This window comes from Chaetodon auriga, chromosome 24 (genome assembly GCF_051107435.1).
Source record: "Chaetodon auriga isolate fChaAug3 chromosome 24, fChaAug3.hap1, whole genome shotgun sequence".
Lineage (NCBI taxonomy): Eukaryota > Metazoa > Chordata > Actinopteri > Chaetodontiformes > Chaetodontidae > Chaetodon > Chaetodon auriga.
Window position 1 is genome coordinate 7,975,701 of NC_135097.1, and position 127,435 is coordinate 8,103,135.

The 127,435-nt window shown below is 44.8% G+C and overlaps 7 protein-coding genes across 10 annotated transcripts; 2 read left to right on the top strand and 5 right to left on the bottom strand.

Annotated features, from left to right (window-relative positions):
• Positions 1-801: 801 nt before the first annotated feature.
• Positions 802-19,867, bottom strand: dvl2 (dishevelled segment polarity protein 2). Its single transcript, XM_076725658.1, has 15 exons — positions 19,386-19,867; positions 13,506-13,575; positions 10,926-11,080; positions 8,259-8,368; positions 7,898-8,027; positions 7,642-7,732; positions 7,487-7,556; positions 7,255-7,394; positions 6,354-6,430; positions 6,171-6,238; positions 5,957-6,091; positions 5,408-5,539; positions 4,345-4,521; positions 3,743-3,967; positions 802-2,534 (listed from the first exon to the last, which is right to left on the bottom strand). Exons 1-15 carry the CDS (start codon positions 19,544-19,546, stop codon positions 1,981-1,983), a joined length of 2,295 nt encoding a protein of 764 aa, XP_076581773.1. The 5' UTR covers positions 19,547-19,867; the 3' UTR covers positions 802-1,980.
• A 1,649-nt stretch (positions 19,868-21,516) lies between these two features.
• LOC143316789 (uncharacterized) lies at positions 21,517-22,167 on the bottom strand. The gene has a single exon (XM_076724473.1). The coding sequence runs from the start codon at positions 22,165-22,167 to the stop codon at positions 21,517-21,519; it is 651 nt and encodes a 216-aa protein (XP_076580588.1).
• A 4,030-nt stretch (positions 22,168-26,197) lies between these two features.
• On the top strand, positions 26,198-27,553 carry LOC143317234 (RING finger protein 227). The gene is made up of 2 exons (XM_076725284.1): positions 26,198-26,775; positions 27,141-27,553. The coding sequence occupies exons 1-2, from the start codon at positions 26,316-26,318 to the stop codon at positions 27,197-27,199; spliced, it is 519 nt and encodes a 172-aa protein (XP_076581399.1). The 5' UTR covers positions 26,198-26,315; the 3' UTR covers positions 27,200-27,553.
• Positions 27,554-38,479: 10,926 nt separating this feature from the next.
• Positions 38,480-82,534, bottom strand: LOC143316991 (insulin receptor substrate 1-B). The gene is made up of 4 exons (XM_076724890.1): positions 81,588-82,534; positions 71,160-71,461; positions 67,365-70,569; positions 38,480-41,415 (listed from the first exon to the last, which is right to left on the bottom strand). Exons 1-4 carry the CDS (start codon positions 81,937-81,939, stop codon positions 41,408-41,410), a joined length of 3,867 nt encoding a protein of 1,288 aa, XP_076581005.1. The 5' UTR covers positions 81,940-82,534; the 3' UTR covers positions 38,480-41,407.
• A 1,470-nt stretch (positions 82,535-84,004) lies between these two features.
• agfg2 (ArfGAP with FG repeats 2) lies at positions 84,005-95,875 on the bottom strand. Of its 2 annotated transcripts, XM_076724783.1 has the most exons (14): positions 95,541-95,875; positions 94,637-94,730; positions 93,277-93,392; positions 91,927-92,071; positions 91,408-91,528; positions 91,198-91,302; positions 90,175-90,207; positions 87,793-88,053; positions 86,780-86,852; positions 86,616-86,659; positions 86,329-86,415; positions 85,798-85,896; positions 85,188-85,258; positions 84,005-85,028 (listed from the first exon to the last, which is right to left on the bottom strand). In XM_076724783.1, the coding sequence occupies exons 1-14, from the start codon at positions 95,705-95,707 to the stop codon at positions 84,981-84,983; spliced, it is 1,464 nt and encodes a 487-aa protein (XP_076580898.1). In that variant the 5' UTR covers positions 95,708-95,875; the 3' UTR covers positions 84,005-84,980. The 2 variants fall into 2 exon arrangements, with proteins under 2 accessions (XP_076580898.1, XP_076580900.1); XM_076724785.1 differs by lacking the exon at positions 90,175-90,207.
• A 3,259-nt stretch (positions 95,876-99,134) lies between these two features.
• Positions 99,135-116,524, top strand: acap1 (ArfGAP with coiled-coil, ankyrin repeat and PH domains 1). Of its 2 annotated transcripts, XM_076724922.1 has the most exons (23): positions 99,165-99,754; positions 102,114-102,171; positions 103,913-104,032; positions 104,119-104,172; positions 104,350-104,408; positions 105,192-105,375; positions 105,750-105,794; positions 105,994-106,089; positions 108,131-108,205; positions 108,319-108,431; positions 108,611-108,662; positions 108,787-108,887; positions 109,114-109,225; positions 109,420-109,628; positions 109,737-109,806; positions 109,990-110,084; positions 111,380-111,573; positions 111,863-111,910; positions 112,048-112,223; positions 112,621-112,730; positions 113,895-114,005; positions 114,092-114,153; positions 115,814-116,524. In XM_076724922.1, the coding sequence occupies exons 1-23, from the start codon at positions 99,702-99,704 to the stop codon at positions 115,909-115,911; spliced, it is 2,295 nt and encodes a 764-aa protein (XP_076581037.1). In that variant the 5' UTR covers positions 99,165-99,701; the 3' UTR covers positions 115,912-116,524. The 2 variants fall into 2 exon arrangements, with proteins under 2 accessions (XP_076581036.1, XP_076581037.1); XM_076724921.1 differs by lacking the exon at positions 115,814-116,524 and having other exon boundaries at positions 99,135-99,754; positions 114,092-114,508.
• A 49-nt stretch (positions 116,525-116,573) lies between these two features.
• Positions 116,574-124,892, bottom strand: slc16a13 (solute carrier family 16 member 13). 2 transcript variants are annotated; one of them, XM_076725507.1, is made up of 6 exons: positions 124,783-124,892; positions 121,433-121,678; positions 120,514-120,657; positions 120,136-120,389; positions 119,266-119,797; positions 116,574-118,143 (listed from the first exon to the last, which is right to left on the bottom strand). In XM_076725507.1, the coding sequence occupies exons 2-6, from the start codon at positions 121,659-121,661 to the stop codon at positions 117,935-117,937; spliced, it is 1,368 nt and encodes a 455-aa protein (XP_076581622.1). In that variant the 5' UTR covers positions 121,662-121,678; positions 124,783-124,892; the 3' UTR covers positions 116,574-117,934. The 2 variants fall into 2 exon arrangements, with proteins under 2 accessions (XP_076581622.1, XP_076581621.1); XM_076725506.1 differs by lacking the exon at positions 124,783-124,892 and adding an exon at positions 124,273-124,497.
• Between the last annotated feature and the right edge of the window lie 2,543 nt (positions 124,893-127,435).

The following is a 127,435-nucleotide window of genomic DNA, read 5'->3' on the forward strand; positions in this document are numbered from 1 at the left end:
TGATGTTGTTATAAACACAACCTGAGGAGAAAAACATTCCTTTGTGACAGGCCATCTTACTTGAACTGACTCAGTGTATTCAGTTAAAGTAGCAACACCACAAAATATTTCATTACAAGCCAAAGGTTCAGCATTGAAAATGTTACCTAAGGGCACAGGCGTGTTAATGCCACATGTACTTAAGCAATCAAACATAAGGAGTGCTGTAATGTTTGTGATGTGGGGTCAGTTTTTACTGCTTCATGACGTACTGTTGTCAAGTTTAATCTACAACAATGAAACACAATCGATGAACTGATCATGTTTTGGATGTAAAATCTGGAAAATCCTGCAATATTTTCCTCAGAAATGCAGCAGGAACAGAAATATAAAGTTGCATAAAATTGAAATACTTGCATACAGAACATGAGTACTATGCTTTTCATCACTGGTGCATCTATGTGACAGCTCAGTTGATAAACTGGGAATGCCTTTTAGTGTTTTCATGAAGTTCTTATTTGAGCTTCTGGTGAATCTGTGCGTACTGTGTCCCAGCAGCAGGAAGCATTCACTGTTCATTTAACAAAACTAGAGAAAGTTCATTAAAAACATATGATTTAACTGCAGCCCTTTAGACCATAAAAAGACATTATTATGCTCACCAAACTCCAGATATCGACAGCATATTAACATCAGCATGTAGTACGTGGTCTATATCTACGACATCGTCAAACTATGTCAGGGGCCTTTGGCAGCGTCACAAAGTTCATCCTCACAAATGGACTTCTTTTACCTTTTAAAATAATTAAGTCTGAACAGCAAGTAAGTATCAAATTTATTCTCAAATACACAAACAAAGGTGGCGATATGAAATCAAACAACGTGACACTGTCAATGTCATTCTTTCTGAAATGTTGAATCTTCATTTAGCACCTTAACAGTTCGGTTATACATGATTTATATAGTCACTCATACAAAAATGAAATGGGTGAATAATGCGAGTCAGTAACATAAAAATAAGCATGGGGAGCTGGAGCGTTCGAATCACAGTTACTCAAAGATACACACTGGATGTAATCAGGAAGTACCGCTTTCAGCGTCTCGTCTTTTCACCTATTAGTACCTTTAAGCCTCTACAGTCCCATACCGAGAACTCCTCACAATAAGAGTTATTTGACGACTAGACCTAGACAGTGATTACTAAACACAAGTCCACTTGACATTTTTGGACCTATTTTCTTTTCACATTAGAGCTTGCTGTTCTGTACTGTTGCATTTACATAAGAGTAGTAGATATACATACAGAGAAGTTCATTGTCAAACAATGCTGGAACAAGATGAGTTATTTTATGTACCTGGAGTGTGAAAATGTCTCTAAACAATGCAAAGATTAAGGCACTTGATATACTCCTGTGCTGCCAACGAACCTGGCATGATGATCCCGATATGTATGCAGGATTATATCCTTTTCAAGTACACAGTGTACCTGGCACCCTCTAGTGTTAAACTGTGGTCTGTGCGCTTCCTGATGGACAGCTCTGACACAAGTAGCTGGCTTGGGAAGGTGTTTTCCCTTGCTAAAATATAATATTTCTGCTCTGAGGATTGCTAAACAGCAGAGTGCTGAGCAGCTCTGATGGGCACTCAAAATACTGCGCTGAGAGTTTGCTTTTGGGGAAAAACAAACCAGCTCACTATGGAGACAAGAAGGTAGCACTTTTCTGTCTGGATTTAGTACTGAAAAAAATGACTTAACAGCGGATTTGAGTGAGAGAAATTTTGCGCAGACATATAGTCAAACCATATCCCACATTAATTGTTTTAATTTCGTCTTATTTTCTTTTTCAATGTTTAACCCTGTTCTCACCAAATTTGCAACAAGTGCCCTAAATCCAATAGGCCCTTGTGAGCTCAAAAAGCTTCCACCAGATCCTCGTCAAAACAAGTGGGAACCGTACACTAACTTCACATGAATGGTCACTCAGCACCCAGACAGAAAAGCTACATGACATCCACAAAGAACTCGCTGGGGTTTCCCATGGCCAGGTGGAACGACTGGCGTGACGCAGTCAGCTCTGGGGGTACAGAGCCCAGGTCGCGGGTGGGCGGGGCCCCAGGAGGCCCCCCTGGAGTGGAGGAAGGGGGCGGGGGTAGAGCCGGGTGCATGGGGCCTGTGGGCATCTGCTGCGTGTGAGGAAGAGCGTGAGCGCTTGCCATGGCCGGGTGCGGGTGCTGGGGTACCATCATCACCATCATGGGGTTGTAAGGCAGGATACCCGGCGGGTAAGGAGACATGTGGGGCGGCTGGGGCATGCGGTGATGATGCGAGCGCTGGGAGGAGGCGTGGCTGTGCTCGCTGGGGGCGGCTGAGCCGTGGCCGCGCCTCAGGCTGCTGCGGGTGGAGTATTCTGATTCGCTGCCGCTGCCGGAGCGCGAGTCACCTTCTCCACCCCCGCCAGAGGGGGATTTCTCCCCTCCACCAGCGGTGCTGCCAGGACCTTTAGTGCTGCGACGTCGCTCACCCTCGCTTCTTGTAGATCCGCTGCTTCGGCTCCCTGGGGGCAGAAAGACAATGCTGTTAGATAAGGCAGTAAACAAGCAGTTAATCCAGCTTTAATATCCTCTACTCAGTCAAACAAACAACCACGCCTTTTCTCAACATCCAGATTGGCTTATTGTTTGTCTTAAGGGTTAGATTTTCTGACAACACAGCTTGTGAAGGCAAGGCTTCTGGCAGCTGACTCTCAAATCTCAGAGCTTTTCTAACGGGGCACTCTAGCAATTTAGTGCAGAGCGCCAAAGTGAAACCAGAACTTCCTGGTTCTGTTCCACCAGTAAGAAAACCTCATAAACTAGAATTACGCCTTGCGGTTGTGTGCCTTCACCGAGCAGTCGAGCTGCAGTTTACATCCATGTCTGTCCAGACTCATATAATATATGCGGTGAAGACACTGAAGGAATTTAATAAAAGGTATTAAGTGTATTTTTGGCAAAATGGAAGTTATTCCAGTTATTTCCAGTGAGAAACACGCTGTCTTCCTTTAGAGACTATCTTTATAGGAAAGTACAGAGGACTGATAGAGAGTTTCAACACATGGTGCAACAACAAGCACCTGAAGCTCAGATCAGCAAAAACAATGAGCTTGTGGTCGACTACAATGCTTCAAATATGGATGTTGCTGCAAAGAGGTGGACGCCCAAGATTAGCGTCACCAAGTCAGTGTCGGACCTAATGTGAAATGCGGTCACAATCTTTGAATAATGGCCAGAAAAGTGTTGTTGCAGAACATTATGATATCACAGTGAAGCTGACTTTTGATCTTCTGAAATATACAATGTCATCACTTCATTTTATCCTATGAGACATTTGTGTGAAATCATAATTTGTGTATCAATTCCTAACTTATGGCCAAAAACATGCTTTGTGAGCTCATGGGGACTTTTGACGACCAAAATCTAATAAGTTCATCCTTGAGTCCAAGTGAACGCTTGTGCCAAATTTGAAGAAATTCCCTCATGATGTGCTTGAGACGCCACATTAATGAGTGGGACTGACGACCCGAAAAACAATAAAAATGACTTCAGCTCTCTATTGCGCTTCCATAATTTTTAAGGACTTAAGAGACAGATTCTTAAAAAAACCTGAAGCAACAAAGGCATAGATATCCTGTTTTTTTTGTCCGTAATATGGGACAGAAAGACAGAAAGAAAGCAGTATGGCCCTTTAATGATGATCTGACACGTGATCAGAGTCTGTGCTCACCTTCGCTGTGCTGGCTGCCGGTGCTGCCGGGGGCGTAGCTGTAGCTGGTGAGCTCGTGGTACGGAGGTGGCTGGCTGGAGAAGGCATGTGTAGGGTAGGGCTGATAGGGGAAGGTGTGCATCATGGGCCACGGGGAGGCCCCAGGGAGAGGCAGGGGGGCCAAGGTGTCCTGGTCTGAGGCCCCGCTGGAGCCGTCATTGTCATTCAGGGACAGGTTGGCCATGTCTGGGCGGAGGATAAGACGGAGGAGAAGAACAATGGAAGGAGTGAATGACGAAAGTGTTTGCAGGATAAGACTGAACAAATGAAACTACATCTGCAGATACAAAATGTCCCTTAAAGACCTAAACGGACACATGCCTCTTCATCTTTGTTGCAGCTTGTGGACACTTTGTTCTGCTTGTTATCAAGCGCCTTCTGCAGATTCTAAATTTAGGCATGGCAGGACATTAAAGAAGCCCTTCCATAACTGAAACGTCACGTGTGACCCCTGCAACCACCAGCGTGTCCGCAAAAGGCATGTGTGCAAATGTGATTATGCATAACATTCAAGCAGGCCGATCCAAGTCAGGCTTTGATGCCAGTGTTTTCCAGCTACTCACAGTTCTCGCAGTCGCTTAAATCTCCGAAGACATAGTAACACTGCTCGGAGAAGGTGATCTTGTTGACGGTGTGCCGGATGAAGCCGGCCTTCAGCAGGTTGCTGGCGTACTTCCTGGCCTCACGGCGGTCCTGGAATCCCTCGATGTGGTGGAAGAGCCACTCCACTACGTCTGAGCCTGGTGGTGGATGCATGAAATGTGAGATTTCAGATTGACTCTGAAGGAAATTTCTGAGACACAGAAGCCCAGAATACACAATAAAATCCATAAATGCATGATATCTATATACAGGGATGCAAATAGGAATGAACAGCAGTAGACTGAGCAAAAAAATAATCATTTACTTTGAATAACACCATGATATGAAAACAGCAGAGATGAACAAATGCAACAAATATTCCACATTTGAAAAAAATCCAGCTTCACATAAGAAAAATCTGGAACACAACTTTGATGAAAAAGCTGCATTTCAGGTAGCTCAACCTCCATTATTCCTCTGCAGTGAGTGGCTGTTGAATGTATTGTTCCCAGAACAGGATTTCTACAAACACTTTAATTGTGTTGTGACAATAGTCTGAGTGAAGTCTGTGCAGGCCGTCTTCAGGGGTGATTTAGTGGCACTGCGATTTTAAACACACTACAAACCGCAGCCTCAAAAATGGCCGTTAATGTGAATAAACACTTCCCTCTGACACGACCACAATGGTTTTTACTGAAGGAGAAACTGTCCTTGCCTGATGACCTGACTGATGATGGATTTTTACTACACTGTGATGAAACACAGTCTGAGAGAGAGAGACTACATTTTCATCTCAAAAAGCACAAAATGGACAAACATGCAGCTTGCGTAATTACTCCTTGTGATTCAGCTGCAGGTGATTCCAATTTAACAGATGTTTTCAGTCAAAACAGGCACTCAAGTTTGTACTTTGGGTTTTTTTCCCTCCCACATGTCACACGGTTTTAATTCTGAGAACATAATGCCTGCCCTGTAAAGTCCTCTGAGGGACAGACAGTTCACGAAACTAATACAATCTTTTTTGTTTCCACTTTGTAGTCTTACCAAGGAAGGCGTTGGGGATGGTGATTTTAAGCCACATGCGGTCCCTGACCTCCAGACCGGACTCTGGTGAGGCCATGGCCTTGGCAACTGATGCCATGTCAGAGTGTAGTGATAAGTTGAAGTCATCAAAACCTGGAGAAAGACAGAAGAACATCTTAGGAATGGCTAAGCGGAAGACGTGCAGACACGCAGGGATAAATGAGAGGTGAAATCTGAACCGGGTCAAAACTAGAAGGAAAGGAGTGTAACGCTGAGGAGGAGATCAAAGGCAGGAAAGCAGCAGACATCATTCATCACATCACAGAGCGACAGCGACAAAGGCAGAAAGACTGATGTGAAAGATGATTCTTATGCCAGTGTTGTTAGGACAGAAAGATGGAGGGAGACTAACAGGAAAAAGATACAATAATGAACCTCATTCAGGCGTTGAATATCTGACGGACAAAGAAACCAGGCAAGGTTTAAAAGTGGAGGATATGCTTTTATGAGGGGATTGTGTGGATATGAAAGAGCTGAGGATAAAGAGGGGAGAAAAGGAGAGGCCCTCACGTTCAGTCTCGGTGACGGAGGAGGAAGAGGTGATGGTGCTGAGGGAGGAGCTGCCTGGGAAGGCGGGGTAGGCCCCGGTCATAGCCACAGAGTGGCTCACCCACGCCGCTGGGTCAATGGGTCGGATCGGTTCATCTGCACAGGAGGAGAGGAGATTAGGACACTGTTTCATCAACGAGGGAATAAACAGAAAAGCCAGCGGTCGTGCACTTACTGCGAGGCAGAGTGAAGTAGCCCTGAGGAGAAGGGTCCCAGCATTTAGCCACTGTGAGGATGATGGGCCTGGCAAACACCAGAGGAAGAGGAAATCATCAGAAATCATTGAGGAGCACTTGTGTGCAGACAAAACTTGATGTAAGTTTCTAAAATGATCTAAAAGGAGAAAACACCAACTCACCCTGGCTTGTGTACAATTTCCCTCAGCACCCGCACTGCATCGTCGTTACTCATGTTCTCAAAGTTGATGTCATTCACCTTAGAGGGTGTTGAAGCAAAAGACAAAGATTTTAATTCGACTGAAGGTATTCAGTAAAATAAGAGCCAGGTTATGATACAAACGACTCATCGTTGAAGTCATTTGCTTCACCCAGTGTTTCTTCTTCTGCCATTTTCTGCTTGAACAGCCGTGCCTCCATCTAACTGTCAAGCAAATCTAAAGCGAACGTTTGAAAGGTTGCATGTAAAGGCTGCGTTACGCATGTCTGTAATAAACAGAGTAGAAGTCGAGGCTGCAAACTGGAAACAAAACCCGTTGTTTGCCAACCGCCAATAAACCTCAAAGAAGAACCAAAGCCAGTCGCCTTGGCCATCTAAATGGAGAGAGGTCTGTTTTTTTTCTTTTTCCACACATTACGGGAACATCTGGGAAGACACTGACGATGGAAACAGCTTCATGTGAGTTAAGTCACAACTTATTCAAGACAAGGTGTTTCTGTCTGCCATTGTGCGTATTAACTCTTCCAAAAAGGCAAAAAAACGCCTCACGTAAGAACATTTCTTTTTTTAATTTTGTTTTTTTCCATCACCTTTTTCTAATGCAATGCTTCAAAATGCACAATTACTACGTCACTTTTTATTATTGTTTTGTTCAGACCCAAGGAAGACAAGCGAGCACTTTGCTGAAGCTAATGGAGATCCAAATAAAGAGTAAAGAGTAAAATGCACTTTAAAATGCGTTGACGGAACCGCAGCTATTGTCTAATGTTGTAACAGACAGACTGTCTTCAGGTTTCAGAGAGTTGATGGGATGACAGTGATTTTAAACAACACTCCCTTTGGTTCACATTAATCCTGCTCACCTGCAGCAGCATGTCTCCAGGTTCGATGCGCCCGTCTGCAGCCACGGCTCCTCCCTTCATGATGGACCCGATGTAGATGCCTCCGTCCCCCCTTTCGTTGCTCTGGCCCACGATGCTGATGCCCAAGAAATTGTACTTCTCTGTGTTGTTGAGAAATCAGAATAGCGTCAACACTAGAGACACACAAGCACACTGAGGTTCAAAGACAAGAAAACAGCGAGCGTCTACGGACCCATGTTGAGAGTGACGGTGATGATGTTCAAGGACATGGTGGAGTCTGTCACACTGCTGAAGGAGGACGCCTGAGAAGTCGAAAACCACAAATTTAGCATGAGACTTGCTAACAAAATTCACCGATAAAAACACTTTGTCAGAGCAAATACATACCCTCTCCAAACGTGGGGGACGCTGTTTCCTGCGTCGGCGGTGGCGTTTAAGAAGCCTAGAGGCCGTGCTCTGCTCTGTGGCGCTGCTGAACCTACGAGTACGCAGGTCAATAAAAGGTGAAAGGTCAGAAGAGAAACCTTGAATGGGGGCATTTCTGTCTAAGGATTTTTAAATTTGATGTTTTGATGTCTGAATTCCTTAGCAAACCACCCAAAGACACTCATTCTTCCTCAGCTAACCCTCCTCTCTTTCTCACCTGCTCATGGTGTCGTCGTCCTCGGAGTCGCAGAAGCTGGTGGTTTCCAGCTCGCTGCTCATCACCGTGCTGGAGCTCTCATATCCTGCCAGGTGGCGCTCCAGTCGACTCTGGCCGTTCATACGAGGACCTGGGACACCACAGAGGAAGCCCGCAAAGACAAGAGGGAAGATATTCAACGTGAATTTTCATGTTTGCTCAAGTCCGTGTTTACCTTTCTTTCAACAGATCACAAGCATTCCTCGCTTGGTCTTTGATTGTGATCTTTTCATTGTCTGGATGTTGGCAGCGTGCCAAATCTTGATGGCACATCATCATAAAAGAGCATTTTTCATCAGCAATGGGATCTGCTTTTTCTCACCGTGTTGCTCCATGCTCTCTCTGTGCCGAGGTCTCTCTCTCCTGAAGGAAACTACAGACTCTGTTTCAGTCTGGTCGTCCAAGGTCTCCACGCTGCCTGTCGCATTGGGACTGTAAAGGAAGACGCGTCATCGCAGGAAGAATTAGAGCATGAAGGAATTTCAACACTTAACTTTTCAATGAAACAATTTTGACAAGGTGATATCACTGTTTTTTACAGGTATGCTATGATTTAACAGTTCAACTCCTACAACAGTTTAACAAAAACATCAGTTCCCCCTAAAGGAACAGAAGTATTTCACAGTGTTTACTTTACTTTCTGCTTGTGTAAACTTCTAGTGTACATATTATTTATTAGAGCCAACAATTACGACCTCAGTCTGGAGTTTCATGAGTCATGCTGATAACTTGGCAGCTCAACACTTTGGGAGTAGGTTGAAAAAATGTTGTTTTACCCTTTGTGAACTGTAAACTAATGAATACATGCAGCAGGTGGTGTTTGTGGGGTTTTCATTAACTGTTTGTGCGTATGAGCACGCACATAAACACATGCCTCAATGAAAACACATAGGATAGTTGTCATAATTGTCATTTCAACGTAGGCTTTGACATATGATCAGATCTGATATTATAAGATCTCATTACACTGCATCCATAAACCGTCATCTCTCACAGCTGTACTTAAATCTTCAGAGACAAGATCAGGAGACTTGTTGGTCTGTCGTGTATAAACACGGTTTAACTGGAAACAGCACAGGAAGGAAGCACTGCGTGAGATATTCTTAGTTTTTTAGAAAATGTTTGCAGTCTTCCATCCATGTCCAGAAATCCACTGATAAATTAAGCAGAGCATAGCTTTAACATCCTTTTTAGGTAATTTAGTTTACAGACAATGATCAGTGATTACACATAGAAAAAGTACAGACCAGTGCTTGACCAGTACTGGATTTTTGAGGAAGCTTCAATATACGTCCAATACATTTATGCTCATAAAGAACAGTAACCAAGATTCAAACTAAGTGAATATTTTACAGTGTAAAAATCTATTTGTGAAACCACGTAATAGTGACAATAGTGGCAAAAATACAAGTCAACAGCAAAGTCATTTTTGTCACAGTCAAGTGTCATCAAATCCAAATGAGGAAGAGGAGGCCAGAATCCACAGGACAAACCTTTCACATCCACAGCTGCTGAATGACCAAAGTGCACGCAGCAACAAGCAAATGTCCCAGACTTCACTGCCGTGCACACACCAACAAAAGCGCTGATTACAAAGGTAGACAGAGAAAGTCTTGTGGCTAATGATGAAAGCCAGATGAAGAAAGGAGAGATTTTTCTTCATCACACAGTCACAGTGACCTTACAGTGCAAATTCCATTTAATTTTCCAGTATGAGCAAAGGTGTTGATCCAGCTCCAAATACAGCATGGAAAGAAATAACTAGCGCGGTTAATTCTTCCAACCCGCTGCAAACCGCACATGCAAGTTAAAAAAGACATTGTCTAATTTGAATTCGGGATCAAAAAACCATGAAGCCACCTTCCTGCAGTCACAGGAGACAGACAGGACGAGGTCCAAACATAACAAATGAATGAGAGCGCCGCAGCTGTAATGAGGGGTTTTACTGGAGAGTGTGAACTCCATGTGACCCCTAAACCAAACTTAAAGAACTCCAGACAACATACTTCTGGAGGAACTAGAACGATGGTAAGAAGCTATTAAAATTACAGATACTTCGTTTGCTTTGGACACCACCGGCCCTGCTGAAATTTCAGTAATGGTTTCCTCACATTTTAGTAGGACAACATGGACGCTACAGAGAGAAGTAAAAAGATGAAGAAAAGATAATTTAGAGGGTCTTTATTTCATCTGTGACTGGACGGCCTTGTGGTTTCTCACTCTTAAAAGAGGTTTTTCTATCAACAATGATCAAATGACGGAGAGCAATTTGCCTTTCCCTTCTTTCAGCACCTTGTTTTGGTTTACAGCCTGTAGCTTTCAGTGCTTTGGCTCAGTCCCAGTGCTCTCATTCACACAATTTCAACGCAAAGGCTCTGATAAACCGACTACATGCCCAGCACTGAACGGCAAACGGCACAGTTAGCGACTAGCTGGTGAACATAGAGAAGCATTTAGCAGCTAAAGAGACAGATGTCTCAACACAGAACTAAATGGAGAGTGAATATTGGACTTTGCATCAGTAGTTTGCTAACACCAGACAAACTTAATGTATATATGCAAAAGTTGTCTTTATATAGGTTTAACAACAGTTTAAACCAAAGCCTCCTAAAACAAAGTGGGGTAATGGAATACCAATAGACACAACATTGAGAAACTACTATGTTCAAACTACAGTAAGTGCAAATCAAGTTTTAAAATCAAGTCTGTATGTGTGTGTTTAACGTACTGAGAGCTTACCCCAGTACACGTAATGTTAATGAGAAGGGCGGCCCCAGCTGAGATCAGGTTCAAATGAGCTGTAGTATTCTCACTATTCTTGTTGTCACTTGATACTGGGAGTGTACGAGATATTCGGGAAAAATACAGTATCTACATTACAGCCACGCCGTGCATGTTGAGCTTTGAGCTTCTGGTGAAATGTGCAGTTTTTGAGAAGGTTTTCTGGTCTTGTGATGCCAAATCAAATGAGTGTGTGTGCTTAGCTTACTGGAAGGAGGGCGGCCTGGAATCCCCGATGCCCCCGGTCCTCTCTGCAGGTGGGGGTGGAAGGGGCGGAGGAGGAGGCGAAGGCTGGGTCGTCGTTTCCACAGGGGGGACCACTGCGACTGGAGGCTCTGCCGCTGGAGTGTCTGAAGATACCAACTGGAGAAGGGAGAAAAAGAAAGACAGATTAGGAGGAAAAAAAACAGAAAGGTAAAGGTAGAGAGGCAGGAGGAAAACGAGTGGAAAAAGGGTAACAAAATATGTGCAGTGGAGAGAAATTGGCACAAAGCAAGTGGTACAAATTGAGAGAGGGGCCGGGAGAAGTGAGGGTGAGAAAATGAGAGGAGTGAAAGGAGGAGCAGGAAGGAGGTGGAGGGAGAACGGGTAAGATGTCAATTACTTTGACACACAAACACTGTACTCTTTTCAGATGGACGTCTCAAGGGCATACTGAAATGCTATCCTACACTTAACCCGTCTCTCTTCATTATACGACAAAAGTGCCCACACACACACAGAGGCAACACACATCAACAATTAGGATGAATGCCATACCGCATCCAGTTACCTGCACCATAAAGACATGCACAGGAAGGGAAGGAGATGTAGTTAAGACCAGCTGACTGAAAAATCTAAATAAAAGCCAAAATATGAGAAAACATATACTCTCTTAAAGCCGGTAATATTCAAAATCGACGCATTTCAACACCAGAGCACTTTACTGCGTAGCTTTGGGATGTTTGGCACATTCAGTGAGCTCAGATAAACAAGCTTTGCCTTCCCCATCAAAACAATTCAACCAAATGGAGCCTATCAGGCTGTTCGACTGACGTTTGCCCTCTTTACTCAGTCACTCCCCGCTCTTCCCTCCCCACTAATGGGCTATGAAACACTCGTCTTCTGGGATCCCTGCATCCGTTTTGGCCTGCAGATCACATATCAGTCCCTCTGGTCTCTGAGCTTTGTTCCCCCTCTTTTAATGCCTCCCCTCGTTCTTATGCACTTAACAGATGCTTTGGCCTCAAACCTGCTTATCTGGGCCCGGGCTTGATGTTTTGTCTCGATTCAAATGTAACCTGCAGGGTGGGGTGCAACAACTGGGCCTCCTGCTCCACAAATGGAAAGTATGAAAACTGCATCTGGCAACTAACCGTACTGTAAGCAGTAACAAGCTGCGCTGCTTGTAGCTCGCGAAGCCTGAGTGTCGATTAACACAATGAGAGAAACATTTGCTTTCCTTATGATTTGTTCAGACAACTGAAAGCACTTTCGGCTCCACATGTTGCATCTTCAAATAATCATTGTAATGTGCAGATCGGTTAGATTGCGTCATGTAACTGGAGACTTCTGACACTCAGTGGCTTTCAAGTTTGCTTACACAGCAACACTAAATAATACATATATAAATAATATTTCAGGGGTTTTTTTGTGATGATATGACAAAATACACAGTACAACTTGCCAAAGATTCAGTGATGCTGTGCTGAGCCAGTGTAGTTTGCTTGGTTTAGAGCTTATAATAGCTGATGAGCTCTTCTCTCAGGATTTTCGGCTCTCCCGGTTCTCAACCGGGTGCTTCTGCTTGAGGTGGTGAATAAGTGTGTTTTACTGCCCCTTTTGTTGTTACGGCCATCTTGCACCTCTTATATATAATGTGGTTTGTTGTTCATCAGATCTTTGGTAACCAACCCTTTTTGGAACCAACTTCTCCACCGTGAAGCCAGAGACAAGCTTTCGTGTTCAGCCATGTTTGTTGTTGCCATGTCTGACAGTATGACAGCCACAAGTCAGAATACTTCCATTATCACAGTGTAAATGTTTTGGCATATTGAAAAATACACTGGTCTTAGTGGGAATAATATAAGGCACAGTCCTGACTGTAGTCTTTAAAGACTTGCTTGACTTGTAAAGAATAAAAAGTGAGAAAAACATATAATTCTAGTGGAATCAGCTAAACTTTAAAAAAAAAAAAAAAAGACCAGACAATAGATTTAATAGATGAACAGTTCTTAGTCCGGCTAAACCACCAGTACATGTGACGGCTATAGTGACTCAGACCGTGTCTAAAGCTCAAAGAAGACTTTTTTCTCATAGATCTTGTGGGTCTGTTTCCTCCTGTTTAACCTGGCTGAACACTTGGTCTGGTTTAGGTTTCCATCTCTTTGCAGCAGATTTTTCCAAGATGTTTTTTTTTTTTTTTTTTCAAACAACCACTCACCAAAGCACCGAAAGCCCATACTAGAAAAGAGCCCACGATGTTGCAATATGCTATACGTTTATGCAAAGTCGATTAAATTAAGCACTTCATTTTACTCCTGCTCATTAGACAAGGTTATTCTCCCTCAGATTAGTCTGAGGGAGGTCCGGGGGAATGCACAGGAAGAGGGAAAGTGGTTTCTGAAAGCAGCCCCTGGCTGATGATGCTGGCTGACTTTTGAGATAAAAGCCACGTCAACATTTCACAGAAGCCTCAATGGGAAGTTATTGAAATGAGGTCATTTATGGATTTAGAGCAATGGTCACCAGTGAAATCTGGAAAGCTCCCACTCCCACTTTTATTACCAATAGGTTTAATATTTCTTACCCATGACACCACTCTGCCGTTGAAACATGGCAACTTGGCACCGTCGTCGGAAATCTCTTCCTTCACCACCCTGAAAGACAAAGCGACAAAGTGAGGCTCAGGAGGTGTAAATTGTTCTGCCTTCATAATATTATGGGCACGGTATGCAGTATCTGGTACAGCAGGGTGGAGGAATGAGGCCTGAACGCAACACCAAGTTTTTAGTCCAGTCATAAAAAAAAAGTTTAACTGCCGGGGGAATTAAATCGTTTATATTACTGGCACATTACATTAAACACATTAGGCTATGACAACAACATGGCTGAACTAAATCTAACGCCAGGCTCAATTCTAAAATACTACTAAAATGTGTTTTCACAAGCTGCCCTTCGTTCGTTCGCCGTATTCCTTTAACATGTGTTACCATGTGTTTCATGGATCAGTCTGCTGCTAACGCAACCGACTGAAGTGGCTTAGCTTTAATCACTCCACACAACAGCTATAAACTCCCTTCAGATTTAAAAGTGATTCACCAGAAAGTCGTGTTACAGTGACATTAAAGGCGAGTTATATATAACCTGTCTGATGTAAGGCTTTTGTATGTCGGCCTGATCAGAGTTTTTGGTCCTAATCCCCATCAGTCCTTTAATAAAGTCCTGCTGTTCTGTGTGTGTATCCAACAGATTTAAATAGCAGCTGACCCACCTTATTCTTCACACACTACTTCATCCAAATACAGGAAGTCTTGCTTCCAAACTATTTAATCTATCATCTTAAATTCTTGATATGATATGAATGAAAGTTTAACTGGGAGGTTGTGAGTCCTGAAACTGACCCGACACCATCTGCTAGAAAGAAGACGTCGCACGGGAACACCACTCGCAATTGTACAGGGGCATTACAGAGCACAGAAGTTTCATTTTAATCAAATTACTCACGGAATAACAGATAATTAATGACCTGCCAGCGACAATGTTTTGAACTGTAAGGCCTGGCTAAAAATGAGAAGCTGCTACCTGAGTGTTTATGTTAATGAGAAAAAGACGGAGGAGAGATCTGTCAGCATCCACGCTTGGCAAATCAACATCAGTGTCTGAACTCGGAGTCAGTCGCACCATTAACACACCAATTTTCACTGGCATGTGAGGAAAAGGCTGCTCTCACACTCTTACACTGCTCCACTCGAGTCAGGCAGTAATTTAATAAGTCTGTCAGCTCGGAAAGTCTCATGATATAACCTGATGTCAACCACACCTACTGTCCACTGTTCAACATTACTACACAGTTTCCCATTTTATTTTCTACATGTTTGTATAGATTTTATCCTGCAGGATCTTCCTCTGTGAGATTTATTCAGTTCATCTCAATGTGATTTTGTAATGTGTTATTTACTGACCGACTGATTTGAAGCAACCATTCACTCATTCAGCTTCAACTCGCATCCTCAAAACAAAATCCACTTGTAATGAAAGTGCAACTACATCACTGAGATTATACTCTGATCTAATCTTGTTACCAAAATACCACCAAAGCCATGAAGCTATGAAGTACATGGCAGATATCAAAGACAAGAACAACTAACCTCAGTATGCTTCCTCCTGCGAGCGACAGACGCCATGGAATTCCTTCTGTCACAGCAATAAGCTAAAACACACACTCTCAATGTTTTTGTGCCTCCTTGCTAATTACACAACCCTCTCATCTAAATATACATGCAAATCCAATACACATAATAGCAATAACCTCTGAGTAACAGCCACAGCGAGAGCCCAGCGTCCACATGGCCAAAGCTCCTGAAAGGCAACACATCCGTCTGGCTATTCTTCCCTCCTCCGTGCTCGTCCTCCATGTTTGTCAGAGAGGCAAACATTCTGCCTCGGCTGTGCAATTTCCCCCCCAGCAGCCTCCCACTATGTTATTACAGTAGTTCACTTGGACAGAGGCTGGGCACAAGTGCTACAGAGAGGACACTTGACTGCTTCAACCCCTTCAAAAGTTTTCCTTTTCCAGCTTCATCTGCCAATGTGCCTCCTCTTAGTATGAGTGTGAGACTTGGTCAGGCTCCACTGGGCTTTCGTAAGCAGCTGCTGAGAGCCGGTTTTGTGGCCGAGTGTAAGCATACGGCCAGATTGTTGTGGGCACTGGTGGGGAACTGTTGTAGGAAGACTTAGCTCGTGAGAGCCGTGTGTGGCTACTGAATGTTAGTTAACAAACGAACTTTTCCTCCATCTGATTTATTTAACGTTTCCCCCCACGCGCTGCGGGAAACTGCATCGAGACAGCAGACGAACAGATGCAGCATTCTTCTCCAGAGAGTGTAATTGTCTTCATTCCTCGGCCCTCCAAACAAACAAGTGACCACAGTCAAGAGTCATTTCACACACGCTCTGAAATTCCTCGAATAATGCACAAACAAGGCAGAAATATGCTGAGTCCTGTTGGATTTAATACAACCTGAAGTCCACCCCCCCACCACCTCACTTCCCTTTTTTCCAGTCCCTTGCTACCATTGAATTCCTCAAACCCAACACGGCATCTCCTTTCTAATAATTAATCTTCCTTATACCGCTCCTTGATCCCCCTTACCAGCAGGCGTACACAGAAGAATATCTAATAACTCTTAGCAAACACCACCCCACTCTTTTTTCCCCTTTCTTCTCCTCGTGGACCCCCTAGACACCCAGCAAATGGCCTCCGTCCAGCCCCAGGTTTCCAGCACCGGCCCTCGCCCGCCCTACTCCATAGATCTCCCCCACTGCCACACACACAGCTCTGGCCGACAGCTGGCCTCGTACCAGGGAAAATGAAAACACACACTATTACACACTCCTCTCCTGGGTCAGAGAGGGGGGAAGAACGTCCCTATTTTGATTGGACAGCTGACTAAGAGCTGTGTTTGAAATTTTTCATCTGAACTCATTTGGAGATATTCAAAAGAGAGAGTGGGACGCCAAGCTGCGCAGTTTAAGTTAAGAAGTGGGTATTTTTCAGCCATGCGCTCTTTGCAAGGCCTTCTTTTCTCTGCTGAGGGAAGCTTGGCCTCTGAGACGAGGACATTTTGCCTGTGGAAACTAACATTGTACGCTCACTTCGAAGCACATAGTGTCTAAAAGTAATCGTGCTCTGTCTGGTTACACGGGGATCTCTTTACGTGACAGCTAACCTGGAAACTACGCTGGCAATTATGGTGAGACTAGTCAAATTAAAATAACTAATCAAGACCATTAAGAGTGTAATAAGAAGGGCTCCACAGATATTACTGTGCCCATAAAAAAAATGCAGGTAATAGCTTTTCACAGTCAGTAAGCGCACACGCAGCTGCTACATTATTAGGCAATCTAACTAAAACTAACAGTTTACTACAACAGCCAAGCCATAAAAGCATCCTCCATGAAGGCATAATGCTTAGTTTTTGTTTAAACTATTTTAGAAAGGTGAATCAATTGCAGGTGTGGGTAGTAACGTATTAAAGTTACACATGAGTAAAAAAGCCATTTTGGGGGAAACAAGCACCTATCGTGTTCCTTTTAGTTAAGCTGTATTTCCTTCAGGTAGATGGTAACTGAGCGCTCTTCCCTCCTGCACTCAATTCCATGCATTTAGAGCAGACTTGCTGTAAAAAAGGTTATACCTGAAGGAAAAAGAGGCACCACCCGTCCTCTGACCATGATGCAATCATGACAGAACAAAACCCAGAACAAGACGCAACTTCCGGCAACAATCCCCGGCCACATCTGGCCACACCACAATGTACAAAAGACAACAGTTACATGATGAAGTGCATGCTGTGCCTGATATCTCCTCTTCTAAAAAACTCCTCTTCTAGCCTCCACAAGCAAGTTAAAAAGTTGCACAGTTGAACTTAAGAAGGTTTCTCAAACGCTAATTTTCACATTTACTTGAGTCATTTTTTATGAGTGTACTTGTTATTTTATTTGAACATATATCTTCAGTACTCTACCCGCCACTCTTCCACTGTATGATCATTCTGGAGGATGTAATTTGTGGTGTGGCTGAACTGCATTGCATCATACTGAGAGGTATGTCTAATATAGCCTGCCCTCATTAATAGAAATGGGGTAGGCAATGGCGATCCATTGGAACAATACTGGAGCTGAAACAACTTAATTAGTCAAACAACAGACAATTCACCTGCATTCATCTTGATAATCCATTTATATCTTATGGCATTTTATAGCAAAAACTTATTCCCTGTTTCCATCTTCTCCAATGTGAGGATTTGCAGTTTTTCCTCTGTTTTATATCATTGTGAACTTAAGATGGGGTTTGGACTGCTGATTGGACAAAATAAGGTATGTGAAGATGTCACTTTGGGCTCTGGAAACTTGAAGTTTTTCCACAATATTCTACTGTTTTATAGACCAAACGATTAATCAAGGAAATAAACCGGCTGATCAATCTGGGCTGGGCTGCCACCTTAAAGTGAAGCTTCCCGTGCAATCACGATGGACACATGCTGAATTTAATCCATTTACACAAGAACTCTGGTTAAAGGTTTACTGAATAATACTCAATATAGTGTGCAGAGATGTTACATGATAACTGTCAGAAACCAAACACAAGTTCAAAGAAAGCGACATCATGACATTGCTTACATACTCTGATGAAGCATCATTCAAAGTGATATAAAATGCTAAAAAAAAAGCAAGTAGCTCACTACAACTGAGAAGCTGCATTTTTACTTACCAAGGGAAAAATCAATCATTTGTGTGGATGAACCACCTAATAACTCAACCAATCGCTTCCACGAGCCATCAACAGATGGGTATTTCTAAGGGTTACAGATTCTCTCAGAGGAATATCTCTACAAGTCAATTATTGATGTTGCTGTTATCTATATTCAAATGATCTGCATCCGAGGGGCACCTCTAGCTTGCCAGCTCTGTCGAGGCCTAATGAAAAGCCGTCTCATCCATTTCATCTTGGTGTTTGAGTTGATATTGCGGCTCCCTTGGCACAGGCTCCGGTGGTGCCATCCAAAGAGGGAAAGAGGCAAATGGCTCATCCAAGACTACAATGCATTTAACAGAAGCCCTAAGGGTCTCACTGGGTGAATAAACCACAAACATGCATTCCTCTGCAGGAAAATGCACAGCAGCCACACAGAAAAAAAAAAAAGATTAATTGATAGAGGAGAGGAGACAGCTCTTTCTGGAGGAGTGGGCTGGGAGAAAGGGGAGAGGAAGGGAGGAAGCAAGGGAATGAAAGGATGGCTGGCAGGCCAAAGTGTTAAAGAGGGGAGACAAAACCCTGGCTTCAGTCCCGAAAGAAAGAAAAGGCAAGGATTTCACAAGATGATGGACTGAAGGAGGGAGGGAGGGATGAGGATTAGGGCAAAGAAAAGCAGCAGGGACAGGGAATGCCTCCCATTGTAATGATGATGTTTTCTGAGAAATGTCCCAGCCTACATACCCTTAGTATTTATAGAACCACTTGGTTATTCATCACCGGTCATTATTATAACTTTGCAGTTTCTGATTAGGGATGTGTTGGCTGACTGGCGACCTGCCTGGCTTCATTGAAGTTTATTATGCCTCTACAATAAGTTTTTACATGTGACGAACAGACGACAGCCGGTCACAAGATAGGATTGCAAGACTTTAGGACACGCAGTCGGGAGTGAATTTCATCAAAGACTGCTTTTCATGATTGCACATTGCTCATTTTAGGTGTTAACTTGTGCTAAGTTCATGCTCCTCCACTCAGGAAATAATGGCACATGACGGCACTGTTTTCCAGCTTTTCCAGCTTATGTTAAACACTTCATTTATCTTGTGTTTCTACTCTAACTACCTTAGCAGTTCGCAGCTTTTATCACCACTCATTTTGCATGCAAACCACAAAGCTCTTTGCTAAAGAAAAAAATCCACTGCAGCTCACCCGAAGTCCTGGTCCATAGACTTGAAGAAGAATTTGTAGTTTGGCTTGTTCAAGACCTGTTTAAAATCCAGCAAAGTGATATTTTCGGCAGCAATGGGTATCTTCACCAAATACGGCGTCTCCTCTTCGTCGATGTGATAAATTATTTTGGTTTCCGCCATGTCTACGGCTTTTTCCAAGCTGGAAGTTACCACAAGAAACACACTATGAGGCGAGGTAGCGTTAACTTTGTTGGGTAGTTAGCTAGCGGCGGAGCTAGCTAGGTGGCTAACGAGACGGCAGAGGTGAAACGATGATGGCCACTGAGATTTTCAGTCCGAGCCAGAGGACGTAAAGCGCCGTAACCCTGCTCGAAAGCTCGCTCTCCGACTTCAGAAAAGTCCAAACTCGCATTCCCCCCTGTTACCGAGGGGCGAAACACGACGGACACGCTACATTCACACGACCTAACTACAGCCAACTTCTCCCCCAACAAAAACATACATCGGAGGGGGGGTCTGAAAACTTTTCACCACTTTTTGCGAGCCAACGCGGCGTGTGACGTAAGCACGTACCCCCCATTTTTTACCTACGTACTCTCCCAACCAACCCGCGCTCCCCCCAACATTTTTATTATACTAGAGAAATATTTACTGTACATGCTTGTAGGATATTACACATGAATACTCAAAAGTACATGAAAAACTTGAATACACCAGTTAGTTTTAGTGCTGCTGTTTGAATGCTGCTATTACCCCCTTTTGTAATAATTTTAGGCCAATTTAGCAATATACTTTATGTTGCTTTTATCTACGTTTTTACCTAATGGATAATACTGATAAAAAAAAAAAATACTCCACGCCTTGCCTTTCATTGTATTTATTAGAAGTAAAATAAAGTACTGTGTTTTTCTGTCAAAGTTACATTGTTGATGTAATAAACAATGTTTTTTTGTTTGTTTTTTAGTTTATTAGTGCAGTAGGACATAGTACAACAAAGTAGACAAATTAAACAGACATAAGTGTAAGAAAATACACAAATAACATGAAATAGTACAAAGATTTATAGCGTTGTTAGAGGGAGATCTACGGATTTCTGTATGAAAGTATATGTATATGAAAAGGTGTTATGTATTCATCTGTGCAAAAGTCTGACCACAGGAGTGTGTTAAGTTGTAAACAAATAAATAAATCTAAATGAATAAAGTATTAAATAATATGAATCTATGTTGACAGTTTGTTGTTGTTTTTTTTGTTTTGTTTTCTGGTTTGCAAAAATTATCTGACAGTGGCCTCATGAGCTCACAAACCACCTTAAATAGATTAATCCATCAACAGTGACAAGAACAAAAAAGATCTATACAGTCAATAAAGAAAGGAGTAAACACACATAGACAGAAGGATGACCATTAGGAAAGACTTACAATCACTTTTGCATCATTGTACTGTTAAATGCCATCATTAAAACTGATAAATTATTATTCTAGATATTATTATCTAGCCTATTGCATCCTCTTTGGCAGTTTTATCACCGCAGCCTGCACAATTATCCACATAAAATGCCATTTTTTGTAATTAAAGACTCCTTGTCATTGAATTCTTTGTCTTTAAAAACAGGTTCTGGGATAAGGAAATTAAATTCCTTTTTTTAAATTCCAGATTTTTCTAAATGTACACAGCTGTGGCACAGTTTAAATGTGTCATGTAAGCCATCTTTATTCAGTTAATGAAACTGGCAGGACAGTAAGAGAAAACTGTATGAAACCTTTGAGAAGAAAGCCTGTTTAGTTTTTAATGCTTTTACTCACAGTTGTGGTCTCAGGTCTTCCATTTCCAAACAAACCACTAGGGGGAACTCTTCATCAGTCTATCGTTGAAGAAGGAGCAACAAATTATGCAGTACAGTGGGTAAGAATTGGTGTAAGTGGTGGCAATCTATAAATTAAAGGAGAATTTGAGTTGGTCCCATGACTTCCAGGTGAGTAGCAACCACAGTGGTGAAAATATTTTCATAGAAACATAAGTGAAAATGATTTTTTGCTTGTTTTATTCTCTAAAATTGAATGTGTGGATCTGCTTTCCTGTGAACTATATCGTGACATTACACCAATAACTATATCTGCATTAAAAAGGGAGATAAACCCTGATTCTTTTTACAGTTTCCTGTTAAAGAAATGTGGCCCAAACACCACCCCGACCACACAGGTGATCACAAACAGCACCCAGAAGATGACAGCCAGCAGCTGCACACAGAACAGCGTCTTCTTGCTCTGCTGTATGACTTCCTCTTCCCCCACCAGGCCTGGCGCTGTGCCGTACAGGCCGTCCGGGTGCATCTGCTGCACCTGCAGGCTGACGGTGGGCAGGATGATGAAGCGGGTGTCCCTGCTGTTGCCCTCCAGGGAGAGCACCACTCTCTGGGTGACTGTGGCCAGGCGGCTCGCCACGGTCACAGGCAGGCGGAAGGCCATGGGGGGCAGCCTGGCCAGGATGTGGGAGCTGCAGGGTAAGGAGAGGGCATCGCCAGCCTCCAGAGGGGTGAGGTGGCGACACAGGGGGCAGGGAATGGCTGGAGGGCTGTGGGGGTCAGGGGGCTCGCAGGGGCAGAGCTGGATCCTCTGAAGGCACTCGGTGCAAAAAACATGGAGGCACTCCAACATCCGGGGGCATTTGTTGTACTGGTTGTACTCCTGGTAGCAGATGGGACATTCTACATCCGTGGGCTCCCCAGAGGTGTTGCTGGGGCCGGATGCTGCAGCAGCTGGGTCCCCCTGTTCAGGAGCTGGTACAACATCCCCTGTCATGGTGGGAGGAACAGTGAGTGGATGGAGCTGGCTTGGGAGCTGAGTGGTAGCACGACGCAACTTGTGGATGAATATTTAACAGAAGGTGATGAAATCTGCAAAGAGAAAACAACTTCAAGTCTACTTCTGTAAGACAAAGAGAACTCCAGAGGCTTCTAAATGCCACAATCTGCTCTCCTGCTGCTTTGTTTCTTCTGAGTTTAATGAACAGATTCCACAGCCCATGAGTCATAGCATTCATCCATTTAACCACTCATCCACCGTCTACAGTAAGCGCCTCCCCCCACCACCACTACCACCAACTCACAATCACCCAGAATCCAAGGAGTGCGTGCAGGCCTGCACACTCTGAGCACGTCCAAGAAGTTAGAAGATAAATGACAAAGCAAAGCAACAAAAGAGCTGTGAGGGGAAGTCATAAGTTTCGGTAATGATACTTACTGGACATGTGTGTGTTTGTGCACATCCATTTTTCTCCACTCAGATTTCCATTTAAAGGGGCCCTCAACTGATTTTAGGGAGTATCATTTATCTGTGAAAACAGCTGTATCTTTGTGGTTTTGGAGCTCTCTGAAGTATGACAGAATAACCCAAATGATGTCATCGGGGTTATCGCAGCTTGGACTTTTTCAGAGGTTAGCTGGTGTTACAAAGTGACAGCAAGGAGCTTGAAAGACGTGAGCGTTTACCAGGCAGGCCGACTAAACACACTAAACACTAATAAAACACACATCTCATCCTGGGAAATGTCCAACCCCAATGCCAGAGAAGTTGGGACGCGCTGCAAAACATAAATAAAAACAGAATGCGATAGTTCGCAAGCAGTGTTTACCCACAACACTTTTACTGAGTGTTCCTGAGCCCATGTAATAATATCCTTCATACAATCATGTGTTCACAAAGTGGTGAACCTCTCTCCATCCTCGCTTGTGAATGACTGAGCCTTTCCAGGACGCCCCTTTCATACCTAATCATTCTATCACCTGTTAGCAATGAACCTGTTTACCTGTGGAATGATCCAAACAGGTGTTTTTGGAGCATTCCACAACTTTCCCAGTGTTTAGTTGCTCCTGTCCCAACAATCGATGAAGCTGATGAGATGAAACATCGAATATATTGTCTTTGTCATTTTTAATGTGTCTGCCAACGTCATGGGAGTGCAGTTCAAAATTGTTGTGTGTGGCCCTTTAACACAAAGGAATATTTGAAATGAGTCCAAGGCACATTGAATAAATGTAAACTGCTGAACCTGGCAGCCGGCACCTGCTTAGCTTAGCTTAGCATAAAGACTGGAAACAGGATGAAACAGTTAACTTGGCTCTCTCCAAAAGTAAAGACTGAAGTATACAATCAAAAAGCTTTAATAAGATTAATTCATTCATTGCCTTCGGAGTGAGCAAAGCTAGTCGTTTCCTCTTGTATCCAGTCTTTATATTAAGCAAAGATAACTGGCCACTGGCTCCAGCTTCCTCCTGAGTGAACAAATATGAGGGTGGTATGAACCTAACACTCTGTAAGAAATTAAATAAGCACATTTCTCAAGTGTCGACCTATTTTACTACTACTAAATTTTCACTTGGCACAGAACCCACATTTGAATCTCTGTCTGCTCCAAAAAAGCTGTGATTTATGAAACAAAGCATTAGATTCGCTTTGTTTTACAGACACTATTTATGTCCCCATTTGTTGCTCACATGGGACAATTACAAGGCAACCCATCTTCACTCACGGGGGGATTGTTGCTTAGCAGATTGGGTCTCCTTTGAATTAATGCATGGCAACACGTAGCCCGAAACCCTGTCTTTCACAAGCCAATAGAACTGGAGCCAAAAATAGAGTTAAAACATAATTCACCCCAACAATAAGCAATTTGATCTATTTCAAAATCACAACATACGTCACGAGAAACAGCACTTGATGACTGCACTGTATAAATAAATAAATGAGTCCTCTTGTGTCCATGCGGGCCACGAGATTCAGTGAGGTTACACAAAGAGAAACTGGCAGCGGGCCATCATTGCATACTAGGAAGCAGATAAGAGAGCCACTTACCCACCACACACCCCTTTGATCAGAGCACACTTTGATGCCCACCTCTGACCCAGGCACTTCCCCTCTCACAATTCATACTCATGTTGGTGCAGATCTCATCCTGGCAGTGTCTTCCTCCCCGTCTTCTCTGTGCACATTAACCACTCGAGGCCCTTTCTTAATATTGTGCGGCTACGTGTCTGAGCCTGGCTCGCTGGCAACCTCCCGTTTTCGCTCCGTCTCACCTGATTTTACTCGTCCTCGTCTCTCTGTCTCGTCCCCCATGAGGCATCTCTGTGGTTTGCTCAGCGGTAATTAAACCCTTGGTGATGTGCAGGTAACCAGGACACACAAGACAGAAAATGACAGATTGGAGTCTCTTGATCCTGACTTACTTTGCTCTACTCGTATATTATGTTATTATGCTTCCACGTAGTCAGCATGTAGGAGTTTTTAAATAGCAAACTGTGGATTAGGGTGTAATTATTAACATCCTTCAGTTTTTTTTCCTGCATTGAAACTCAGCTGTTTAAGTTGATAACATAAAAAACTTTTCTTCTACTGACTGAAAGCGATCAGGTGTATTTTTTTTTTTAATTCTAGTCGGTGTCAGGCACAAAAAACTCATAAAAGTAAATCATTTTCAGGGACAGAACAGAATGCGTGTAGGTTCAGAGCAGGGGCAACTTTCAGATAAAGTGTGAAAAGGGGAATTATTGACAGTTGAGTTGAGTCATGTAACCTGTACTACGGTATGTGTTGCACCCTGACTGAATGATTTCCTTGTAACCAGCTTGTCCTGCACTGACATGCTGGATGCCCTCTCTGCTATTTTCATGATTATCATTTGTCAGCCAGAATAAACTAAGGGCTAAAAATATAGTCGACTGTCAGTATAAGATTGAAAACTGATGAATGGGACACTTTCTTAGCTGGAGTTCCTTTACTTCAAAGTCATGTGATCATGATGGTCGCCAGCAGGACAGTGAACGAGCAGTGCCTGTCCCTCACTGTTCACTGCTGAGCTGCTTTATTATTTTTATGTCAGATATAGTAATGTAAATGCTCTAGTATGGCTGAAAGTGATCATCCAGGCCTTCGCTCGTGCTGAAAGTGACATGTTGCTGCTGTTTGGGTGGGTGTCATCCAATAAATTCAGAAATCAACTGTAGCATGAAGGCTGTCACATATGTTTGCATGAAGCTGCTTTTAATCTGAAGTTGAATATATCATAATAAGATGTTTTAGATGATGTAAGATGTATATCATTAAAGAATGTCAATACCACATCTGTTAAGAAGTCACAGACATGTGCCTGACATTGCTAAAGAGCCAAATAAACCATTACTCAGAGGTCTCTGGAAGTGGGGACACTTTCCTTAGAATATTCTCCTCATTTTTTTTTTTTTTTTTTTTTGGGGGGGGGGGGCATTTTCTTTTACGGTCATTCACACGGAAAAGTTGTGTTTTTGCAAGACCAAACACTCTTACAGTAAGTAAGGCAAGGCAGGAAGGAACACAAGAACTTAACAAAGGACTGTACAAGTCAAACACACACACACACACACAGAGAGAGAGAGAGAGACAGAGAGCCTGTGATTGCTGGCCAAGAATTCAGCGGAAATCACCATGAAAGGAGACGCAACTGATAGGAGGGAGGTTGTTTGGGAATTACCATGGAGAGGGAAGGTCTTACGTCATATCTCTCTCACACACCCACACACACACCTTAGAGTGTCACTAAGGAGGGGCAGGACTTCTGTCATACACTGAAGTTAGATTAAGCAGGGGAAATCTCAAATAAATCTTTATGAGCCTTCACATGGCCTCTCAGAGAAATCACGCAATTCCCACAGCCTGTGTGTGTGCCTGCGTGCGCGTGTGTGTGTACGTGTGTGTCATGGTGTGCTGGTTTCATTGCATCACGTGTTTATTGAGTTTGATGACTCATAGGTTATGTTTATCTGACACAAATCTACTACGTTTCTCCTCTCTGGAGTGCCTCCTCCTCCCTCGCACGTCCTCACACCCTGAGTTATAAGTCTGGGCAGCTCACCCTCAGCTTCATTCAAATCTGGAGGCGAATCAGTGAGGAAGAGCCCTCATCAAAGACCAAGATGTATTCAGAGCTTGAGTGCGGAATTTGTTACCGGACCTACAACGCAGGTGGACGGTGTCCCCGGGAGCTCCAGTGCAAACACAGCTTCTGCGAGAGCTGTCTGCTGGCCCTCTCACGACCCCAGGGGCCCGATGAGGCACGTCTGGGAGCGGACAGATCGATCGTGTGCCCGCTGTGCCGACACACCACATCCATCTCCGGAGACGGGAAGGTGAGAGCCGAGCTCAGGGTGGATGAGTGCGTCCTGGAGCGGCTGCTCGCTGCGGGGGTCCTCGACCAAGAGGAGGACGAGCCGGAGGAAGACGGCTGTGACGACGGTGAGGGGGCGATGCATCCCGAGACTCCGGCCGAGGGGAGTGACTCGCTCGCGGGCTCAAGAGGTGGGAGGCTCCGGGTGACCTGGAGGAAAGTTTGGCGGACGATAAGCGGGAAGAGCTCACGGCAGAGAGGCGGAGAAAGTAAGTTGACAGCGGGCTGTGGTTGATGGGAAACGGGTCAAAGCTGCGTATTTAAACTTTAGGGAGATCTTAAAATGAGCGTTTTGAGAATGGAGTTTGGTGGTGACCACTGTAAGAGCAGCCTGTTACGTTATTATGTAAGTTGACAGAGAAATTATACAATAGTTTAGGATTTTAGTTTTAGTTTAGCTTCAGTGTAAATTGTGCGACATTTCATTAAATCATCCAGTGTGTTTATATTTTACTGTCAAAAACAAGCTGTGTAATTTAAACCTCTTTAGTATCCAGAAGAAGTACCCAACACTTTTATTCTAAACATAGTGGATAAATCCATTGTTCTAATGTGTCCTGTTGTCTTTTCACAGACTGTATGACTGGTGATGACATAAGGAACCTCGCCATGATGTCCTGCTACATGTATTAAAGAGTCCACAGCTTCAGATACCCTGGATAATGTGATACCATATTCATCTTCAGTGGCTCTTCCACTGCACATCATGGACTTGGTGATGATGATGAAGATACCTTGCTGGCAAGACACGTGGACACAGTCAACATGATATAAATGAGCTTTGATTGCTTGTATAAATGGTGACCACTATGTATCTGATGGCGTCAAATACAAACAAATGGAAAACTCATGAATTGCCAAAGTGGCCCATTTGATGCCTGTTAATGCACTAATATATATGATTTATTTATTCTTTTCTTAGTTGTATTTATTTCATGTATTTGTTACATATTTAAGGAAAAATAAAAGACCTGTGGTTTCAATTCACTCTGAAGCTTTCTGTGGCTGCACGCTGAACTTTGGATGGGACTTTGAGTGGGTTGGTGTGTGCATTTATAAAAAACTGAAAACAATGGCCCAGCTGTGTGTGTGCAAAAAGACTTGAAATAACACATTGCATCTAATCTATGCCTAACTAAAGCAGACTTTACAAAGTAAAAGTAAAAGGAGGAGGCACAAGCATCCTTCTATTCAAAGAACATGGCAGATAAACACACAAAACTGGACGAAAGAGATCAAATATTAAAAGGCGTTTTAAAATGTTCTACATGAAATGAGCTAAAATAGAGTAGTACCTTTCGCAGGCAGCTCCAGGAAGTGACTTACTTGAAGCCAGGTGAACAGTATTGCCTCCAATCAGACTCTCAACCAGCAGCAGAGCCAAAGCTCTAAGATTCATTTGTTTGACAAGGAAAACACATGGCTTGACAGCACTACAGCTCATTTTTATGGCCTTTTTTTGACAATCATACAAACCCAGGGGGATGCTGACCATCATGTTAAAAACCTCTGCTCTCTGCTCAAGGTAAGTATCACATTTTACAGTGTTTTGACACATGTAGTCATAAACTTTGACAAGGGTGGGTGAGTGACAGCATTGCAATTTCCCATAAATTCCATCAATACTCCTGTGAGTGTGTCTTTCTTCTCTCTGCAGACTAATGTTTGTCTTTGCGTCGGTCTGTGCAGCTGTCATGTCATTTATCATGTGCTCAGATGCTGCAAGAGGTGAGCGCAAACAGGCCAGTATCTGTCAGGCCAATACTACAGTGTCTGCACTTTCAGCGAGCTAATGCTCACCTTCAGGGCTGTCTGAAAAATGTGATGAGGCATGTGTTGACTGATTGGATTAGAGTGACACTGACATATTTGTTTCTTTAAAGGTGCAGCTCATTACTGTAACGATAACAGATATTTTCTCAGGTGTGTCTTTAACTTGGCAAGCCAGGATTCTCTCAGCAGTCTGGAAATTTACTTGATCTTGTGGCATTGTAATTTCAGATTACAGCACAAAATATAAAAGTGATGTACCAAAGATAAGACCATTTATAGTAATACAAAAGATTGAATGTAAACTTTAACCTAAGGTGTTTTTCTTCAGGTGTTTTTCTTGTATCACATGGATTATTTTCCTGTATAACAGCATTAGCAAGAGTAAATCATTATGTCTTATGTCCCCATTCTCTGTAGCCACTCCCATAACAACCCAAGTGGACAACGCAGTGAAGCACAATGTCCTGAACGGACTGTATACTCAATACAGTCAACAAAATCCCCTATTTACAAGTCTGCTATCAGCCGAAACTGGACTCCAAACTGGAACCAATAGTGAAACTCAGATGGGTGGGAATTATAGAGAAGCCTCATCAATCATTTACCATCAATCAAACCCTTTGCCAATTACCGAAGGTAGCTTTAGTTACAGTCAAAACATCCCAGATAACAGACAGTTCCGAGCGGGAATAACTGGAGTGCTGAGTGAAGTGAGGCCAGCAAGCAGCATTATCACCAGCAACTCTCAGGAAAGAGGACAAAGCTTTGAGAGGCTGCAATCCAGACAAAATAAACTTCCACTCTCTCAGGAAGGAGCCCGAAGTGGAGATTCCTACCATTCATACCCAGTCATCATTAGAAAATCATCTCACAAAGAAGCTGCCAGCCCCTTTCATCACAGCTCTCGTCCTTCTCGAGCTTGGGAGCCCAAAGATGCTCAGAAATCCTTCGCTGAAGAAAAAGTTCCTCGACAGGACTCTCCACAAGTGGCTGAAGATGAAACCGTTTGGCAGCCCTCTCACTCTGCTCTTTTTTCATCCCAGACCAGTAGGTATCAGAGTACTTCACTGCCATCTTCAAGAGGACATTACAGTAGCTATAAAGAGACAAATGAGTTCACTGTGGCCGGGCCGTCAAGTACATCTAGCAGGATTCAATCAAGCAAATTTCCCAGCTTTGCAAGTCAAACTGCCCCTCATGCACCATCAATCAGCAATAATTTTGACGCCTCTGTTATTAAAAGCAATCCAAGCCCAGAAAAACTGTCATCATCCATCACAGACAACCCCCGGGGGTTTCACCCGGTGAGTAGCAGTGAGACACCAAAACACAAAAAGGTCCAGTCGTATCTGTTCAAGGACTCCCAGACCTCTTCAGGTGGACATGAGACAATTAAAACAGTCACTGCTGATGGGCCCAGCGCTTTTATCACAACACTACATCAGCAAAGGCCCTCTGACGCTCAGGTTCATGGCAGGTTTTCTTCAAGTTTTAAACAGTTGCGACAGAGAGGAGAGCCGACCAGGGAAGTACATCTCTCTGATAATGCCAATGCACTCTATCATACTGCTAATGTGGCCCAGCATGATGCTCAGACAGATAGTTTCACCAACTATCAACGCACCACAGCAGAAACTCAAATGTCTGCACACCCTGCTCCAAGGGAAAGCTCTGTCCCCATGCCTCATGCAGATTTCCAGGGTAAATATGGCACTGGCAGCGAGAAATCTGCAGTAAGTAGCCTGGTTAATGCAACCGCAAGAGGATCAATGCTTGCTCGCAAACCTGGACAAACCATAAAAAACATCTATGGCCTCAGAGGATTTCAAAATCCTATCTCAAGAGCTGCAAAGGAGCCAACTATTCTCTCGTCCAGGACCTCTGATGAGAGGATCAACTCCCGGCGACACAGCTTTGACAAAGGAAAGTTTAGAATTGCAAATCTGTACCCGTCTCTGTCTCCAAAGTATAGCTTTGGTCAGAGACAAGCACCTACTACACCATCAAAACCTGAGAGGACACCCACAGATTATTCCTCGCCCTCTCCTAGCACTAAAAGGCCGTTCACTTCAGGACTTAAGGAGGCTCAACCTCTGCTGCCTGAAAGTGATGCCAGTCCGGACAGCGACCCAGATCCAAGACGGTTCAGAATCTACAGAAGAATATATGGTCTCAAAGGATTCGAAACTCGACCACTCGAGGGAGCCAAACCGTTAGCTAGTGAACCAGAAAAGTCTGCCAGAGTCCATCAGAGTTTTGAAGGGTTTAAACTCAGAAGCTCACAGATCTGGCAACCAAAAAGCAGCCAGATTCACGAGTGGAACAATAAGACAGAGCCAGGTAGCAGCCATGAATCCACAGTGAGTCAAAATGAGCGGAGCACTGAAGGCCTGAAACCACTTTTAAAGACAGAAGGAGGCACTGAAGCAGTTACCAGATTTACACCTGGCAAATACAACAAAAAGACCCACAGAATCTATACTCCTCTGGGATTTCACCCTGTTCCAAAGACAATTGGAATCACTTCTGAGAAAACACCCTGGAGGTCCGAAGAGCAAAATCCAACTGCAGCATCAGCAAGTCACAGAATCTCCTCCTCGTCTTATCTCAGGTCAGCTGGGGACCTCGAAATTGAACCCAGCCCAAAATCTGAGCCAAGAACACCCAACAGAACCGGACCTGTTGTAATGAAGGCGAGCCTGTTCAGCAGCTCCACCAGCAGCGTGAGAGGCCAACGTGTGAAAGGAAAACACACACATGGTGAAAAGCTCAGTGAATCTCCCTCTCTGACCACTGAAGCTGGAAATGTAGCCATAGTCAGGCTGAACAAGCGGCCCGTCAGAGTCAAGGCTGTCACGTACGCCGATGTCCTCGGAAGCGCGTCGTTCAGCGGCGTCAGATCTACAGCACAGACACCGACAGACACGCCGGCTCATCAGGATTCTTTTCCAAACACTACAGCCACAATCTTCAGCTCTGAGGAGGCTGTGCACGGAGACAATACGAGCAGAGGTCCTGAAGCACACGCTGAAGATGAGGGAGAAGAGTTCAGCAGTGTTGAGGAAAACAAGTTGGATGTTAAAATCGAAGGTGTGGACGTTGACATGAAAGCATCACATTTATTCCCAGATGATGAAGGAAGTGGAAGTGGGGGTTTTAATACGTTTGATGTTTTTTCAACTCACGCCACAAAGAGTCAGGGACTTAGTGAAGATTTGTTAGAACTAGATTATCTACGAATATCCACTGGGAACATCTCCTTCAAGTCAATGAAACTGTCCCATGCTGAGAAATGAGAGAAACCTCTGAACTCTTATGTGATCTGAACCAATAAAAGTTGGAAAAGTATTTGTGATTTTGTTGTTGGGTAAACAGTGGCTGCAGCCATTTCTGTGAAAGAAAAGTGTGAGACATTTGGTTTAGTTCCAGATTTTATAATGATCCAAAAGCATTGCATTAATACATCACTGTTAGTCTTGGCTGTAATCCAAGTAAGTCCAGTATATAACCGGCCGGGAAAACAATTTTTACTCTTGATTTTGTGCAAATTAAACAAACGAGATACAATCTGTGCTGGTAGGTGGATTTTCTTACCCTTGGGGAGAGCAGGTCCGTTGCTGTTTCTCCTGTTTCCATTGTTTATACTAAATAAAGCTAAGCCAACTGGCTGCTGGTGCTCGCCTCATGTTTAACAGACAAGGAGAGCGAATGAAACTTGTCAACTTAGCAAGAAGCTAACAAGCCTATTGTCAAAACTATGGACACACAACACATACAACACAATGCAGTGTAAATTAAATTACAACCTGAAAAATGCACATCATTGAAAATGCACTGTTGATGCAGGGTGAATATATTTAACACCACTGTCCAGCGTTTATTAAAATTAGAGTTAAAGAGTGAAACTATTAGGTAAATTAAACAGCAACTCTTTCGACAGTGGGTTAATCATCACTTTTCAAGGCAAAATGCCAAACAGTTACTGCTGACTGGTGTTAGAATGCCAGAATTCTGCTTTTCTTTATCTTACATGATAGTAAAACTCAATATATTTGGATTTTGGACTGTTTGTTGGACAATCACCCCGGACTGGTAAACTGCAATGGACATTTTTTTTCTCACTGTTTTATGTTTTACAGGCAAAATTATAAATCAATAAAGAAAATCCTCACATTAATCAATAATGAAAACAATCAGTTGCAGCCTTATATAATCCATCCTAAACATTATCAGCTCAGGGCAGGTGCTTTCTGGCATTCCCATTGTTTCATGCGTTGTGGTAAAAGTCACTCGTCGAGCATGACAAACAGATTAGAAGAAACAGTGGGAGCTAAATGAAAACACTACGTCCTGTAAATCATGTCTGAGTAACACAGCAGTTCCATCACATGACATCCTCCAAATCTGACATCATGTCTTCTCCTTTCCTAAACCGAAACCTTACGATAAGTGTAAAGGTCAATGCATTTCAGTGCGTAACATTTGCCTCACTTGGCAAATGATTTGCATACTGTAATGTCAAGCATGAAGAGGAAACACGAAGGAAGGTCGCACTTGAAGCTTTTTATAAATTGATTGTATTCCCATTCCTTGTGTCCTCATTTTCCAGGCAGTGGCTATTCAGCGTGCTGACACAGATTTTCCGTCTCCTCTTTCGAGCTTTCAAGGAGGGTTTCAGCATGCTGGCCTCTGGGTTAACACGCTACGACATGGAAAAACTTGTTCTTACTCTTTGTGAGAAGGTCGTTTTCTGACTTTGCCAAGCCATTAATAAGTGCACAAAGAGAAATCGAGGAAAACAAGTCATTATGTGGTTTGTCCATATTGATTTAAGCCATAAGGGGAATACAGACTGCAATGGAATTCGTTTGCTAGCCAAATGTTTCTCGATGTATGTCATTATGTTGCTCTATTTTCTATATTGTTAGTGCAACTGAATTGGCTGTGGATGATACCTGCTGTACGCAGATGCCAGATAATCCACTAGATGGCGTCACACATCCATTTCATTATCCACCATGTGACCTCAAGACCTGGATGTTGTAGTTTTCCTGCCCTGGTGTCCTGTTGGGCAACAAGCAAAAGGAACAAGTTTAAGATGACAACATAGATAGCAGAATATTTGTCGTGGGCTTGGCTAAAAAAAATCTTTCAATCAAGAGTAAAAGTGATGCTTTTGCTTCCACCCCATATCAATCGGCCAATCAGGCGTTCCGTTTCAGGGGCATTGGGTGCACGCTAAGCCCACATCACTGCTCCTAATAGATCCATTCACATCACCTGACCCTTCACTTTTTCCCAGTCAGCCAACGCCACCTAAACACCAGTTCTATGCTTATCCTCAATCTACAAGCTCAAAGGGGCCCCACAGCGAGGAGAGGGTGGGAGGGTTCGAGGGATCTGCCAGTCAAAGTTAAACACATTGTACATTAGATTAACGCCCCCCCTCTCCTCGCCAAACGCCACTACCACCACCATACCAATACCCGTGGAAAGTGGGACTGTCCACTTTCCCATAGAGCTGAGAGGTATTTAGGTGATATGATGTTTTGAGGTTTCCGCCTGCTGGCATGTCAAGGCGTTGGCCTGCCGGCTCCTTCAAAGTTCCCCTCTTTCTGTGCTGCCTTTTGTGTAGCTGAGTGTTTGTACGTCTGGTTCACACACTCCCTTCCTTTCCAAGAGTGTGTACTCGCCTATAATATTCCCTGTGTGTGTGTGTGTGTGTGTGTGTGTGTGTGTGTGTGTGTGTGTGGGAGTGTGTGTGTTTATCACAGACAGTGTGGTGTTCTCTTGCAAAGCCGGCCCTCCCACCCCCCTCTCCTCCTGTGAGGGGAATTCTGTACCATGTGTCTGCGGTTTTCATGGAGCTTTCAAGGAAAATAAAGCACAGAGGCCTCACAGTCCCCCCACCCACCCACTCGCCTTCACTCCCCCAAAACGCCCTCCTCCTTCTTCTCCTTCTCGTTTTCCCTCACTCACTCACTCCATGTGGCACTTTTTTTTTTTTTTTACGGTTTCGACCTCCCTTTTTCTCAGACCAGCCAGCAGCGACCGAGTGACAGAGCTAATTTCACATGCAGCCCGACAAATCCACAATCATGGCAAACATTCACTTATGAGGTGAGAGAGAGGGAGAGAGAGGGTGAGCATTAGCTGATGGGGAGGTGGGGAAGGAAGGGGAGGGAGAGAAAGACAGAGAAAGGCTTTTTGTTTGGCTAAGTACACTATGTGAAAGAGGGGGCGGCGAGGAAGCGAGAGCTGGAAATACATTAGAAAATGGTTGCATCGGCTGTGGCATTTGTGGACCAGATTACCTCACATGCCATGCAGAGGATGGGCCCAGCCATCAGATCCACTTGGTTTGACCATGACCGTGTGTGTAAACTAACTTTATTGAGTCTGCAGCGTTTAACTTTGCCCTAAAACCTATGTAGACGGACTGGGGAGGGGGGAGGAAAAAGAGGGAAAGCCAGGAGGATTAGCAGTTTGCAGTGTACAGACTGTAATCCAGGGCTTTATTGGCTGGGTCAACACACACTAAGTTTACCTAAGCTAAAACACCTGTAGCATTACTGATGTAGTTTATTATGGCTACTTTCCAGGAGGACATGGTGGAAAAAAAAAAAAAAACCCAACAAAATTTGGCCTGACACGTATCTCAGTCACTCACACCCAACCCTGACAATATACTTGAATACGTGAATGACGGGAAGGAAGCAATTTAGGAGAATGGAATAGCGCCTACATTAACATTCCCACATCTGCTATGGGAGCAAGAGCTATTTCCGTGTCCTACATCCAGTGAGCTTCCTGTGGTCTGCACCGTGGAGGAAGTCATAAAGGCAGGAAGACTTCCTGTATTGTTGCCAACATGTGGAAGTATGGACTGTGCATGCTCCAAAGAGGCTGAGTTATTAAATGATATAAACTCCATAGAAACAGAACTCTGAGTCCTATCAAAGAGGCCAAGACATACATTTAGACCAGTTCTTTCCACAGGTTTGAGACATGTTTTCACTGGGCTTAGCAGTCGTGTAAAGTTCCCCCTTTAAAATAAAATAACCCCTACTGAAAACTGTATGTTCTCTAACTTTGTCACATGTATTGTCACATTGAACTAAAGAGAAACATAATGTAAGTATTCCTGCAGGCACATATAGCTATAAAGAAACTGTAGTCTGAAATAATTAAAGCCGTCACAAGTGCAACTGGAAAGGTTTAACGCTCTGCATTTTGCTACTTTGCAAGACCTGAAGCCTGCTGTGACATCTGAATATGCTGCTGAGGGAGAAAAACTCCTTGAGGGATCTGGCGAGATGTTTCAGGACATGAAAAGCAAACAAAAGGAACTGAACATGTTTGTTGTGTCATTGAATTTGGAGCCTGCTGATGTGCCTGACAAAGCAACAACCCACGACTGTGAGCAGCTCTTTTCCAAACCGACTCTTGCAAAGACTCAGTTCTGCTCAGGACTCACTGACCCAAACCTGGAAAACCAGCTGCAAGCAGCATCGTAATCATCACAACCATCTGACATCAGACGCATCGCCAAAGAGAAGCAGCTCCAGGCGTCGCAGAGGTTGGTGCAATATGTGTTCAATCATTTAGTATGGCCAGGGGCGCCGCCAACAGGGGGCCAGGGGAGCCAAGGCTATACTGATACAACTGCTTGGCCCCCAACTGAACCCCCTCCTCTCCTCCATTACATATGCATAATAAGCTTCCCAGGTGCTGCCCAATCACCAGTGACTGCCTGGTCCCTGCTGAACTTGAATTCAACACCCCTTCATTCCCAAGCCAGCGCATTTGTCCTTGCAGCTCATCCAGTTCAGCATGTTTAGCACGCTGCTCGACATTGGCTTCTATCTATTTTTCTTATCAGAATTACATGTAACTGCTACATGAGTGTTGCATTCAGGGAACATCCGGAAAGACACGTTAGTCTACTCTTTTATCACAGAAAGGGAAAAGGTCTGGTGGCAGGCCCATCACCTCAGGACATGTTAGTCTTAGTAGTAGTCCTGGAGCTTTCCACCATTATTGCATGATGTTCATCAGCAGATGGAGTTTGCCATGTTATCATAGAGCTGAGGTCTTGACTTAATTCACATGAGACTGTGCAAGTACTCGCGTAAGCACCCTGCAGTGTGTAAACAAGTGAGGTTATTGAGTCCGTTTCTGCTGCTGTGTGCCAATAGGTGCATGCAGATGTGTTTGCACCGGCCTGGAATACAAAGATACAGTATCACACACACACACACACACACACACACACACACACACACACACACACACACTCACACCAAGGAGATAATACCTGCCTGCTCAGACACAACAGGTCCACCTGTTGGCCTCTATCCAGCACACCCCTCTGCGACTGAACTCGGTGTCCTCTTGCCTTGGCTCCCATCCAGCATCCCCTCCTCCTCTTCTCTCTTTCACTCTCTTGTCTTGACCGGTGATGCTGCCACCACAGCCCAGGCAGGCATTGTCGACAACCAGATGGCAGCTGTGCCCATTCCCCCGCTTCGGCTCCTCCATTCTGTCCTTATGCAAGACCGGCACTGATGCAGCTTTCACATTTCCGTCCCGCTCTGTTTGTCCACACAGTCAACACTAGGAATGAGAGCCAGATTTGAGTTCGTCAGACTTTCTAAAGAGTGGATTTGATCAGTTCATTCATAAAACCTCGACCATCTCAGGAGGAAGTATAAGGAGGAGCAGTCTCATTATCATGGTATAAGTCAGCCACTGAATAGGCTCCGCTTGGGTGAAAATGAAAATGTCTCTGCTGAAACAAATCTGAAGTAGGGCTTGAAATCCCCTTGGGACTCACTTTGTTTAAGATGTAAGTGAACAAAAGTTTAGAGAACATGAGCTGTGAACAGTGTTAGTCTTAGTAAGGCTTCAGGTGTGGGAGCTGTTTCTGCTTTCATGCAGATGCTGCCACGTTTTTAGAAGCAAGAGGATCTGCAGGTGCAGGCCTGATCTGTGTGTGTGTGTGTGTGTGTGTGTGTGTGTGTGTGTGTGTGTGTGTGTGTGTTCTCATTTCTATTAATTCCTGCGGTGCCTCGGTCTGGTTTGGCCATCTGTGGTCGAGGATGACACAAGATCCCTTACATGCTAACAATAAGAGAAAGAAGCGAAGATTTATCAGGCCTCAAAAAAGCTTATTTAATTAAACTGAGTGTTGAGTGAGAGGGTAGAGGGCTATCAAATAAGACAGAGAGGGAGGTCTTCCCAGCAAACAACATGTTGGTCAAATTACCAGTAAGACGAGTGATTAACTCCGGTGGCATCGTGCCAACGCCGAGTTCAAATGATCTTATCAATGGGAGGGGTGAATGTGACTAACACAGTTTGAAAGGCTTTTGCGGAGAACAATCCGGCTGCTTTCTTTTCCACTCTGCGGAGTGACATCTGCGCTGTGGCCGCAGCCTTTACGAGTGTGTGAATCAAAGACGGCGAGGGTGTGAGGGGCATGAGCCCGCCCGGAGTCTGTGGCATTTCATGCACATGTTCACACTCGTCTCAGCCTGTTAATTGCAGCGTCTTCCGCTCTTCTTCTTCCTCCCCTCGTGAGATCAGTAGCGCTGTTGCTTTTGCATCTTAAGCCTGTCACTTTTCTAACAATCATCCTCATTAAATCACTCAAAAGGAAACTTCACAGCCAGTCACAGAAACAAAAGAAACCACAAGTCCTTTTCTTGTTTGACTTTTTTTTTCCTTTTAGTCAGATTTTTTTTTTTCCTCAAGCAACAGAAGTAAAACTGTCTACATCAATGGCAAACCTCACAATATTCCTATTCAGTACCATCCCAAGGGGAACAGGAGGAAGAGATAAAACAATTTTAAACAGCAGCAGCACTTTCCTGCACATTTTACCAACATCTCTGATTTTGCTACCTTTTTTTTTTGTGTTTTTGTTTTTTTGTCGAGCAACAGAAGTAAAACTGTTTACATCAATGGCAAATCTCACAATATTCCCATTCAGCACCATCCCTCGGAGGAACAGGAGGATGAGATAAAAACAATTCTGAACAGCAGCAGCACCTTCCTGCACATTTTATGAACATCTCTAAACTCGCTAACAACACAATGAATGAAGTCATACAGCCACTTAAACTCTTGAACTCTGTTGAGCTTTCCCAAAGGAACTTTTATTCATGGTATGTGGCTGTGACCATCGAGTGAAGGAAAGATTTTCCAGACTGCAGACAAAGAAAAAAACAAAAACGCTCATTCACAAGTTCACGAGATGCTCAGAGCTCAAACGTGGCTCTAAACGGCAGGATGATGGTTGAAAGCACACCCGTTCGTGTGCTTTCTTTCTTAATTACAAGTACCTTCAAAGCATTTGTGTTTTACTGCTGAGCTTCAATATGAGAACATCTCCAAAAGACATTAGAAACATTTCAAATAACATCATGTGTTTGCCTGCAGGTCTGCACGAAACCATGGATTTATGTGCTGAATCGTATTTGAGGCTCGTTTTTTAGTGTCTCCCCCACATCTGCATTAGCAACCGCTATTACAGTTACAGTTAGTCATTTGGCAGACGCTTTTATCCGAAGCGACGTACGTATGAATTCACACACCGATGGCGCAGCATCGGGGGCAGTTTAGGGGTTCAGTATCTCGCCCAAGGATACTGCGTGATTCCAACCACATATTCCCAATCTGCTCATAATAAAGCCGCATTGTTACGCTCTTGGCCCCTCAACAGTCATGAGACCAGAAGGAGAAAGTTCATGAACTTCCCAAGGCAGGCAGACAAACACATGAGCACAATTTGGAGCTACATAGACGCACATGTATGTATACATTAGGTTTTTTGTTGTCGTTCTTTTCCCCCGTGGTGGCCTTTTCCTTCCCCTCGTGCACTTCTTTTTAATCCTCTGGTCAAAGTCGTAGGCAAACTCAAGGTTAAAGCATATGCAAGTCTTCACGATGACCTTTATCTCTAAGAGTCACATAAGCAGACTGCGAGGTGAGATATGTCACAGTTCGTCAACAGAAAACAACGGGGGAGCACGAAAGGTTACATTTTTAAAACAAAATCAAAGCAAAACGTCCAGACTTGAGAGCTGAAGGTTGCTTCTTGAGGTGCTGTTGGAGCTTTAGTCTTTTTTTTTTGTTGTTGTTGTTGTTGTGTTTTGGCACTGACGGCCCTGCAACAATTAAGTCCTCCATTACCGGCGAAGAGAAACGGTCCAAAGACTCCTCTGATTCGGGCCATAGCTGTCAGTCAAGTCATCTGATAGATCATTGTCACACGGAACAAACATTAACAAATTACTTTATGAGAACTGTACAGCCAAAAGAGACAAAAATAGACGCTAAAAATAGACTTGATATATTCTGCTAGGACAGCCCTATTAGTGCTAGCTGCTAAGACAGGGCAGAGAGACAGACAGATCAAAAGGACAGACAGGCACTTAAGTGCTGATGCATAGCGGAGATTAAAGTAAGAGCCAAGCAAAAGACAGAGAGGAGGGAGGGAAGGAGATAGAATCAGAGTCTTAAAGAAGGATCTCGGGTCAAAGCACTTTCAAATCAACCAGTTAAAAAGTGTAAAATCATTCTTCTTAAAATGTTTGGTACCTAAATGTATAAAATAACTGAGAACAAATCAGCATTTGTTGTTTCCTACTGGCAGAATTGACACAACTGACCCCGTTTCCGGTTCTTAAAGCAGTGTGCTGACCGCTACAGAGCTAGCATTAGCATGGCTATTGATAGGGTCTCTATCCTCCACTGTACGTACCGTATGTCATTTAGCATCCTGAGACGAAGGGGATTAAGTGGGACATAAGTGTCTGGAGCTAATAGCACTAATGAGATTGCTTGGCTTTATATCAGGGGTCTCACCCTGAGCTGTAGTCAGCAGGATGGTGAATTTACGTCCTGGCACAATGCTAATATCTTAATCTGGCCTTGCTGGCTTTAGCTAACTAGCTAGCTACTGCATCCCCTGCTACAAGTGCATTTAGTTTCAAGACTGTGTGTTTAATACTTCAGGTGTATGGCTCAGTAGGGAGGAAGGAGAAAGAGGAAGAAGAGGAACAAAAGCAGCGTAAGTTACAACGAGCAGAATGCCAACAGCAGCTGCGCTAATATTTCTCACAGTAGACAGGAAGGCCAGCTCATTGCTAGTACCGTTATCATTATCAATGTTAGCCAAAATGCTGCGTTCATGTCATATTGGATTCACTGTGATTTCCAGTTTCTGACTTGTAAATATAAATCTTGTCCACATCCAATCGTAATTATGAATGTTAAACTTTTCATATCTGACAAAGTCTGTCACTCACGTAAATAAACCCAACTCTTATGGCTACAGTGCTTTATTGACCATGCACAGTATTTTTAACCCTCAGATGACCGACTCTGCATCCTACAAATGTTGCTTGCAATGTGTAAACACTGGAATATCTTTGATTTCTGCCTTCATCCCACATGACATGAATGCAGCAAAAGCTCACACCAGTGCTACCCAATTTATCTAAATGTTCTGCTGCGTTTTTTGTGTAACTACGTCAAATCAAGCCCAAAAAAACCCAAAAACAAACCAAAGCTTCAGTTAGTCGAGGCTAAGTTGAAGTTCTTTGTAAAATGGCTACAATCTGAACATGAGGCACTTTTTGAGCTGATATATAATTCTATTTATTTTCTTTATCATAAACTAAATACTCAGCCACCATTATACTCTTAATGATTCGAGTTTTTCTCTTGGAAAACAAAAACAAAAACACAGATCTCCATTTTTTCTTTTTTTGTAGCCGTCTCTGATTGGCTTTCACTCAAGGAATGAGAGCAGCAAATGGCTTTTCAAGAGTGTCATTTGGCACACATCCCCGTTGGTTTCCGCAACCAACAAGATGAAAGCGAAGAAGAAGAAGAAGAAGAAAAAAAAAAAAAGGTTTTCCATCAGTCTCTGTCAAAGTGCTTCAGGGGCGTGCCTGCTTCAGCTGCTCTCTCAACGTGATTGGTTGTCACAAAAGGAACAGGCGGAGCTTTGAAGCTCTGAGTGGTACCAGATTGTTTCCCCAAGGACGCCGCATGACATCAGCACTCTGAGAAGAAAAAAGAGACACACAGACAGAAAGAGGAAATTGTTTGGTTAGATGTAGAATAAACAATAACCCAGATATGAAGAAGATATAAATATTATGACATGTATATGCAGTGCCTCTTCCTTATCAGGTTAATTATAATATTTTATGGAAGATATCAGTGTCTGCTTATCGGCCCGGTCATAGTGACCCTAAAACGAACAACAGGAATAAACAATACGGCCAAATAAGCTGGAAAAAGACGCACAGATTCAGACAAGGAGAAAGTGATAAAGGGAACAGCAGGGAAGGAGAAAGTGAGGACACCTACTGCTGCAGGCATAGAGTCCAGAGAGCGTGCCAACACGAGGGAAAACAGACATCTAGGAATCATGTCAGGTTTTTCTGGCAATTTCAGCTCCTCACATCACACAGGTGTGATGTGGGCACAGAGGTATGGTCTCAGGTCGAGTCTCACCAGCACATACAAGCCTTTTCTGGCCTTGTTTGCACAGTTGATAGGATTAGCAGGATGGCAGACATAGTAATAATTCTGCCCCAGTGTAGAGAGAGCAGTAGAATCACATGGTGTCAAGCAGCCATTAGGAACTGGAGATTTCTGGTTGTCCCAGGTGAAATCTTCACGGCTGTTAATCAGAAGTGGTGGTTCTAATGGTGGGACGCATTCACCAACGGTGCCTGAACAATGTCTGAAAGGCCCTCAAACTCACACCTTACCAGTTCCATGTGCTATTTTGGGCAAAGAAAGTTCACCATCGTGAGAGAAACACTGGGGAACCTCATCAATTCACAACAGTCTAGATCAGGAGCCAACAATTGCTTGTTTCAGGCCATGCAGCTTGTTATAGTGGAGGACGACTGACAGCCTCACGACATCCTGACAAACACTATAGCATGTCAGAGTTTTTCTTGCCTTCTCTCTCCTGGTTTGACAACATATATGACATGGGCCATGAAGTTAACCCACTGCGTGCTCTCCAGTGCACAGCAAAAGGATGAGAGGAATGACACCGGCGTCAACGTCAGGCCCGATCGTTGAGACAAGCTATGATTGGACGGACGCATCTTATATTCAGCTTGCAGACAGGCTGTGTACATCCTTAGCTTTACCTTTGGCATCTGATGTAACATCCCCAAATACAAGATGTTAGATTTTTCTTTGACACTAAGACAAAGTTGTCCATGCTGGCATTTCACTGGCATGCTGTCACATTAACCCCCATCCCCTCCTACTCCTGCCGCCCCCTGGCAGTCATATTGGCGATCTCGAGTAACCACGATTGGGCAATGTGAAAATAGAAAGGATCGCCCAACCCCAGTTGTAGTTTGAAAGCAGGATCATAACTATAAAGATTAGTCAATGCCCTTTAAACTGTGTAACTTTCTGTCAGATGTGATGACTCACACCAAAGGCACTCAGGCTGCCGTCAGCCAAAATAACAAATGCACAAAGCTAGTAAAGAGAACAGGCTGAGAGAGAGTTCCCTGTCTCTTTCCCTAAAATTTCCCAGCAGCGCTTGACTCTCTAATTGCACTAGGGTACTCTATATTTATGCCTCTCTCTCTCTCTCTCTTTCTCTCTGTGTTGCTGTCTCTCTCTCTCCAGCTTGTCTTCTTCCTGGTGCAGTGAGCTATATTTAGTCCTCCTCAGCACAGACGGTGCCCGCCAGCCGGCCAAGCCATGACGGCCTAAAGCAGAGCCGAGCGGAGCGGAGCAGCTCCCTCATTCAGGCAGCCAGCTCGAAAAACAGCAACACAAACAATCAAGCCAGCCAACCAAAGGGACCGGAGGAGACAGGCTGGACACGCACTGGTGCACTGCCATGGACACACACATGCAAACCACACACACACAAAGGGGACACAGAGGAAGATACTATAATTATGCGGATGACATTCACTTAATGATGACCTTTCCCCAAACACAGACATGGGAAATTATATACTGACACACGCTAAACAACTCTCCAGTGCCTCATCCTAATGCACAGATTCACATGCACTCTCTTATATGCAGCTACACAGGAAATGTTTCCGCTCTAATCAGCTATTGCCTTCCTATTTTCCCTCAGTGGCCCCTTCCATCAGCTGACCCCCAGTCCGCCTTCGGTTGTCTGTCTATCGATCTCATTCATTTCCTTGCATCATTTCTCCATCTGTGGGCCAATCGATGTCATAATGACCGTGGTAGCGATTGTGCTAGTCTACGTGTGCTTCTCTTCCCCTTTCTCTGCCAGACTGTTTAAATCAAGAGGTTAGACAAGGCTATCTGCCTCCGCAGTCCGTGTCTAGCCAATAACTGTTCTCTAGCCGCCTGTGTGTGTGTGTGTGTGTGTGTGTGTGTGTGTGTGTAATTAGGAGAGTCTGGGTCTATGTGATGTCTCAATCGAGGGCTGCCTAAAATTGAAAGCCACCCTGTTCTCTGGTCGTAAATCGAGTGCGTCAGTCTGTCATTTTCATGCCGCCCCAGCTCCCACAAGACACGGAGCTGGTCTAAGCAACGTGATGTGAGTCACTAAGTCCAGTGGTCACTCAGTCACTTTGGGTTAAATCATATGTTAAAGGAAACGCTCGAGGTATTAGTCTACATTATATGGTTTCAATAAATGAAAAGAGAAGACAGCAGTGAACAAAAAGCATCAGTGGTGGAGGCTCTCCAGACTTCACGTGGGAAAATGAGCATGAGAATCAATGGAAATCCCCACGGTGTTTATCGCTGCTTCTCATCATTTTACAAGCTCCGAGGCAGAAAATGTGCTACTCGTTGGAATGCATCAATCTGTGCTTCGCATTCAAGCAAAGAAATACCCCAAACACATGTTTTGACAGATTTCTCTTCAAGGACTGGACTCAGGTTCAACGAGCGTCCAACCTACCCAATCCCTTTCAACTCCAAGGGTCAAGCTGCGTAGCCAAGCCTGACCTTTGACCTACACACTGAAGTGGAAGCAAAGAACTTTGTCCTGGAAATCATTAAGGAATGACATTATTACAAGGATGTGCAAATCCCAACCATTTTTCCACAATGGCAGCAACTTTCCAGGCTAGCAAATTCAGCTCTTGCAATCCTCCAGTACTGTTATTATACTTGATTCCATTAAATCATCTACCCTGCAAGCAGGCAAGAGGGTAAGAGGTACAAGAGCGCAACATGAGCCGGGATTCAGCGTCAAGACAGCTGCAGATACAAGGCATGAACACTGGCAGACTGAAGCGGCAGGATAGCTCCTGTGTCACCTCATTTAATTTCTTCCAATGACGCCAGAAAGTCTGTCAGTTATGAAGACATAATGTTTGCAGGGTGACCACAAGTCTATGTGTCTGATTTCACAGTACTTATTTGTTAGTCATGAATCTGGAACGCCTGTGGATGACAATTAGGTTAAAGTGATACTCCGCCCAAAATCTATCTGTGAGCATCAAACACGTGCATCCTGTGGGCTTCAAAGGTGGCTGCACAGAGCAAGAAAATTGCTTCTTCACGGCAGCTCTAAAGACACATTGATTCATCCGGTGATGGAGGAAATAATCTGCAGATTAATCAGGAACAAAATGAAATGAAATTAGTCGTAGCTAGAGTGAGTATCCAATGCGGAGACTTTGGGAGTACCAACTCTCTCAGTTACTTCCTCAGTACCACCTACCAAGACATGCCGCGCCCTGGGTTCACACCCAATACAACTAATTGCTTGAGGGCTCTGACTCATTTCTCAACAACAATGAGAAACTGTCCACATTCATATGTGAGGGAAGGAGAACACATGGGGACACCATGGACCCAGATGGTAGAGAGTGGCGGACAGTGCAGTCAACTTAATACCTCTTGCTCCCCTTAGAGGTACCTACTATTGCACCCCAGGGGGGATTTTAAGGGGTCTTGAGCCCATTCTGACTTGCCCAATGTTATCTTCGGTAGGCCAGGATAGAGGTTTTTGTTCAGTCTGCGACCCTGCCTGTGCATGTGCTCGCCATGACTGGGCGGGACCAGAGCTTGAGTTCATTGCCCCAGTGGCAATGGGAAAAAAAATGGCTGGTTTCCCTTGAAGCGAGAACTGTGCTCATGCTTGTCCGGTCACATGGGGCGCTATATGGTGCTGCAGGTTTCAAAGTCCACACAAACACGCTCGCATGACATTAGCGAGTATGCTAACTAGCCTATGGGGCTGAGGATAACTCCAAGAAACATAACGCAGTCAGCAAATACTTTTAGTCAAATAACATAACACCCTATTTACAAATGAGTCGAGCTACTACTGGCGTCTCTAATTCTTGCACTTAACTCACATTTATAGCTTGTCGCTACTTTAACGGAAAACACACATGCTGCACCTTATTCTCCATTTTCCATCAGCCCCATCTGTTAGTCCCACCCCAGTGTTTTGTCATGAATACAGTATAAATCTGTCAGTCAGTCCTCACCTCACAATTCATATCAATCACGAACAATGACAGGGGAACCAACGAATGAAAAAGGATCCAAGTTGAATTTTAGTATGGCCCCAGGATGAGGCTATGGTCTATGATTAATTGGACAGGTTGATTAAAAAAAAAAATCTTATTCATTTGATGCCCTAAACAGGCGCGGGAACAGACCTGTCTTTCCAGGAAAAAGTCCTCTGGGACACACAAGAAGCCTTTTATGTCCACAGAGACACCAGCCGCAGTTTGTTTGGAATAAATACAAGTGGGTGAACGTCGATCATCGGAAAGACTGAACACGCGAGCGGGGGAAGAACGCGTTGCAGGTCTGCTCGCCGTGCTCGACTGGTACATGACTTCTGGGAAGTTAAGGACATGACTTTGATAATGTTGCTCTTCCCGTAAAATTAAGGTGATAACTAGAGAACATTCCTTAATACCACCACTGAATCGTCTGACTGGAAGCTTTTTATTGTTTCAAACACCCCCATTATGAGAACAGTGAACGCAGCACGTTTTCCCTTTATTGCCTTGCTGTAATTTTCCATACATTAAACCATTGAGTTGGCAGAAGAGAGCAGGTTGCGTGGGGTTGAAAGACGAGTGCTGCGTGTGCTTACTGCACTTTCACACACATACACACACACACCGCCTTTAGCTCTGCCGCTGTCAATCAGCAGCAGCTACAACAGCTACGTAACAAGTCATTATCCAGGTGTGTGTGCATGTGCGGGGGTGTGCGGTTGCAAGGGGTGCATGGAAAAAAAAACACAGGTGGACTGAACACACACACATGCGCATGCACACAAACACCAGAGACTATGACACGGTGCTATGAAAGGCCAAAAAAGCTATTTTTACATGACATATTAAAAGCTTTAATTCATTAAATGTTGTAATTTCCGTCTGTTTTGTCAGATTATTGTTTTTTTGACTTGATTGTATAATAATTCAAGTGAGAAAAAAAAAATGACAAGAGCCTGCTGGGTGGTTTCATTATGCAGCGACACAGTGGGAGAGACTGAGTGGGTGTGTTACGGCACACAGAGGAGCTGGAATGTGTGGGGACAGGAGGAGACAGACAGAGCAGCAGTGCTGAGTGCGGGGAAAAAAGGAGGGGAAAAGCACATTTGCGGCGAACCACATTCACTGCCCACGTGCAGCCTCACATCCGAGTATTTTTAGATCATCCTTGAACACAATTTGAACGTCCAGTCTGCATTGGTTTTCCTATCAGGACACGGGGCAGGCATGCCGGCCTTTACATGCTTGACTGTCAACAGGTTGTAAACGGCAGAAGACTGCAGAAAAACAAAAGTATAAAACAAAGCTGGAGCGCTGCTGGAGAGTTAGCTAAAACCTATATTGGTGTGTGTGTGTGTGTGTGCACCTGGAAGCTTTTGAAAATGTTGCCTGTCTTGTAGTGGCTGGTTGACGGAGTGTAAATGAGTCAAACTGGTCACTTATCAGGCAAAAAACACCAAGTTTAACACAAAGGACTGCAGGTCAGCGATGCCAGCCGTGAAAGCAGCGCATGGACGTGTGGTCCATGTGCCGCGGTGGTGCTTATAATGGACATAAGCTGTTGGAAGGGACAGACAGAGTGAACACACGGGCCAGCTTTTCCAGCCGAGGTGAGCTTAATCAGCTGACCACCCTCCCATGTCAGCCTGAGGCCTGCTGACGCCTGCAAGACGGCGGGAGGGGCTCTGAGGATGGTGGTGGGACAAAAAGAGCAGACAAACTGTGATGGGCTTTCATTCATTTTCATCATTTTCTGACATTCTGGAGACTTAACAATCGTCAGTAAATGAATAGATAATAATTTAAAAAATCTTCATATTAATTGATTACGCTTGGCTGCAGCCTGCATGTGCAGTGTCTTCTTTCCTTTTCCTTTTCCAGCAGTATATAACATTTGTACACATTATACTCAAGTATTAAGTGAATAAAACATGAAAGAACGTAAATATCCACCAAAATACACTGTATATATAAAAAATTGTGTTTTGTAGGCAAACGTTTCCACTATAGGTCCATAAGTCAAATATGGCCCTCAGGAGGGAAAAGATATATTTTCCTTTTGGAGCGAGCTAATTTAAAACACATTGCAGCCCAGTTTGGGAAGAAACTTCCTTTTGTGGTTGTAAATATAGCGTTTAAAAATGTGGGCGTCCTTGTGTAACAGAAACTGGCTACTGTTCTGAAATCTGACATGGGACGTCCTGTCCCTGGACGGGACACGCAGAGCTAAAGCCAACAGGACTGAAGGGTTTTGGGGAATGTTATCTCATTCACTCTCTGTCTCTCACACACACACTTTCATTGTTTGCTGACTCAAACCACCGATTTCTCTCTGTCTCTGTGTGCTGGGTCGCTCCACCAGTTTGGCCACTTTCTGCCAATGTGAATGGCCCTCCTCAACACACACACACACACACACACACACACACACACACGTAGGCGGCGTCTCGGGTGAAGTGATATACGGAGTGATAGCATAAGCAGGTGGGGTCCTCAGTTCCGAGTAAGGCTTTTCCCAGAATGCCAGTGGCCAGCTCGCTCCGGCTGTCTGACGTGGACGGACAAAACTAAATGAAACACAAGAAGCTGTTGCACCATCTTCAAGAAAGCCAGCTGAGCGGCGGAGCTGCTGTTGAGACATTTGATTTCTGTCTTGCTTCACCCGCCGCTGTGAGGGATCAGCACGATTCAAGTGGGATAATTCCTTCGTTTTTCATACTGTCGGGAATGTTGTCCGATTTTTCTGAAGTTGAAACAGTTTTCCTAGGCTTGAAATCTATCTTGGAAAATCATCACACGCGAATCAAATGAAATGTCAGCACCTTCAAAAACCTCCCTATTGCTAATGCTAACGTTTCCTAATATGTACAGTCATAATCCTTTTACCCAATTGCAGACATTATACAATGCCTTGTTGCAGAAATAGCCACACAATGCATTTACATTCTGTAATTATGTCTCTATATAGTAGTTTTGATGTTTAGTGGCGGAGTCCGCCATTTCCCACTCGCTGACAGTGTGGAGTCTGGACTGCATTTGGAAATCTTGTCCCGTGTGTTAAGGAATTGATGCCAATCTGTGTTTCACAGTGCCTCTGTGTGTGTGTGTGTGTGTGTGTGTGTGTGTGTGTGTGTGTGAGTGTGTGTTCACGTGCCAGCTTATGGCCTCTGCTCCAGTCTGGAGATGAATTGTGTAATTCATACCGCAACAGTGCAAACACACACACGCATGCACACAGACACACACACACACACATCACAGAAGCTGCTCCATTCCTATTAAGTTACTCCATGTCTTAAAGGCAGCGCAGCTCTGAGTTTAGGCTGAATAACCAGGAGTGTGTTTGCTGTTTATGAGCTCTAACACCATAACTGAGTGTGATATGAGTGTGGTGTCTGTATGTGTGTGTACATATTAAAGTGAGCGTGTGTCTGACTGTGGGCAGAAAGCCAGACTTTGCCAACACGCAGCGCAAATATTTACGCACGAACCTTCTGGAGGCTCCGCAAGCGACGCTTCTCACCTCCAGATCTCCACGGGAGGAAAAATTAGAGAGTCGACTCGTTCTGCCCTTCATTTTCAACCTCCTGGCCCGACTCTGTCCACAATGTTCACTGCATCCAGTTTGCTAATACGGGACTTTTTGGATCAGTATTTGGACAAAGACATCTATTACTTTGGCCCTTCTCCACCTTAAAATCCACACTAATCAATATTCTTGTGTCAACGTGTAACGTGAGAAGCGGTAGCTCGCAGCGATGAAGCCAGAGAGAAACTCCAGCAAGTTAGACATCCAGATATGTTTTCGGGAAACAGCTGGAGAGCAAATACAGAGCTAAAAGTGAACAGTGGAGGTGGGAGTCACGGTCGTTTTTATGGCATTTTTGAACACTGTAGCAAGACAATGACAGGGCCACGACTCTACACACACACACACACACACACACACACACACACACACACACACACACACACACACACACACGCACACACACACACACACACACACACACACACACACCAGGCAACCAATATGGATGTAAACACCCTAAAATTAAACCTGAAGGTCCCCACATAACCCTCATAGTCTTCTCATTTCAGATCCAATGTGCAGGGGTATGGAGCCAAACAAGAAAGAAATGGTGTAGCTACAAATTATGTGTACTTATACTTGACGTTTCTGGCAACCATTTTTCAAACGCAGCGTCCAGTTTTTGAGTTTTGGACGTCACTTCAGTTCAGGCAGCCATTGGTTTCCATTCTGTTCCACACAGGATGAAATTTAATGGCACGCTCTCGTTAAACTTGCACTTTTTTTTTTTTTTTTTTGCGACTTAATGCAGTTTGACCACATAACTATTCAAACGTAATGTGACTTGGGACGAAACTTCAGAGCCTGGTAGAATAAATGGAAACCAATGGATGCCTGAAATGGATAGATGCATTAAAAATACCTAAAACACAGCAGCATGTTTAACACCATGCTAACCTGTGATGTACACCACGCTGTGATTTATAGCAGAATGGCTAAAACATAAAAAAAAAAAACACTGTGTGAGTATGTGTGGCTGGCTGTCTGACAGAGTCGGACGTGAGTGGACACGGCCTGAAACAAGAAAACAGCGACAGAAAAAAGACCAGCAGTTAAAGCGACTTAAATGGAGGCACGGGTGCAAGTGTCAGATGGCACAATAACAGGACACGCCGGTCGTGTGCGTAATGTATGAGTCAACGGACCGCAAGCCGTTGGGAAATGAGTATGTGTGTGAGTGGAGTAGAGCTGGGCAGCGAGGCGGCGGCGGTGGCTGGCCGGGGTCACGGCTGCACAAGCACATTACTACAGCTTATGACTGGACAAGAAGAACACATGCAAACACTCACACAAAGAGACGGGAAGGACAGCAGCGTGGTATTTCTTTAACGTAGTGCTCGTCCTCTCTCACACATGTGTATCACATAAGATCCCAGTGGACACGAAGTCCCCACGTCATGTAAATGCGCAGCACGATGACGCACGGTGGATCACTAACTCTGTGTGCGTGTGTGTGTGTGTCCATGTGTTGTTTTGGACGGGAGGTGATGATTCATATTCATCGTACTGCTGGACTCTATCAAGCCTTCAGCTAAACCATCATCGGCTCGCAGTGGAAGGAAACAGGCCGTCATCACCTCGCTCGGACGCGGCGAACGTACGCACGTGCTGATGGCGGCTGCGAGCTCACGCCTGCGAACATCATCAACCAGCATCTACAGAGGGGGAACACGTGTCGACATAAACTCACGACACGTTTCCTTCAGCTCCCCTTGGATGACAACTGGTCATGAATACAAACAATTTCATTAATGGCAAATGAAATCCAGCAGGTACATAAACAGCATGCGCACACCTCCCCCCGACTCTCTTCCACATGCAATTTCTACTTGTTTGTTCTTGAACACGTATGACTAATAAGTAAACAGGAGAGTTGTGCGCATTTCATTTCCTCTGCTCTGCCGATTCGAGGCTTTTAATGCTCTGGTTAGGCGGCGTGACGCCTGCAGTGGAGAAGAACATTGTGTTAACGGCTGTGGGGAGGTGTAGTGGCCGGGCCTAATTGTAGTTTCCAGAGATGTTCTCTGTCTGAGCAACAAAAAGGGAACATCAAGTTTCCATGAAGCAGAAAAAGACCAAAATATTTATGGCACACAATGCACGCATGGACACCACGTGCATATATACATATATATAGATTGATAGAGAAAGAAAAGAGAGAGAGAGAGAGGAAGGCATAGCGGACACTCAGTTAAATGCTTGTGCAGAGAAATATAAGCATATGTGCAGACGTTCACACTCTCAACCCTTCATCTGACTCGGTGCCAGTTTGCTCTGGATAGCTGTGGTTTCCACATCATTTAAATTTGGCACATGTCGCTTTGAGTGACAAGGAAATAAATCGTGGCAAAGATAATGACCGGTAAAACCTGGCACAGCTGCCGAATCCCAGTGAAAATGCATTTCCTTTGCCAGCACCTGAAAGTTGATGGAAGCTCGGCCTTAACGCTGAGGAAATGCAAACCAGCCATCGGCTGAATATGTTTTACATGTTGCTCTTGTTGGTATTTACCTGTCCTATACATTCCTGCCGCAACTCCTCCTCCGCACGCAGTGTCAGCACAGATTCAATCACACCACCTGTCAGTGTTTGATCATTAGCTGATGGAGATTCATTGTTAATCCCTGCTGCTGGCAGAGTTTCTGCAGTTTTCCCTGCCTGCAGTGACAGGAGACGCAGCGAGACCAGATGGAGAAGACACATCCGCCTCATCTGAATAGGAATTGTGGTGTAAGACCAAGGTTCACTCGACTATTAATTCCTGTTCGTTTTACGTCCATATATGTGTATTAATACGTGGGATGTTAAATCTAACTGCTATTATTCCTTACAGGCAGTAAGATGTGTGAAAACAACTTTTACATAAGCCACCAATAAGATCCCTGACTTAAGCTTTTTATGATAATTTGTTTTTAGGCAACGAACAATGTCACAAAAACGGACACATAACGATTTTTTTAAAGCAACTGTCAACTGACCGCATGCTAAACCCGCCCAATACCTAAGCTAGACGTAACCGGTGTGGCTCTCTAATAAGGGTGATGCTCGGCCTTAAAAGGGTTTTGAGGGAGTGTTGAAGTCTGACTGAAACCAAAAACACAACTGCGTTGAACGTGTTTTTGTCAGCTTCAACGCAAGCTACAAACGTTAGCATGTCTATACTATTTTGTGGGGTTAAAGGTTATGTTAAAAGGACTTGAGACATCCACACTGTGTGAGCTGAGATGCTATTGTAACGAGAGCAGCGCCGTCCTGCTCTAGCTGTCGTATTTTAGCACAATATCACATATGGGGCTATGAGGCGCATATTTAAAACCTTTCAGCCAACACGGTGGACAGAAACGCCAAGCTTGACAAGACCAGTTGTTTCAAACTCACCCCAAACGTGGACAAGACCTCCACCATTAACGAAAGGTGAAATATTCTGTCAGTGACTTTTTTAAGTAGTGATTTAGTCTATAAAACTCAACAGCCAAAACATACTGGATTAATGACAGCCTATAAAAGAGAAAAACGCCACAAACAGACATTTTTCTTGGCGAATGACTTCAATCACTTGATCATTTGATTTCTCTAAATCAACTACTGATAAAATCAGCCAACGGTTCTGCACCACAAGGTACACACTTGTCTCCTCAGGCAAGAAATGAATTTGATCCCAGGAAAACCATTTCCAGTCAGGAAACTCATGTGCTTTCACATAGCTGACTGTACAGCACACACACACACATCTTGTGCCCCACAGCAATTTGGGTAATTTAATGAAGAAAACCCTGCAAAGTGCAGGAAGCTGTTAGTTCTACCACCGAGGCCCAGTTACGGGGCTGACGCGGCGGTGACGTGGAGGCGAGGCGGCAATCTAAAGGTTAACGACCGTTCTCAGACCAATAATGGCAGCGGTGAGCAAACACTGCTGCTCCTTCATTCGATCTGCACTGATGAGTTACATAAGGCGGGTCAAGGGACTGTTTGTTCTTTCTCTCAATCACCATATAGACGATTTCACTGCTCTTGACCATGGAAAGAGTTGAGGTGGGGGGCTGTATGAGTTGTGCTCATGTGTGTGTGCATGTAGATGGCTGGTGTGTGTGAGGGGAACAGCGAGGGGCTAATCTAAAACTCTGTCTGCGTGTCGAGATTGGAAAATGTTCTGTCGTCGTTTCTCTGAAATGAAATTCTTGACTCTTTGTCAGTTTGGCTTCCTGACCACACTGAACAAAGCTGCAGTGATCGCGGACCCCGGTCGATGTGTGAGGATTAGGTAACTGAAACGCAGGCTCTGTGTGTTTAGCCTATAGTTTCCCCTCAGGCAGTCAGAGTTGAGCAATCTCTATGAAGTTAAAAGATGGCCCCACTGCTCCCATGATCCTCAGTTCTTTTTTTTTTTTGTTTCTAATTTGAAACACTGCTTTCTACTTTACAGAATGTTCTCCAGGCCTCATGTCACAGGATCAGATGGTTAAAGCTACAAATAAAAATAGTTACATCCTACTTTAAGCTTACAAAAACCTGCATGTTGACACCAGGTTACTGCGGTCATAAAGTCAAGACCTTTGACTTGTCAGACAGGTAATTCTGAACACATGCAAGCAAACTATCTAGATATCGAATCAGACTCAACCTCATGGTCATTTTGAAGGTGCTGTTCAACTGTACTGCGTTATACTGACAGACATTTCTAGTGTTTTAGCTAATGTAAAAATAAAGGTAACTGAGTGTAACTGACAGCATCACTCCAACCAACTTCAACCTGATGAGACGTGCAGTTAGCCAGAGTGATTGGGGGCCTACTGTATTTTGCAGAGTTAATCTTGATGCTAATTTTATTTCTAAATTACAAACAGGAAGCACACTTTTATTTCTTTTTGTGCAAATCTGGTGTCTTATGTTTCATGTGGGGACTCTGCAGTGTGCTGGGCTGTAGTGCACATGGGCAGCGGCCATGAATAATATACTAATAATGCCACAAAAATAGTAGTAATAATAGTGCTTAACGACATAAAGCTAAGCAGCAGCAGCACAAACTGGCAACTTCAGGTTCAACTTGAAAAATAAGGCACAGCTTTAATGTTGACTGTATTTACATGAATCTGAATAAAATAAGTGTCTGATCACCTTTTTTTTTGCTTCACTGCAAAGTGTCACCATCGACCCCAAAGGGTAGCGTCTGGTCTAAAATGGCTTAATTCGGCAGAGTTCAAACAGTGCGGTCGTACGAAGGCCTTGTGGGGGAAAAAAAAAAGAAAAAAAGGGGATTTCATGGGATCTCCTCTGAGAATAACTTGACCCCCTCTGCAGGAGCCTCAACTACATTCTCACCCTGTTGTCACCGTCAGCACTTCAGCTGACCCCCACATCAACCCTGACCTCCTCCACCTGATCCATCCGGCTTCAGCACAGCTCAAGATGCAACATACACCCACCCATGAACACACACAAACATATACCGCGACTGCATGCAGCCACGTAAACAAACAATACTAGAACCAGACAGGAGCACACACACATACATACACGGCCTCCATGTGAGAAGTGGCTCGTTAGTAGACGGTAATCAGCTTAGTGCTCTCCAACGCCCACGGGTGCTAAGCTCTTTACAGACAAACCCAGTTAGAGAAGTAGCAGCTGAGCGATGCCATGGCCCCGAACCCAGAGAAACGCACACACACACACACACACAGTCAGACACACACAGATCATGGTGGAGACATGGGGAGAAACACTGTGGTGGTGCTGACATCAAGACAATCACTTGAGGGGGAGAAATTTATATGGGAGAAGGAGACAGACGGAGAGAGAGAGGAAAAAAAAAAAGAGGTCCGGGAAACAAACACAGAGTGAGAAGAACGCAGAAAACGGCACACAAAAAAACTCAAATAAAGCAAAAAGAGAACCTCAAATGTTTTCCTGGAAGAGTGCGTGAGGGAGGAGGAGGAGAAGAAAGAAAGTGAACAAATAAGAAGGAGTGTGTGTGAAAGGAGGAAAACACTCCCTCCTCCTCCTCCTCCTGTGCCCTCAATAACCCCAGCGGGTTGGTGGGTGGCTGCTCCGATCTTTTAGGCAGCGCCCAACGCTCTCCGAGCCCGGCATACGTCCCATACCCCAGCGCACAATCGGCGCTCTGTAGCCAGGATCGTGCAGGGCGCTGGCACTCTGCCAAGCTAACACACTCACACTCGGAGGTATGTACACACACGCAGACACGCACACACAAAAGATACAGCACATACAGTGAAGGAGGCTCATGTCAACCTAACCTGAAACTCAAAGAGGAGCTGCAAATAGCAATAATTCCATGATCAGTAAATCATTTCACACTTGAATCATCCTTTAATCAATAAGAGGTTAGAAAATGGTTTAAAAAAAAAAATGCATGTAATTTTCTGTTGTTTGTTCTGCAGCTTGTTCTGTCCAGTCAACATCCCAAATCCCAAAAAATTTTCAATTTTCAACCATGTAAACATTAAAAAAATCAGAAAAAAATTGGATGTTTTCCTTCAGTGCAAATATTAGCAACTAAAACACATTAGCTCGTTTTAGCAGTCTGACATTAGCATTTAGCTCAAAGCTGCACGGGCCAAAGCTCAGCCTCACAGAGCTGCTTGCACAGTTTAATCCTGTTGATTTATAAATGCCTTAAAGGTTAATGCCTTATCAGCATTGTCTATTAGCTTTCTGTTGATGAACTAATGGTTTCACATGCGGGAGAATCTCTCGCCAAAAGTTAGAAAAGAATATGGATATCACTCACATGTAAGAACCAGGAGATGGATAGCTTAGCTTAGCATAAAGACTGGAAACAGGGGGAAACAGCTAGCCTGGCTCTGCCTGAAGGTAAAATACACATCTACCATTACTTTTAAATCTCAAGAAATAAGATGTTTTATCTCGTTCGTTTAATCTGTGCAAACACAGAAGCGTAAAAACGAGTTTCACGGGGCGTTCCGCGCAGAACTATTTTCCCATCAACGGATAGACATGAGAGTCCCTTCATCTGAGTCTCGCTGAGAAAGTCGGCGAGCGTATTTTGTCGACTGTCAAACGGTTCCTTTGAACGTGACTTCAAACCGACACATCGGCTATTAATCATGCATTCAAAGCATGTACACAGACATGCACATGCAAAGTGTTTGTTATGCAATGTGCTGCAGTCACGAGAGCGACATTTCCACATTTCCACTGACAGAATCTGCTTCAGCAGGTGCATCATCTGGACTTGGCGGTGAAGGCCTGGTCTAAAAAAACGTTGGCAGTGATTTCCTGATGCAGACATGCCCTGTAAGTAATCGTCCCTGTGTTCTGACCAAATTAAATCATGCACTGTGAATTATATCTAATGGATGGCACCAGCCCACAGCCGACCAACAATAGGTGCTTTCATTCAGTCATTCGAGCGCGGCTCACACGCCCAGCCGAAAGCTCCTTAATCTGTGGAACATGATTATGAGAAAGAAAAAGCAAAGTCTGGTGTGAAAATAAAAAAGGTGCAAACAAAAAGTCCAGCGAGGGGGAAGAGAAAGGACAGGAAGAGGAGGAGAAGAGAGAGGTTTGGAGAGGCATGGCGGGGCACAGGGGCTTTGTTCAAAACAGAATGAGCAAAACAGTATTGACAAAAGAGACAGGAGAGGTGTGTGTGTGTGTGTGTGTGTGTGTGTGTGTGTGTGTGTGTGTGCGCAGTCGATGCAGAACACAGCCAGGTCAATGAAGGTAACTTTGCTTAGCTGAGGAGCTTTGGCTGATCCCTGCTTCCTGAGGGGTGATTGGCCCGGATGATCTGTCTCAGCTTTTACTATTAAGAGCAACACAGCCTCGAGACTTGTGTGTGTGTGTATGACCTGTGTGTGTGTGTATTCATGCGTGCGCGTGAACCACACAAATCCAGACTTTTCAGTGTAACTAAAGAGCTCTGAATTGAAAAGCGAGCATGCCCAGGTGTGGTAATCAAATGCTTTTCTGTTACATCCAGTGACAAGTTCAATGGCTAAAGTCCCCAAGGCATGCATGCACACACACACACACACACACACACACACACACACACACACACACACACACACACACACACACACACACACTGCACGCACACACTGTCTGTCCAGCGGCGCCTCTTTGACTGACCAAGCTGCCAATACAATTCATTCCCTGCCACTGTGTTCTTGTTTGTGTGTGTGTGTGTGTGCGTGCCAAATGCATGTGAATAAGGCACTAGTCAGTCAAAACATGACTAGAGTACTGAGCCATTAGCCGAGGTTTTACTACCTAATTACCATTCGCTTGGCCGGGCAGCTCACCAGAAGCACACACAAAAGGAGAAGGACCACGGAGACGCCTGCCGAGGAGCCCTTGAGCAAGGTGCTTAAGCCCTACATGGGCAGAGGGGTAGTGGAAGGATGTATTGCTGAAAAGAGCAACTAATCTATGAATAAATCAACCAAAAACGCACCAAACCTCGTCAATTAAGACAAATTTTCATCTATCTTTAAAGCCAAAGTACATCTACAACTGACAGGAATTAAAAAAAACTTCTGCTAAAATCCTTAAAGACTTGAAGTATTTGAGTAAAGCTTGTCAATCTTCTTATGATGCTTCTGGTCTTATCAATCCTGTTTAGGGACTTTTCCCTAAAGCAGCTCCGTTATTGGACAAAATGTCCTCACAGGGTGTATTTTCTTCCAGAAAATGCTCCCTCACATCTTTGTACGAACATCACGTGCTAATCCTACGATACTCAAACTACTGCAGCGGCTTTAACTCTATTATTCGAGACGCTGGCGGAGAACAGGAACATTTTTTCTACTGTTACTGTGTGGTGCCGTTCAGATCGTATATTTGGGTTTAAGACTGGATTGACAAAACAAATAATCCATTTTAGACCAAACAATAATCAGCTGATTAATCTTTTAAATTCTCAAATATTGATGTTGGTATCGGCCTCAAAGATCCACGAATGACCGGCCTCAGTTAGCAGCGTGTTGTCTTTAGCACTGAGAACTCTTCTCAGTTCTCACACAGAGTCTGACTCCCTGAACGCCTCATCAAATAACACTGAACACAGCAAGTGGCACATTAACATTAACAGGGAACATAGGTGTGCGCGTGTACAGCAAGTGATCCCTGTGGAGGGGAGCAGAGGATGGATGCGTTCAAGCCTAGAGACGAGATCTGATCCTCATTGGCTGTTTGGAATTACACACACACACACACACACACACACACACACACACCTCGTCTTATCAGCTGATCTGTCCCTCATCAGGCTTGACGAGCTCAAGAATGAAGCCGCTCAGGTCGGCCGCTCTCACCCTGACCTCGTGACCCTCAGTGTCACACACACACACACACACACACACACATCATTTTCATGCCACTAGCAGCAAGATCACGCCAAGCAGAAAGACGTGTGTGTGTGCAGTGGGAGACAGGCAGCGTAGCCTTCGAGGTCTTGGGAAGACGGGGGGGTGAAAACACAGCCAGACGGGCGCATCAAACATTAAACCAGGCAAGGCCACAGAGTTCAACCTCCACTTTGTTCCTTTTCATGCTCCTTTAATGGGGATTTGTCACTGAAAGAGTCACTTCACAGGAGAATTACATCATCATCTGGATAACTACGCCCTTTGTCAGTCACCGTTCGATGCCCTGTGTACCTGGAGCAGCTGGAGAAAGCAAAGTTTTCTTTCAATGACATCATCAATGCTCCTCCACACAGAAACAGCAGAGCCTTCCTGGAGTTGAACAAAACCGCCACAGCTTTACGTCATGAACAAAGGTTTGATCTATTTCAGCGTTATCACCGAGAAATCAAGCGTTTTCCGTCAGCTTTGTAAGGCGGACGCCTCTAAATACTACAATACCCATGAGCCTCAGCCAGCGTTGCCATGGAGACGAAGCCAGTCTGAGGTCTCTTTCAGAGCACTCTGTCGCTGGGAACAAACCATGGCGCCAGACCTGCCGAATTCATCCCAAACTGGGCCTGAAAGTGATTTTCTGCGAGCTCAGCGATGCGGGGAGTTCACCGAAAAACTCATTCTTTGACTTGTTGTTATGTGAGCACAACTCGTCACACTTCACAGCTCTGTGTCTGAGATAAAGAAAGGAAAGAACAACGGGAATCTGCCTCAGGAGTGTCTTCACGTTGACCCTGCTTTTATCTCCAGTGTTTAAACCCAAATTCCACACGGAAAGGCTTTAATTCAAAGAAATTCTCCACCGTCTCCACTTTGTAAATTCACCTCACCTCCACCTTCTGCATCGCTCTTCTCTTTCTCCAGCTTTCCTTTCTACACTTTCTTTCCCTCTTTTCTTCTCCACATCCATCCCCCTCCTGCTCCAGAAAAGCATCCTCATCCATTCTCCACGCCTCCCAGCGTGTCCAACTTCAATATTTGAGTGTCAACAGCGCTTTATGAAAAGGCCTTTTGATGTCTGTCGAGATGAGGCAAACAGTAATAGTATGAATGCAAATACATCGGCCTGATGGTCAACATAAAGCGTGCACGTACGCAATCTGCAAAGCAGGAAAATTTCCATCCTGAGGCAGAAGAGAAGGTTATAAAACGATGGAGGAGCTGACCAGCCTTTATCGTTGAACACTACTTACAAATGCTGAAGGTTCAACAAGTTTTTAGAGAGACTGCAGGCACACACACACACACACGCACAAAAAGATGCACACACAGTGGAGAATTAGTCTCTATTCATTGTGCAGAATCGAATCCTCCCGTTTCCTCTTACACGGTAGTCAATGGAAGATTAGTCTGTGGTGGAGTGGACCTCAGGCAACATCTGAGACAACACACGCACACACACACACAAGCCCCAACATCACTTCCCTATGAAGGTGTTACTACTCGAGTGAACCACCGCGAGCGTCCCTGAACGCAACACTGCTCCTTCTTAAAGCATGCAGTTTAAGTCGCGAAACTGATACTCCCCGAAGTCACATCTGATTGATTTTGTGTCACGGGCTGAGGCTGCGTCATCCTTCACTGACCGCCATACTGTAAACTGATAGTTTGTGACCGATGTTGCATGAATCAGAGCAGCCTCTTCATTCACTTTAATGATGCTGGGGTGCTGAACCAGAGGACTCGGGGGGGCGGGGACAGCTGAAGCTGGCTCAACTTTTACTACAGTGTTAGGCCAAAGCATGCAGGTGCACATTTCAGGTAGATGACTTTGTAACGTGAAGGTCGTATTTCTGCTCTTTACCTGGTGAGTGCTCAAACGAAGGATAAAAGTGGAGTCGCGAAATGCTTCCTCATAATAATATAAAGCACTGTGAAGCGCTCTGGCATCTGATAAGCCTTTCAAATTACAGTATATATTACTCAAACCAGTCTCCCTTGATCGTGTTTCATGGTCTCATTTGTACCTGAGGTGACATGCCCACATCAGAGCAGCTTCTTGAACCCGCTGGCTCGTTAGATCTGTGCCAAAACTCAAAACTGTCCTGATATGCCCCAAACAATATCAAAGATGGAGGGGAGGCTAACTGTTTATGCAATAAGAAGCGAAGACAAATCTACACTAAAATCAAGCCTGACATCCTTGTTAGCTCTCTTCTCCTCATCGAAATCACTGGATGCTGTTACATTTTGACCTGGAACATCACAAACTAGACTAAACTGACCTCACAGCACCTGTTTTCCAGCTGTCCGGCCTGTTGTTTAGAGGCTGTTACATATTTAGCACATTATTTTCACACGATGGGTCTCCACGTTGGCGCCAGATGTGGCTGCAAAGAGATTTGCGGTGCCACTGCGAAGCCTGTCCTCTATTCTTACGCAACTGGGTTTCATTGGCTCCCACAGGTTTGGCGAAAGCTTAACACACGGCCGACGAATTCTGTGCAGTGAGCAGCAGCGTGTGTGACGGATTGATCGTCCATCACAAAGCTGTATATACGTGTGTGTGTGTTCGTATTCAACTCCGATTACTCCTCCAGCCTTTGGATTTGGCTAATTGGACGGAGGCGATGGGCTGTAATGAGACGACGCTGCTGCCGCGGCGCACGCACATGACCTCATCACATGGCCAGTGAAGTCAGCGGGGGGAAAAAAAACGCCTCAGCCTCTAACATACACACACATACACATACACACACACACATACACACACAACCTTCAAGGCTCCCTGAACACCCAAACAGAGGAGAGTTGTTGCTATGTGTGCTGTGAGTTCGGTGACTCCCTCAGCAGACCGCCCAAACAAAGCAAACCAGACTTCACAGAAAAAGAAAAAAGTCCTTGACTTTAACAAAAACACCCCCCCCCTAAAAAAAAAAAAGCTCCTGTGTCTCCGACCGCCTCCATTTTGTGATATTATCCAAAGAAACCTGTCTGGATGTGTGGGGAAAACATTACATAAACAGAGAAATGTGGCTTCTGTTCACTCAAACTGACGAGGAAATGGCCTCTCTGCCGTCCTCGAGTAACTGCGCAGGTTGTTCCGCCTCCTCCCACGGGGGCACATCAGTTGTGTAATGGTGTAATTAGGCTAATGAAGGAAAGTGCAGTTAGCAGTGCGTAGAAATTCGAACTAATCACCATCTTAATATGTATTGTGCAATCATAAGATGCAGGGGTGTACCTCCCACCTCGTCCCGCTTCTCATATCCATACAGCCGATTACACAACAGTCGAGTGGAAAAGAAGGGAAGCAACTTGTTAAAATCGAGTATCATAAATTCATTTTATCAGGCTCACCATGGGGGGGGTCACACTTCATAGATAATGCTAAATTCCTCCTGCTGTTCTGGCTGCACATCTTGTGTGCATTTACACTCTGCATACATGTGCAGGAGCTCGGGGCGCCTCCTGCACTGGAACAAACCAGGTTAAGACACACAAACTGAGTGCATACACACACACGCGCACACACACACACACTGCGCCCTGAGCCTCACCCTCCTTGGGGGTCATGTCCCATCCACGTGGTTGTGTTTTTTACATAACACTAGTAGTGCTGCTAGTCTACCCTTGCGTTGTCCTGGATTCCACACCCAGCAGCGTAAAGAGGCAGCAGAGGCCTGTTTGGTGCAGACGAATGAGAGCACAGTGTGTGCATTCAGTAAACGCTTAATGATTTAATGATCAAGTTTTTTATCAAAGGACAGTTCTGAGAATTATAATTTGGGTTGTAATGACTTATTTACCCTGACGTCGCTGAAAAGAAGCAACATAAATTCACTGCCCACATTATTTGTCTGCTCACAGACAGCTCACAGTTCCTTATGTTTTATCTCATTTCCAGGCACTCACTTTTAGTTTTAAGACGAAACCAAACCTCAACGATCACCATCGTGACCGAAAGCGGCAAAAGCGGAAGCGCAGAGAGAGAAACGCAGACAGCGAGGGAGGGAGTGATCGCACGTCACTTCCAGCGTCGACGCTGGACCTGACTCGGTTGCTAAAAAGCACTCGGTTGTGTGCGAGCTCCAGGTCGCTCCACTGACTGACTTTAAGTGTGTTTACCTCTCCCTGACTTCCAGGCGGTGGGAATGTGCCAACCGGCTGCCAACTGGGCCAAGAAACCAGCAGTGTTACCTATAAAACTACATGGGTAGTCAGCGTCAATATAGTTTTATTTCTATGCAGTTAAACTTCATTTTCAGTTGTCATTGTAGTACTATTGGTAGTTTTTGATTATATATTGAGAGAAGGTTTATTGAAAAATTATGAATTCTGACATTTTTCTGGATTTTTGCTTCAATATCTTACATCTTTATTTCACAAAGACTCTAATCTGTATATTAAACATCTGATTCCTGAAAGCCTCACATTGTGAGCCTATAGCGCCAGAGAATCCATGAAAATCTACTTTTATCCTTGCAAAACGTAACAAATAATACTGGCAAATAACATTTTGGACACAAGGAGAGAGAACACACATACACACAAACACGGTAGACACTGATCCAATTGGTCAGTTATGCATGAGCTTTGCCCAATTAGCCGACGGCAAACAAATGTAAACAGTCCCGCTTCTGTGAACAACGATGTTCATGTCAGAAATGACAATGAGTTCACATTTAAAGGTTTTGGATGCACTTTTCAGCTCCGAACGTAGTTTTCAAGCATCCAGGCAGACTGGAGGAATTTCAAAGGGCTACAGGTCATTCGGAGACTGGCACACACATCCCCGTCCAGATGGTAAGAAATAAAGTTAAGGGACAGCTGGAAGCGCGGATAATAAAATTCTCTCACGTGGTTTTCCTGGAGGAGATTGTGGGAGCTGTGGCTGATTTAATTTAAATTAACATTTTGTCCCAGAAATCCTCTCCGCTTCATAAACGAGCGCTTCGTTCCGTTCTGCAGACGTTGTGTGGGAAACGCCAACACACACACACACACACACACACACACACACACACACACACACACACACACACACACACACACACACACACACACAGATCCACACCGCTGAGCGAAATCTACACATTACAGCCACTGTCTCTCACACTCTGGCTGAACTAGACGCTTATAAAAGGCAGAGACATCCACACAGACGCTCATATTCTCTACATGAAGACACACAGACTTCAGATGTTTGCTGCGAGGCGAGAAAACCACACACACACATCACATTTTGTGTGGCTGATTCATTTTGATTCAACTGAATTCAAGATGTTATTTGCAGTGAAACGGCTCATCCTGCTTTTCCTCATTATCTAAATCCTGATAGGTTATTTTTACACGTTACATATTACATAACCACTGTCAAATAGGATTGTTTTTGGCAAATGTCCCACTACTGATGCTCAATTTTAGCCTTCAGGCTCTCTGTGCCAAAAGTACGCACCCCTGAGACATACGCACACTCTTTTCCTATACAAGCTGGTGCCTGCTGGGGGAAAACATCCCTGTAATTACAGCTGATCAGAGCCCTCAAAAAGCACAGAGGATCCACACAGACAAGATAATTAATCGTTTCTAAACTGCATTTTATTTATAGCAACATATAGGTTGGTTGTTATGTGCCGTCTCTTTTCATTTTTGTTTTTTGTCTCTTTCTCTGGTTGCTGTCTGCTCTGCAGCAAAAGGAAAATGTCTCGGCGCAGCACTAAAATCTATTTTTAAGTGTCTCTGCAAGCGTTTAAAGGATGGAGCGAAACACAATGTGAAAAGGGAGGAGGACCAAAAGGCGTGAAGACAAGAGAGGTTTTGGTGAAAAACTGTTGAACAACAGCATTCGTCCTGAACAAAGGAGGAGGGGAGGAATTTCAAAAATCCATCAGCCGAGATGTCGGATGAGGACAAAGATTGTGCGGGATGAATAAGCGCGAGGACAAGCAGTCAAACAGAAAAACAAAGGTGCAAAGACGACAATGAAGAAGAGGAAAAAAAGGTGAGAGAAGAATCGAGAAAGCAAGATACAGAGGCCGCAAATTATGGACTGCGAGAGAAAACTGTTTCAGGAGAGTCCACTGGTCTTGGGGCTTGGCCCTGCTGAGGCCCGCCAGCCCACCGCGGCAAAAACACTCGAACAAAAGGATCATTTATTGGAGGAGGAAAGAGGGGGAGGTGGAATGGAGGGATGAAAGGAGGGGGAACACTGTACAGAGGCATTTGAGAGCTGTGTGAGTGAAACACTGGCCCCATCTCAACATTCACAGCCAATGTGTAACATTCTCCCCCCATGCTGCCCCGCTGACATACTCAGCAGCCCGAGCCCATATGGTCCCACTGTGGTAGACTGCGAGCATTTATATTTAAAACACAGCCGCCTGCTTCCACCAGCACGGCCTCCGTTTCCTAATAAAACCAACGCGGCGACGTATGGATGCAGGCTGATGCTTCATTTCCATCTGTGGAATCTATGAAAACCGACTTTTTGAGCTCAGCCTTACTGCACTCACCGCAAGATCCCATGATGAATTTTTGCTAATGCCTTACATTTTTCATTAAATCCAACTGTGGAGCCGGGCTATGAAATGTTCACCACAAAAACCCATGAGGTTTAAGTCTATCACAACCTACGTTAGAAATCATGTGGAGGCTAGCAGCAACAAGGCCCGGCAGGACGCATGCATCACAAGAGCCCTACTGTGGAAGGTTAAGTGAGACTACTGAGTGTTTTACTCATGCATATAAATCCACATCTCCATATAAATGCTGCTCTATCTGCTTAAACGGCAGGCGTCTATTTCTTAACAGGCCAATTTAGTGCAGACAGTGGCTCAAAGAGAATGTTTTTCGATGAGGAAACGTCTCACGGTGACCTAGTTGAGGCATTGTGTTGCTGTGGTGGTCCCCCACAGCTAGAAAGCTGCCCTGCACAGTAGGGGAAAAAAATGTAAATACAATGAAAATTCATCATATGGCCTCATTGACCTCCCCCTTGCAGTTGCAGCACACTACTGTAGATTGTTGTGCATGCATTCTGGCACGTGATCAGAGAAAAAAATATGGTGACCATAAAACAGTTTTTAACCCTGTAGTAGGCCAAACTAAACAATCACCACTTTCTGCTTGCGTACAAATTATAATAAACAATTTTTATAGCCAGAATTTAACAGCCAGCCCACATACATGTAAAATTCTACTGTGAATGAAAAGAGCTTTTTTTTTCCCTTCGTTAAACAATGGCTTGACTTCGTTCTCCGTCCACTCTCTCACCACTCTGCCTCTTTGCAATCAATTGCACACAAACACATTCTATAGATCTAGAAAATTACACGTAATCTGATAAGAAATAAGGCAAATTAAGATGCATGCTGCATACATGTAGCGGTATGAGGTGTAACATAATCTTCACTTCATTTATCGAGCGTGTGTGTGTGTGTGTGTGTGTGTGTGTGTGTGTGTGTGTAGCCCCACCCTCTGTCAAACGCAGAAAGCAGAGGAAAGAAAAGAAACTAGTGCAACTGTAAATGATGCCAATTAATTTTTAGGGGTGCTAAGATTCCATTAAGGTGTGCTTGAGCTCCCCTACAAAGAGTGTAAAATTACCAATGTCTATAAACCTGGCAACCCCACTTGAATCGCTAGCATACTTTCCTTCATACCACCATTATAATTTTAAAGTTGTTGGGTTCTGGAAACTCATATAATCACATAAAATCTGAGATGCAATTCATGGAAAAATTATTATTCACTTCCATCGCTTTCTTCTACTCATGTCACACTGGAGGATGTTAGGTTGCCAGGTCAATGGAAAATGAGGGCAAAGTTCAACTTTATTGAACTTGGAGTATAATGCTTCCATGACATGCTTTCCATGCTAATAGTATCACTGCGGTGAAAGGTTGGCGACAGCTCTCCTCATTGGAAAACCATGTCTGATCTGGATCAGAAGGATTCTGCTACTTGTATATACTGCTAAAAAAAAAAATAAAAAACATCTCCTGAACCAGCACTCAAACATTGAAAGGAAAGACTGAATTGAGGTGGGGGGTGTAGCACTGGGAACGCTTACACAACATTCAAGAAGCCTCTGGAGGATCAATCATCATAATATCAATATTCCTTGATTTTCAATAGGTTGTCTGGCCTTGCGCAATCACACAAGGGAAAAGTTGTGTGTGTGTCTGTACAAGTACAGCAAGCCCCACAGAAGGAAATCTATGAATGGTCAGAGCAGCCAATCTATATCTCATATTGTGGATTATGCAGGCAGCCATACAAATCAAACCAGTGTCTATATTCTAATGTGGCGTCAGGTGACGTTTCATTACAAGCTAGATGGAGATGGAGGCTGCCCTCCATTGGATTATCTTGAAAGCGTATTCTTTTCCATCTGAATAATGTGACAGCAAAATCAGGAAGACAAAAAGGGAGACGGTAAAAACTGAACAAAAGCTGTGGTAGACAGACAGATCACAGAGAGTTTGTGTGAAAGGAAAACCAAAGAGGCATGATGCTAAACACAGTCCAACACATGTTTTAAAAGAATAAAGGCAACTCTTACCTGTTCCCTCCTTGTTTCCATTCTGATGCGTTCGCAGCTCCTCTGATTTGTAGAAGTCAATGCTGGCATAAGTGTTGAGGCTGGAGCTGCTGCTGCTGCTTCCAACTGCTGCGCTCACTCCCCCGACCCCAGAACCTCCACCCAGCGCAGAGAAGAGACGAGAAGGGGCCTGGCTACCTGAGGGTCCATCCAGGCCCAAATGGGGGCTCTCTTTGTTGGCCAAGTCTAAGTCTATATAGTTAAGGCCTTGCTCTGTGGACGAACTCTGAGTGTTTGTGGGAAGGGACTGCTGTCCAGGGAGGGCGAACTGAGAGGGGTTATCGGTCACAGCACCATTCCCCCACAGCATGCTTTCAAAGCCCAGCCGGCGGGCCACAGCTTGAGCGTGTTCTGGAAAGAGGGAGGCAGTGGAGGAAGAGGAGGTAGAGGTAGAGGTGGGGAGGGAAGGTGAGGCAAGGAAAGTTTCTGAGCAGTGCCGTCTGCGGCCTTGAGGGTCAGCCCGGATAACTTTAGCCCCATGGTCTGGGTTGGGTCCTGGTTTGGCTAGGGGGAATTCTAGACCCCGTGAAAGCACTGGAACAGAAGGATCAGTCCTGGTGGGGGAAGGGGCTTTGGGGGAGACACTGGACGATGACCTGGGGACGGTGTTGCTATTCAAACTGAAGGCCATCTCTGTGTAGTCTCCACAGGATGTTGGGGACTCAGACTCAGTCACTGATGGAACACTTTCCCTGCTTTTCCTAAGTGGGGCTTCTGCCACTTCAGCCCCCTCTTCACAAGGGCCAGTTGTACCCTCATCACAGGCTTTGGGGGCATGAGCAAGAGTTGGAGGTGTGGGAGGGGTGTGGAAAGAGGGGAAAACTAGTGGTGTAAGGGAGAGGGGTGAGGGGGATGGAGAAGGGCCCAAGTCCATGTTGACATACTCTGACGCAGCTGGGGGAGTGATGGGGGCAGAGGGGCTGCGGGAGAGAGGGATAAAGTTCCCTAAGCAAGAAGTTGGCCTGTGTTGAGGATGCTTGCTGCTTGAGCCATGAGGCAATGATGAACCATGCCTGAGACCCCTGCCACGCCCTCCTCCAGCGCCAGTCTGGCTGCACTTCTCCCCCTTAAACTCAATGCTTACATACTCCCCTGGGCTCTTCGGTTCTGGGGGCAGGGGGTTCTCACGAACTCTAGGGAGGGTGTTAGCCTTAGAAACATCAACAAACAGGCTCACTGGTCTGCTTCTCGTATGGCTACCTTGCTTGGACAATCCACCAGAACCACGTCTCTGCTGGATCTTACTCCCATCTTTGGACGGAGCTCCCCCAGCCATGGTGCTCACTGCCTGGGCAGCTCTGTCCTCGGTCTCTCCAAGGCTCTCGCTGCTGGCTGAGCTGGAGGAATATGAGGAAGAAGAGAGTGACAGGTGGCGTCCAACCATTGAATTGCCTGCTGCTGGTTGCTCCTGACGCCCTCCCATAGTCCTTCCTCCACCCATTCCCCTACTACAACTCCCATTGGGCCTTCTGCCTCGTCCAGGTCCATCATCAAAGTGTCCAGCAGAGGGGTTGTGTTTGTAAGACCGGGGAAGGGAATAGTAAGAATACACCATCTTGGGGGCTTGCTGTTGACAACTGGTCTCCAAATGACTGGTGTGCTCAGGAGGTGGGGGGCTACCGTTTACAGAACGTGCACTAATTGGAGACATATTCATATAGTCACTACCTGCCCTGCTGTCTGCACTGCCACTGTCCACCCACGCCCCTCCAGAGAGACCTCCACGCTGGTCAGGGGAGCAACTGCTATTTGGGGACATTATCATATAGCCATCAGAAGCTGGTGGAGGGCGGATCTGCTGTGGAGGGGACACACTGTTGTTAGGGGTCATGGCCATGTAATCATCAGCAGGTTTGGAGTCCGAGTCTGGGACTGAGACGGCCAGTGACTGGGACAGGGATACTGGAGGCTGAGTGACGCCAGGCAGCATGGACATGTACCCATTGTCCACACCTAAATCTACGCTCCCACTTGCTCCTCCACCAACTTCACTTCTGAACTCACCCGCCACATCCAAGTACCCTCCTCCTGTCCCTGCTGACCCAGCACCCATGACAGATTCCCTCTGTGTGGAAGAGGAGGTGGAAGCAAAGGATTCACGGCTGGTGCTCCTTGACATGATGGCATAATCGGCTGAATCTTCTTCTGCTGGCTCCTCGGCTCTGCGCTGACGTGGGGCCAGCCTCTCCAGGGCCATAGGGGGTAAAGAAGCCCGCTTGCTCAGCAGCCGACGTTCAGCTTCACATTCACGGCTGGAGGAGCGCCGCAACACCCTCCTTGTCTGGGGCTGGGAGCCACAGGCAGGTGTTCCTGGTGCTGGCAGGGAGCTGGATGTCAAGCTCCCTTGATTACTGCTGCTACCACCACTGCCACCACCACCACCACTACGTTGGCCCATTAGGATATAGTTGGCACCCTCCTCACCAAGGGACTGGCTGCCAACGCTACCAACAGAGCTTCCAGGGAGGCTCGGGGAGGGGAGGAGCGTGTGATCCCCAGGACTAGAGCCATACTCGTCTGAGGAGCCATAGTCACTGGGTGAGCCTGAGACTGATGCGCGATGGGATGGCACACGACTGTAGGCACCAGATGGACCAGCACCAGTGGAGGACGTGACGCCTCCGAACTCAGACCCATGCCCAGAACTAGAGGAGAGGCTTGGAGCTGGGGAAGGCGCTGGGGTTGAGATGGAACGCATCAACCCAAGAGGAGTTTTAGCAGCTGTGTTGGGGGCTGAACGGGCTGACTTCGACCTGAGGATTGGGGTAGTGGAGCAGGAGCCATTGGTGGATGGGCTGGAGCTTGGCCCTTGGAGCGGTGTGGTCCCTGACATCCCTTCTTCACCTTTCCCTCCATCACTGGCAGTGCGAGACCTTGGGAAGCTATGCCGTGGGGTGGGAGAGGCATTGGCACTGCTGAGCCCTGCCCCACCATTAGCTCCACCCGGAGGCTCAGTTCGGGGCCGGCGGGTGAAGCCCACCTGGCTAGGAGGAGGGTTTGGGTGGTGACGGCGTGAGGGAACACTGATGGGATTAGAAGCAGTAGCACCTCCTCCGGGGCCAGAGTTCGACTGAGACTTGCTGCGTTGGCGGAACTCCTCGCTCAGAGCCTTCATGGCCTCTAGCAAGGTTTCATGCATGTTCTGGGCCACCACAGAATCATCCACCTAAGACACGACACAAAAACCCTTTGAAACAGTAAACTCAAAGTACAGTTCTGGTAGACTCTAAATTTAGCTGTGAATTCAATCTCAGTTACAATTCAAACCACAGAGAGAATTTAAACTGAATATTCATTTTTCTTTAAACTGAATTCTGATTCCCACAGAAAAAACATGTGTATTTCAATTAAATTTGGAATTAAAGAGTGCCTTTAACTCAGGACAGCTCAAATACTGGCGGGTTGGTTTCTTTAATATATGACTGATTTATCTAATTCTCAGATTAATTTAACTACATTTGTAAAACAATTTGACTTTCAATTGAAGTTAAATTAAGTAAGACTGAGTTTTAAAATCTCAAGTGCTCATATTTAGGCACTTTCGACATACCAAAGTATAGTGTCACCACAGCCTTTTAGTTGTGGTCAACCAACAACCTTTATGAATTGGAACATAATGTTGGGTTACATGAACTTTAATCATAAAGTTGGGTAACTTTGTAGTTTCTCCAACTCTGTTGATTATAGGCTCTTAATGTATGTGGGACTGGAGGGTGAAACTATAAACATAAGGGGGACTGAAGATTACAGGCTCACCTGCATCCAGAACTCGCCTGGGCCAGTCACCGCAGAGCGCCCCACCTCAACGAAGAAGAAGTTCTCTGAATGGCCGCAGCGTCGGACGTTCATCAGCTGCAGCACCACGGCAGCAGCATCAGAGTTGAGTTTGACAAAGTTGACCGTCTTGTCGGTCAGGCAAAGGCGGTAGATGCCCACCAAGTTCTTGGCTTGACCAAGGCCTTTGGGCCACACCTTCACCTGCCACACCTCTTTGAATGCAGGCCCAGGATTGGGCACTCCATAGTCACCCGCAGCACCACTGTCAATGGGGTTCTTACCTTTAGGGACAGACAAAGAGAGAAGGATATTTAGAGGTTGTTGGGGTGAAATAATCAGGGTATGACTAGGTAACAAAAACTAGAGAGCCAGTTCAAGTGTTGTAAAGAGGAGTATTTATGGATAACACTTGCAAGTACAACTGCTGCAACAAAGCACTGACATGACCTTCATGCATCTGTGACCAAAGGGCACATCGGGTGAAACCACCACTATTTACCTTTGAGTGGAGGGCAAGGTACCTTTATTATGTAAGATCTGCTGATATTGAGCTTTTCAATGATTTTTAAGCCAGATCCGAGTTCAAACAGAGCATGTAGGGGCTTGTGAGACCTGCTGTACCTGCAGGCTCCATACCTGGGGTCTCATTCGTCAACCACACACAGGCATCCTGACACACACACACACACACACACACACACACACACACACACACACACACACACACAAAAGCACATATACCAGTGTGGAAAAATGAACCTGTTGACAACTAAAGCCCCGAACAAGAATGATGACTGTGAAAGAAAAGCAACCGTTGTGGAAAAACTTGAAAACAACTTGAACCAACTTGGAAAATGCTTCACAAGTGAATCTTCTCCAAAACCAAAGCAAACAATGCAAATAGATGGCCGGAAACCCCAGAGAAAGCACTCATAAGCTGCTCAAGAGCCATTTTTCTGGGACTGCTCTACTGACAATAAACTGCCTTTGTAGACTAATGAAACCAAGTGTCTTTTAGCAGAGGTACAGACAGTCCATCCACCCTTTGTCAGGTATTCTGCATTCAGAGAGTAGGGAATTATTAATGCAAGGAAAAACAGGAGAGAAAACTCTTGGTGCGATCTGATCCTGGGCTGCCAGACAAAAGCAAAGGACTTACTTAACCACTTAACATTATTTGACCGCCTGTTTGGTGCTTGAAGTCACTGTATTGTTCACAGATCTGAGGCAGGAAATGTACAAATTACCTTAATTCAATCATTCTGTGCAACTTATTGTCAGAAGCTATTGACACGGCTTCTGAATATATCACAGATTTACCTCTAGTCTCCTTTAATCCCAGCCACAAGGGACTTCAACATCTGTTGACGCAAAAGCCCAGGATTACAGGAATACCATGACGTGACTCATGTTTTAGGGTGGATTCTTATTCTTCTTTAAAGGAAACACCCTAAAATGTTCCTTAAACATGGCCCCTTTCCTCTCATGCACTTTTTTTTTTTAGTTTCCCCATCAAATTGACAGGTTGGATATGCCTGAACATGACAACTACCAATCTGAGAAGAATCAATCAACTTCACGGCAGGGCTGAAGAAACAAACCTCCACAAAGGGGCTCACCTGTTGCCTTAATGGGAACAGGATGTTCTTTGTGCATGAACAGTGAATTTGAGCACCTGCTTTATTAGACTACCACATCCTGCATATTGAAGCATTGACGGGATGAGTGTCTTTTTGACAAGCAACTGACTGAAAGCTCATACTTTCACAAAGCTTGTGTGGTGTTCTACTTTAAGCAATGATTTTGGCCCAATCTGGCTAATCACAGTGCACCCTAGCCGCAGAATTACAAATGTATGCTGGTACGTCTGCGTGCGTTTGTTCTTCCTTTCCCATGACTCTGCTGCAAATCCTACAATGACAACCATATGTAGACAAGAAGCCTCAGCATGCACAGTGGACGCCATGTTAACTGAGCTTCTGTTATGACAAACATTTCCCCAGATCCTCTTCCCAAAACATTTTGACTTGCGATTGCAAAAGAGGGAGAAGTCTGACGTGTCTCGTTGTGTCTTCTTCCAGCTCGCTTTCCCAAAATTGGAGCATCGCTCACAACTTGAAAGCAACTTAGAATAGATGTTTTGTTGAAAGCCACGGAGGCTGTGGCTTAGTGGCTGTGTGCATGTGTGCGTGTGTGGAGGCACTCCCCCTACATTAGATGACTCACTCAAGGCCATGCATGGATGTTTCATGCGCTGCCTTGCTCTGTGTGTGCAAGGAGCTGTGTGCAAGCCCTGTTTGCCTCCTCGATTTAGATTTACAACAGGAAGCAACGGTTTGGGGATTTTTCAGTGGGGACTGAGGGAATGAGGGACTGCAGGAGATTGCAAAGAGATACCAGAGAACCACTGAGGAGGGAAACAACAGGCTTTTAAAAGAATCTTTAAAGAGGGAAAAAGCTTATTTTAGGTTTGCTTGGATTTAAATAATCTAATTACAGCCTTTATTTACTCTAAAATTACATTTTTTCGCTTCTTGGGATTGAGTCAATGCAGAATATTCCTTGATCTTTTCCTTTTCAAGAGCCCATTTAACATGTCTTTAGGAGAGCACAAGTGTGCTGTTTGTTTTGAGTACAGTGCAGCCTTAAACCTCAGCTGTGGCCTCAAGAGTACTTCCACACACACACACACACACACACACACACACACACACACACACACACACACACACACACACACACCCTTCATCTCAGGGCCACTCAGGCTATACACACTCTTAAAGCAATGAAACGCTTTAAGAGGTTTTCCCAGATTCCCACTAGGGCGCAGACTGATATAACCCTATCAAGCGTTATAGACCTGTCTTCATGGTTACATAAAGCTCGGGTTGATCCTACACGGAGTCGTCTGAATTATTGATTACCTGGCTTTCTTACGGAAGACCTTCACAGCAGTGTGGTGCTCAGCAGAGATGGCTGCTGAGAAAAGGGTACTTTTTTTTTCGCACTTTGCATAAAAGGAGGTTATCAGCCGGTCAACTTCCGTGCAGCGCGACACCACCCCTATACGACATAATGAATCTCAGGAAAAAACACGCATTCAATAGACCCTTAGCAGGAGATGAATCTAAGGACTGAGGGCGGATGCACATGAAAGCAAAATGCAGCTGGAGGTAATAAAGCGCCGGCGTGAAGCTCGCTGGTTGAATGAGGGCGATGCGTGCGGAAAAACATCCAGCCAACCTCGACTCAACCTTGAGGGAGGGTGGATATGAAGAGTTCACACAAGGTGACTGTATTTATTTCAAAGTTTCAGCATACCCTTTCTCTTTTTAGCAACCTTAAAAAAAAAAAAAAAAAAAAAAAAAAAACTCACACTGGCTTATTCACGCACCAGTTGTTTACTTCACTTTCGCCACGACCGCACATGAAACTTTCAGTCTTAACGAGTGGCTCGAGGATGGCAACCCAACATGGCCAACACTGCTGTCTATTCATGCAGATTTATTTGCTATGCTTGAGCCGCTGCCTCCCCTGAGAACACACACTGTACATAAAGAGGTCATAATCTCACCCAGTTTTCTCAAACTGGGATTTTAAATGAGCCGAATTTGTGGCGTTGAGGCGACGCTGCATCTCCCTTGCTTTCTCATTGCCTTCATGCTGTAACGCAGTGTGTGTTTAAGGGGGCAAAGGGGTGCAGTATTTACCCCCGGGGGCTGCCAGATGCCTGCTGAGATATTGACAGCTCCTCCTTGGGTGACAGGCTAATTACTGTTATGGCCGTCACACACAAATCCCTGAGAAAGTAGGTCTTCCATAGGGGTCTGTGGATTGTGTCAGCTCACCCACAGCAAGACCAGGATGGGGGGGCGCTGAAGCACTGTGGCACTGGGTGGGATTGTACTTGGGTTAGGACCAAGTTTAAATCTAATGTTCTCATGTTCAGGCACTAAAACAACACCAGAGTATAGCGCCCTCCTCCGCTTTTTATTTCTATCATTAAGTTACGGTCAAGCAACGACCTCTATGTAAAGCAAATCTGTGAGAAAAAAAAACTGAATGACTGAAATTTATAGCGAGATTCATAATTTAATCCCTCTTCTTAGTTAGCTAATGCAGCCTGTAAATCAGGGAAAGCTACTCTGGCAATGAACCGGCTGGCTCTCACTAGGATCTGTTTCAAGTTTCTGACCTCATTGCCCCAGCACGCTGGGCTGCGCCATAATACCGCAAAACACTGCACAGAAACTTCTGAGGGCTAAGCCCCATTTTCTACCCCCTGTCTCAGCTACTGTGCCCCCTATACCACCCCCACTGCCATACCAGGTTACCACCGTGGATAGATGGGAGACAGCTGTGTACTTTTTGTCCTGGCGTGTATTTCAGAGAGAAAAGACAGCGAGCCACCCGGCAGTGAAAACAGTTGGTCTAATCTCTGGCTGCCATGTGTGTACCCGTTTTCCTCTTCTTCAACTCCTCCTCTTCCTATCTCTTCATCCATTTCTACCATCTGTAATCCCCCCTATCTGGGCCCACACTCGGGGACACAGTGCTTCCCCGACACCAGCATCTGCCTGAGGTTAATTTCACATGTGGTTCGTGTTAGCCAGGAGAGCGCACACACACACACACACACACACACACACACACACACTAAGTGCATGAAATTATCAGTGACGCATCCGAGGCTCGCCGTCCCTTGATGAGACACGCAAAAAAAAGAGAAAAAGTTCAATGTGAGTAATTTGAAGCAAAATCAGCACAAGCGCTCTCATCAAACTGGCAGCCATCTTGGACTTCGCTGGGGGGGCCTGGCTCAGGTCAGGACAGGCGAAGAGTTCCCAGAGTTAACCAGAAATCTGAACAATACGATGGATGAGTTTTTCTTTTAAACTAAATAAGACGCAGTTCTGGAAATTAAACGTCCTCTTGCACAACTTCTCCAAAGCACATAAATTTAACGTTACGATTAAACTATTCGGGAATTCGTTCTGGCCTTCCAGGCAGGTGGCCTCTCCAGGTTCCTCTTTTACAGTACATTAAGCAGTTTTACAGCAAATACACAAAGCTAATTAACACAAATCAACAGCAATAATACCGAAAAAGTGCAGAGAGTTCAATTCAGGTTGCAATTTAAATTTAACACACACTACACACTATCAAGAACACAAAGCAGTTGCATTCACAGAGACTTTACCTACACATATACACACATAATCATACTTAGAGGCACATGTACCAGCATGCAGCCAGACTGTATATACTGTACACAGTTCATAATAACTCGGGCCAAAGTAATGCAAAACACAGACCCACTCTAAATAAAGCAGGCTTGTTGCTCTGTGGTGCAGAGAGGGCGTCGAATGATTGAAGAGTTTAACTCATTCTTGTATACCTGTACGCACTGCACAGAGGCATGTGGAAGAGGGTGTGCATGTCCAAAGAAAAGAGGAAACTCTCCAACGCTCTAATCCTCTCCTGGTGTCCATTCCTTTGAGACGGCAGAACGCTTTATACCACTTTCACCTCATTATACTCAAGAGCTCTTACATTTCATTCCCAAAAGCGACACATAAGGGCTCCATCTTTCAATTTTTACTGTGTTTTTACATTTTTCTGAACGAAAGTAGAAACACAAACAGAAGATCAGAATGAGGTGTTTATATTTCCTGCTGAGACTGGGAAAGGCAGGATTCCTCCTGCTTCTCCACGCTGGTGTTACAGTAAATCCAATCAATGCCGTGAACTGTATTGCATCTCCTGGAGGAGCAGCACACCAGCTGATGAGGAGGGTCTCCGCCGAATCTGATGCATTCATCGTCAGGCCGATAAATCCCAACTCATGAACTTCCTGACCTCCACAACAACAGCGGTAATGGGCTGGTATCAGCCAACAGCAATCAATACGTCCCACTATTAAGGGCTACTATGCATTTAAAGCCCCCGGCTCTAGCATGCTCAACATATGGGCCTTCATTGACTAAATGGGTCTTGTTGCCCCTGGCCTTGCTCTGCTGTCAGTCAAACCCGGGCACTTAATTGATGGGCTGCTTCGACGGTGAGCCGACCCCAATCCACAACGGCAGACGGGAGGAGGAGCGCTCAAGGCCATTTCAGACTCATGGCGCTTTACTGTACCTCTAATGCAAGGAGCTGCTGCATCGCAACGGGCCAGAGCTGGCCGTAATGAAGCCCAGCCTGCCAGATTGTCATGTTAAATAAAATTACAAGGTGTTAACGGGCACAAACTATTAATGCAGGGGAAATATCCAGTGGCAGCTCAGCACTCTTCAGCCTGGATTAGAGCCCCAAATGAGCCAGCTCCTGTCCGGAGGACAAGACGGCAGAAAAGACAAGGTGGCACTCGAAAAGATGGCCACTGATCATTTTCTAAACTTTTACCTCTCTCCCTGCGCTCTCTCCTCTCTGACTTTAGCACACAGCCTCTTGCTGTGCCACCAGCGGCTGACCCTCGAGACAATAATTACTGCCTAATTAGGGGGATGAGCAGTGCTTAAGCACAGCTTAACGTTTAATCGGCCAGCTCGGCGAGCCACCGGTGAGATCCAGATCTCGTTGGCCAGAGCAGCCGCTCGACGCTCCGGGATGAAAAGGCTCCAGAGCCGCAAACAGAGAATCTGATACACGCACAATTTTCCTCACATAAATTCAGATTTCAGAGTTTCGGTGCGATTTGCTGAGCTGTGGCTCAATCCAACACTGCCTGCATTTGTTTTGTGGTGCTTAAAGTGTCAAAAATTACATCCCAATAATCCACGGCCCTAACTGAAAACAGGCTGGCAGAGGAGGAGGAACTGTTCTCAGTGAGACTCGTGGATTATCATGAATAACCATGTCATTATATTTGGAAACAGATGTTGTTTCTCAGTGTTTCAAATGTAGTTTTTTTTTTGGAGCTTTGAACACAAAGAACTAACGCCCATGGAGATTTACCGTACTGCTGGGATGTCAACAAACAACAAGATCACAACAACACCATCTGAGCAGATAGATGGGGCCCTCGCGTTTAACCCGACGGCAGGTTATTCATTTTGTTCAGAAGACGGCAGAACAGAGTGAAGAATGGCCGTTATAATTAAGGCAACAGCTTCAAATGTCTTGTCTTGTCTGTCCAAAATCCAGAGTTATTGAGTTTATTATGACATATGACTGAAAAAAGCAGAAAATCCTCCCATCTCAGAAGCTGGAACAGGGACACGTTTGGCATTTTTGCTTGAAAAAAAAAAAAAAAAAAAAAAAATGACAGAATCAGTAAATCAAACTCAAAACAGTTGCAGATTTTCCCTCGACGATCAGATTAACAGACGTTTCAGCTCTGCTGTGAGCAACAAAAATCGCTCGTTTTCTCAACCAGCAGCGCAAAACCCAGAGATGTTAAATTCACCATCAGATAAAACAGATGAACGAATACATTTCCTGTCAGTCTGTGAATCTGCTAAATGGGAGACAATCCGGTCAGATTGTATCTGCTCTTGGGCCGTGTTTTTCTTTTGCTACTGTAATACTTTCTGCATGTTCGTGTGTGTTTGCGGCTCGTGTTTCTCTCTAGTTTAGTGCCACTGGCTCCCGAGCTTAACTCTGTTTTATCGAGGTCAACAACAATTCCTGAAGTCAGTCAGTTTTCCTGGCGGGCGACGATTGTGGGCCGCACCTCCGCCCGTTTCGTCGGGGTTAAGCCTTTACACACTCGACTGACTCCTAATAGTTGAGCAAATAGCTGCCCTCAAGCCTGATACTGTACTCGCTGCCCGAAAGGGTCTTACTGGACTCAGCTGAATAAATAACCGGGATCCCAACATCGCCCTGCACGGCAGCTGGCTCGTGTTTGTGCAATTACCGCCGGCTGGAGGGGAGCCTGTGTGATACTGGACGGATCCTGGGCTGCTTTAGGTGAGTTTCCCAGGCCCAGAGCGCAGAGCGGAGGAAGCGTACGGGAGCACGGACGGCTTCCACCGCATGCACGCCGAGCAACCTCTCGCTGTGAGGACTCAAAACAACCCAGTTATTCCAAAGTTCAACCCATAACTTCGATTCCTCCTCCGCCCTCCCCTGTGGGAGCGTCACGTGAGCAGCGACACAGGTATCAGGCTGAAGGAGTGGTCCTCTGGAAAGTATGCGAGACAGACAGTGCAGCATCTCTTGGCTCTGCGCCCGTCAGCTTCGCCCTGCTCCGAGTCTGCAGGCTGTGAATTCCTCCGTCTCCACTCTGGGACAAGCGGAGGGGGGACGAATGCTCGACTGTACTGACAGCGGTGGGGAAGCGACGGTGTGCGCAGACGAGGCGGAGGGGTGTGTGGAGGTTCAATCAACATACAGACACCGAAGACTTGAAACTGTGTATGAGCTGCACATACCAGAGGAGGGTTATTACAGGAAGGAATCCTGACAGTGTTCAGTGTACGTGTGTGTGTGTGTGTGTGTGTGTGTGTGTGTGTGTGTGTGTGTGTGTAAGCTATTTTCGCACATGCAGGTTTAGGCAGCAATTGGCCGTGACCCTACAACGCCCCCTCTTGCAAAACTCTCCCTATACAAGCCCGGATTGTGTGTGTGTGTGTGTGTGTGTGTGTGTGTGTGTGTGTGTGTGTGTGTGTGGCCTCATTTTTTTTTTCTTTGTGCATGAACAGAAACTGCAGCACATACCACAAGAAAACGCCTGCCAGCGTGCAGGGTTTGCACAGCAGCCAGCCGCAGCTCTTTGTCATTGTCAGCGAGGGTGATTTACAGGAGAAACCCGACACTTGAAGCAACAAAAGAGGGTGACGAGGAGTGGCGCAGCACACCGGACCTGTCGTTTCAAAGACAGCTCCATGACCACGGCTGCCTGTTCGGTTTCCTTGGAAGGCCGAGCGCTCTCACCTGCAGAGCTGCAGCCCGTGAAGCCCAACTTTCTGTGCGTCTGACCTTTACAGACAAGCACTTAGTAACCACAGATTGGATTATTTGCACTCTTTTGGGGGGGGCTGTGAAGTCAGTTTCTTGCACCTCCGCTCCAACATCTGTCCTTTCACTTTCCCGTCTGAGCGGAAACTCGTCAAGCACTTGGGAAAAGTGGGCTGCACGCACGCAAACACACAGGCTCAGTGAAGGCAACAGGAGGCGGCACAATGTTTACACCAATCCCAAATCTGCTGGATTTTTCAGCTAGACTCCCCTAATGCACCTACTGGCAGCCTGCAACTTCTTGGAGCTCATAAATCAGCCGAGCCTGTCTCCAAGCACGAAACATCTTGCTCTCAACTGGGTTTTAAATAAAAATCTGAAATGTTCTGTCTCCTCAGGTGTTTTATTTCCCCGCCACTAATCAGCTGCTTTGTGTAACAGTGCAGGAGGGTCAGGAGTGAGAAGAACCTTGAACTCATATCTTTGTTTGCCAAGATTGCGTCATGTGTCGCTTGTGGCCGGGCTGGTCTCTCACAGCCAAAGGAGGGGGGGGGGGGTAAAAAGCTGAACAGGTGATTTGACGTCCCAGTGCGTAACACTACTGGTCAGACAGCTGTGTTTACACAGCGGCTGATTGACACCATTTGAGAAAAAAATCTGCATGGGTGATATTTTTTGGGGTGGGGGAGGAGGGGGAGTTGAGGCCATTTGCACAATGAGGCAGCCTGAGATAAATCCACCGCAGGAGAGGCTAAGCTGCTTACTCATTAATGGTCAATCAGGAAATAAATATGAATGTTCATGAATTAACCATGGCTGAGCTGTCAGGTGCGAATGTGCTCTTTTGACTACTTTTGGGACGTTTGTCTCTCTTTTTTGGGATCAATGACTGATGTAATACTGCAGTGTCAGCAGAAAAAAGCAGAGCAGGCAAAGTAAACAAGAGGTCAGCGTGCGTTTGAGCAGTTGACTCACGGTCGAAGAGGCAAAGCTTGCGCACAAGCTGAGACCCCAAAACACCCACGAGAGTCAGGAGACGCAACTGGGAGCAAATATGTTGACCTGACACCAGTATGATAAGGACTGGTGGGGAGGATAAGCTCCACTGTGCAGCTTAAAGGCGTATGTTTACACACACACTCCCGTTAGGGGCCCTTTGTAAACAACTCCAACCTGTTTTAAAAGTGCAAAAATGCGCACCACCCAGCTCCAAAATCCCCAAATTTTTTTAAAAGGCAGCGGGAGTGCATCCACGCCACAGACACAAACTATGTAAACTTGGGCTGGCGAGCTGTAATGGTTTTTAAACAACCCCTGCATATTATCCAAAACACTGGAGCGAAACATGTCCCGATCTGCAGTGCGCTGCCACGTTTTCTGCTCTCGTGCAGGAGCCCCGCGCGGTACTCGGTGTGTGCATGCATGCATACATGCATACATACATACATGCATGCATGCATGCGTTAAGAGCGTGCATGAGTGTTCTGTGAGTGTCTCGCTTACTTTTGCACTGCAGGTCCACCATGGCCTGGTACCACTCGTCCTGGTCCGCCTCGTTCTCCGCGGCGATGGCGAAACTCTCGGCCCGGGTGTAGAGCACGATCATGTGCTTGTTCTTGGAGTCGGCCCGCTTGTTGATGTTGAAGCACGTCTCCAGCGCCACGGCTTTCTTCGGCACGGGGGCCTTGCCGCGGAATTTCTTCTCGCTCTCGTAGTACTCCAGGCGGGCCGGGCCGCGCTCCGAGGCGGCACGGAGCACGAAGTACCGCCGGTGCATGGACTTCTGCTTGCGGAGGTAGCCGCTCTTCCGGACGTCCTCACCGCAGCTCTGGTGCTCGCCCGCTTGGCTCTCCATGACACCCCAAAGTCTCCTTCGGTTCCCACGAAACAACCAAACGCGACCTCTTTTCTTGCCCTCGTAGTATTTGTGCAAGTTTCAGAGATGTGATTCAAACATCCCCCGGCTGCGCTCCCCTCCCTCTCTCCCACATCAACGCAGGCATGTGAGAGGGGAGGCAGAGGTCGGTTTGGTTTGCTGCTACTGCGAGTCCCGGAGGTTAAACGTGAACTCGGGTTTGTTTGCGGCTGCAGCTGAGGTCAGTTTTGCTCTTCTTTTCGCGTGTTTTGCTCTCAAACGGACGGCCCAGCGCAAGTTTTCCAGGCGCACGCGGGCCAGCACATGCGGCGCAGCTCGGCGCGAGCTCCCCCTGCTCTCCACTACTACTACAACTAGTGTTTCCAAGCGCTGTCTGAGCGGTTTAATCCCATTTACTGCACATCGCAGAGGACAGAGGCCGCTCTGCTGCACACGCCGCCTGTCTCGCTGACCGTCTGTCCCCCCACCCCTGCCGTGCTCGGCTCCGGTCTCGTCGCCGTGGTGTGGAGAGGAGCGGAGGAGCTGAGGAGCTACCGTGGAGCGGGACTGTCACTCAGCGCTCTACTAGTACTCTGGAAAGCCGGGGCGTTCACGGACGCGGTCCGAACTCGGACATCAGAGTTTCAAACTCGCATCCGAATGGGAAATTGCAGAAACCAGAGTGTACAAGCTACAAGTCTAGCAGATCCTATGTTTTGTCTTGTACTGTAATGATATAACAAGTGCTTTTTTTAAATTACATAGACGAGTATTGTACACGTATGTAAAATACAGTTAAGTATGTGCAGGTGTGTAATGAACAAGTATTTTACAGAGATCAGATGTTGGATTCTGATTAAAAACATCACACTTACGCACAGTAAACAGTGCTGGATGGACCAAGATAAATAAATATTATATAGTGTATATAGTCTGTAGTAATAATGAAAAAAAATGTGTATTTTTTTCAGGCTGTTTTATTCAAACCAATAAAATAAAACACTCTTACTTACACATTTGTAAGTGACTTTTATGCTGCGTTTAAGCTTTCAGAGGTTTGCCACTGGACTTAATATTTTTGTATATTTTCACAAGGCATGTTTATGGTGTGACATATTAGATGCTTTTGAAATTCATTTTTTCTCCTTTTATCAGTTTAATTTCAGATGGTTATTTGCGCTGCTGTAGCACGTGATTTTTCCCCATTTATTGCATTTTTATTGAATCTTGCAGGTTTATCTGAGGGTCACTCATCGGAAAGCCAGTATTTCCCACAGCACGTAAAGGTAGCAACACTTCCAGTGTGTATGTGGAGTAATATTTCAGTGTTGGCGCTTGCATGAGTCCACCCTGTTCTATTTACTGTAAAAATCCCCATCTGAGCTGCGTTAATATGCTAATCTATTAACTTTCAAAGCAGCAGACTAAACGTTTATTCAGCAGGAGGTCACATAAAATATTTAAAATCTAGGTCATCGTGAACTCAATCAATCCCGTGGGTGCAGTATTTGTTTACTGTGATTATTGATTCCTAAATGCTGCACACAGAGCAGGTTAAGAGGCTGTAATTAAATAAATGAGGCGTTTCTATAGGCGTTGTTCCCACCACTCAGACTGCATGTGAGCACAATGATTTTGATCTACTTCGACTGTCTGGCTGAGCAGTGGAACCTGCATCTCTCAGTGCTGTAATAAATCCCGTGGAATAATACAGAGAACACATATTATTAATAAGACTGGACTTACTCTGAATGTAAAATGACGCTGAATAATTTAAAATGGTCTAATAATAGGGGTAGCTAACACATGGTGGCTGTAAAAGTGTTTCTATCTTTGTACTGTATGCTTATGCAGTATCTATGTTGTTATGTAATATGCATCCATAAGTAACCTTGCGCACGAGGTCAGGGAAAAGTGGATATCACGCGCCCCCTGCTGTTAGAAGGAATCAGTGCAGCCTTTATAAGAACCTCTGAGAACTCAGGACATACACTGTATTTTTGCTCATTTAGCACATTATTTTCAATACACACACACACAAAGAAACAGCCAGTGGCAAACTGTCTTAAGAAGCAACGAACTGATTTTATGAACATGAATACTTGTCATTACAAAGACACTGTTACATGAATCTCCCTTCTTCTTTTTTTTCTTTCTTTTGGCAAAATAAGTCAAATGAACTTCGCCTCCATGTCAACTGAAAACAAAAAAAAAAAAAAAAAGAGCGAGAAACATTTTGGTCCGGTACATGAAGCCATGATGTTTGTATACACGTAAGTTATTCTGAAATCGCTTTTACATTCAGTAGCATCTCCTTTTAGCCCTCTAAGCGCATGCAGCCTAGGAGTGGAAAACACAGACTTTGAAGGAAACCTGACAAAAAAGGAAAAACAGTGACAAATGCAAAACATGTTCCACACACCCACTACAGGGAAAAGCCCGTCTTATCTGTCGAGGCGAGGCTGTTAAGGCTGTTATAACCATCTGCAGAGACTCACGATGCAGAGTCTGAACCGGCTCTTCCTTTGGACGACTGAGAGTTTTTAAAGAAGACGATGCTGACGTGTTTACCGGCGGGCTGGGGGGTGTTTTTTTTTTTTGCACTTTTAAGCAGGAGATGAAAGCAAAGTAGCAGCAGCAGCATCAGCGGCGTGTGTGTGTCGTGTCATATATGTGTGTGTTCCTGCAAAAATCATAGAGGCGTCTTTTCCTCGTGACTCCCACAGAGCCCTGAGGTGGCGTCTACTGGCACACAAACACCTTTTGACATATTTGACAACATGGGGGGGGGGGCAACCTCACACATACATGAATTTCATAATTACATTCACTCGTTTTTTTTCCTCCACAAACACGTAAACACTGACAGAGAGGAGAGAGAGAGGGAGGAGGGAGGTGGGGGTCAAACACCTCCCCAGAGGGTGAAAATACTCCAAAGGCATTGAAATGGCAGCGACTCCTCAAGTTCACTTCTCCCTCGGTTCCCAGAGATGGATGGGTGTGTGACCTAAGGTGGGGGGGGGGGGGGGGGGGGGGGGGTGTCAGATGAAAGGATTTCTCGACGTCCCTCGACTGGGGTAAACATTCCCCTGAAAGACAAGAGAGGGAGGGTGAGAACAAGCAGAGGGGGCTTTACTACACTTCCTGCAGTCTGCAGAAAAAAGAGAGCTTGCATAAAATATCAATTAGCCGCTTCCTTTTGTACCCCTGAAGTGCACTCGGTGGCACTTGTTTGCGCGCGCACTCACCGTGAACGGGTTCACCGACATCGGCCGAGGGACTTTGGGCTGAGAGTCGGACGCAGGGAAGGAGGCAAAACCTGCAACGCACACAACACGAGGGTATGAAAACACGCTGGCGTGAAGACAGCAGCAGCTCTGTTCTCGGTGTGTGAATTGGTATTCCTGAGCGGTTGCCAGCGGCCACTGTTGAAATAATGAAACATCTGAAGTGTGTTGGCGCCTCACGGCTCTTCAGTGTTTGATCTGCAGCCAGCGCACATACAGTACAGGCCACACCGGCAGCCACAGATGCAGCGTGCATGCAGGTTTTCAGTTTACGCTCATAAGTACTTGCATTTTTGATGAATCTGTGAAAAATGGCGATTAGAATTTCCTATAGGCTGATCTGATGTCTTTAAATTGTTTCTTTTATTTGGCCGGTTGAAAGATCACATCCAGAAAATAAGAAAAGAAGCCAGCTTTGCTTGAAAAATGACTTCAATGACGAATTAACTATGACACGAGGAGATTCACAAACTCACAGATTTTAGTTTCCGACCGTCAAATCCCAAACAAATCCCAAATCCCGCACAAAATATTGGTCCTTAACAAATAAAATAATGTGAAAAAGCTCTACCATTGGCTTCCTGGTTGGTGGCTGACTCAGCGGGCGCTGGGAAAGGGGCGGATGGAGGAAAAACGGAGGTGGGCGAGGTGACAAACGCACTGGAGTCACCTGGAGAAAAGATATACACCCACATACAGTGAGATGAGACACAGCTATACTGCACATATACTGGATGTTTATATCTACTGTTTGGTACTAATCAGAAGAAAAATGGAGACCGTGCTCAAACATTTAAAGAATGTAACCTGGAGAGCCTTTGCACAGCAGAACATGCAAAAAAGCCTCCAATTCAACAAAACTGGATTACAGAATTGGTCACAAATCATTAATTATAGTCAAAATTGGGTATAAAAAGGGATACAGTTGCAAGCAATGATTGTGTTAACAATAAATTAAGTTTCAGGGAATCAGCTGGTGTATGAAATGCTTCATACTTCTCCTTTGACCTCCAAACAGTTGAAAAAGCTAAATCTTACTGGACAATTTTAACTTTCCTCTGCAGAAGAGTAATGCCTGAAGGACCCTGAACCCGACTCTCACCTCCTGATGCGTTGCTGAAGGGGTTACTGGGGGAGAGGGCAACAGGCTGCTGGGAGCTGGAGCTGGAGCTGAATGGGTTGGGGAAATCTGAGACACACACAGGGAAGGGGGGGGGATAATAGTGGTGAGTGTGGTGGCACATTCCTGTCTATTCGAACAGCACTGCTCTGAGTCACACACATGCATCCTAATTAGAGGTATTGGACGGCTTTAGAGATGAAGGAGCTGAAGTTAAATACAGTGCAGGGTGGCAGGGAGGATCAATGCAGTTCGTGTTCGGTACTTACTTGCAAAGGTTTGGGAGCTGGAGGCTGCATCGACACCGGGGGAACTGTGTGAAAGCAGAAAAACGCAGGATCGATCAGAATATGACCTTTAAAGGGCTCCACACGCAGGAAATTTATAAATCTGTCATGGTAAACAAAAGCTGATTTGATTCTTTGGTCTCTACCTGGCAGGAGTAGAGCTGGACGAGAGCCTGCTGCCGAAGATGGTGCTGTACTGCGGAGGACCACCAGGTGGAGCTGCAGACAAGCGAGTCACAACACACCACAACGTAACCTCAGGGCTCTAAGGGGAGCTAATTCAAGAGATCAAGTGCTACTACTATCTTGAAATGTGAGTTAAAATAATCCCTACTAAGGGTACAAACAGTTGATCTAAAGCATGCAAGTCATCGGAGAACAAAAGCAATACAAATCCCTGAATAAAATATCGTCTCCGTGTCCATCGTGGTATGAATCAAACTGAGGCGGGGCAGAAAATCAATAACCTCATTACTCTGCCAGGCAGGGGAGGCTGCGATGAAGGTGGAGAACAACAAAGCTTCTTGTAGAAAGCTTGAGGGAGTCTCACGTGAACGCTATGCATTAAAAACCACCACCTTGGTTATTAGAGGTGATGTCAAAAACGTATCGACAGGGTCCTTCGAATCGGACTGTGCACGATCTGGAGCAAACACAATGAGCATAATTCAGCTGCTGAGAGCCTTGGCATTTGGAATAAGGATGTTATGCAACCTAGTTGAGCTGGCCGTGACAATCTGCATCACACGCACACTCCAACTCTGCCTCTCAGTCTATCTTTTACCTTGTAGTGGAAGAAGTTCTCAGGGCCTTAACTGCAGTAAAAGCGTAAGTACACATAGTGTGAGAATAATCCAATACAACTGTTCTGTGAAATATTCCCTTCATCAGTCACTGAAATGAAATCTTCTCAGAGGTTTAGAGGTGGCCAGAGCTGGACACTGCTTTTTCATAAGGGGTCACGACCCAAAATGAGTTAGAGCCGCTGGATTAATCTTTAACAAAGTGCTGCATTGTATTAGCTTATCATGTGTTTTCATTTCTGAAATCTTTATAACTTGCAACCATGTCTGTGGATAAATGCAGGGTATTAAAAAGTGCATGAGTTACAGTACTTAGATCGCTAAAAGCATCTACTCACAACCACAATATTTCCCACCTGTGCTCGATGATGTGTCAGAGAAGACGCTGTCCAGCTGTAACACCGCGGCGTATCTGTCCTGGGGGTTGGAGCCGCTGACCGGCGTCGTCGTCTGGCCCATGTTTCCAGGCTGCTGCTGCTGCTGCTGCTGATGCTGCTGGGAAAGAGACTGGGGCAGAGGCTGAGCCTGGGGGTGGTTCAGACCTCCAAAGTCGACGCTGAGAGACTTGGGGAAGGCCCTGAAGGGCCCCGTGGTCCCTGAGGTCGATATTGTACGACCTGAGAGCGAGAAAACCGGACTGAGCTTCAGTGCAAAAGCAGCAGAGGAGACTAGTTTATCTGCTCTCAAACCTGAAGGGCCAGTATCAGTTTATTCATAACTGTTCAGGTTTTAAAGAAATAGTTTACCCAGTCGTCATGCAATAGTCATGAAAAGGTTCACTAAAAATTTCATTATGTGCACAGACAAACTGCATCTGCTGATGAAGGTCATCATCAAAAGCAGAACAGCCACTAAATGGACCTTGAGGTGAGACTGTTTTGTCAAGAGGCTGAAACAAATCTTTCAAAAGCTACTTAAGAAACAGAGTGCTTTATCATGCTAAACCCAGGTCGATGCATGCACATTCATCAGATTTCATCCGAACAGATTTTGTTATATATTAATATAGAAATTACATCATTGATCATGAGGAAAAAAAGGGCAAAATTCCTTTAAGGGTAATCACACCTGGGTCGTATTTTTACATATTTTGGAGTCTAAACGACTTTTTTCTTCTTCTTTTTTTTTTTTTTTGACCAGAAAGCCACTATTTCACTCTGCTAAAAGCCACCAAACACCATTTACAGAAACACTAATTTTACCACACAGAACATGGGAGCTGCGAGTCTACCACAGCCTTGATCAGTTTGCTTGTTTGCATTATAAAACACCAAAGTTTTAACACGTTAATGTGTTAAACGAACAAAAAAGTCACACAAGAACACAAACAAACAAATTGGTCGAGGCAGCGGTAGACCAACAAATCCTGTGTTGTCTGGGGTAAAATTATTGTTTTTGTCAAAGGAGTCTGGTGGCTTTGAGGACAGTGAAAAAGCAGCTGTGTCTGGATCTCTGTAGGGATCCTTTCCATAATGTTGTCAGACACCCAAAACAAGCACTTTCAGTAGATGGACTTTGATGTGTGCAATTGCCCCCAAGGATTACACTGCAGCCATCGCAGCCTGTTTCTCGGCTAGCAGTTGAAGCAAACTACTGGACCAATTCAAACCTTTTGCACCCATTGGAGTTTTAGACTCAAAAATATGTCAAACTAGAGCTCAGGCTTAAAAATACCAGAATTACCCTTTAAGCCATATCATATAAACACTAAAAAAAAAAAAAAAAAGCAATTTATCTCATGCTATTTTAGTATCTTCATGCTATGAGGTTTGTCAAAAGCAGTATTAGCTTGACTTATTAATTAGCATGTACCTTCTTCATGGCTAAGCATGAACAAAAAGCAGCAAGCCAACAAGTTCTTGGATAGTTTTCAAAAACTCCAACCACAAAAATACAATCACTGGACAATAACAAAGGCAGGAAACTGCGATCACCATCTTTGCAGATAGCAAGCTTTCCACACACATTAGCCACAAAGCATGCTAGTATCAGCCAAAATTGTTAGCATGGGGATACAAATGAAAATGGGTATTGTTTTTATAAACAGAGCTTGTTTTCCTCTGTCAGCTGAGGAGTCAGTGACAGAGACCAGACCAGACTTGACCTGATACAGATTATCTGAAGACACAAAGCATGCAAAAGTCAAGCAGCATGTTTCTGGGATATGCTCATACCCTGCTGCCGGGCTACAGATACGGCCTATCTTTACAAACATACCTGAACTATCTGGAATACTTGTTTGGGATGTTGATGTGTATTGTGGGATTACAGCTGCGCCCTACATAGTTTTCAAGTGCTTCAACGCCGACGTGGTGCTAAATATCAGCGGCCCTCTGCTGACGGGTGCAGCAGCAGCTACGGCCTAAAAATAGCATTACTTTAAACTTCTTCTTTTTCCTCAGAGGGAACAGTGTGTGTGAGCGTCTCTCCTTGACCCTTCCAGCCTTCAGATCTGGGCTTTGAAGTGGGAAACCTGACTGATGAAGAAAAATATCGACCCAATTTGCGGCATGTGACACTGGCCAGCCGTGACTCGGATGGCTAAGTGAATGTAGAGCGCCGTGCCGTCTCTCAAACAGCTCTAAAAGGAAGGCAAATTCGCATGCACGTGAGGCAAAGTCAGCGCCAGCACGGCACTCAGATCGGCCGTTTTATTATGAATGATAAAGCACGGAAGAGCTTATTGATCTCAGCCATTCAGCACACACTCAAATGCATCGGATGGTGCCGTGTCTTACCTAAAGTGAAGTGGTTTTTGAAAGAGCTACTGGCTACGAGTTGGAGGAAGAGAGAGGAATGAGAAGAGACAGAACAGAAAGAGGGAAAAAGGAGTGGATAAAAGAGAGGAGAAAGTGTCACTCGTGTCATATGAAACTGCTTTCCCTGCTGTCGTCTGGGACCAGCTGAGCAATCTGTTGATTCAAAATTCATCAAAAAGAAACCCCAGTGCGCTAAAATGATAACATGGGGCCATTTTCAACATGCATGAGAAGCATGATACGGCAAAAAAAACAGTCAAGCTGAACATTACGACTGTAAGGGAAGTAGCTCTATCTTTGTCCTTCCTAAAGTGACACTTAGAGTCGACAGTGACGAGCGGACGGTGAGAATCAAAGAAAATATTCAACAATCTGCACACTCTGGATAACTATGCATTAGGCTACTACCATTAGCTTTAAACTGCCAAAACTCTTTCTAGAAGTAGATGAAAGCTGCTTAAAGGCTGGCGTTTCTACATTTTTCTAACTTTCAACATATTCCATGAAAAAGACCCAAAACAACAAGGCGCTAGTCCGTCTCTTTGTGACCTCTCTAACCTCAGCCCCGAGCGCACTGCTTCCTCCTTAAACTGGTCACAAAAAAAGCTTCATCATTTCTTGAAACAGCTGCACACTGTAGTTTTTAGCAAATGTCACATAAACAGGTGGAAATTGTGCATATTTGGGGACTATTTTCAGCGGTGGATTAATATACATTTTCTGCTCTATTGAATATTCACAAGATGATCACGATGAATGTGGGACTGATTCAAGCGTGTTAATATAGTTTAAATAACAGGGATACTCTCTATTTTCATTTGTCATATGTTAGATATTCTATGATATTTATAAATGGATCTGAAAGTTGTTTTCATTTGTGTGTGTGATGATTTGTGAGCATGTTTAGTCTGAAAACTCAATAAAAATATTTGAACATGACATTTTCCTGTTTGATTGAGACCAGAAAAGAATAGAAAATGAGGGGGTCATTGGGGGACACACCTGAGGGCCGTGGGAGGGCGGGGAAGGAGGGGGCGTGGCTCTGAGCTCCCAGCGCTGATGACAGGGAGCCTGGCCGCTGTCTTTCTATCCCACACAGGGTGGGATCTACATCAGAGGGAGAGAGCAGACAAAGAAAACACAAACAGGTGAAGGGATCGATCACATTCAGTCCAGAAATATCAACTCGTCTGACCCAGATCGACCTCCCACCTTTCAGAGGGGGGTCTCTGAAGCTTTGGGAGCGCGACGGCCGAGCGGTGAACACGTCCGTCCGCATGTCGGCGGGCGAGATCGCGGGAGCTCGATCCCATGACGGCAGCTGGGACTGAGACTGAGGGACAAGAGACAGAAAAGACAGAGGCAGATGGGAGGCAGAAAGGGAGAGACAAAGGCAGAAGAAGTGAGTTTCTTTCATGCTTTCTCAATAATTCATAAGCAGCAGCTTTGATGTCGAGGCTACCTGAACCTCTCGCTGTCCGACCCATCAGTCTTTGTCTCTCCGCTGCAGTGCGGAAGTGAATTCAGGTCGCTTCTTCACCTTCGATTCTCTTCTTCTTTTCTGCACACGCTTTGAACAACTTGTGTCTTTCTCAATTCCTCTTTTTTTCTACCACACCCGCCCACTTTCTCTCCTGAATCCTCATCTCTCGCGCTCACTACTCTCCCCTTCATCTTCATTACTCTCACCGTCCATTACATGCTCAATCAGGATACATTAAGCTCTCTCACCAGTGGCCTTGTGGACCTGGCGTTGGGGGGCAGGTTATGGGAGGGGGCCTGGCTCGCTAAGGGACCATGGGAAGGGGGCGCAGCCTGGACCCCAGGGCTCCATGGACCCTCGACTTCCCTCCGGTTCTTGCTTTTGGAAAAATGCCTGGAAGAGACGGGCGATTTAGTGCTGTTAAAATGAGACTGTGTGACTGACTTGCTTCATAAAAAGCACAATTAAGCCTTGAAAAGATTTAGCTATCCACCAAACATCATGACGAAGAACATTTTTCAGGGCTTGAAACTAAATTCAAAACAATGACTGTTCTTTTATTCCCACCATGGAAGCAGCTCTTATCCTTGAGCTAATTTTTCTGAGTGGGCGTCCCCATTTCAAACGGCGAATGTCTAAATTTGGAACAGACGTCATCAATTGTTGTTTGGATTTAATTTTGCTCCGTTATTCCCTTTTGATTTCTCAGCCAAAACAGTTCAATTAATCATTAAGAAAATGGACAGAAAATTGATTGACACATGATTAATCCTTGAAACATCTTTTCAAGACAATCTACAGCCGTGCTAGCAGCTCTGTGAAGCTGTATTGAGGCACACTAAGCTATGAGCTAAATGCTAACTTCATCATGCTAAGATACTCACAATAATAATAATAATGACAATAAAAACTTTACTTGTATACATCCTTCCCTCAAAGAGCTTTATATCAAAATGCAAAGCCCTTCAAGATACAACAATGAAAATGCTAACACGCTAATATTTAGCACATAGCCTATAAAGCTCACCATCTTAGTTTAGCATTGTAGCATGTTAACGTTTGTTAATACTAGCACTGAACAGCTGAAGCTGATGGATAATGTCATTAGTTTTCCAGGTACTTGGTCATTATCAGGGTCATTATGATTTCAAAATAATGACACTACATGGAAAGTAAACTAAACGCTGACATCAGCCTCATAACATTCTGACAATAACGATGTTATTCAGAGGGTATGATCGTTGTTGGCATCTTAGTTTAGCATGTTAGCATGCAAACATTTGTTAATTAGCACAAAACACCCAATTACAGCTGAGGCTGACAGGTGACGGCATTAGCTTTCCATGCACTTGGTCATCATCCGAAGTTTTGGACAAATTAAAACTTTGTCATAATGATGCTAAATGAACCAAATGCTAATATCAGCATGCTAACATTCGTACAACTGCAATGTTGTTTAGCAGGTATAATCTTTCCAACTGATGCCATCTTAGTTTAGCATATTAGCATGATAACATTTGCTATTTAGCACCAAACAGCACAGAACAGCCGAGGCTATCATTAGTACGTTAAGCTGCAGAAGAAACCAAAACTCTCACCACTTTTTCTTCTCATATTTGTCCTGAAGGAACTCTTTGAACTTCTGAGAGTCCTTCATGTCGGAGCAACCGTCCGTCTTTGGGTCAAACACGCACAGCCAAGTCCTCCTGCCCACCTGAACACACACATTTTGCGAGAAAACAAAACAAAACAAAAAAAAAAACGTGAGAATTTGGCAGGTCGTGCTAACAACGATCGTTGCATATGTTTGACATTTACACCTCAGAGGAAAACGCAAACAGATTTCCTCATCAGTCAGAGTCAGAGTGCGGCAAATATTGCTGCCTATGAATCACCACTGGCCGAATCACTCTTCAGAGGATGATGTGGAGGAAAAGCTGGACGATACACACCTCTGCCTCTCCTCACATTATACTTGACTCACACACACACACACACAGACACACACACACACAGATCCTGGCCAACAGAGAGCTGACAAAAACAGCACTCATCCTGATAGCCTGAAACACTTCACCCTTTACTTGTGTGATATAAGCTCATGAGAGCGCTGCCTACACCAGCGGTTTCCAAAATGGGTGCTGCACATTTATCACAAGGCTTCATTACATGAAAAAACACACTTACATTAATCACATTGTTAAGATTTATGTTTACGTTAAAATGTTAAATATGCCGCAGCTAAGGTTGGTGATGCAGCTCGACTGATAAGGGATTTCTGATGGTGATATCGATATTTCACCACTTGGAATTTAATTTGGAGACTATTATGATAATTGATTAACTGTGTACTTTTTTTCAAGCACAAACAGCAAATACTTATTGATTCCAGCTGTTTTCTTTACCCTATGTGATCATAAACCGAAAGATTTGGGGCTTTAGACTGTTCATCAGGCATTTACAGACCTGAATTAAGAATTTAAGAAAATGTTCTGCAGATTAATTCACAATAAAATGAATCATTAGTTTTTAATCTTTTTTCATATATCTTATAAATACATCACATAACACATTTTTTATTAGGATCCCTTTCATGTGTTTTTGTGACTAAGATGTGTGAGCGGGGACGTTTCACAGTTAAAAAGGGGTGTCCTGGTTTACAAAAGTTTGGGAACCACTGGCCTAAACACACACACACAGGAAATAGATGGTGGTTTGGGTGGGACAGACAGTGCTTCTTTGGCACTAGCATTCTTCCCAAAAAATGCCCGACCACAAGAACTGGTTCAACTGGTCGCAGCCACCGGGGAAGGTTCATGTTCCATATCGGGACCAGAAACTGAGTTTAAAAAAAGGAAGTGATGAGCTGCAGCTCCTCAGATGACTTTACAAGACTCAATAATGCTTTCGAATGCGTTTCCGTGTCTGTAAAGTGACGCCCAGGTGAGTGCCACTCACCTCATTGCCATGGTTTTGGAGGAATTCCACTTCCTGTTGGGAGAAGGTTGTCATGGAGATAGACTTGACTCTGTGGGGAGGGTTGAGGCCTCTCCTGGGACACAGAGGGGAGAGGAGGGAGGAATTGGGAGGTAAATAGGGCATAAAAACATTAAAGGTGGGTCAATAGTCTCCAAAGAAACGGGAAAAGGTGGACAGAGCAGGTGTTAGAGGTTGGTGTGGGCGGGATTGGTGTGGAATGTGTGCCACACACACCCCTCTGTGACAGATACGTTTTCAGTAACCAGAACCTCTTATTTTCTCCATGCTGGGTGGGTGTGTGTGTGAGGTGGCGGTGGTGGGTGTGGGTGGGGAGGGGGGACACAAAGTGGGACACTGCTGTACATGTGCAGGATATTGCGCAATAAAGTGCTGAAACCGTCTTCCTGAGGAGCGTTAGGACCAGGCTGAACATGCAGAACAAAATGTGACAGCGCACGCACACACACACACACATACACACACACAGGCGCGCGCCCACACTGGAGAGGAGCCTAGAGAGAGAGAGGGGGGAGAGAGAGGTGGTGTCAAACCTGCACCATGACGAAATGAACCGTAACTCAGAGCTGGAAAATGACCAACTAGCGGTCTGTCGTTTATGAAGCTGAGAAAGAGAGAGAGGTGGACACTGCGTAAATTAATCTGTGCGCACAACCTCGACTGTTGCACCGCACCAACACTCCCTGAAAAAAAAAAAAGAAAATAACACACAGTAAATGTGGCTCTGGGGTGGTGCAATCTAAGGCCTGCCACTTTTACTCTACAGCTCTGTCAGTTATGTGTTTGTCCTCCCACTGACGCTGAAATGTGCAGTAAATAAACCCAGGAGGCGCGGCAGGTTTTTTTTTTTTTTTTTTTTACTCACAGCATTCCGGAGCACGATGTGCAGACGAAGCTGCCCACCGTGATGTCGGTGTAAGTCACCCCGGGCTGGTTGCACTCGAAGCAGTGTTTGTTTACTCCAGACTGGGCCAGCTCCCGGACCTTGCGGGCGCAGATCTCTTGGTTGTCCCGGTGCTTTCGGTTCGACATTTTATCGCCCCCGGTGCCTGGCTGACAGGCTCGATGTGAAGCCGGTAACCCTCCTCCTGAATCACCTCCCGTTCACTACATAGAGCACTTCACGCCCGCATTATGGGAGCGCGTTTATGCGGCTTCACCCTCAATGCGAGACTACGCGGAGGAGAGGCGCGTCAAGCGACACAGACAGAGGCGCGGGCACACCGGAAATCCTGCAGGTTGCCTTCAAAGTAAGAGCAAATAACAGGTGGCGCTTGAGATAACGGTCAATGTTACATTTAGGTTGCCTGTTTCTTTAAAAATTTGCTCCAATATAACCGCTGGTTACCTCATCAAACTGTTAGTAGGCCAAGGTATTTTCCAGTGTCTCTGTGTGTATTCTGTGATTCAGCTGTTTTTAGGGTACTTTGACATGAAGACACAGAGAAAAAAGAGAAAAATGTCACAGTTTATGGTGCATATTTAAAGTTTCCTTTTAACCTTGAACCGCAGTTGACCAAAGAAGCTCACCATGAGGTCCAGTTAACAGCTGTTTTGGAGCTTTTGGTTGTGTCACATGACCTCCAACAGATGGGATTTGCCCAGTTGTCATGGAGATGTAGACGTTAAAATTTCCATTTTTTTTCTCATCCATGCTGGCTTAAAAATTGAGACTGAACTCTCATCTGTCGAGGAAGATGTAATACGATCGACAGCCTCACAACAGTTCCTAATGGATCTGAGGAATCTTGTATTTATGTGTTTGTTTATAATCGGAGCAGGAGACCAGAGCCCTAGACCCTCACGTGGGGCCTTCAGGTACCTGGTTGTCTGTGTAGAAAATACTGGTCTTTTGATAAATTAGTAAATTTGTTTGGTAATGTGCATCACTAAAGCACAGTATAAATGATGAGGGCCTTCAGGTGGCTCCTGCAGATTTTACTAACTATGCTGCCCTGTCTTGTCGAGTGAAATCTAATTTGTTGTTTTGGGTATTTTTGATGCTTTTATTTGATAGCTGACAGTGAAGAAATAATGGGAAATGAGGGGAGGGAGAACTGGGGAATGACATGCAACAAAGGTCCTTGACCAGACATGAACTGAAGATGGTACCGTTTATGGTGAGCATGTTAACCCCTAAGTCACCGTGGTGTCCCTAAAATCTACTTCTAATACTTTTAATAATCCAGTTGATAATACAATTTGCTCACTTGGTGCATATTCTTAAACATTGTATTTGATCAAAAGGATAATAGGAGACAGTAATTCATTTTTGCCCATGGCCCATGAGCAGGCTGTGGGATACAGCAACCCAGTCATGGGTATGGATGATGAGCCAGCTCTGTTCTGAGCTGTGACAAATACTGTATGCAAACGACCCACTGCCAGCCAGGCTTTTATTTTGAAAAACATGGGACACCTTAAATTGTGTCTGATTTGACACTTGGACAGATGCGCAGGGAATCTCCTGTCAAAGGCAAATGAGAACCTGTCGAGCAGCCAAGTTTAACATAAAAAACACACGTGTTATTACTCTTTCTGAGTGTCTGACTTCGCAGCGCTCTCTGTGTGCGCCATTTACGCACACGCCCCCGGGTTTTTTTGGCGCATCGCTGCGCTCCTGACGCTCCAGTGCGCTGTGAAAAGGAGACAGATTGTTTTGAGAGGGCTAAAATAAGGACAGGTGGGGAAAGGGATGACATAGTAAAGGTTTTTTTTGATGAATATCTCTTTAAATTAAAAGTACATAAAAAGTTGATAGTTGTTGTTGGTTGCATGTTTCATAAATAGACCTATTCAATATTCCTATGCGATTTTGGTGCATGGGATCATTTTAAATATAGGTTATTAGAAAGCTCTTGGTCTTCAGAGAACATCTCAGGGCTATTTATTTTGATGAAGCAACGTAGCAACGCAGCTACGCCCTTTCTCTGACGTCTATGAAGATGTATGTGAGATATTCACACACTGGTACACAGTCAGTGCTGCGGTCAGTGAAGGCATCACGGTGCTGTGATCCTCTGTCAGACAGACTCACAGGGAAAGAGGATAATCTGCAACATGAAGGAAGAAAACAGTGTCATTGTTATCACATGAGCTAGTTGGACCCTGCAAGACGGCAGTGACTGTGTCTGGTCAGCAGGGGGGGTCACACACATCATGAGATAGATAGATAGATAGATAGATAGATAGATAGATAGATAGATTGTTCGTTACAACACTCACATAAGCAGACAAGCCTGTTGAGCCACTGTAATTACACTTCTCTGCTCAGCAACAGTCAACCACAGGCTTCAGCGTGTCTGACAACAACACAAGTCTGTGGTGATGATGACAAAGTGCAGATCACTTATTTACTGTTGCCCAACACATTGACATGAGTTGTTTTGTCTCAGACCTGTGATATATGGAAGCCCATTTATGCCAAAAAAAAAGTAAGTTATGACGCACTTAAGTCACACATTTGACTTAGTAACGCATATTGTTTACTTAGTGAACCTTATCTTTAACTTAGTATAAGACTGGGAAAGTTGTGGAATGCTCCAAAAACACCTGTTTGGAACATTTCACAGGTAAACAGGTTGATTGGTAACAGGGTCTATTGTTGTATTTTTTTGTCTGAATACTCCACATCATAATAACAACTGTGTAATTTTATTTATTTGAGATAACACAAAAAACTGCAGCAATAATATATTTTTTCCATGCAAACAAATTAGCTCCTCTCCAATGTTTGCAGTGGCATTTCTATATCGTTTTTGATTTAATAAATCTTAATTTTGACTTAATCTCAGTTTTGCAAAGTCATAACTTTCAGTTAGCATTTCAAAAATTTACATTACTACTTTTTTCTAACTTGGTCTCACTTTAAACTCAGTATCTCACAATTTTAGTCTTATAGTCTCACTTTTCTAAACTCACAATCTCATCAGTCTGACTTCTCTTCGGTATTCTTATTTCTATCGTGTGTTATTTTTAACCTGTCATCTCACCTGTCTTGGCAGGAATGGACTTCCATAGGACGCAGCCTTCTTCACACCTCAACAAAAGCACAACAGACAAAGTTGTCAGACGAGAATATACACCCACTCTCTCTGCAAATGAAGCTTACATTTCATTGAAACTGAGAAGTCACATACACTTACAGAAACTGGAGAACTGAGGGGGAGAAAATGTCCACATGGCCTCCTGTGCTGTAAAATATCAAATATCAGAGTTACATTACAGGCAATTAAACTGCAGAATATTGAGTTTACTTATGGAGTTGAGTCTAAAATTTGTATCAGGGACTGTTTTTTTTAGTCTGCCCTCTAATTTTTTTTTTGCAGTGTCCTACTTCTAAACCACAACTTGCCATGAGTAAGAAACCCGGAAATAGAGAGATGTGAGCTGGAGGGTTGGACCTCGTGTATGTGTGTGAGTGGAGAGAGAGAGAGAGAGAGAGAGAGAGAGAGAGAGAGAGAGAGAGAGAGAGAGAGAGAGAGAGAGTAGTACTCCGGTCGGCACCCTTGGGAAGAAACATCCAATCAGCCGGCTGCCATCTGATTTGATCTGATTCATTCGGGATTATCGAGCCGTGTTGATCAATAAGGATACTTTGTTCCAGAGGAAACTTTGCGCAGAGCTTTACGCAGCATCCTCTCCACCGGCGCACGGACCAACCCTTTTACTTGCCTATAACATGGTCATAACGCAACTAACACCCCCCTGCGCCCATTCATAAGCGGTGACAAGTCGTGTTTTGGCTCGGATGTGTCGCAGAGGAGGCTCAGATCAGGCACACGGTGTCCCCTGAACAGAGAAGAGAAGTGAGCAGGACGAGCTGCGGGAGGAATACAAATTGTACTTGTGAAAGAAAAACGTCCGACGAGAATAATGAGGCGAGCTGTCGGCACGGAGCGCTAAACACCGAGGAGATTCAGAGTTTTTCTTGCCAGGCTGCTGCTGCTGCTGCTGTCCGCGTCCAGCCCCCAAAGAGGAATAAAAAGAGATCCTGTGAGGAGATTTGTGCGATCTAAACGGAGGGATGACAGTCAAGCTGGACTTTGAGGAGTGTTTGAAAGACTCTCCGCGCTTCAGGTAAGAGTCTCACCTGTGCTTCGGTACTGATAGTCATGTGGTCCTTAGAGGGGGAGGATGAGCTCTGAATCCCGGCTGCAAAATATCAAAAAAGTGTTAAAATTGGAGCAGAAAAAAGCAGATAAACCCCATTAAATTTATTAAAAAAGAAAAAAAAAAAGAAAAAAGGGACACTATACTTTAATTATATAAATTTTTCAATGTCTGCACTGCACTATCTTCATGTTAGTGACATGTCAGACTCCTGGAAAGACTTTAAAGGTCTTCATTGTTTCTTTATTAGTCAGTTTGAACTGTTGATGCCAACAGTAAGCTGTCCCTCTGGGTCTGAGGTCAAGCCATGCCATGTCCCTGCTAGTGTTGGGGGTCAATGAAAGGAATGAGACACTACATGCAGGCCTGCAGGGCTGACAGCGCTGATCTGAGGTCTGATGTTGCAGCTCCGAGCTGCATTTCAGTGTGTCAGTGAACCACAGGAAGCCTGTGTTGGCCCAGGAAGTTCAATATTGTCGTTCAACATCTTTAAGTGGAAATATGAGTGATGTTTGACGCGTTGTTTCTGCCTTTTTCTGAAATCTGCAAAGATCCCAGAAGCTTTCTTGGCACTGCCCATGCAAAGGCCTTCTTACTATCTTTAGTTTAAGCCTATAAAAATTCATTAAAAGCCTCTAAAGGTCCAAACTGTGCTGTCAGTGTAGCTCCTCTGCACGTCAGACAGGGCCTCCAATCAATCGTCTTTCAACACAGTGTCAGCATCTGGTGCAATCAAAAGGGAAGTGTGGCTAAATTGGTTTTGCAAGCAACTGAAGAGAGAGTTTGGCAGAACTTGGGTGTGCCCTGCCCTGATAGTTTCTGGCCGCCTGCCTGAGTCACAGTGGCTGGTGTCGTCTCTGCCAGCTGATTTGGCATATTTAAATCCCGAGCCTCCCTTTTCTCCCTCTCTCTTTCTCCCAGTTGCCCATATTGAATTTATGAGTCTTGCACAGTGGTGGAAAGTTTGACTTGTGGCAGCTGCAGTGGTGAGGTCTCGTGTCAGGCCGAGAGCAGAGGAATGAAGGGAAGGAAAGGAGGCAGGGAGGGAGGGAGGCTCAGGCATTTAACAAACACTGTCAATCAAACAGATAAGCAGAGCGTGTGATTAAAAAAAAAAGATAAAAACTGCTCCGACGGCTCAGGACGGCCACTCAAATGTGCTGCCTCCTGTTGCTAGGTAACGGCGAGGCAGGAGGGCAACAGGAAGTGAGGCGAGATGTGCTGAGGTGATCAACAGGAGAGACAGGAAGTGTGTTTTCTGCGGGGAGAACCACGGCGGAAACTCAGTTTTAGCTCGGCCTTAATTTGCTCGCTCGCTGCATCCACGAAATGTGACACCGATGAAGAGAGAAATGATCCTTTAACGAAGGAATCTTTTCTTTATCTTCCTCCCTGCTGGCCTCTCGTAGGCGTTTCTCTATCCTTTCTTTCCTTCGCTCCTTTGCTGACTTGTCATTTGCTCGCATTTCAAGGGGACATGACCTCAGACTTTGATTCAAACATCCCCGCACTAACAAACACAGAAACACAAACAGTTACTGTCTGTCCAGGCCCTCCTCTTTTGTCTCCCCACTCTTTTTTTTTTTTTTTTTTTGTCTTCCTCCGTCTCTCTCTCTCTTTCTGTCTCTCTGTGTCTCTGTACTGTTGGTGGAAGGCAGCGGAAACCACATGGTTGAGCCGTTGGTAAAAGAAGAGATGAGATGCAGAAAGAGATACTGACTGTGACGCTAATAACTGACAAACCAGCTCTGCACAGAACCTCTGAGGCGCCTTTGTGCGTCTGTGTAGGAGACGTTTGAGAAGGCCTCAACACTAAAGGGCATTAATCCATTACTAAGACAACTTGCAAGAGGGCCCACACATTTCCATGACTCTACACCTAAGCTCCATTCAAACCCACAGAAATCTTGTTCTAAAATTCCACTCGAGAGCTCAGGTTCCTAAAAATACCCAAAAATGCCGCGCTGAACGACAGTGAAGCGAGTATAAAAAGATGCACAGGAATTTTCCGTCCCATAAAACCACAAAATACACAGAGTCGTTTGCATATGTGCGCGAAAGCTTGAGGGGAAACGTTATGGAGGCAAATCAGGGTCAAAGAGTTAGAAGAAGTTTGAAAAGTAAAGTTGAGGCACAGACATTATTTTGAACCTTAAAAAACTTGATTACTTGATTTGTTTGACACTGGTTGCTCTCCGTAGAATGAACCGTGAATATTAGCACACTGGTGTTCCTGTGTGACAGGAAGTCAGTTTACGGTGACCTTTGACACCAAGAGTTTGTGCATGACTTTGTGTATTTGTGTGTGTGTGTGTGTGTGTTTCAGAGCTGAAATCGAAGTGGTCCAGAACGATGTGAGTGAACTTGAGACGCGATTAGACAAGGTGAGATACGAGCACCTGCATCTACACACACTTTTAAAATGTCATACTGAGTCATTGTGCTACTTTAAGGAACTTTACGTCTGACACACACACACACACACACACACACACACACACACACACACACACACACAGGTATCAGTTGTTGCTGGACACATGCTCCTCATGCGAAGAGGCACTGAAGTGAGAGGTGGGCGGTGATGGTTGAGGTATTCCACCTGACAGCAAGCAGGAAGTAGCTGCAGGTGCTGCTTCCCCATCGTATTGTCTGCCAGCGGAGAGAACTACTTTGTTCTGCTTTGATGGGACGTCATAAATTCCCACTGCGTGTTTGTGTTCATACATGTTACAGTTTCAGATCTATTCATCTGCTGACCAGATCACATGCTGCGTTTCTGTTCCTTGATGGTACCAAATGAGCGTGATTCTGTGAGTTTTGTGACTCTAGAAAGCGCTTGGTTCGTTTAGCGTTCCCTGCAAAGCGTCATACGAGTGAGCGATTTATGCGAGGCAGCAGGGAAATGTATGGACTCTAAAAAAACTGGACTAACTGGCTTGAAGAGCCTCAGGCAACTTTACCTGCTCTGTGCAAGTGTCCTTGAGCAAAAAGCTGACGCCTTGCCAGCGCCAGTGCTGCTGCTCTGTAGCTCAACTCTAACCTTACTGCCTAAGAAAGGAAGAGAAATTTCCCTTCTTGCATGAGTACCACACATTTTTATTGTGACATTAGAAGTCATCCTGTTTCCTGCTCTGCCATGGTGCCATCCTACATGGGACCACGCTCTAACATGCCTCGACTGCAGACAGATAAAACAAGTAGACGTAAACTTTTAGACCACGGTGGAAGAAATAAATAAATCCTTTACTGGCAGAAAAGTTCTGCCACAGTGTATAAATAATCTGTTAACAAGTAAAAGTTTTATCCGCTGCCTGCTCAGAGGAGATTGACTGATGTGATAGCTGGTCATTATTACTATCTGCCCCGCTGTGGCTTAGCAGATATGATGGTATCAGTGTAAATGTTGGATAAGCTAAAACAAAACCGAGTCGGTGGAGACCAAAAACTGAACAAAAAAAGAGTAAATATTGGACTTATATTTGTCAGGTGGCCAGAAATATAATAAATGCCAATGCTGCTCTGAGCCTGCTGGATGTGTAAAAAGGCCGTCAGCTAACGCGATTTTAGCCATAACAGCTTTATGTCATTGTTGTGTTTACAGCTTGTACCACTTCAAAAAATCTATGAATGTACCTTTACTTTCCAGTACAAATGTTTTGTGTTTTTTTTTTTTGTTTTTTTACTGGAAATTACTTTAAAAACTGCTTAATATGTAGGCTAATGTTGTATGTACAGTAACTGTTGTAGCCTATACGTGCCTCAGTACGCGTCTTTGTGTAAACTAAAAAAAAAAACCATAGTGTGTTTTTGAACAATTAAATAATGGCGGTATGTAAAATCCAGCTTGTAAAATCCAGTAATACTCTGGCTCTAATGCATTTTAATGAACTCCAGACAGTATTTAACAGAAGCTGGAGGTTATGTTCACCATGTGCAGTGATTATGTTCGATTAGAATAACCTCTCAGCTCTGGCTGTTTCATTGCCTTAATGTGTGGACTCCTGGAATAACCCCTCGTTATGTTTAATTATTCATACTGATTATGACCGGCTGTTTGGCACTTCAAGTGTTTCTTGTTTGAGTGGTTGTTTGACCGTGGCGCTGCATGTTTGTGTCGTCCAGCTTGTGAAACAATGCCAGGCCATGCTGGAGGCGGGCAGGGTCTACTGCCAGACCAGCAAGAGCTTCGTCAACGGCCTCCGCGAGCTGGGACACAACTGCTCCAGGGACAAGATGATGGAGGTGAAAGCAGCACAGGGGCATACGAGTCATCACAGACTGGTTTATTTATCTTTCTGCAGAGCTTAATCTAAAATTCTTCCCTGCAGGAGTGTTTGGACAAATTTTCCAAAAAGCTGTCGATCATCTTGGAGACGCAGGGGGTGAGTCTGTCTGTCTGTCCGTCTGGACCGTTCACTTTCTGTCTTCGCACCACAGTCTCCTTTCCTGTCATGACATGTGTCAGCTGCACTATGTGGTAACGTGGTCATGCATTTGACACGTTCATCAGTGGTCTGTGCTCGCCGTGATAGAGTTGCGTCTCTCTTATTCCCTTTCAGGAAATGATTGAGACCACACAGAAGTCAGTCAAGATGAAGCTGCAGACCTTTGTCAAAGAGTGAGCGAGCTGCTTTGGTGGCCTTCTCTGTTTGTTTCATCTGATCCTCTTGTTTTTGGTGCCTCTCTCTCAGCAGCATGAGTACACTCAGCCACCTTCTTCGGCCTGAGTCACTCCCCTGCACGTCTGCCAAAATATAGCACATGAAAAAAATATTAGAGGCCTATGATCCTTCATTTTCCTCCTCCTCGCACACTGGCTTGCAGTCTGTTCTTATTAGTGGGAATGATACGGTGGATTAGACGAGAGACAGAGGATGTAGCATGTGACAATCGAGATGAGCTGGATTTTTTAGGCAGTGACATTTTGAATGTGGTTAAACCCTCTGAGCTTGCAGGCCCGTTATCAAATGGTAAACAGGCGTGCATGAAAGCTGATACTGTTTTCTTCAAGTAAGCTTTATTGAATATAACACGCAGGAAAAAACATAACATGAATAATACATGACACAGCAAGTTCTAATACGCTATGATGCAGTAGAATATAGTAATATTACAGAAAAAATAGTCCAATAATGAATAATGAAAAATGCCTCTATTCAAATAAGAAGAAAAAAGCAAGAAAATGGAACCAGACCTTCAAGAACAACCTGTTTTCTCCTTTAAAATAAATAATTTATTTCTATTTTTTTAAGCATCTATTTATTACAAGACAATAGCTAACATCTGCAGTTTCTTCAAGTGAGAAAATTTCTCTTTTAACTTATTTGTCGGATAAAGCTTAAATCCTCAGAAGCACCTCAATCACACCAAACTCTTATTTTCTCGCCGTCCTGTCTTCCAGGGACGTGCGTCGGTTCAAGGATGTGCGCAAGGAGTTTGAGCGCAGCAGCGAATCCCTGGAGGGGGCGCAGGTGAGGAACGCCCAGGCCCCACGGGGGAAGCAACACGAGGTGGAGGAGGCCACCAATGCCCTGCTCAATGCACGCAGGGCCTTCCGGGCCGAGGCCCTGGATTACGTCCTGGAGGTGAGAAAGAATGCGGGGTGAAGTGAAAATCGTACATTTATTGCGGATGTTCATCGCCATCAATGTATCATCTGTGTGTTGGTGCCTGCATGCAAACCAGAGTTCCTCTGGGCTTAGTATTAATTCATTAATCTGCATGTGTGTGCATAAAAAACATACGTAAAGAGGATCCTGTTCAGCTCAGCAGCCTGGATACATTATACAAGAGCTCGTCTGATTACAGTTGTGCTTTTGCTGCTTTGAATGATAACAGGTTTGCCTCGAGGCTTCACTCCAGACTTGTGGTTGTGGTTGTCAGAGGTTTAACTGGCCAGAGAGTTTTTTTGGTTATGGAAACATGAACTGTCTCTTACCACGACTTCCCTTTGTTTCAGATTAATGTCATTGAAGCCAAGAAGAAGACTGACATTTTGATGGCAGTGAGTACATGTTGACCTACTCTAAGTTCATTTTGCTGCTTTTCTCAATACGTGGGGTCTTCATCTTTCACAGTGTATACTACGCTGACCGACGACTTGGCCCTCGCTGTGCTGTGTGTATCCTGCTGGATTTGCTCAGGATATCTTCACCGTATGTAGGAAGACTTCTTGTAAATGATTTCTCGCGCTGTCATGTCAGATGCTGTCGCTGATGGAGGCCCAGGCCCAGTTCTTCCAACATGGCCACCAGTCTCTGTCAGAACTGGACGAGTATCGACAAAAACTGAACGAAGAGGTAATCGCTTGTTAGAGCCCGATTGATTCAGTTTCCTTTGATACAATCTTTGCACCGCAAATCTATGAGCAATCGTGAGGTTACATAATGCACTCGATGACAGAACTGACTGTACAAATACTAACTAAATACAAAACATCTGGGCAGGAAAAGAGACTCTGAGCCTGACAAAGTCTTGTGTGGAGTGTTTGGTCAGAGTCCGAAAGAAGGAACATTGTCTGATTGTCGTGTGGAGCCTAAAGATGTTGTAAGCGGGGCTTTAACCTTTATGCCATGTCAACTAGATATGTGCATCTATCAGTGTACTTATCGTGCATTAACTATAGATTATATACTATACTTTAGTATAAACTGATATTATCATGAGATATAAATTATTACACAGAAACAGTTCAGTTTAGAAGAGCTGGTAATCTCAGCATATCTCCCAAAACCAAACTCATCTTTCCACCCTGTCTGAACTCGGAGGCGTTACATGACCAAAAAAAAAATCCTCTGCTCAAAGAAATACTCATTCACTACGAAAGAAAGCAGCTCAAAGGTCAACATGTCCGACTGATAACACGAAACAAAGACTGTATTTAAATGGCTGAGTTTGATGTCACCGCCTGCTCGTGGAATTGCAGATGTCAAGACTTCTTGTCCATGCTGGCTGAAAAGTTGAGGCTGAAAGTGAAGCCTTGACCTTTGAAGCAGCACCACAAAGTCATTTTTAGAAGCTTTAGAGCTTTTGACCATATTTTACAATCCCCTGTGACGGATTTGACTACTGTCTCTGTATTGTTTGTATCTGCTGCTCAACATCGTAACGACAAGGAGTTTTAGAGACGATGACCCCAATGCAGGTTTCAGACTTATCAGAAGGTTTTGCAGATAGTTTATGAAACAGGAAATGTTTGTTTTGGCTCAGGGATAGACTAAATATTGCAAAGATATGTTGAATGTTAACAAAAATATGGTCCCTTTAATGATAAGATCCAAAAAGTCATTTGGGCAAATTACGTTAGATGAGTTCTTGGCATCTTTTTAAGGCGGGCAGAGCCCAAGAGTCACGAGATGACATCACACCGTCATTGTGACAGGAAGACGTGAGCAACAACAGGAAATATTTCACATGGCTGCGTGTGTGTGTGCGTGCGTGCGTGTGTGTGTTTGTGTGTGTTAGTTCCTGCGCTTTGACTGACCGAGCTGGGCAAACTTTTTGCAGGGTCAAACATCAGCAGTATGATTGTTGAGAGCTTCTCTTAAAGGTAGAGAATTTAAAACAGGAAATGAATTTGTCAGCATTCACTTGCTGAATCAAACCACAACACAGCTCATCCTGTTTCAACAGGAAACGATAGGGCCGAGAATAAGCAGATGAGAGAGAGAAAGAGAGACACTGAGGAGACACTAAACAGACTCTCAACAAGAAAAAACGGCAGTGTTGTTCCTCAGTTTGGCACAGGATGTAGGAAGCGGCTCGACTCTTCCTAATTCCTGTTTCCTGAAGAGCAAAGTCTGCAGGAGCGATAACCTGCCCTGAACTCCTTCATGTCTCTCCATTTGTCTTTCTCACAAACATGTAAGAGAGTGGAGAAGGAAAGAGGGGAAACTAGTCATGACAGAAAACACATAAATGGACAGAAATAGAAAAAGAGAAACAAATGTACAAACCAGACTCCATGCATTTTTTACAGGTTTTTAGATCACTCATTCATCATCATTTTATGTTGCAGGATTATTTAGGCTTCCCATATACTCTGTTTGTTTAAGGATTGGGTCATGTTAAAGGATAGAGTAAGTCCTCATGTTGTTAATTAGCCTGCTGATGTGTTACTGAGCAAAGCACTTAATCGCTTCCTGTTTGACGAATCTGTTAATGTAGCTGAAAGCTTAATGGATTATACATAAGAGCTCTGTAAAACTGTTGATGTTGGCATTCTGAACGTGAAGTGAAATGCATTTATGAGAGATGTTATAACAAGGAGAATAATGTACACCATTTAAAAATCAATGTGCATGTGTGGAGAGTGACCTCTGTGCCTCTGTGCTTTGACAGCACACTCAGTTTGTTCTAAACTCTGCCCGGGAGAAGAGGGACATGGAGCAAAGACATTCTGCTATTAAGAAAAAGGTAATACATTCACAAAAAAAGCACAGTTTTACATACATGAATATCTCAGAATTGCTTTTTTTAAAACCACAATTAAAAGAAGATACAGAAAAGGGCTTCTTGAATATTTCTAGGACGTGTCCTATGATGACTCCATCATGGATTTCAACGCCGACGCAGCTAACGGGATCGCAATGGAGGGGTACCTCTACAAGAGAGCCAGCAACGCCTTCAAGACCTGGAGCAGGTACAAGTTTACCCACAAAATGTCTCACGCAGAATGAGCTGCATTGTCTTTCATGCTTTTCTCCCACCGCACATCTCGCTAAAAGGACTCAACTGTCCACTGTGCTGCAGAATAGTTTCTGACTGTGAGCTGCGATTTGTCTTTTCTTATGACCTCCTCATGTTCTTTCTCCGCTCCAGGCGTTGGTTTTCCATTCAGAAAAATCAGCTGGTGTATCAGAAGAAATTCAAGGTGCATTTCAAATTCATGTCATTATTTTTAAAGAGCTTAGGTTTGACTGGACAAACATAGAGCAAACACACAAACGTGCGTAATAACGAGCAGACTCTTGACCTGCGCGTGTGTCCTCTCTCAGGACCAGCCTACAGTTGTGGTGGAGGACTTGCGTCTTTGCACAGTCAAGCCCTGCACGGAAAATGAGAGGCGATTCTGCTTTGAAGTGGTCTCGCCGTCAAAGTGAGTGTGTGTGTGTGTGTGTGTGTGTGTGGGCGAACATGTTGGTGTGCATTCATGCATATGTGTATTTAAGCTGATTTTCATCAGCCCTGAGTGTGAGGATTAGAGCGTCCTGCGAAAGTGTGCGGTGTGAGGTTTTTTCCATTTGTTTTTCATGCACCGAGAAAAGAGGTGATCACAGTGTGTGTGTGTGTGTGTGTGTGTGTGTGTTTGTGTGTGTGTGTAGGTGTTGTTTGTTGCAGGCAGATTCAGAAAGGCAGCAGCAGGCGTGGATCAGCGCCGTCCAAAACAGCATCGCCTCAGCCTTTCAGGAGCGCAGAGAGGACCCACACAGCCCAGTGAGAACACACACACACACACACACACACACACACACACACACACACACACACACACACACACATTATCTTCAATATCTGCATTTTTCAGTGGGAGTTTAATCCGAGGAGCTGTGTGCCTTTGTGTGTCTCCTCATTCCTTTGTGTGTGTGTGTGTGTGTGTGTGTGTGTGTGTGTGTGTGTGTGGTTATCAGAGACAGCGCTGCAGCTCGATGTCTGCGAGCAGTTTGGGAGGAGGAGGGGGAGGAGGAGCGGATCAGGAGAGCAAGGGCTGCAAGGCGCTGGAGGAGGTTCAGGCCATCCCAGGGAACAAACAGTGCTGTGACTGCGGGGAGCCCGGTCCCGATTGGGCCTCCATCAACCTGGGCATCACGCTTTGTATCGTCTGCTCAGGGATACACAGGTACACACACGCACGCACGCACGCACACACACACACACTCACACACACACACACACACACACACTGTTGGCTTGAAACCTCAGCTTTAATGTTTTTCCTCTCAAACAGGAGCCTGGGAGTCCATTTCTCCAAAGTACGCTCCCTCACTCTCGACTCATGGGAGCCAGAGCTCGTTAAGGTGATTTAACCTTTTAGCTGCAGCAGCTTCACAGCCTCGTTACCGCCTTTTCTGTGTTAACACAAAAATACTCATATAATGATTATGTAATGCATTATGCAATAGTTTACTTTAAATAAACTCTCCAAATGGAGCAACTAGCTCTGACATATATTCACATTTTTTCTTGTTTCCTTCCATCAGTTGATGTGTGAACTAGGAAACACAGTAATCAACAGGATCTACGAGGCCCGGATCGATGAGATCACCATCAAGAAGCCCCACCCCTCCAGTCCCAGGTACCAAACTATCAACGTTAACCAACATTAAAGGAGCATTTCACTGATTTTACACGTACAAAGTGCAGCTCCTTCTGTGAAAACACTTGTATAATGTCTCGTGTTCGGTATTCAAGATGGTCTGCCACAGATGGTGAACCACGCACGCGGGAAAGCCGTGACGGTCGCGCTGGTACTTGCCTAAAAGTGCACGTTAAGTGGAAATGAATTCGTTCACGCTGCTGGAAAATCTTGTTAAGGGAAAACCAAATCTGATGAAAGAGAAGATTAGTCCAGATGTGAAAAGAAAAAATGAATCACGTGGAGTTAAGTGACACGCACATTTATAGATGCTTTTTACTCACATATTAATGCATTTATTTATGGATTATTCAACTGATTTGGGCTTTTACTTGTTTGCCTGTTTTCAAAATGAGTCGTGTTTGGATTCAAAAGCACGGCAGCGGACAACAAACCTGTCTTCGAAGGAACGTCTTCCCAAATGATAAAGACTTTGCAGCCACTTTTATCAAGATGTTGATCCAACGTGACTGTAGCTGCAAAAACAGCAGAAATAAACAGACGCACACTCTTCATCTCCTCCTGCTGTTACATTGACGGCATTACAGAAAGCTTTAGCTGTCTGCGGGCGCTCGGTTTGCACAATGATTGAAGACTAACTCTCTAATGGCTCCAGTTCTCCATGACTCAGTTTTAAAAATGTCCCCTCTGCAAACACCAGTGCGGTTTACAGATTAGTATATCAGCTGCCTACAACTTCGCTTGGACTTATTTCTTTTACTTCCTCTTTTCTCCTCTCTGTTGTGTCACAGCAGACAGGAAACGCCACAGGTACATGATATCGATGGTTAACTTGAGTCTCCTCCGGAAACTTGCTGTGAGGCTGCATGCTTTCTGCAGCATGAGCTTTCAGTCTTGTCTTGTCTGGGTTTACTATTATTTGACTGCTTTTTAGTCGAGCTCCCTTTTGGAATAGTGCTTTTCTGTCGAAAGGAGGCACTTTGAGTCCTAAATAGACGTCGTTTTAACTGAATTTATGACTTCATTAAAAGACAATGAGTGCCTCAGGGATAAGTGTTTTGCATTCTTGCCTCACAGCTGCGCAAGCAAGTTGTGGTTGTGTCAAAGTGAGAACTTGTAAAGCCATAAGCACGATGGCAAATGAGGCCCTGCATGTCAGCTTTTGTTTTCTACGCTCTCATTTCATAACACAGACTGCTGAAGAGATATGAGTGACATGAATTCCCTCCGTCTCTCTTATTGCCTCTTTCTGATCTATGACATCTGTCCCTCAGAGGAGACAAGGAGTCGTGGATCCGATCAAAGTATGTTGAAAAGAAGTTCATCCAAAAGCTGCCCGAGACCGGCAGGGGCACCCTGCTGAGGCGATCCAGCGCCAGGAGGAACCGAGCGACCACGCAGGACCGGACCGTGCAGCGACCGCCGCTCAAGCCCAAACCAAACCGAGCCACTCTGCCTCGGGTCACAGGTAAACACTGACAGACGGAGGGGAACCAGTGGGCTTTTAAAGGTCTGATAACTCCCCTGGTCGCTCGCTTGTTGTCCAGTTCAACGCTCAGTTACTCTTGCTGATGTCGACAAAACACAAACACACACACACACACACACAATCCCCCATCTTGGTGATCCAGCAGAAGTTGCTAATCCAGAGGGTGATGTTGCAGTCAGCAGGATAAACCAGTAATCATGTCTCTCTCTCTCTCTCTCTCTCTCTCTCTCTCTCTCTCTCTCTCTCTCTCTCTCTCTCTCTTCCTCAGGGCTGAGCCCCAGTGACCTTGTCAAAAACAATACAAGCTTTCACAAAGGTGAGATAAAACACACATACACACACACACACACACACACACACACACACACAGATGCATACATCTGACAACAAACACAAGCTTGAACTGGAACATTTTGAAAAATGACAAGTTCTCGAACCGTCTGCTCCCCTCAGACGTGGATGAGGAAGAAGAGGATCTGAGCGGACTCCACCCCGGGGCGCTGCTGTACCGCTCGGCGGCGCTGCAGAACTTCCCCGTCATGGCCGACGCTTTGGCCCACGGAGCCGACGTCAACTGGGTCAACGTGGGCGAGGAGTCCAGCACGCCGCTGATCCAGGCCGTCTCAGCGGTGAGGACAGCATTCAACATTCAAATGAAACTGAAAATTCGCTGAGCACGTTCATGCTCCGCAGGGGATGAACTGTTCCCATTTTGAGCTGTCCTTTAGCATCACCTTCAGGTCATAATGTTCTCTAAATGTTGAACTCAAAATATATTAAAACTGCCATGAAATTTGCTTACTTGGGAGAAAACCCCTCGGGATAAATTTTACATTTTTAGCCCCATGACAGGAAAAGAACTTTGCAGCCTTCAGGGGCCTCTAGAGGGGCTTTATGCATTTAGTCTTGTGGTGTTAACCTGTTTGGATGAAGCGATAGCAGGCAGAGGTTCAGAGAGGATCAAAGAGTTTGTGTGCATGTAGAAAAATGGAAATGGAAGCTCACATGTTCCTGTTTCCTCACCAGAACGCTCTGGCAGCCTGCGAGTTCCTGCTGCAGAACGGAGCTAACGTCAACCAGGTGGACAGCAACGGGAGGGGGCCGCTTCACCACGCCACCATCCTGGGTCACACTGGGTACTGTCCTGCTCACACACACAGTCCCATTTCAGAGAAAAAAACGGCCACAAACCGACAATAAAAACTGACGCAGTGGGGAAAAAAAAAAAACGTGATGCAAAGTGAACGTTTCGGTCAAAGGGTCATCATGAGTGCAACTGACAGACCGCGCGACTCTGGAGACAAAAATAGGCTTTGAGACTAAAAGCAGTGACCAATCTGACAATGTGAGACACCAACACAGATCGCTTTCTCAGGCAGAGAAGCAAGCTCAGAAATATGAACGCATTACTTTATATACGCACACTCACAGAAAATGCACTTCAGGCGCAGCGCTTAAAACCATTAACGAAGCTAAATATATTCACCCTGTTTGCCCAAATGACATTCGTGTGCTGCTTGTAGTGTGAAATCTCAACACAAACAAAACAACACCCTGACATAAAATACAAAAGAGTCTCTTAAAGAGCTGCGAGCAAGCTGGAATCATAAAGACTTTTTTGCAGCTCGACTTTTTATCTTCCTTTGTGCAGCTGATTTATTGGTGTTGGTGTCAAATGTTTCATTTCAGAGCAGTGCACAGTTGCCCTCTGTGGCTCTCCAGCAACATGTCGACTAAGTAAGATTTGCCAAATGAACGTGGTTCTTTATCTGGCAAGCCCAAAGCAGGAAAATGAAGATAACATGGAGTCCTACCTGTACTGCTTATCAGGAAGTCGAGGCAGAATCTGGCTCTAATCTCCTCCGGCCGGGGTCAGTTTGCAGATTTCTGCTGTGGAGCATAATTTAAGAGTACAGTTCATGAGCAAAACAAGGCACTAAAAGTCCTCAGCGTGCATTCCTGTTTAGATTAGACAAATTAGTCAAATGATAAATTAGAAAATGAGAGTGGTCCAGACGTCACCTCTTCATCATGCTCGTTATGTAATGGTGTGCGCGGCTGATGTCTGAATGCGTGCAATGAACGGCTGCAAACATAGAAGAAGGGGAAATCTTTAGACCTTAGTTCCTCCTCTTGAAACCCAGGTAAAGCTCCTGGGCCGGTGGGAAAGTTCCTGCAGTGGAAGCGGCTACAGAAAGCAGTGGTTACAGTGCCAGCGGGGTCGGGTTTCTCATTTTAAGAGCTGGGTATCTGTGCCTTATGCGCACTCACACTCTTTATGTGTCTCTTTGCTTTGCCAGCTTGGTTTGTCTCTTCTTGAAGCGGGGAGCAGACTACAACGCCACAGACAAGAACCAGAAAGACCCCATAACCATTGCTGTGGACAACGCCAACGCTGACATCGTCACTTTGTGAGTATTTGAGAGAAGAAAAACCCGCCGTGTGACCACCAGCTGTCATCCGCAGCCTCTTCTCTGACTGTTCTTCTCTGTTTCAGGCTGCGGATCGCCAAGATGAACAAGGAGATGCGGGAGATGGACGGAGCGTTTGGCCAATCAGGTCACTCAGGGGGGCAGGGATCTGGGGGTTCATTGGGCGGGACTGGAGGTGGGCTGGCCCACACCAGGAAGAGCCTCCAGGCTATTAAAAATCATATAAGTGGCTGGGCTCTGGGGGGGCAGAACGATTAGTGGAGATGAAAATCAGCCCAGGGTCAGAGCCAGGAAGTGAGACTGGAACGAGCCTGTTTTTGGTTGTAAGCTAGAAGGAAAATGACATGTTTTTGTCAAGTTGTTATGCATCAGAAATCACTGGTTTCGCAGTGTCATGTGATGCTTATCTGCAGCGTCTGCAGGGAAATTATCCTGGCCTCCCACACATATCATTCAAGGAAACATGCGTCATCATTTCTAACAAAAAAAAAAAAAAAGGAAAATTGCCTTCATTGAGACAGCATAAAATCCAATTCTTAAAGAGGCAGGACACAGGGTACAGCAGTATAAAGAGTCTCAAGGGCGTAGCTGAAAACAGACGTATTGATCAGTGAAGACAGGAAAACGTCTTATGAAACAAAAAGAAGGGGCATCGTGAGAGACATTCTTGCACTTTGAATTACAAACGCACATCATGCTGCACTTTGAATCCCACAATATCTCCAAATACCTTGTGAGTGGAGAGTGCAACACGTGGGTGTTTGCAGCGTCTCGCTGTTGTATAACTGAAGCTTAAGAAAATGTGTATATAATAGATCTTTGTCAGGCCTATTTTTTCTCATGTTGTATATGTGTGATGTTTTTATATACAGTGCGTACAGCGTGCTGGCTTTATCATAGTTTTTATCAGTGTGTGTGTGTGTTGGACTGTCTTTTTCAGTCCAGTTTTATAAGCTAAATATAATGTTCAGTTTGGTTCTCAAGGACAATACTTTCCTGCTATTCTGTGAATAGTGACGCAGTTTAAAGTCTGTTATATATTTGTATTTATCAGAATTTCATGCTGTCAGCCAAGTCCAAGAGCTCTGCGCTGTAGCTCCTGAGCTTCAGATTAGCCGTGGGTTTTGTTTGCATTTTGTCATGTTGGCTCCTTTTCAAGCTGCAAAGTCCATTCTTTCACGATTGTCCTTTTAATCAGCGTCAAGGCTTTTGTTAAGTCTCTTGTCGTGTTCTCGTGTTCAGTTCACGAACCCGGCTTCGCTCGTGAAGGAATGGATATGAAGTGATGCTTTTGTCTGCTCCAAACAACTGCTGGTCAGTATTTGACGTGCTGTGCTTTATCGTTGTGTGTCCTTGTCGTGTGCACTCATGTGCCTTTGCCTTCTGCCCGCTGAGATGTCCAGCTGGTCTCAACTGCTTGTGCAGTGTGCCACCTACTGCAAACTAAGAGGTAAAGTGCATGTGCATGCCCAGATGTGTGTTTATTTGTTCAGTTGCATGCTTCTTGCTTTAGGGCTACAACTCTAAATGTGTTCAGGAAATAGTTGGGTTTAGTTGCAGCTATTAAAACTGAATGTGTCCTCTTCGAAATGACGTAGCTTTTGATGAAAGATGTCCAAACACAGCTGTGTCACATTAGAATGGAGGATGTGAAGCCAAGTTTAAGAATCCAGAAGAGATGGCATTAATGTGAACATGATGTCTTAAGCTTAACAGCTTTTAAGAGTTGCACTCTTAAAAACAACATCAGCTTTAAGGCTCATCCGTTCACCTCTGCTCTTTTCCAGGTGATGAAACCTACCAGGACATCTTCAGAGACTTTTCACACATGGCCTCCAATAACCCCGAGAAGCTCAAACGCCGCAGCGCAGACCCCAAAACTTAACCGGCTGCTGCCTCCTCTTCACTCTGCTGTACAATGCCACGTTTCACACGTCAGCCCTGCACACTTTCAAACACACATACAGGAAACATGCTAGTATTCAGTTCACAGGCATGTGGACGCACACATTTTCCCTGGCTACCTGCCACGTGTTCAGTCATAGCTCAGCTGGTGTTGACTTCAGAGAGGATGAACGCACCAAACAGTGAATTCTTTGTGTGGACACGTCAGACCAGAACAATTGTGCCCAAGTGGGAACACTGGAACAGCTTTATGAGACCAGCATGAGGTGTCTTTATGCGTAGCAGAGGGTAACACCATCATTCTGCCAAGATTTCCTAATTAAATCCTGTAAATCTGTTTTTTTTTTTAAAGCTAAATCCGTTTTTTTATGTTCCTCTGCCATTTCTATTGAGTTTTTACATGATAAAGAGAACTGCAAATGGACATGACTGTTCGAAAGAGTAAAATTTTTAGCTCAACAGTCTTCTGTTGGATTGTAATGTAGACATATTTTTACATTTGGGACATTTTTTAGACACTGTTCGTGTCCGTTTTGTCAAACTGTATGAGGTACTTGAGATTCATGAACAAATAAACCACAACACAAAACCGACTTTTAAGTGTCTTTAAATATTTATGAAGTTTTTCAGTCCTGCTGTCAAAAATAGAAATCCCCAGCAGAGGGCGCCATCATTTCATGATGATGACGACGCATTAAAACAAAATACATTTCTTTTTCATCAAGATTGAGTACAAAATAAGACTTTTGAACATATAACAGTGTCGGGTTGCAGCCTGGATGTTTTGTTGTTAGGTCTAAGACTTGAGTGTTGAATCACAGGCTGCCAGGAAACATGGCAAGACAAACATGTTCCACATTTTAACAATTAAGGAAGCTCAATTATTCAGCAGCTGCCAGGAACCAGCAGGTCACAGTGACCATGTTGTCTCAGGTCAATGACCCTGGTGTTTACTCAGCTGTTCTCAAAGCCAAACATCTGTGACTTACAAACACAGTCTCGGCTTACGGTGTACAAAAGTACAAACTTATGTAAGCAATGACTTTATGATCAGAAAATGCACTTGTATTTCGGTCCAGTGATGCACTGGTGGAAAGTCCTGAGGCGGATAGAGTTGCTGGAAACAGTGCTGGTATCTGCAGCTCGGAGTGAAGCGGCACAGAAGGCCGCTGGTAATCCTAAAGAAAGTCACGTTCTTTCATTCATAAATCTACATTCACAAATTAGTTAATTAATGACCAACAACAATTTGTTGTTTGTAAAATTTGAAATATCCATGGTAGCTGTCTGAAGGACAATAGTGCAATAGTGTTTACCAGTTAGCTGGAGATGATGGGGCACATACACAATAGAGGGGACAGGGGCCCCGTCGGGGGGTGAATTAATTCAGTCATGCTGATCGGCCGAATCTATTGTACTACGTCATCTGTGCCTCCTTAAAAGAATATATCAGTAGATATACAGAGTGAAAGTTCAAGATTAATCATGTATGTGCTCAATTTAAACACGCTGGTAAGATTCACATTTTACATTCACACAAACCAAGACAATAAACAAGTTTTGTGCTTCTTAGTAAAACTTGATGGTCTGTGTAATAATAATAATAATAATAATAATAATAATAAAGAAATTTCCTGTCTTGCATGTACTGTGCATGCAAAGTAACCACACATCTGTGTATTGCTGAATAAAGCATTTAAATGCCCAGTGTTTCCTTTTAGGCTGACAGTACTGGCCTCAACATTAAACTGAGGTTACGATGTGTAACAGAGAGGAACTCACTGGCCCCTCTGAGCTGTCAAAGTTTTCACAGTAAGCTTCTTTCTTCACTTTGGGTCTGAATCTCTGAGGTATAACGCAAACACGTGCTGCAGCCTTTCGGTGCATCGTTATATTGGCTGGATGAAGGGCGTTAACGAGGCTCTTGAACCCTTGACCTCCACGCTGTTGCAGATTATTAAGGCTTATTATTTCACAAGATCATCATTAAACTCCTCGATGATTCACGCTGTACACAAACTATTCATCTGTTCCAACTCTGAATGTAAATCCTTCTCTTTGTTGTCCTGGTGGGAGCGTCTTTGAGGAGGCGGTGGATCTGTGCAGGAGAAGTAGTGCGGCAGAGTGGCAAAGGTTAAAGTAGCAAGGATGAGGAAACCGCCCGCGACCAGGAAAGAAGTGATGTAGTTGCCTGTGACGTCCTTGAGAAACCCTTGGAACAAAGAGACAGGAGAAAATATTCAGAAACTAAATGCACTGTGTAACGCTAGCCTCATGCTAATTAAGAAAAAGATTCACTGCAAAGTGCACTCGAAGCTGCCCTCATATGGCTTAGCAAGAGTTTTGAAAGGGTTCATTTATCTACATTACAAAACAAATTACCTCGAGTGAGATATCTGTTTCTGAGTGAAAAGAAGTAAAAAAAAAAAAAATTGTGGAGAGAAGCTTGAGGTGGACTTTCACTTGTCAAACACATGTGAACCAATAACATCAACTGCTGCTGCAGCAGAGCCTTCGTTACTGTTATTGGTGTCACCTCTGCTTTTCCTGCCGTGACAAGTCAACATGGGAACTTAAAGTGTTCTGATGCTGGAAAAAATGACACATTAAAAACAAGATAGACTTTTGATGGGTGATGCTCATTAAAAGCAAAAAATAATGTCTTAATCATCACTTATGACCTACTACAAGTGTGTGGCAGTGTCTGCTGTGCAGAGACCCTGCTCACTTTGCTGTGTTCAGGATGTTCCTGGTTGTCAATCTCTGGGCAGTGGGCATGTAGCCCCAGCCAATAAGAGTGTGCACGGTATGAGGGTGGACCAGAGGGGTGTACTGCAAAGTGGTATTATTGTGTTAGTGAGGTATGCAGAGCCTAAAGCCTGAGTTTTTAATGTCATGAAGGTGGCTCTGGTTAACCTGGACAGATCACCATGCTGCACACATAACCTGCTCCGGAAGAGTTTCAGATGTCAAATCTGCTCTAAAAAGCGTCACCTTTTCACTGATTCTTTCCCTGACGATATTTGCTATGAGCGATACGGATTCTCAGCTGAGGGAAGACATTACTCATGCAAACTTGCTGAGTCATATGTTTTACGCTGCTGGTATTGCAGATAATAGGACACACACTATAAAACTGGGGGAGAAAACTGGAGAGACCTGGCTGACCCTGGTTACTCCAGTTAATGTTTGACTACTTTTCACTTCACTGTGTTAACGTGTGTTTACGGACTGATTTAGGTCACTTTGGATAATGTGAAACAAGGTGAGATGGCCTACATTGGGAGATATAAATCATGCACCATCCCAGTCGGCTTCCTCGGTGTGCTCATACCTGACAGAGGTGTCCCCAGAAGCCCCGCGCTGCTCTCGATCAGCTGCAGCAGCCCGAGCGCCCCCATCACGCGCTCCACACCCACAATCATGGGTATCACTGCAAAGATCACAGAGGTCAGCGTACCGGAGCAGAAGCCGTAGAGGAGGCTGACCACCATTAGCGCAGAGTAGGATCCGGACAAGGTGCTCACAGGCAGCAGCATGATGAACACTCCTGCCAACGTTGTCCACAAGCTGAGTAAGTGAATCAGCCGGAAGTGACCCAGGTCTGAGAACCAGCCCGAGAACACACGGCCCAAAATGTCAGAAGCGCCAGCAGCTGACATGACAAAAGCAGCTTGGTACTCGGAGAAGCCAGTTTGGCGGCTGTGGGCCACCAGGTGGAAATACGGCACAAAGTAGCCAACGTTGAGAAGAGTGACGCCCAAGGTGTAGGTCATGTAAGGCCTCTCGAAGAGCAGCGACAGCTCCAGGTAGGAGGAAACTCGGTGCAGCAGCGAAGAACATGATGGCCTGCTCTCTGAATCCGCCTGGGGGGAGGAAAGGAAGCGTGAGCATCATCTTCACTGTCAACAAACAGTTTTTAAAAGCATTCATGTTTCTCAGCACAGCTTTACTATCACATCTAAAGGCTGCAGGTCAAACTGAGCAGCGCTTGGTTCGGTAAATTCTCTGTGGAAAAAGGAGCAGCTTCCCTTCATGCAGAGCAGCATATTGTGTGAGATTACGATACTGTGGATCAACAAACTCTTGCTAAGACACTTTTCAAAGTGGTAAAGATGTATTCTCATCTTTTAAGAAATCCAGTTTCTATGCGGTGTAACTATAAGCTGATACGACAGATGACGACAGTACGGTCTTATCCCACCTTTGGGGCTTTAGGGCGTCGCTGTGGACGGATGAGGGCCCCGCAGGGCACAATGTTGAGGCTGAGGCCCCCGAGAATCAGAATGGCCCCTCGCCAGGCGTACTTCTCCACCAGCAGCTGGAAGAGCGGATTGAAAGCAAAGGAAGAGATTCCGATGCTGGAGAACCCCAGTCCCAACGCAAGGGCTCGCCGCCGAGTGAAGTTAGCCATGACTGTAGCCACCATGGGAGTGAAGACCAGCCCCCAGCCCATACCTGCAGGAGAGGGGAGGAAAGAACCACATGAGAGGTCACGTTATTCAGCTGCAGTTAACTCAGCTAACAGTTAACCGGATAAACAAACACGACTTGCTTTGCTTTGTTTAAAGACTCTGATTACCTGAAATAGCACCCATACTGAGGTAGAGGTGAACAAGACAGGTGGCCTGCGAGGCAAGTATGAAGCCGAGTCCAGCGAGAAAGCCCCCCGTCATCACCACCATCCGGGTCTCATATGCATTACAGAGTGCTGCACCCAACGGACCTGAAAAACACACACACGCGTGCGCAGACACACACACACACACACACACACAGATCTCCATCAGTCAGGACTATCTAACATAAAGATAAACAGTCAGTTTACAGCTGCAATGTGCTGTGACGACAGCGTTGTGTTTATCTTGTGCTTTGTTCAGTGCTGCTTTCATTCAAACCAGAAAGGATCGTGCTGTTGAAACATCATCACGCATCTACTTTTATTTTCCCTGAAGTACTTTTCAGGTTGGTGAATCATCTTAGTCTACACGGTGCCATAGATCGATCCAGCACTGCGTTGAAGCTGTATGAAGTTTACACTGAGTGAAACATGTTTATTAAGGATCCACGATCCCATCAAACCTTCTGGCTGTATTATTTTTTCTCCAAACTCAGCCTGGCAGTTGTGGTATCTTTTGAAATAAAGTCCTGTGAGGTTGAACAATGTTTGGCTCTTCAGCATGAGTTTGTAATGAGTGACCCACCGTTGCTTGTCAAAGGTTAATGAGTTGCAGCCCCTTTTTCACAACCCAACCACAAAACAGCTCAGAAATTATTCTACAAACTGTCTTCCTCTTCAGTTACACCTCTTCCTGTGTGATTAGTGTAGATTTAATAATACATCTCTGTTACCTGGATAACAGAACGGCAACTCGTACACCAAAGATTAGCTAATTATTCGATCGACAACTGCTTTCCTCCATTTTATGATCACAGATTAATCAATGATGAAAACAGTTGTTACAAACAACACACTCATTCTTTAACGCACAGTGACTCACTGAAGAACTGCTGTGAAGCCAGGCCAATGGACGAGATCCAGGAGATGGCCTGAGCGCTCTCATCGAAATACTGCATGAACTCTACAAAGAAGATCCCCAAGCTGCGCATCAGGCCGAACACGAGGCTTGTGCTGACAAACAGGGCAGCGACCAGCACCCAGCCCCAGCCTCCGTCCGGGCCCTCGGCCTCGTAGCTCCGGCTCTCTGCTTTGGGCTTGAGGTTCGACATGTCTCAAAGAGACTGATCTGGAAAAGTGAAATAAATGCAGGTCAGCATGAAAGCAATGAGGAAGGCAGATTAGGAGAGGAAGTACCAAGTGCGTGAAGATATAAACCTCAGGAAATCCAAGTGACAGCTCCTTCCCTTAGTAACAGTGCAGCACAATTCTCAGACTCTCTGTGGTTGTCAATAGCTGTAATGATTAACTTCCCTCAGGCCAATAGATCCTCTGGCTGTGCTACATAAGTGTGACGATGCTCTTAACAAGCTGGCCTTCATTTGAGAAGATAAGGGTGAGAGGTGAACTCTGACAAGTGTTCAAAGATCAACTGTGAACAAATCTCTGTGTGGTCAATAGTGAAAGCCAAGAAAGCTCCTTTATCAACTTTCACTACACCTGTTTGAAGATTTCTGCTGTTGAAGTAAGACCATGACAGTAAACTCACGACTACAGCTCTGCATTCAACGATCCTTAAAGATTCTAGGCACCCACATCTCAACAACAACAGCACAGAGAATAATTTGACTTCTCCTGAGCCTCACTGGAAACATCCTCAGATCACAGTGCCTCCTAAGAGCCAGCAGCTTTCTGAAAGACGCGACTCAACCCCAACATCGTCTCTTCGCTCCGTTTTGCTCTCCGGTGCCATCTGGAAGGCGCTGCAGGGCCTGAGAGAGCCACACTTCCAGGCTCAAAAACAGCTTTTAGCCCAAAGCCATCAATGAACACACAAAACACCGGTGCAACATTGAGACCATTAGGCGTTTATGAGGGATTTGCAAAGTCAGATGCTTCTCTCTATGCTCCTTTTCATGATGGCATTATCACACTTTTAAGAGAAAAGGCGCTCCTCAGGCACCTTTTGAGCTGCTGACACTAACAAGCCGATCACGGTGCCGAGGCTGCTCTTCTGACACCGACCACAACTTTCAACTCTTTCCCCCATTTTCACTTTGGTTTCTTTTAAATCAGCTGTCAGCTGCTTTCATGGAAACTGTGCTTCCTCTTTGACCTCACCGATCAGCACAAAGTCACTGTCATGCTCTCAACAGGCACATAACTTCGATTTATCTGTCCTGCAGCAGCTTTCTGTTAACTTCACTGAACAAAAAGTGATGATAACTTGACTTTTTATTTCTGTTACATATTTCTTTACAGATATAGTGAGTAAAATCAGACAATAATTCAGATTATGTGCGCTGCTGGCTCAGCTGTGCAGTAGTGAATTGAAGCCAAAGCAACAAGTAGCACAGCACAGCCGCCTGATCCATTCCTAATCGAATGCAACTCACTTCACTGCTGCAGGAATTAGAGGAATTTGACCCAGCACTCTCTCAAACACGTGCACTGAAGGCCATCACGAAACACAAACTCGACTTTAAACACTTTATGGACTTCTAAACTGTATTTTCATGTGTACTGGATAATAAATGAAGGAGGTGCAGGAGGATCACACACACACCAGACTTCAGTGAGGCAAAAGCTGCAGGACAATGTGGGGTTTCACACCAGGATCATGTGCCTGGCCTTAGGTTTCATTTTTGCCAAGTATTTGTTTTCTGTGGTCGAGCAAACACAAGAACTGCTGCCAGCAACTCTGCGCTGGTGATGGTCAATGGTAAAACTTCTCCTTTTTATTTATTTAGCTCAAAATCACCAATTACAAATTCAGCTCAAAGGGCTGTAGTGACTGTTGAGGACACTGGTCAGGCCCTCTGTATCAGCGGTCCCCAGCCTCTTTTGCGCCACGGACCGGTTTCACGTAAAGCAATCATTTGCCGGACTGGCATAGAAACGAATAAAAACAAATTATAAAAAGTACAACTCACCATTATCCTGAATGTAGTCGTTGTAATTAGTGGGAGCCCTGCGTTTGTTTCTGGGTTGTTGTTACTGTTGGGGACCGCTGCTCTATATTGTTTTGAATTTACATTACGCAATACCAAGAAAGTAGTGATGCTGTTTTAATCATCCTCCTTACCACATGATCAACTAAAAACAGCACACAGACAGTATATTTAATGTTTCCCTTCATCGGCTTCATTTATTTTTGTAAATGTCTGCTTGTTCTGAATTTGATGCAGCCACACGTCTCAAACAAGTTGAGACAGGAGCAACTAAAGTTCTCCAAAAACACCTGTTTGGAACGTTCCACAGGTAAACAGGTTCACTGGTAAAGACCATTACCACACGGGCTGGGGAACACCTCGTAAAACTGTTGTTGTTGTTGTTGTTAAACAAGCAAATGATAGTGTATTCAGTTTGAATTCCGATTTTACAAAATGTCAAAACTTGACTTCTTTTTGGTGAACTCCGCACCAAAACTGCGTTGCCGAAGACTTAAAGATCGCACTTGTCCAGTAACCACAATAAACAGTAAAGGTTAATACAGTTTTTAAAGGAAGTCGTCGTCGGATGAGCACTTTCTGAGTAATTCTAATGTAAATAAAAACTTTTCAACCCGTTTAACACATCTCAAACTCGTGCACCACAATGGAAATCAATCTAAGTTTCACTCCATATGATTTCAATGATCAATTAGTTTGGTGCAGTTATAAACATGTATTGATTACATGGTCTTACACTGCTGACATCCGGGTGTAATGCACACAAACGCACCTGCAAACACGTCCCCTCTCCTCCTCCGAGCAGCAGCAGCAGCCTCACGCTGACAGTCGGTCAGCTTCATTCATGCTTAATTACACAGACACGAGCAGGTAGAGATGCGAGAACGCGCACCGGAAACTCGGCATGTGGCCTCTCCAATCATAACTCCACGTGAATGACGTAGGCTTCACACGGCGCTTGCGCACTGATAGTCGCACGCCGCTGTATTAATTACGAGAAAAACACAATGGTCGACACATGTTTGATTGTAATTCATATCGTGCTGATGTGGACGCAGTTCTTCAACAGTTGCTGACAAGGTGTTTACTGTAGCGGTGTGAGTGAAGTTTTGGTAACGTTTTCCGTCAAAAAAAATTAACCGTCTCAAAACCCGTGACTGGCTGAAACCTTCAAGACTAATCCTGCACGACTGGAAAAACATGTCAACTCTCGTCCATTCAATTAAGAGGGAACACTTGACAGCTTTGATGGCAGCTTGCAGTCTAACTCGACACCACTCACCCTCGGCTCGTCAGCTCTCTCTGGGGCCGCTCATGGTCCACAGCTGAGGTTCACTGCGGGAAACAGAAAAATGAAAGCATGTCTCTGTCGACATGAGCCGCGGGGACAAGTTCAACAGTCACTCCGGAGTCAACCGACCACGGCACGCGCGTGCGCAGTCTTCACGGGGAGGGGGGGCACGCGAGAAGGGCAGATTCGATAGTAGCTCACGCGCGAAAACCCACATAATGCCTTGGTGGGCATTATTTTTTAAATACCTATTACCGTTTGTGGATTTTAGCCTTTAATCATCGTTGTCAGCCATTTTTAAAATCAATTACAGTTGCACATTTCTCCCCCAATATTAAAAACAAACTTGGATGGAAGTGGATGAAAGGCCTTTAACATGACAGCAAGTTTCGCTTCAATTTAGTGAAAAGTTTTGTTTCATAGTTTCATGACAGTTTTCTTTCTCTTTCTCCTTTTACACCCTAAGAAATGTTTCAAGTAAACTGCATATTTCCTTAAAAATACACCCATGAGTAGGTGTTGTTCTTTACAGCTATAAAGTTGATGATTAATTGGAGTAATTGGTAGTTAGCTGTTCTATAAAACAAGGTAGATAAAGCACAACAGGAACAACAAGACCTTTTTACACATGAAAATAAATTAGGCCTAAATCACATAACACGGTGGGAGATTAAAAAACTACACTTGTGTGGGTGTTTCTAATACATACTTAAATAAAATGTGGTTTTAGAAATTACATTTACTGTAAATTATTCATTTTGTCATTGCCGTTGATGAATAGCTTGAATTCTACAGTACAAGTTAGATCAGGACCAGGAATCAACTAGACGTTAATTAGAGCCAAGCCTTGGGTTAGTTTACACTCAAACCTGTTTCTTCCAGTTCTTCCCCTGCAGGGGTTTTGGGAGAGTTTCTCCTCATCCAAATCTGGGTTTAAGGATATGGGATGTTGTATGCTGTGCAGATTATAAAGCCCCGTGAGGCAAATTGTTGATGATCTTGGGCTATACAAGGAAAACCAGTAAGAGGGGGGAACCCAAGTTGGCAACCAGGAAGTCAGCAGTTGTGGGAAATGCTGGTGATTTGCTCAAAGGCAGAAGGACAGAGATTAAAGAGACAATGCAGAGAGAATGAGGTTTTAAAATATGTCCCTCACTTGCCTTCATACAACGGCCACATGGCTTTCCACATGTTGAACACCAGAGGGAGCTATAAGGTCTAAAACTGTCATAGGCCTGGAGATTACTTTTAGGTTATGACTCTTCTGATTGTGCAGGAGGGAAAATACTGCATTTTTTGAACTTCACTGTATTTATCTGTCAGCTTCTTACAGATTTAACAACCCAACACTGAATATAGTGGTTAAATCTTGACCGAAAAATGCTGTTTACACCTTAACCAGTGACAACACGCCAATAAGATGATACACACAATAATGCGGTCGTATATAACTCAATAATGGCCCAGATGACACCTTAAAGCTCTTTGCTCACTCAGAGGCTGGGTGATATGTTTACCTTTGCAAAATATATCTTTTTTTTATGGTGTTGTTTGCCTCAGTCAAATAAAACTGCTGTGCTACATCCACTTTTATGACGATAATAAAGTTCTGCTGCTGTTGACGCTGTCATGGAGGTGTTAATCAAATCCTGTGTGTCATTACTGAGGTCATAGTTAGTGATGCTCTTACTGGACTGCATTATATTGATCATGAGGACCAAAAATCAGAAGCGCCTCTCACTGTAATGTGTATTCCAGGACAACAGCACAGTTAATTATCATCCAGGTTCTAAACATATACTGTGAATGAACACAAACTGAGCTTCTGTTTGCATATCAAGGCAAATGTTCACAGTGTGACAGTTATTCTGTATGAATGTGCCTCTGGAGCATAATATATAATCAAATGATAGGGGACCTCATCTCGAGGGAGAAGCTCTGCGTCGCAATCTAGTTATAATTCCTTTATTATTACAGTTGATACATGGTGCATATTAATCAGTTTAATCAAATAATCACAAGCTGCAGACACACAGCAAACACTGTGGCAGAATATTATTCCATATTAACAGTGCGAGCTGGTTATGAGAACCTGCAGAAGTGCTGATAGAGGTTTTTCTTTCACATCCCGAGAGGAGATGTCTAAAACATGGAGGAGCAGATGCTTATGCAGCAGTATATCTGTGTCTATTATGGGGACTTGTCCCTATAAGGAAGGTGAGTCCCCACAGCGTGACCGTGTAAGCAGATTTATGGCCCTACAACGTAATACACACAGACATACACACACACACACACATAAAGACACACAGTTTAAGCTGCCTGTTTGCATGGCCTTGTCATGAGTTTGGTTCAGTTTTGTTTGATATTCCCTGAGGGAAAAAAAACGCCTCTCCAAATCACATTGGCACATGAAAATCCACTGAAAGAATTACGTTTTTCTCCTGGATTTTGTGCAGTTTCAATGAAATCACCAAAAGATTTCCAGTAATACTCACTTCCTGAAATAAGTTACGCACATTTCCCACTTCCTGTAATGTGTTCCTCACATGCAGCGAGTCCTCATTTCTGACAAACTCTTCGTGATTTCTGTGAACTGACATGTGGGCAGAATCCTGACAGGGCACTGCTGGCAATGAATTGA

What these genes read in the sequence shown, in the direction of transcription:
- dvl2 (XM_076725658.1), bottom strand. Translation starts at nt 19,546, where the DNA reads ATGGCGGAAACCAAAATAATTTATCACATCGACGAAGAGGAGACGCCG. An exon ending in AGAGAGCATGGAGCAACACG is followed by an intron (nt 8,028 to 8,258) that starts GTGAGAAAAAGC and finishes GTGGTGTCCCAG; the next exon opens with GTCCTCGTATGAACGGCCAG. An exon ending in CATCCCCAACGCCTTCCTTG is followed by an intron (nt 4,522 to 5,407) that starts GTAAGACTACAA and finishes ATCCACCACCAG; the next exon opens with GCTCAGACGTAGTGGAGTGG.
- LOC143316789 (XM_076724473.1), bottom strand. Translation starts at nt 22,167, where the DNA reads ATGACAGGGGATGTTGTACCAGCTCCTGAACAGGGGGACCCAGCTGCT.
- LOC143317234 (XM_076725284.1), top strand. Translation starts at nt 26,316, where the DNA reads ATGTATTCAGAGCTTGAGTGCGGAATTTGTTACCGGACCTACAACGCA. An exon ending in ACGGCAGAGAGGCGGAGAAA is followed by an intron (nt 26,776 to 27,140) that starts GTAAGTTGACAG and finishes GTCTTTTCACAG; the next exon opens with ACTGTATGACTGGTGATGAC.
- LOC143316991 (XM_076724890.1), bottom strand. Translation starts at nt 81,939, where the DNA reads ATGGAGAGCCAAGCGGGCGAGCACCAGAGCTGCGGTGAGGACGTCCGG. An exon ending in GGTGGACCTGCAGTGCAAAA is followed by an intron (nt 71,462 to 81,587) that starts GTAAGCGAGACA and finishes CTGTCCCTAAAG; the next exon opens with GTAAGAACCCCATTGACAGT. An exon ending in CAGGCGAGTTCTGGATGCAG is followed by an intron (nt 70,570 to 71,159) that starts GTGAGCCTGTAA and finishes GTCGTGTCTTAG; the next exon opens with GTGGATGATTCTGTGGTGGC.
- agfg2 (XM_076724783.1), bottom strand. Translation starts at nt 95,707, where the DNA reads ATGTCGAACCGAAAGCACCGGGACAACCAAGAGATCTGCGCCCGCAAG. An exon ending in AAATATGAGAAGAAAAAGTG is followed by an intron (nt 92,072 to 93,276) that starts GTGAGAGTTTTG and finishes CGTCTCTTCCAG; the next exon opens with GCATTTTTCCAAAAGCAAGA. An exon ending in CAGAGACCCCCCTCTGAAAG is followed by an intron (nt 91,303 to 91,407) that starts GTGGGAGGTCGA and finishes CCTCTGATGTAG; the next exon opens with ATCCCACCCTGTGTGGGATA.
- acap1 (XM_076724921.1), top strand. Translation starts at nt 99,702, where the DNA reads ATGACAGTCAAGCTGGACTTTGAGGAGTGTTTGAAAGACTCTCCGCGC. An exon ending in TGTATCAGAAGAAATTCAAG is followed by an intron (nt 108,663 to 108,786) that starts GTGCATTTCAAA and finishes GTCCTCTCTCAG; the next exon opens with GACCAGCCTACAGTTGTGGT. An exon ending in CACTCTGCCTCGGGTCACAG is followed by an intron (nt 111,574 to 111,862) that starts GTAAACACTGAC and finishes TCTCTTCCTCAG; the next exon opens with GGCTGAGCCCCAGTGACCTT.
- slc16a13 (XM_076725507.1), bottom strand. Translation starts at nt 121,661, where the DNA reads ATGTCGAACCTCAAGCCCAAAGCAGAGAGCCGGAGCTACGAGGCCGAG. An exon ending in GACGCCCTAAAGCCCCAAAG is followed by an intron (nt 119,798 to 120,135) that starts GTGGGATAAGAC and finishes TCCTCCCCCCAG; the next exon opens with GCGGATTCAGAGAGCAGGCC. An exon ending in TCTGGGGACACCTCTGTCAG is followed by an intron (nt 118,144 to 119,265) that starts GTATGAGCACAC and finishes CTTTGTTCCAAG; the next exon opens with GGTTTCTCAAGGACGTCACA.